The following is a 144,179-nucleotide window of genomic DNA, read 5'->3' as shown; positions in this document are numbered from 1 at the left end:
TAGAAGGAGGTGTATGGATGTTTGACAGAGCCGTCATGTACAAATTCATTTTGGATCCAGCCAGACTTTTGCTGTAATAGGCGCACACGCTCAAGGTCTTTGCGGTCACGCTGAGACGGAGGAGCCAATAGATGCCTCTCTGCAGTACTGAGAGCTTCCAAACAAGAGACATGTTTAGAGTCTCTCCTACTGTAAAACACAGTTTAGGAAGTTTATCGTCTATGAATGTCATGTAATGTCAATTTTAGCCATGAATTTCCAAACCCGCCTCCATGATGGGTCTTTTGAGAGCACATATTGAGCTTCAAATGAACATTTACAAGCATAGTATTAACAATAATAAACCCTTTGGCTAACCCTTTTTGCCATTTTTTTCCCAATCATTTATAGCCAAAAAAAGTCAGTAGGTTTATGTATATTTTGTGTACTGTGTTACACACAGGCTACTGTAGCTGTTTAAAGGATGGATCTTACTAAATTTACACAAATGAGTCATCTAATAATAAATCACAGTCCCTGTGCTGTGGTCATTCCCTGCACACTCTGTGCAGCGGTCTACTGTTTTTGCCTCCAGGTTTATGTCCTCTGAGTTAGCGTTGTCATACTTGTGCTTCAGTTCTGCTTCAAAATTGCCTGATTTATCACTTATCATCTGGTCCTTCAGGCACATCTACATTTCAGAGTCTGCCATCGAAACCGATACCGCCGATATCAAAGAAAGAGCAGTGAACCTGGCACACTGCCGTTGTATCCTCATGTTATTGTTATTAACGTAAACGTCTTCATCCTTTTCTCTCTGTTAATTCATAGTTCCTGTTACACAACAACAGGAAATCATAACATTACTTAGCTGCTTTCTGCATACTGTAAAAGAAAATTACACCACCCTTATGTCCCTCACATCTCTAAAGACCATTTAAAGACAAAGTGAAACCAGAACTTCCGGGTTTAGCTCCAGAAGTAACGAAACCTCATTCAAAATCCATTTGTAATAACGCAAATATAACTAAAAATATGTTGTGTTGTTGACTTCCAATGTTTCATAAAGATGATAATTAAAAAAAAATCGAATATTGTTGTTCATTAAAACGATGTGTTTTATGGCAGCCTTTAACTAACAACATTTCCCATAAGCCCTTGACGTTCATGGGCTAAACGACAGAAGAGGCGAGTCCATGGACAAGCTGAGGGGCCGCGGCTAGCTCAGACATGTCTGTAACAACAGCAGGACAGAGAGGAGCCAACGCTATAGAAGTTTTGAGACAGCAGAGATTACAACTAGGAAGTTGGAAAAAATACCTCAGAGGAGAGCGTTGGTGAGTTGTATGGATATGGATGAAGCCAGTTAAGCTGATGTGTCACGTTGGTAAATTTTCATGGGAGCTGTAGTTTGTGTGCTTACAAAGTAATTGTTGTTTAACTTTGGTAAAATTACAAAGGTTTCAAAGATTTCTTATAGCAACTGATGTAGGGGATGCTGAGTTACCTTATATGGAACGTAAACCTCAGGAACAAGCTTCATTTTTTTTCAGAAAGACTGAAACTGTATGAGAGATTGCACTGAGTTACAGAAGCTAGTGGAACAGAGGCTGGCCCGGACGTGACGTCATGACTTCAACTATAAACTAAAAGCAATAAACTTTCTAGAGGAGGAGTACTTGGAGGCACTTAAAAGCTTAGGTCAATAAAATGAAGGTCATTGGATGAGGTGTAGTATGGTCTTTAGGCTTTAAAGTTCTGCGTTTATGGCTTAAGGTATTCTAAAAATGTTATTTTTTGAAGGTTATGAGAGAAATATGAACTTTGATTGCAATTGCCACAAAAAATGTCCAGATACCCAATTTTTTTAAAAGCTAAAGTTCTATATGATCCAATCTATTTATTGTTTATTTCTGCTTGTTGGGGAAAACAACTGGGCCCTCACAGAGATAACAGACTATTCCACCTACTCCACCGTCTATTTCTAGTGCTGAGAAGCATTTCACACTTTGGCCTGAGTAATCTCTTACTTTACTGCCGTACAATATTTCCTGAGGCTTCGATACAATGATCCCATCAGCACACATTGCATAAGAGAGGAATAATGACAGCTTAGGTACGGATAACAGCAGCAGGTAACAAACAGAATTATCCCTCCATGGTAGACCACGGATATAGGAGCAACATGCTGCCTGCAGCTGTAGAGGTGAAGTGATGCATATAAAATTCACGTGGCACGTCACTTGACACATGTGTTTTGTTATGAGTAAGTGTTTAAAGCATGTATCAGTATAAAGAAATCCTTATTTTTATCATTGGTCTAATAAAAGTAGCTCAATAATTGCTATCAGAGTTAAGTCTGGCACAGCCGGTGTCTCATTATAAGAGCAGCGTTTGAATTTTTGAAAGGAACTCTCTTCTCCCCAATCACCTTGGTGTTGGTCAGAACGCTTTCCCAAATAAGTTCATTGCAACTTCAGCGGCTTTGTAAATAAAACATGAGGGTGCTTGTGCATGCTGCCTTGAATAAACATCTCCTTGAGTTACAAAAAAACCCCAAAAACGTCACAGCAAATAAACATGTCATGTCTCAACACGCCAAAATGTTTAAAAAGTGTTTATGTGGCCCAAACCCAAACACACTGTATTCATGACATTACCATAATCTATTATGGAAGAAGCCACACATGTTCCCTCGTAGCCCCTTCTGACGGACCCACCTGGGACTTCAGCTGTGCTGTGACTTCAATCTCTGGATTGGATCTGCCCTGCTCTCTCCCGTTTTTCTTAACTGGGTTATCCATTCAGTTACACACAGGAGGGGAGCAGGTTTAAGAGGGGCGATGGGGGAGCACTTAGCGAGTGAAGGCCATGGTGGCAGTGCTGGAGTGTTATTTAATGAAGTAGAGGATCAGGATGCACAGCGCTGAACACACGGGGTGGTGTAGGTGGTGCTACAGGAACTAAGAGCGTGCGTTTGTGGGTGGGGGTTTTGGCGGCAGAGGTGACAGCAGGTTGTGTTGTATGTTCCACAGGGTGAGTGAAGGAGGGGAGGAGGTTGATGGTGCAGTGAGCCTGGGGGGGCTAATAAGATCACTTTCTATTGGCCCACAACCCCAGAGGAGTGTTTGTTTGTCTGCGTGCATGATGGAGGGGATAAAAAGTTAATGCATAGGCACTGTGGAGCAGGAGACTGGGCTGGTCACTGCTGCCCCCTGCAGGGCATGCTCCATCCGTGTGTGTGTGTGTGTGTGTGTGTGTGTGTGTGTGTGTGAGTGTGTGTGTATGTGTATTTGTATTTGCGTTGTTACTCTTGTTTGCATGTCTCCTTACAGATAAACCTCAGAACATAAGCTGTAGATCTTTATGTTGATTGAGTGCTACTACATTGTGATTTGTTAAAATCATAATACACACACACACACACACACACACAGCATTTGACCATGTAGTTGAGAATCAGTCACACTGTGCATATTCTCATTTGGCATAGCTTTCCTGCATTACGTCTTTGATTGAGCGTCGCCACAAGGAAGGAATGTGCTTTCATGTCTCCACCTCATGCTGTGAATTAATGGTATTACAGTTTTATTTACATTATTGATCACCAGTGGCTAACTTTTCAGTTCTACCGACTGCACGGCCAAAGGCACTCATTTGTGAATGAGTTTGCTAAGTGTTTTTTGTGCTGAGTGTGTGTGAAAGAGGAAGAGAGAGGAACATTTGAAAGAGAGTTTTTTTTGAGAGAGAGAGAGCTCCTTGTCACCTCAAAGTTCTGCTTCTGAGCGCAGGAAGAGATGGAGCGAAGTAACAGGGTAGGGTAGTAAAAAAAGGGAGTGGATCGGGGAGGAGGAGGGGTGTAAATTCAAGACAGAGGGGGGAGAGGGGGTGGGTGAGGAGAATATCAATCGGGCATGCGGCGTAGAGGCAGCCTGCCACGGTCCGCTCCAGGAGAAAGATTAGAGAGGGGATCAGTGTCATCAGCAGCAGGAGAGTAATGGTGCGGGCCAGGTTCAAGGCTGGAGCCAAGAACGTATCGGCATCGCAGCCACCCCCATCCTATCACCCCCATGCCGACACCCCCTACATGAAATAGAGGTTAACCGCCAATCCAGACTTTTTCCCCCTCTTTTACTGAGTGTGAAAACTACCGCTGGGAGTCTCAGGACAATTTTTATATAGGATTAGAAAACAAAAATCAATATTTAATTATCTTTGAGCTTTTTGTGTCACTGCATCTTTAGGTCAGTAAGTGTTCAGGAGCCAGGGTCGCCCCGGCACTGTAAGTGAAGGAGTCGTTAAAGAGCCAGTATCTTTTTTTTTCTTTTTTTTTTTTACGGAGCTTTCATTGCACAAGGTTAAAGTTTCATGAAGGTGCTGTAGCCTTGTTGTATGGGCATGGCTTTCAGTGTTCAAATCTCTGAAATGAATAGGTTTTAAAATGATGGAATTATTGATTGTTGAATGGGTAGTTATTATCATATGTCTTGTTAAAACCAAATTCTGGTATTGCCACATTAATAGACATGAACGCAGCTGCTCCATAACATAAAGTTTCACATTAGTTCAGTTATATATTTTAATCTCACTCCAGAGGGATGGTTGACAGTCAAACTACCATCTCTGGCCCTTTACACAGCACTGCACAAAGACTGCGTCTGCCCCAGTACATAAAACACTAGCTGTTTACGTGGCTCTCAGACGCTGTATTGGATTAAGGTGGCTCTTTGGCTTTTTTTTCCCTGTGGCAGTGGCCGATGAGCCTGTGGAGTGGATGTGACGGCCGCTTAAGCGGTGACAAGCAGAAGGTCAGTGTCGCTGATGAAGGAGTGAGGCCAGCTGGCCCTCTGATGTAGCCATCCTTTAAAGCACCGAGAGAATCTATCCTGTTTAAGGCAGACACCCAGACAGACATGGCCGGGGAAGACAGTAGGGGAGAGACACAGAGAGAGAGAGAGAGAGAGAGAGAGAGAGAGAGAGTGGGGGGAAGAAGAGACAAAAGGAAGTGGGCAAGGTAAAAGGAGTGGCAGAGACAGAGAGCTTAAATGTCCCCATTCTGATCAGTACCTCTGTAGCAGGCAAAATGTTCCCCTGTCCCCTGGGCCATTTATTAAAGTGATGAAGAGCAGAGAGGCCCACTATGAATCAGACTCCCCTGTCCGCTATGTGCTGCATAGGGATACTCATGGCCAGATACTCCCCTCACTTGATCGCAGTGATGCTTTTGTAGCTTGCAAGAGTGCCTGGTGAAAGGAAAGGAGGGAGGAGAGGAGGCCTTTCTCCGTGGATGCACATTAGCCTAGTTGTGCATATTAGATTAGATCAGATTAGATGAAAGTTAATGATCCCTGTGGGGATATTGGGTCATTACAGTGAAAAGGGAGTAGTGAAACAAACAAAATAAACATTTCCAAAATGATTAAAGCAGCTGATCTATTGAAAATAACAGAGCAAATAGTTTTTAAAAAAGGGGATAAAAATACAGCGTATTCATAAATTCAGATGAATGTGCAACTAGCTATTCACCTGCTACTGTGACTAAAGGCGCAATAATTGTAACTGCCACTTCCAGGACTATAATATGTTACTTGCCTGTACCTACATCCAAAATATTAACCCCTCCTGCCCTCTTTACCCACATCTGCACTCTTCACGCTGTCTTTGCGTGTGTGTGTGTGTGTGTGTGTGCATGCAAGGCTGAGTCAAGCTAGGCTACACCACTCATATGCCTCATTTCCCTTTATGAGAATGAGGGAAGTCCCGTACGCTGATTATCCTATATATAGCCAGTTGCAATCACAGGCCAGTGTAAAGTAGAAGGGATGCGTGGGGATAGAGCCTGATACAGTATCACTGTATAATTATAAATGGGAAAACTCATCTCCATGTTCTGGAGAAAAGAACAGAAAGAGTGAGGAAAGGGGAAAATGAACTTTTCTTATTTAGATTTTATTTCATGGTGGTGTAGTTCAGTGAATGAGGGACTTAAACCTTTAATTATGAGGTTTCTCCTTGAAAATCTTTAGGGCTGTAAAAGATGGCGATACAGGTGCATATACGCCGTAACACCCAGCACCCATCAGCACTGCTCTGAAAAGCCTTTCCAGAGAAGTTCTGAAGGTGTTATTGTCGAACATATGAGTGAGCTGTCAGGATATTTCCTCCACCTAACTTCCCTCCATCCCCCCACACCCTCCACCACCACCTCTCCACCCTCTCTCTCTGACACCTTCCCTCAGTGTAATACACACCAGCAAGCAATCGATACATACTCAGCCGAGAGCCAGGAGGAATTGTGGCAGTGTAGGCACCACACATTACAGGGTGGCCAAGGCCAATAAGCTGTGGAGGGGAGAGGGAGAAGGACAAAATTGGAGCTACGGCTAAATAAAAGCTTCTACACACAGACTCCTCTGGATGACTGGAACGTCTTTTTTTCACCCCACATTAAGCCTTTATTTTTCACTAGTGGTGACGTTTAGTCAAATTTGGCTAGATGCTGTCATTTTGATCAAACTGACATCAATTTAGGGGCGATCTGATCCTTTTTAAAAGACTCTCTCGCCACCCACATTATTATGCTTATTATTGTAGCGAATGTGATGAAATGTGCAGAGCACCACAGCAAGAGATATGCCACTATGTTTCCATAGCAACATATCACACTGCCACCGCTGCATCATACGCTCAAATGACAGACACAACCTATTAAGCCCTCTGAGATATATGAATACTGTCTGTTTGCACGCGAGTGAGAGTGTTAGTATGTCAGCGCACCCTCCCACGAGTATGCACGTGTCTTAACATTAGATTTGTCTGCCAAGTGACAAAACTTTAGGTGGAATACCACTTCAAGTCTTTACGTGCAGAACATGTAATTCATTTGGATTGATTTGATTGATTTTTTGCATAAATGCTGCTGAAAATCTCAGTAAATCCTGGTTGATTTGATTTCTATGTGTTTTATTTGTCTCAGGATTCCTTGTAGGTGTGCAGCATCAAGTGTTCCTGAATAGTTAGTCCTGAATAAACTTCGCTCATTCAGTGTAGTGTGAAGAACAACAGATTCAGTATATGGCTACACTGTGATCCAGTCCGTATCAAAACAGTCTTCTAGCCAAATTTGTTTGATTGATTGTTGTTTGTATGTCATAAATAAACTTTATACATTTGTCAACCATTATATAAAACATTCTTTGCCGTCTCAGTGCAGTTACTGTTAAAGCAAGAAATTATGACTAAAAACATTTTTGTCATAGACGGGTCGCCTTAGTTACAAACAAATATTGTCATGTGCACTCTGGATGACTCAATACAAGTGGGTAAGCTTAATACATTCTAAATTTGTTATGAAACAAACTGTTCTTCAATGTCAATGTCATTTTTTTTCAGTATGTGACAGATCACACATTAGAAAAGTCACCATAGATTTTCAGCTTTACGACCACGTTAGTGGTAACATTTTGTTTTACTTCTAATAAATGCACATAGTTGCATCCAAAGTTTGAAACATAATAACAAAGCACATATGCAAGACGCCATCAAGTTATCAAGAAGTACCACAGAAAAGTATATAACATTTTGCATCTAAATAAGTTCCATTGTATTGTGGTATTTTAACCTTTGAGCTGTGATAACCTCAAATGACGAAGTCCCCTCAAAATGATGCTTCCATCTTGTACTTAATGCATATAACTTTTCTGTTGTATCTGTAAATGTTACTTACCTTTAAGGTCTTTACAGAGCTGCGCCAAAAACGTAATAATGCAGACGTTCAGCTACAGCAATTTAAGGCAGAAACAGCAATGCTATAGTCCCAGTGAAAAGGTATTCACAGAATAAAAATATGTTTACGCAGGTGATTCAAATTGATTGATATTGTGAAATAAACGAACATATTTTTGCATATTGAGAGTAAGCGTGGCCCTGTTTTATTCAGACTATTCAACAGCTGTTTTCTAATCATAAATTTAAAACGAGCATGCTGTATACTGTGTTAGTTTGTGTTTGTTCCGTGTCTGATTGTTGGTTAAAGCACTTCACCGTTTAAGCCTCCTGCTGGTTGAAAGATCCCCTGAAGTTACTGAAAGAAAAAGGCCTCCAGCATCATCAGTCCTTGTGATTACAATCAGTGGCATCCAGACGACAGCATTTGGAAAGAATTAGATGCAAAACACCTGTCATTTTACCTCAGGAATTCAGGAAAAAAGCAACAAAAATAAGACTTTGAAAGAGTTTGAGACAGTCACGGAAATCATTTTTATTTTCCATATCTCGACTTTCTAACTGCGTTCAGAGTGAAGGACACAGGTGCTGGTCAGGCACTATCTTTATATTGTAACACTGTAGTTTTATCATTTTAGACCCACACAGACACATTGTTGTGTAGAGGCAGTAATTTATGGCATCTGCAGTGAGACTAGCCTTTATACACTTTATAATGTTCTAATCACCAGTACACACGGCCTAGTGACCCAAATGTCTTGTAAAAGGTTGCGTGTGATTCATCAGAGGAGTCCAGTCACTTGTCCCAGCTGTGCAGCAGCATTTGGAGGAAGCAGTTGCGGCCCACACCCGGTCTGAGCCTTGGGCTGACCACCGTGATCTCAGCTTTCCTGTGAATGTTTCAAGTCCGAGAGACTGTTAGCTATCAAAGTCTTGTGAGTGACCACATCCAAGCAGCCTGGGGACATGTGTGGAGCACCCACACTCGCCTCACTCGCTGATTCACACACACACACACACACACACACACACACACACGCACCCTGAGTAATGTTTGAGAGCGTAAGAGTTTTCCTTACAGGCATCATACTGAAGATACTGTCTGTGGTTTAGAATTAAAATGAGTTTTCCATTTATCCATGCGCTGCATTTATTCACTTTCACCTTGTCTATTGCTTTTCTATTTATCTCCTCTCTTTCTCTTCTGTCCTCTTATATCTCAGTCTCAGCCCCCCCCTCCCCACATCTCCACCTTCATCTCTCCCCCTCTCTCCTCATCTGTCCTCGCCCCTTCTTCCCTCATAGATTGACTCTTTCCAATTACATGAGCGGTTTCTTCAATCACACTGTAACAAATTACCTGACAAATTAAAAAAAACACCAGTGATATTTCTGGGCTTTAGCATGGGCCATTCTTACCCTTAATGAAATTTGCTAAGCCATACATCAGGAGTCTGTTGTCAGCCTTGCATAGCTCTTCAAATCTTCCCGTTTCCCCCTGCTGTTTTAATATACTTTATACAGATAATTATTTCCACAAGAAACACACGTCTCGGTAGCTGGTGCTCTTGCTGTTTTCTCTTTTTTTTAATATCACCCATCAAATTAGTTCAACTTTTGCATTTTTTTAAATGCAGGTGGATTAAAGTGAAATATTTGTGCATTGCTATTGGCTACATATCTCGGGCAGCCTGTAGATTATACCACTAACATGTAAAGGTAATTTCAGTGATTAAAGACTTATATAATCAGGGGCAGCTTCAGTGTTCGTTAACGTTAATGTTAATGTTAATGTTAATGTGTCTATTTGAATATTCTTCAGTGCAGCCACCAAGCACATCTCTGAGGTTTCTCCTTGCGCTGAAATGAATGTTTAGAACATTTTGAAAAATTCATGAATAATATTTTTCTACTGTTCCAGGATTAATCACAGAATAAATTTACTCGCGAAAGGATTTTCCAGTCTCTGAGAGGCGAGATTAAATGATTCAGCGTGCAGACAAATATATGTACCTGTGAACATCCATATTTCAACTGTAACTGCACGCTCATTTTTCACATTGTGTATTCACTTTAAAATCCCACTCTAAATTGAGTTATAGAGGTAATGTTTCCCATTGCACACACCTTTTTCTATGTGTGTGTGTGTGTGTGCGTAATGCACTGAGTTTGCCTCTGCTTGACATTCAAAGGGCCATCGTGAGAAGTCGTATGACGTACTGTAGCTACCTGAATACAGTATCCATACTTGGCATGCTGATGTAAATAAATATCGAGTGTACTTAATGTTGGACATGACATGTTATACAGTCATTTACAATAGGCCTCACAGCTACCTTCAGTCAGCACACAGACTGAAGGCATCAGCTGCTTGTGCTGTATCATGATAACAGGGAGCGTTATTGAGTTGTTGTGACTTTTTATGTCATGTTTTGTGCTGCTTTTTTCCCCCATGTTGCACTAATGGCCTATTGAACCTGCCAATTCACATTCAGCTGAGTGTGCGAAAGCCCTCCTTGTTGTGAAAGGTCTTATCATTATGAACAGCTTACAGCGTACACAATCTGAATACCATTGCAGAGTTTGCGAGGATCCATTTTTTTCCCCGTGAACAGAAACATTCCATCCAGAGGAGGGATTCCTGGTGCTGGATGGGGCTCAGGACGCGGAAAGCAGATGCTGGCGTTGGAGCCGCGCCAACATGTGCAGGAGACCAGGGACCCGGATGGTGCGCATGAACAGAGAGAGAGAAATGTTTGCTTTTTAGATGTGAGTTTCAAATGGGGGGAAAGCTATAAAAAGCATACGTCCAGAACTGAGTCTCGAAGTCGAGGCCAGACGCCTGTCAGACGAGCACATATGCTGCACTGCTCATTTTTGGAAACACATTCATGCTAGAGTTACACTTCCTCCTCTTCTAAAACTTCTATGACTATACTACAGTCCTTTACTGAGGTGATTATTAAAGTACTTGCTGCTGGACTGTATGTTAGATGCTACTGCTAAAAGTAAGGTCAACAACAGAGAAGAGTGTCCCAAACTGTAACACAGCGGCTGTGATTTTGTTACCTTTGGACAGAGCCAGGATAGGGGTTTCTCTGTCTTTGTGCTAAGCTAAGCTACCATATTTACAGTACAAGAGAGCAAAAAAGCATATTTCTCAAAATGTCAAACTAATACTTTAATTCTAAATGACTGTGTATATGACTGGCAGAAAAGCTGCCAATGTTAGACTATTTGTTTCTCTTGCACCATTTGTTTCATTTACGAGGATCTATTGCGTGCATAATACAAAACTGCATACAGCTTTAAAATCTCGAATCCACAAAGACTCAGACATTTCTACTATTCCTTTCTCTTGCAGAACTTGATGAGGTCCACATGGAAATAAAAATTAACACAGAGCTGAAATTGAATCAGCTCCCTGACCTCTGTAAGCTTTCCATGAACCCTCCCTGTAGGTTTTCAGGGACATAAATCTCTGGGAAATAGTCGTCTTGCCGAGCACCTGCTGGACGGCCAGACTGCTCACCTCGGCCAGACCCCTTTAACCACAGCTGTGATGACTTCTCAAGGCGTCTCTCTGCATCCAGGTCAAACTAAAACAGTGCTGTCCTCAACAGCACCGGATGTGTTGAATGTACACTGTAGCACTGGTCAAGGCTACAGTCATGTTGTTTTATGATGAGCAATAACACCAAATACTGTAATGTATCTGATCGAGATGTTTATATTGGCCATATTTGGGGCCTTCACCCTTCTACACAAGACTAGCTGTAGTTGTTGTTTGCTGGCTTCAAGGCCTCTTTGTTGTATTGACTTAACCTTTAATTAACCAGGACGCATGGCTAGTTTAATGACTTTGGCGCCTCAGGTCATGGTCACTATAGGGAACATAACAGCCTTTAACTCTGGCGGTATCCCTCACCTGATAATAAAGATGACATTTCAGGCAAAGGTATAGGAAACAGTCCATATAGCCCTTTCCCACTATACATATCAGCTTGTGTGTATGTTCACAAGTGTGTGTGTGTGTGTGTCCACCTTCATGTGTGTTTACAACAGGCACTGAGTGAGTCCCCTCCTTCAGTCTTCAGTAGGATGCTATAAAAGTCAAAAACCAAATGAGGCCCACTGGAGCATTCTTACCAAAAAATTTCCCAGCCAGGAGAAAGCAGTAAAACGTTATGTGTTCTCTGGGAGCACTTTGAACGGAAGAACCTCGACACGACATGATGCTTGAGCTCCGTTCCGGCCTTCAACATGTGATGTGTCCGCAGGGGAAGCAAAAGCCAGCAACATTCGTCACTTCCTGTCTTATCGGAGACATGTAAGGGGTTGGCTGTGAAATTTGGCCTGTGTTTCACATGTTGAATGGGGTTAAAAGTAAAAATAAATAAGTAGGCTATATGTAGTTTTTTTTCTAGATTTCTGTACTCATTTACATTGCGGAGTCAGTTCTTCAGAGCTGAAAAGACACTTTCAGATAATTGAAATTGATTAAAAAAAAAAACCTCACTGATTCATTTGAAGGAAAAGCTTCCCAAACCAGAGGATATTATTGTAATTATGCACCCTTACAGGCATACACCCATGCAGGAGAAGAGAAAACAAAGAGGAACAAATGAAAGAAAATACAAAACAATTAAAATGCTAATTGTTTTGCATGGTACCAACATGTGGAGAGGGAAGTCTGGAGGCCTTCCTTGAGAGCCTCCTCCAACATGGACTACTTGCATCTGCTGTGTGAGTGCTAGACCAGCGCTACTGTGCATTTCTGAAAGGAAGTGAAAAAAGACAGGTTTTTTTTTTTTTTTTTGGTGCATTTTAAAATATTTTTCAGTTTGCATCATACGCTGCTGTAAAGGTTTAGACTTTAGACGAACTATGGCTTTGAGGGCACGCACATGGATCGCCGCATGGGGTTTTGATTGACAGCTCATCAGAATAACAGGCTCTGATGTGAGGGACGCGTAACCTCCCGCACTAAAACATTCCAAACACACAGCCCCGTGAGTGCTGAGTAAACAGAAAGTGTAAACGCTGGTTATTTAACAAGGCTCTCCACCTCTCCATCCTCACGCCCCCTCGTCTCCTCCCACCTCCTGCCCTCGTCCTGCACCCCTGCCCCAGCATTCCCGCCTCTTTACACATTAAGTATGCATTGATTCAGCCTTCCCCTGTGTTATAAATACAGCATCGATCCGCCCCGCGATCAATAGACTCATTCACATGCATAGAGCCACTTTGATAACTCTCCTACTCTGAGCCACTCGCACTAGCATCCTTCCCTCTCCCTCTCTTTCTCTCTCCATCTCAATAGCTTGACATATTCCTCTGCATCATTCCTTATTTTACCCCTATAAATATATATATACAGTATGTGGAAAGACACTTACAATCAGCTGTACAAATCCCTTAGATGACAGACAGCATAGTCCAATCCATAATTCATCTAAATCATTATTACAGTGCATGCATGAATGCATGTCCGATACCTTCCATTCTTAGTTACTGTTGATATTGAAGCAGAGAGTAACTGAATGCATAATTGCTAAAATACCTCTTGCAGTCCAGATCGGCCTACCTTGAGTCAGGTATGGACCGATCTCTGGGCTCGTGTAGCATGAATTCAAACATAGAGCCAGTGAACAGCCTGCATGCTATCGAATGCAGAGGCGTTCCCTCCAAACACTCACTTAATTAAAAGTAAAGACTTAGAATGTTTATTAGGTGACTGATGGATCGAAGGCAGAACTGGCCGATTCCACATGCAGCACCAGATCTATGATTATTTGCTTTCTCTACAGGCATCTGGATGGAAAAGCAATTTCTGGAAACGGCGACTAGAAAAGACTGCCCAGCTATAAAGGGGAGCAATTCACAAGTTACAACTGCATTTGTAATCAAAAAAGATGGGAAACAAACTCCACCAGTTTTAATCAGGCTGCATGTGGTCTGCTTTAGATAACATCCAGGTGGTTTATTGCCTCTATATGTGGATAAACCCATGCAGAAACTATCCCTATTGCTCCAGCTGCTTAACATGACTGAGGTACTAAAAAGCAGGATTTAGAAAACTGCCTTTTCACAATTACTTTCATTTTTATTTACTGTCTTTGACATTCCTATATCCTCCTCCTGGCCTCTCTCCTCTAAAGGAAGTGAAGGCTGAGGAAGGTTGTTGATGATCTTTACAGGGATCTGTCCCTGTTGTGCACTTAAGTAGCTCCTCATTGCTTTTATGGCGATTCACTAAAACCTGTCTTGTAAAAAGCAGTCCAGGGAAGGTAAGGAAAGGTGGAACACATTCATAAAAGACAGAGAAAGCGGGAAAAAAATCAATGCCCATGTCTTCACCACCTATGAATTTTATTGACGCTAGCCCCCCCCCCCCCTCCCACCCATCACTGGGTCACAAATTTGCCAGTTTCAGTTTAGAACGCTGAAAAAAAAGTATCATATCCAAAGATTTGTAGTTTTTCCTCTTAGCGCTAACATTTAGAATAAATGGGAAGAGTCAACATGAAACAGGCCTCTCTGGAACATGCAGCGGCACTCAAAATGACTCCTCTTAATGTCAGAACCTCACTTTACATTAGTCGGGGTGTAGAACAAGCAGACAGATAATGTCATTTTGTCGCTGTGCTTTACAGCTGCTCCATTTTGACGGGGAGAGGTTCGCCTGGCAGTGCGTCTCATCTTAAAGATCAGCCTTAATTGTGCCAATGTGCAGGAAGACCCCGTCGTCCCCAGCGGGACTCTAATTGGCTTAAACTTAACTTAACCTTTCTGCAGCTTCGTCGTACAAGAGGCAGTCAAAACGACATTATAAATGGATCTTTTGTAAAGCAACACAATATTAGGAATCGTCACACACACCTCTGTCGATCACTGCGACACTGTGGAGACAGACAGAAGCATGTTGCATGAGTGTGTATCATGCAATCCTGTGGAGGAAAATGAAATCAAGGGTTTTTGGGTCGCGTAGACCTTGTTACTCAGAAATACATTCAAATTTCATTTGTCCACCTCTGTCAAGATATTTCATGCGTTCAATAAAAGAAGAAAATCCAGTGCAATCATTACTCTCCATCAGCATGCTCAAATTTCTGAGATTTTTTACGTCTCAGGTTAAAGGGTGCTCTTCTTTTATTCTTCAAAGGCATGCAAATGTTCTCCATCTCTGTCTTTTACCTTCATCCCAATAAACTAGGCTTATTAAATGCATTAGGGAGAATCAAAGTTGAGGTGTGCTTTGAGTGCATTCAAAGAGGGCGGTGATTGGAGCTCGAAAAAGGGAAAAGATGGGAACCCCTCTTAGTGTCCCCGTGCACATTACTGTACACTCCTTCATTTAGCACCAATTAGATTTTCAGTTCCCTTTCTGCTGCTAATGCCCAGGCTTGCAGCGTCCATGCTAAATTAAGCACTAGCTCTTCATTGCGGGCTGCAAACCAATTGATTTCACCCCTTAATCAATTTATTTCATTAGTTATACATTCCTCTTTTTCCCTCTCGCCTCCCTCTCCACCGTCTCGTCTCTGGAGCCGGCATGAGGAGAGTGACCTATCCCGGAGTGTGACACGGAGGAGAGTGATTTGAATGATAACCAAATAGCTAGCGCAGCCTCGGCGGTGTTTAAAGATCATATGTAAATCAAATGTCGGGGGGGGGGGGGGAGAGAAATTGCTTGGTGGGGTTCTGTCAGAAAACAATTTAGTGATCGTTAAAAGGGAGGCCTCGCCGCCGTGCAAACCTCCGCAAATTAAATCAATGCAGCCACCGGTCTCTGCCCCCTTTCACTTCTATCAAGCCCCCCTTCTCCTTCTCCCTCTCCCACTCTCATCTTTCTTCTCACACACACACACACACAGGGACGATACCTACAGAGGAAGATAGAAAGTGAGAGCCTAAACCTTAAAGATTTCCTGGATAAGGAAGATAAGGATGTTTTTATTACTCTGCTCCCACACTGCGCAGTTTTGGAATTATGAAGGAAAAATCTGGAAGTGCCAAGCGGCAGTGTAAATAACACAAAGGGACAGCGTGGCACATGCATGATGACAGCCGTGATAATGCAACATGAGATGCGGGGAGATTGAAACAGACCCCACCCAGGATGATCTCACCGTTTATCTTAATGAGATGAGTTACTATAGCAGCGCAGGGCAGCTTTGCTACAGAAGACATCACCGCAGCAGCAGTTATGGAGAAAAATACTCTAAAATGTTAACCCCCCCCCCCCCCCCAAGAGCCAGTCATGCTTGACTCCTATCCCTAAAGCCTGTATGTGTCAATCACAGTCCCCGGGGAGAGGCTGCATGTTTCATAAGACTAAGGAAATAAAAACATGTTGTGGAAAATCTACATTTGGTAGATGGAGGCGACATCACTCACTGCAACATGTTTGCAGAGTTGTGTGCAGGCTACAGATGTGGTTTGTTGAAAAGCAGAACGTATTTTCTTTTTCTCAGCCTTTCTCAAACAGGGACGTGCAGGCAGAGATGGGTGGGTGGGCTGGCATGTACGCATGCCCACATGTACATTTGCTATGTTGTCTGCAGGGTGTGCAGTCGTACACGGTGTCACCATGAACACATACTGTGAAAAAGAAAAAGAACTACCCCATGTGTTGTCTTCGAGGCTTGTAACGGCACCTTTATTGAGGATAACACACAGGCGCTTACACATCCAACTCACACACACACACAGCCATGTACACAGTCATTGTGTCTGCTTGTCAAATGGCACCTGATATCCGCCAGCGTCTGGGAATCAAATTAAGTGAGCGACTGCTGCCGAGGCCTCCTTCTCTTTTTTCTCATCCGCCGTCCCTGGGCATAATTAATTTTATCATCAGCGTCATTATTATTGTTAAATTGTTTTTCATATTTCTTCATTCCCCCACACCCCATCCTGCCACCCTCCCACCCCCCCCCCCATCGCCTGTCTGGAATACCAAGTGTATGCTAATGTGTTTTGGAGATTGCCAGTGCACACAGAGATGGAGAGTGGTAGAGAGGAATGAGAATGAGAGAGAGGGTCTGAGATGAGGAGAGGGTGGGAGATGGAGGTGAGACAGAGAGAAGGAGGGGGGTGGGAAGAGGAGCAGGAGAGCAATGAGGTTGGGAGGCAGGTGGAGGGGAGGAAGGGTGTCGGCGGTGGGGGCGGGTGGTGGTGGGGGTGTTCAGGTGGGGAGGGGGCGCTGTTGCGAGGGGCACATTACGTATTCCACTGGCGTATTTGGAACCCAATTAATCAAGCCGAGGAGAGGAGAGATGCAGAAAGGATGAGATCGCCCTTCACGTTGATGAGGCCTGGCCGGGGCAAACGCTCAACCACCTGAGCTCCTAACAGCCATGCCGACACACAGGAATTATGGCAATATCTTCACTCCTTCCTCCTCTCTCTCTCTCTCTCTCTCTCTCTCTCTCTCTCTCTCTCTCTCCAACATGCACTCTCTAGCTCTCTCTCTTCCCTCCTCTCTTTCCTCATCCCTCTCTTTGTGCTAATGCAACATAGAGTCTCACCTTCTCTACTTCTTCCACCAAAGCTATTTACCTTGCCCATTTTTCACCCTGTGGAGTTAAAGTCCAATAGTAACTTTCTTTTTCTCCTTTTTCTTTTCTTTCTTTTTTTTTTTTTTGATCTGTTAAATACAATATTAAAAGTTTTCACATTAAATGAGAGTTTTGGCCAAATGTGGGAATAATTCAAAATATACTGATAGCGACTCGAAAAGTAGAGTTAGTAGGAAGAGAAATAGAATGAAGGTTTTAAGTTAACTCATTTGTTTATCACATTATGTTCCTCTGGAAAAGATGAATACCTCACAGAGTTATCTTCTGTGCCACCTTCACTGACTTCTGCAACAGCGCAGCTCGCCCTCCTCTCTTCAGATTTGGGGTCAAGCCTGTAGCAGCCGGCCACCGCCGGCGATCGTTGGGAAATTGACCGTCTCATAGAGAGAGACCAAGAGAAAAACTCCAGTCCCTCGTTGACTTAATTTGATTCCCCTCCCTAGAATGCAAGCCAATAGATCCCGTATCTACACAGTGCTCTGCACAGGGTCTATAAATATTGACCCTCCATTTCCTGTCTGTGGCGTTAATGAAGCATTTAGTATACCCACAGCATTATGGAGGACCTATGTAAAGCCACCTCTCCCTCTGTCAATGCCATCCCCTCCTACACACACACACACACACACAATAACACACACAATACAGGGACAAAGGTGTCAAGAGAGCAGACTTTCAAAAGCCAGGTGAAAAGGACACTTTAAATACCCCTTTAGCAGGTAAACCAGAAATAAGTACTCATCAGTAACTTATTTTGTTTTTAAAAGAACTTGACCTCATAAACTATGTCTTATTTCTTAGGGTGCCCTTCCTCCTTCTAAATAATGTGATATAAACTGTGTTTCTATCATTTTTTGTACATGGAGCATGTATTTGCAATTAAAGACATCCTCATGACACAAAACATTTAGCATACGATAACTAAAATGATTTTTATGATTTAATTTAGTAAAAAAGTGGTAAAAGACTGTTGATGTACAACAAATGTGAGGAGCAGATGGACATTTGACCCCCCACAGAAGTTTGTGTTGACCAAAGGTGGAGGCGTCACCGCCGCTGAGCCACAGCCAGCCTTTATTTTATCACACATTGAGTGTGAAGGACAGTTTCCCAAAATGTCCTCTTGGAGTTTTCTCTCTCTCACATCGCTTCCCACATCTCTCTGCTACACCCTCCGTCTGTCACCCCCACTTCTCACCTGTCACCCCCTCACCTCACAACCAAACACCCTCCATCCTTTTTTGGGAAAAAATGAAATAATTTTGTTGTGGGGTCCCCGGGCGGTTTTGTAATTTCATGCCTGTGTATGATAATTTTATGCTGTCCTGCGTCGCGTAACTCAGGGCTGCCAAATGCTGACAGGTGATAAATACGATCTTTTCCGCCCCGTGTGCAACAGACCTGAAAAAAAAAAAAAAGACAGACAGGAGGGGGTCTGGGGTTTGGGAGCTAAGGGTTTGTGGGGGGGGGGGTGGTAGAGGGGGGTTCCTATTGCAGGAGACTGGCTGAGGCCTTGGTGGTGTGCACAGCGGTGTCGCCAGTGTTGGAGCAATTTCACGGCTTGCCCACCCCACCTTCCCTCACCCACACACTTTCATTCACTTACAACCTGCCTCCCCACATCTCCCTTACCCCCCCCCCCCCATCTCTTTCTCTCTCCTGTCTTTCCCCTCCCTCCATCCTCCTCTGCCTAGGAGAGACTGGGAGGACAAGAACCTTCAGGTAGCCTTGAACAGCAGGGATGGTGATCGGTGCATTTATGCTACTCTCAGGAATCACAGGAAACAAACATGCGGACAGTTTGCGGAGGGGCAGTTTTCCACCTCGTCAAGGAGACATTTATGTGGTGAGGGGCTTGAAGAACAGAGAGAAGGGGGAGAGAGGGAGGACAAGGAAGTGACCCAAGCGTGGAGGACTGATGGTTTTTTGAGTGACGTAATTATTCGCCTCCTTGCGTCGTGCAGTTAGAATGATGATATCCAGAGGAGAAAAAGTCCAGTCTGTGCACACATGTCACATGTACACAGAGTACACTGTGACCTTCACATTATACCTGCATGTCATGTGCATTATATTTTATAGGTTAAGGCAAACACATCCTAAAGCTAGTTCTGTCATATGCAGTATGGTTGGCTGTCTCTTCAGCAAAATTACCTTTTTGAAACTCACCTTTTTGACATAAATATATTAATTCTACCAATGTTTTTTTAAGTGCAGGCACAGGATCCTGATAGCATTTTAACTTGCAGTAATAGGAAAATTGAATATCATCATTCCTCACAGCATATCTGTGGATTCTGCGCCATGTCCAAGAAATCCACTCAATCAATCTGGAGATGTGGGCGAGGGGAGGGGTGTCTGCACCACCGAGGTTCCAAGTCATTAAGCAGCCAGAAATTAATTGACTTCACGGTGCTTATATGGCTGAGCGTGGGTTTAACCCAGGCACAGCAGCCTCTATTAGTATTGTACTGCATGTTCCTAGAGCTGCAAAATTGGAGGGACAGAGCGCGATTCAAGTCAGCAAAAAATGTGTCCTGATGTCCCATATAGTATGATTAATAAGGCGATCATATAGTGATAAATCGCCCCAATGATAAATTGTAAACGAAAGGTTAATAATGTACATGCACGCATGTGATCCGAGCTCATTATGCTGCAGATAGGTTTAAGTCAATAAATTCCATTGTAACTTAACAACGAGGTTTGTAGTTCATAAGATACTTTTGCCTGTCAAAGTGCACATGAATGGACCAGATGTATGTGGCAGCACACACACACACACACACACACACCTGCTCAGATGAGGACCGTCCTCGAGGCTCTCTTTGACCTCTATGTTCGATCTGTCTTTCAGAATCCAATCAGGCTGAAGTCTCCAGAGGCAGAACAGAACAGAGGAGGAGGAGGAGGAGGAGGAGGAGGAGGAAGTGAAGTTCGGAGGATGGAGTTGGAGAGCAACAGGAGCTCAACACACAGCTACTGTATGTGTCCATGGAGCCGTGCTCAGGGACACCGGGTAATCACCATAGTGTGCTTGATGTTGCTGTGTACCGCCAGGATCAATGTGCAGGTGTGTGTTTGGAGGGTTCTGTTTAGATCTGATCTGATTTGTTTGCTTCATGCCACTTTGTGAACGGGAAGAGAGACTCCAGCTAGAGTCGACAATTTATGAATGAAAGGAGGGATGAAAGGGTGGATGGGTAGAGTGAGAGGCCGGCAGAGAGTCAAAAAGGTAAACAGAGAAAGACAAAGTGGTTTCTTTTTCCTCCATGTGAGTCTGAGACTCTTTTGTCATTAATACAGCTCCGATCAACCCGGACTGACATCCAACAGACAGAGGAGTATGTAGTCAAAAGTTGGGAATAGAATAATACATTTTTAGCACATTTACTCTAGTGGTACAAATTTTATATTAAGTGTGCAGGAACCCCAGCTTGCTCCCAATGGACCAACCAGCGCCTTGTAAAGCATTTTGTCTGTTAAGGCAGAAAGGGGCAATATAAATGCACCATCCATTTACATAACCTACTGCAGATATAATATTGTCAGGCTAATTCTCATGTCTTTCTAATTCAAAACTCATCGTTGGATACGCAGATTAGCATGTGTAGATAAACAGAGAGAAATAATAACACACGATGAAGGGCTTAACCCTAACTCTTGCATAAAAATCTATATGATATGCAGTGAAGGATAAGAAAAGTCAATAAAGGGATAAATCAAATATATTTTGTATGAGAAATATATTCCTTTATGCTGTGACTTTGACCCACACAGAATGTGGTTACAACAGACCTGGCATGCTAGACAAATCATTAAAACTATGTCAAGGAAAAATCCCAGTGAGCTTAATAAAACAGTATGATTAAAATTCAAGCAAGGATGGTAGTTATTCCACACACAATGGCTGTCTGCTTAATATACAGTATGCAGGCCCCAGGTCTCTTTGTCCCAGGCCTCAGTGCTTGTAAGGAGCAAGGTCTTTTTACATTTTCACCAGGCCTGAGAAAACAAGCTGCTCACACATTCATGCTCCGCAGCAGAGGAGAGTTTGGGATGGAGGGCTGCTTCACCCCCACACTCCACAAGCTCCAGTCCACTACACTTGAAAGCATCTCGTCTTTCTTTCTTTCTTTCTTTCCCCTCTGTCTGTCTCTCTTACAGTGCACTCTGTCGCTCTCTCCCTTTTTTCCTGCTGTATTTCTGTCCCTGAGGCAGGTTTCACCTTCAGAAAACAACGGAAAGTCAAACAGGTCTGAATGTCAAGGAGAGCAGAGAGTCCCTTGCTCCAGAAACTTTTTCTCTCTCTTGTTTCAATAAATAAGAATGTGTGAGTGGTTCCAACTCCACACTTGACTGTCAGTTGTAAAGTATAGACAGTCTGAACTGGGAGATATCTCTTCAGCAGGTTGATGGAAATTTGTGACAGGTGTGTGTGTGTTTGTACGTATGTGTGTACAGTGTGTGTTGCCTGTACTGACCGTGTGCGTATGTGTGTGTGTGTGTGCTCTGTCAGTTCCAGCATAAGGGAACTCCTAAACGGATCGGGTCACTGCTGATCACATGGCAGAGATAATGGTCCAAACAACCTTGACGAGAGTGGAAGAGGTCTCTCTATTTAATTAGAAACTTTAATATTTCATTCTCTGCTATGCCTCATTAGAGCCCTTCCATCACACCCTCCCAGGCCCATACGCACTTCCACACGGTTTGTCTGTCTCAGAGGATTCTCATTGGCCAGCTTTTTTGTTTCAGCACTGAAAATTGAGCTAAAAAGAGGAGAAAGAAATGCAAGAGTTTTTCTTTTTGTTCACAGTTTGTCAGTTGCCAAACGCTTTTTGTTTTCCCCCTCAGTGTTACACCAAATTGATTTGTTTCAGAAGTGTTGACTGGGTTACATCAACAGTGAGTTGTGCTTTCATTAGAAATATGAAAGGGGAGAAAGAAAAGTGTTCGCCCATTCTTCTCCAGCATTTCTGCAATTTTTTCTTTTGCCGAAAGGTAAAGCTGGTAAGATGGGAAAGTCCCAACAGGCCGCTTCAACTTGCAAGACAATGTCATGATGTGATCGACAGATCTGCACTGTAGAAGAAGGTGAACAGTGAGGAAGCACATAACACACAGTAAAGCTTGTTAGTCAGTCACATATTCGTTAACCTCTTTCTAGTTTTGACAAATTGTGATTGGAACAATGCAATCAGCTTCAAATGCAAAATCAAAAACAGACTGCTAGGTGAACATGTTGAATGGAAAGACTCGATTAGATATGAATACAAAGACGCACCCACGCGAGTTGAAAATATTTCAACTGTAGCCAAAAATGTACACGCGTCCCATATTGTCACAGAATTCAGACACCTGAAGTCTGTCACCGAGGTAAAACCACAGTAAAAGACCATCAAACCGAATTTTTAATAATCAAATATTGAAATGTCATAACGTTGAAAACATGCTAGCGGTAGTGCTAGCTCGGCTAGCCCAATTGGCCACGTGAACCTCCTCTTGCTGGTTGAAAATTTTCGTCCCATGGTGAGACAGTTGAAAAAAGCAGTGGTTTGGCAGTAGTTTAATATTCGCCAGCGGGGGCACACAGCATGTGGAGGTTTAAACTCTCGACTATCCACTGCTGGTTGGTCACTTTTGTCTCTTCACACAGCAACCGCTCAGGTATTCCACTCAGCTCACATGTTTCATAACCATCTCCGCCATGGGACCAATAAGACCTCATCTGTTCTTTCTCCTTTTTATCTTCTGTCTGGACTCACGGGGTGCTAAAGCCTGGTTAGGGGAAGGGAAGGCTTTGCCCAATCACTCTCTGTCGTCCCAGAGGCCCCCCTGGCCCTGGTAATGGGAGGCAGGAATGTGATGACAGGACACTTTAAGGGTGATTCTGTTCAAGGGCACGTCACTCTGTCACTGACAACACTTTAATCCTGATCAAGGTGTCTGACCGGCCACTGCTCGCTCTCTCCCTCTGCTTCCTCACTGTATATACAGTATGTGCTGAATAAACACACAAAAGCACAAGAGGCACCTGTTTGCAATTACTGATGGATTCTCTACAGATACTGGTTTATAATGAACTGAAGGTGACAAAACCGTAATTGTTGGAAATTAGAGCTGTATTATAATTACAAAAACATAATTCCCAGTAAATAATAACAAGGATTTATGTAAACCAGTATTTCTATTGTGCGTCTGTGTATGTTTGCATGGAATTCTGTATGTATGTGTGTCTGTGTGTGTGTGTGTGTGTGTGTGAGTGAAAGCGTTGGTGGCGAATGTGTGTTTGTGTGTTTATGTGCATGTGTGTGGTACATTATATGTTTGTGTGTAAGCATGCATGGGGGGGGGGGGGGGCATAAAATATGAAGGATAATTACCAGGAAGAGGTTGGGACGCAGATGAAAGGCCTCGTATTGATTCTTGAAAGGACCTGACAGCTCGCCTGAATGTTTTATTTCCTCCGCATTGTTTGTTTTGCATATAAAGGATTCCATTTTCTTGTGAATTTTGATTGCAGTAAAGACGGCACACCCTCTGCCTGCTGAGGGGAGGACCAAAGCCGTGTTAACTGTTTAGAGACAGAAAAGGGATGTGGGATGTGTGTGACCCCTGCAGCGGGCCTTCTACCTGCCAAATCACCAACAAGCAGAGGGAGGTGACAGACATGTATGAAAATGTCCCGAAACAAAAAAAAAATACTTTTACATATCATGAGAGAGTGCAGAACCCTGAGACACAGACTCACACACATGCACACGTTTAGGTAATGAAAAGTCAAGCGTGAAAACATGGATCCGGATCTGGTGAGCCCACCGTGAGCGCTGGAATGCATCGGCGTGTAGCGTCCCAGCCCAATGTAAACAGCCAGCACACGTGTGTGCATGCCTCTCTCCTCTAAAGCTGCTTTCCATTTCCCCCTGGTGCCCATTTCTCCTCATTCAGACCTTTGTTCCGCCAGCTACCACAGATGCAATCCCACCACAGGATTTCATACACAAACACAGCATTCGGATCCCCCGCCTGCAGCCCGCCCCTCTCAGAGTCCAGCTGTCCTCACCATCATGTTGTAAAGACAGCAGTCTGAGCTTGAGGTAAATCTCACACTCATTTTCTCATACAAGAAATTATGTCAATAAACCATAAATCATGTTGTATACTGTCACATAAGGAGACAGAAGAAGACATTTTTCATCACGTTTTCTGAGCAGATCTGTTTCAGTAGTTAAGTATTTGTACCTTATTGGATTCTAAATGTTTAATCACCTTCTTCTGTCTATAGGCAATACTACATTTTTTCAGGAGCAAATGGAAGAGAGCAGTGTCTTCTTTTTTTACTTAAAAGGTCAGTTTACCCAAATCATAAAAAAAAAATGAATTTACCACTTACTCCTAGCCATGCAGATAGCATTACAATAGAGGGGAAGAGAAATTAATTTGAAAAATTATATTTATTATTATATTTAATATAAACTACATGTCTTTTTAGAAACAATGTCCTGGTTAATCCAGATAATCCACAGACTCGTTGTTGGCACTTTTCATTTGAAAGACAACCCTGGGTAAGTAGTATCACATTTTAATCATTAACTTAAATGTAAAATGCAAAGTTACTACTTTTGATTACAGTAAATCCTGTTTTATTTAAGAGCACGGACATCACAAAATTACAATGAATTACTGTTTTATTTATATCTAATCTTCCTTCCCTTATCTGCCTCCCTTAGCGTTTCCAGATTGAATTTACAGGCCTTTGTGCCGTAATAAATATGCAATACTGTATTGATCTTCAAAGGAAATTCTCCTTGTGCTTGTGCAGCAGGGCCAAAGGTCTTGACAGCACATTGCCTCTGGAGCTGATGAGGGTTCAGCATCTTTCTCGAGGAGGCAAGATGCTCACCAATACTGGGGCATATATATTGTTTCTCTGGATGAAGAACACCAGGCCATGGTGCTGCCCCATCATCTATTTATCAGTGGGTGCGTGTGCTGTACTTGCTGTACCTCAGTAGAATAAACCTTCAGTCCCACACTGTGGCTGTTACTAAACAAGATTTGTTATTCAGCACTAGAAAACTTAAGGAATTTTCCATCAACTTTTCATGGTTGTACAAATGCAGCAGACTAGTTCTAGAAGACGTGCAGGAGAGGATAACCTAGCCAGACGTCTGCTATCAAAAGTTTTACGAAATAAGATGTTCTTAAAATTGTACATTTTGTTGTAAGCATTAATCTTCATCTTCAACCACAAAAAATGCATAATTATATGTGTTCAGTAGGTCTAAGAAGAAAGAAGAAAAAAAAGAAGATATTTAGGAATTAAATTAAGCAATAAAAAAAAAAGATGTAACACTTTCACCAGCTGACAAAAAAAATCCCAACTCAGATAAAAGTGATCTCAGGGACAACAGAGTACCTCTGTTCTGCATGCAGAGATGTATTTCAGGTTAGTGAAACATACTGTATGACATATCCTCTACTTTTACTGATCCTGATCCCCGCCTGAAGGATACATGTTTAATGTTGATACACATTTTTTTTGTGCTTGCATGTACTTTTTCATGTTTCTACTTCACACCCCCTGATTTCGCTGCAACCTCTCATATAGTTTAATTCCTAACACACACTTAACCAACAGTTCCACCATCTAAAATGTCACTCCTCATCCCACTTTCACCCCCATTTCAAACCATCACCCCCATCAATGCCATTTTGCTCCTGGGCTGAAAAGCAATTGAAACAATTTTCTTGCAGAGAATTATTGTCCTTAATTGCAATGAAGGGCACATTTTCCCGTCATTCCTTGGGAGTTTTTTCTCTCTCTCTCTGGGTGGAAATGTAGGCATTGCCACTGAGCGTGGGCTCTCTGAAAGAGGTCATAATTACATCCTTCAGTATGCTCGCCGTCGGCAAGGATTTTACGCCTCATAATTATTAAATGGCAGATTCACTCTCCGTGTTTGTGTGTGTGTGTGTGTGTGTGTGTGTGTGTGAGCGTACGCTTGTCTGCGTGTGCATGTGTGCGTGCGCATGTGTTAAAATGCAGGGCGAAAAGAGTTTGAATTTGTTCTCCAACGAAAGATTGAGAAGAGACTATTTGTGTATTCTTTGCACGCACTCGCCAAAAGTTCTCCCTGGTGAGGGAAGTTCAAAGAAACTCTGTGGCACCGTTCAGTTGTTTCCATCTCACTAATGCATCGCCAATCACACTCAGCATTATTGGCTGTCACCAAAGTAAACAATGCATGAATAGCATCAAACTCATTTATCTGTTTCAAGAACCACGGCAAATTGATTTCAAGTATATAATATTATTACTGAAGAACAGAATAGAATCCCAAACAGATAAATTATTTTGTAATTGTTATTGAGACATTGGTAATTGATATTGGAGATGGTAGGCAAAGTGCCATCCTAACAAGATAAGCTCCAGTCTGCTCAACTTTCCTCTTTCAGCATCATTTCCATATCATAATTATATTGTCTCATTCACAGCTGAGATAACATCCCACACTCTCCATTCCTAATCTTCTTCCCATCTCTCTCCTCTCTCCTTCGGCTTCCTTGCTGTCTTGGGTTGTTATTACAAGCTTTACACCAGAAACCAAAAAAAAGGCCATCTTGAAAAGTCATTTAATGTTGTATTTTCTTAAAAAAAAAAAAAAAAAAGCAATTCTGCCAAGACAATTCTCCTAATTCTGGATGCAGTTAAACTTGCTAAAATACGTTTTAAACAAATTAAACAAGAAAACATAATGCTGATCAGTCTTCTCGGCAGAATGTGTTCTTGAAACATATATTTAGAGTAAAAGCAAGTGATATTGTCTATCTTATTTAAAAGTTAGTATGAGATAATATACGTTGTTCAGAGAGACAATGTCTTTAGAGTCCTGTAACATGTCCGATTCAGTCTCAGTGTCCCTCCCTTCCCTGCACCTCTCCTGTGATGAAGTAATGCTGGAGATGATCATTGATTGGCACTCGCTGCAGACCGGCTCAGGTTTACTCGTCACTTCACTCCATTCACTCCTACAGGAATTCATTATGCAAAGATAATAATTTACTTTAGTATAATCAACAGGAGAGTAAACAATTAGACTTCACCTTCATACCCCCACTCCTGCTAATTGTTTTATTCCAGATACTCTATATATACAGTATCTATACATAATGACAATTCCCATACACACCGCTAATTACTCCTTTTTCCATCTAGTTATTGTGCAGTGTCCACTGACTGTGCTTACATGTTCCCCAGTGAGAGCTATTAGAAGTAATTAGATGAAAACTCTGCACCGTTGTTGGGGATGAGTTGAGTTTCTGTGCTGGTAGGAAGCAAAGAATCAGTTTATTCATCAGTTTATTCATGAACTTTGACCTTTTCTCAGTTTTAAATGTTTTTGTTTTGTTTGTGGAGTAAGATTCTGTTACAGTCACATTTTTAAGTAGTTTTAAAATTATCTTTTTTTATTAGGGAGCTTTGTAGTTAAGTACATTTTACTTTTTTGTGGCCAACTTTTAATTTCTTTTTCCCATCTAGTTTGGTGAGGGTACAGGAATGTAACACTAAAGAGACTGAATGCACTCATATGAGGAACGTACACTCCATCATTAAATACCTGCACACAATTTCTCAAAAACAGACAGTGTGTACCAACATCTCTGTCTCAGTCCTTAGCAATATTGAAATAACGAAAAAAAAAGAAAAAAAAGAGGCCAATACCCATCTACCCCTCTTGCCTAAGAGAAATAATAAATAAATGTATTAAAAATAATAGAATTGAGAGCATTATTGAGCTTTACTATCAGGAATGTTTGAAGCACATTCCTGACAATAAAGCTCAATAATGCTGTCAATGGAAAAGAACCTGGAAAGGAAAAAAAGAAAGCTGTTCCTGGGTACAAAAAGGTAGTTAGTTGTAGTTTTGTAAGGTTTAGCTTTATTAGGAACTACTTTTCTCTCAACAGCAGCTTTGTAGCTGTAAGTAATTGGTGGCTTTACTTATATTCCCTCCTTCCAACCCTCTTCACTCATACGACAGCACTGCAGAGCGACAGTGTGAGCCTTTAGGTGCCTGTGCATGCACATGTGTTTTGCATGTCTTGGTGAGATCGACAACTCTTTTTCAGGAGAGACCTGTGTGCAACAAAAGCATGTACAGTAAAAAAAAAAAAAAAAAACACAATAATGAAGCATAGACGAGGAAATATAATTTAAACATGCAACAGACAACTAAGACAACACAATTATAAGTGACATTCGGAATGCCTAAGCCGATTCACAAAAGAGCCACACAGTGAGGCAGATTTAGCTCAGGTCTCAGTCATCTTTGTGCCTTTATATCATGTGCATGTGCACATCAAGACACAGTGTACAGCATATGGGACAATAATTGCGGACCGGTCCATAATAGAGCCAGGTAAATTGTGTTGTATTTACTTATGTTGGGCGTCAGCTTTATTTACATTGGATGTGAGCTCTTACGCAGCTCTGTGAATCTGAAGCTCGTCTGTGAAGGCGAGGTCACTCTGTGTCGGCTGCCCTGTAATAATTCCACTTAACAGCGCAAGCAAAGTCCCCGAGCCGCATGAGCTTGCACACAAACACAAACAGGGAACAATTTCAATGTTCTTATTATTATTTTCAATGTCAATTGAAAATAATAAAATAATTGTGACTCCTATGTCTCTGGGGAAAACCAAACATTTCCTGCAACAAATCAAAACTTTCCCTCTCTTCTGCGGAGCGGGTGTCGAAAATGCGCTGTTTAGTCTTGTTCTATTTCTTCACAAACATGCATTTTCTGGTGAAAGGGAGGAATCAAGACTTTTCAGTTGTCTCGCTGGAAACAGACACCTGAGTTGGAAAGTGGGAGAGAAGTTTAGCTGTTAGATCTCAGTAGCATACGCTCCCCTGGGGAAAGCCACAGCTCAGGGTACTCATCCTACGCTGCTGTGGAGCTAGCTTAAAATACTGTTGTCACATAGCGATCACAGGCTTCCACTGATGGTACACAAATAGTCCCCTTGCGAAGCTCTTAAAAGCCCATTAGACGTCACCACGCGCTGCGCTGAAGTTGCCAGTGCTAAGTGCTCCTGATGCCAAAGGGAAAGCATGAAGACAGACCTGATGCAGAACAATTCCTGTTTTCACCTGTTTTCCCCCCTCCATCTGAATATGTTTGTTGACTTTTTAGCTCATTTTATGCGGTAAATATCTAAGAGAGTGGCAGCACATCTCAGATCAGGGTGTGACATTTCCTCATGTTCACGGTGTGACGCAGATGTTTGGCTGGTGAAAGCTGAATTCTCAAGAGTGTTTCACTCTTTGCTGTCTGGTAGCGTCTCACAGCGTGAACAGAGTTGAATCTGATCGTGCGCGGGTTGAGGTCAATCATGACCACTGACTTCAGGGAGGAAGCTGATGGTGAGGTTCTGCATGAGAGGAAACTGTTACTGTTAACATGTTCCTGTTGAGTTCTTCATGCAGTATGTGAAAGCTAAATAGTGCCATCTGGTGACTTTTAAGAATCAGGTGGCAAACCCAGAAGATAATTAAAGTGATAATGTAAAGTAATAATAATAATAATGATAGACTGTATTAATTAGGAGACTGCATACAAAGAATATAGCTCAGGGATCATGTATTTGTAAAATGTATAAATCTGTAATAAAATAACAATTACAATATTTTAGTTTAAAACAGGTGCTGTGTCTAATTAACACATTCTCACTGCATGCAGCAGAGCACCGCACCGCTCACCGTCTTTTAAACCGTGAACATTACAACGACTTTTTGAAATACAAATTCCACCGATTCTAAATGAGAGCGCCGTGCAATTTGCCAGGTTAGGAGGAAAAAAGGAAAAGCAATAAGAGGCAGAGGTGAAAATGTGAGAAACTGGAGAACGAAGCAGGGTAAACAGTATGTGTGCGCTCTGTGCTCAGAGAGGTGGGTGAGGATAAATGGAGAGCAGAACTCTGTTTGAGTGTGAGAATGCGTTGGCAGCCTCGGGAGCTCAGTGATCACTCCTCCAAACGGTTGCTGTGGGGATTGTGGCTCCTGGAAGTGGAAAAACTAACAGGTTCTAAAGAGGCGCGAGCCCAGAGGGAGGGAAACAGTGCTTACAGCAGAGGATCGGGCCAGCCAGTGCCTCTAATTGCACTTCATTATCTCATATTGATTTAATTAGCAGCTGCCTTGCCTTGTGTGCTCAGGGTTATGGTATGCCTTCAAACAAAAGATGCATATACTCCGCTGTATAGGAGCCTAGTCAATAAAGCATGTCATATGACAACACTTAGCTGTGTCACTGTAATTATCCTCATGCGATCCTGCACACACAGACACAGACAAATATGTGTTTCGACCACAGGCCACGAAGCCAGTCTCGAAGAACAGCAGGTCAAAGAGTTGAAACACGTACTGCACAGACCTGGAGTCAAGCTTCCTGTTTGCTCTGTCAGTAAATTGGTGTGCCATAAACATTATTCAAATAGAAAATATCTGAAAGGATGCTTCTTGTTTTTCACGCTGCTGTAGTTGTGGACTCAACGTCACGAAGCCTTTAAATATAATTATAGGCTAGTTTTCACAAACACATGCAAAGGATGGACAAACATATGAAAATGTGCATTAGCAAAAATACTCTCTAACGTCAGAAGGGGAATACATTAAAATAATTGTCTCAATGGGTCGTGTTGTCCTGCTCTCCCATTACACTGAACTCCCCTGCTGAACATACTGACTTCAGTGTTTACTGCAGAGCGTTAAAAAAGAAGCAAGGGCACAAAAGAGCACTATTAGCACAGTGAATGGGTTACACAGAAGCATGAAGTGGGTGAGAGAGTCCTAAGAGGATGACCCCAAGTTGAGTTCTGCAGGTGGAAAGATCGCACATTTATTACCTACGCAGGAAAAACAACAGTCGTGTGTGGTGGTGAGAGACAGAAATAGGGAGGACAAGGTGTGAGTGTGTGAAGATGGGATGGAATTGACAGCCGAGTGAGCACTTTTGAATTAATGGAGGATTGTTCTGAAGTCAAAGTGGCACGCTCCCATGAGTTGTGAAAAATGTTGTGTCCATCAGATGGAGTTTCCAAAGGTGGAGGAGGAAGTTGACAGCAGATCGGGACAAATGCTGCAGAGACACCGTCTTTAGTGATCCAAGCAGCTTCGCTATGTTCCTCCCCAACACGCTCCCTCCCATTACAGCAATCTGTACCACATTACAAGCAGCGACGGGAGAGAGATATTTTAATCAGAAAGAGATGTCCTAGAGGGGAAGTTAAAAGTATGTATTATATATCTGAAACTTGGAAAATTCTGTTATTAATTTTAATACCTGCTAAATATCTTAAAGATGTATTTTACTTATCAAACAGAGCAGCCATCAGAGGACAGATCTTACAAAGGCACCCAAATTTATTTCATATCCAAAGACTGATTGTCGCAGCCTTTTGAACACCCTTCTCTCTGCCTCTTTGACACGGCCCCTTTGAAGACTCAAACATACTGGTGGAATGAATGAACAGTTCAAATCAGTAACAGGGTTTAAAAGGGGTTAGCTTGACTTCACCTCGCTGCTTTTTATCCAGCAGACATGCAGTCTTTTAACAGCACCATCCTCTATTGACTCGTCCACCGAAACCAAAGCTGCGGTCCCTCCCGGAGTCTTCTACCTTCCGACCTCTCTAACTTACCTTACTGTTATGTGTTATATTCTTACCCATATTTTATCCTTATTCTCATCTACCCCATTTCAAAACTTGGACGAGAACCTCGCTGCACAAATCACCATGTGCAAGTAGAAGTGGAGTGTGTATTAAAGTAAATCCAAAGAGTCTGAGGTTCACAGGGAAAGAAGGGAAGTGAGGGAATGGAGACGGCAAATAAAAAACAGCACTGGTTAGCAGAGAGTGCAGCATGGAGTGGAAAGCCCCAGCAGCAATCTGCTAGCACTTAGAGTGAAAGCAGCCCGGGGTCAATATCTAAAGCCAAAGATTTAGACACACGGACAATTTCAGCCACTTGAAATTGTTAAACAAATAACAGTTGTTTAGAAAAGACTGGAGAAGGTATAATTCCCTTCTTTTCTTTGCATTCTTTCTGCCTGAGTTGCTACGTTTTCTCCACTTTCTCCACTTTTCTTCACTTGGCAAAACTTCTCCTAGAGTGTGTTGCTGTCTTCTTTCTCTCTCTGCTGGCTTGGCACACTGAGGCAGAGATAGATGGATGGACTTGGCAGGCACACATAGCCAGCCTGGTAATGTGAGAAAATCTGGTGCCAACACAGAGATGGTACAGATGGACATGACATGTTGCTGTTTTCTGTTTTTGTCTAATATTTCTATATTTTTTCCACGTCTGTCTTCTCACATGTGTTTAAACACATACTCGGACGGCTCTCGCTGGGGTCTTTGCTCATATAGGCTGAGAATTGGCCATTAGGGTATATGTTCAAAGGACAAATCATCAACGGCTAATTAAGAATTATTAACTGTTCTGCTGTGAAAGAAGACAAATTATCATAAATTACTGCCTAATTAAAATGTGATTGCTGGCTCAATAGTTATAAATCATTAATTTTTAACACCCTTATCACATGCGGACGGAAACCAATTCAACAAAAGGTCTATTAGACAAAAATGAATTCACTGGTTTCTTTCAACACACACCCCACTTTCCGCTCCTCTCTCCCACTGTAGTCATTAGCCATAATTACTCCATGTAACACATTGGCTTTATCCATAGATATTAAAGAACAATTAAACCACAGCCTAATTGCATTAAGTGAAGTCTTGTGTAGTGGCTGCCCAATCTTAAACTCTATACTTGCAATTAGTGCATGGAGATGTTCGGGTATACTGAGGTAACCAACCAGGAAAGTGCAGTATGTGAAGAAACTAAAATGGAGCGGTGGAAGAAGTACTCAGAGTAAAGAAGGAATATGAAATACTCCATTAGTAAATTACAAGTCCTGCATTTAAAATCCTACGTCAGTAAAATAACAGAAGTATCATCAGCTAAATCAGATAAAAGTTATAATCATTTTCACGAAATCAAACCCCATTTTTTTTTTTTTTTGATCATTTTCTCTGCAATAGCCATTCATTGTATTTACGATCAGTAATGCTGGATGCTGGATTCAGATTGCCACAGAAAACAATGCATGAATGCAATTCACAAACCAAAGGTGGTTACCGCTCTCAATCATCAAAAATGCATCTACAAATCGAGTAATTTTCTGCTTTTTTTTCAACAGCATATCAATTTAGATTTTTGCGAAGGAGTAATGGAACAAGAAGGAGCAGCCACAATGAGCTGTTAGATGAAGGTAAACTTTACTGTGCTCTGCTGTTGTGTGGAAAACTACTCGCGCCATTAATATTGACTGACTTCTTCATTAAAACAACTTCAGTTTGTTCGACTGCTCTGTATACAGATACATCAGTTGCTCCTCTGTTGTATTTTTGACAAAGTGTTAAACTGCACTTGCTGTTACTACAGAAACCACAGGCGTTTTTTGGACTTCTCTCTAATCCTGTTTTGTGAAACCATGAAGAGTTTTATCCTCTTTGGGCCTCATTGTTCAAATGACAGTTTGTAGGGGAAATGTCTCTTTGGTGGAACTACTAACAACTCAAAAACATCTTATATGTGACAAGGGGCCCCAACTAGGCCCTGCTTTTGTGTGTCACATGCCAAAAAGGTTGTGAGCCATTGGTTTAATCATTAATGTTAATAAATTGTATTTCATAATCTTATCATAGGTTTTTTTTTTAATTTAAACTCAAAATATGTAAAGTAACTATAGCTGTCACATAAATGTGGTGGACTAAAAAGTACAATATTTCAATAGGCAATACAACACAAAAAATTCAAAACAATAAAAGTATAAAGTAGCAAAAATTTGAAATGCTAATCCTAATACCTCAAAATGTAAGTATAATACTAATTAGTCACTTTCCACAACTGCTAAAGCACATTTTGTCTTATTATAAAGTTAAATCAGTTGTGTCCACATCCTCAGTCACTTATATGTACAACTATAATCTCCCTCCTCGAAGTCCAGCATCCTCTCCACATAGGCGTTGTATATTTGTTATCCCAGGGCTCCTGTTTGTAGGATTTTTCTGTCTATTTTCCTTTGCCTTCAATCCCTCCTCCTCTCTGTAACAAGCTAGCTCTGGGCCCAGCGAGGTGGGCAGAGGTGAGGTTGCGGGGGGAGAGGTGTATTGTTTAGAGCTGCTTCCGACTGACATCCAGGTAAATGGGTAAATGTGCACTCTCATCCATATTCCAGCAACCTGGGCAGAGGCATTTGGCCAGAGCGTGGTTGGGGCCAGGATATGAAATATTAAAAGGGTAAAGTGAAAGGTGGAGTACCCAGAGGGCCTCTGGACAGTTAAACAGCTCTTTGTGTAGATGCGTTTTCTCTGCCTGTATCCCCACCTGGCATCCACCTCTGTGAGAGGTCGGGATTTCAGCAAGAAGCCTGCATTGTGTGCTTCAGCCAAGGTCAGCGCACACTACACCAAGTTAGCATCAAACTGTGCTCTATGATCAGCTCTTACCATCCTAGAGCACCGCCAATGATGGACCGTGTTCATAGCTCGCAAACAAATCAATAACTCTGTGGATTGCATGACTGGAGAAGAGACAGTGAGCTGGGGAAGATGTAAAAAAAAAAAGTGAAAGATGGAGCTCTTTCCATTTTTTTCCAGTCTCACTTGGCAGGATGAAACCCAGCCTGCTGTTCAACTGGTTGTGCGCCAAGTAGCGACTCAGATATATCAGATTTCAATTAACCACAGTTCATGAGGGCCATCCACAGAGGTGACATGGCCCTCACACTCTCCTTCCCTTGCTTAGTTGCAGCCCAAGGGAGAAGGTAATGAGATGGCTTTCTATCTGGCTCTCCATCTCTTCTCTCTTTCAGGAGGAAGCCTGGCACTCAGGGCCAAGGGGGCCTGTTGACACCTAGGGCAGGTGCTTGGCCCATTTGGCTCTGGCCTGCAGCCTCCAAGCATGTTTGGCTTGCAGTGGCCACACAGTTTGCCCCTCTGGACTGCTCTAGGGGGGTAGATAACGAATAGTCTGAATGCAGGTTTATGCAGGTGCAAGCATGTGTGTGTGTATGTGCATGAATTATAAATAGGTAATGAATATAAAAATGTTTTTTGCATCTCATATAGGGGCATAACCACCTCCACAGGCTTCTTTGAACATGATGTTTCTAAATCAGTCGGTTAAATCTCAAAGCAGAATTTCAGGTGGATATTGGACAGTAATAGAAGATCCTCCGGTCACATCTGTCACTGGGAAAGACAAGGAGGCCTCCAAGCCTGTAGTTCACTGCTCAAATACTTGAGCATAATTTGTATGCTGATTCAATCGCAGAAAAGGAAAAACAAAGGAAGGTGCAGAAAAATGACAGCCGATCACTCAGAAAGCAAGAGAGGGACGCTTCGGCAATACTTCAAGCACACACCAGCGAATTCCTATAGTTACTCAGTGTTACCTGCTGTTGGCTGTGAGATGCTGGTAGATGGTGGGCACGTTGTTGGGAAATTACCTGGTCAACGCTCCCTAACCTAAAGGGTAAGGGTGAGTGAGAGAGACAGGTGGTACCAAAGACACTATTTTTGTGTGTTTACACTTACTTTTTATGCTAATATGAAATGATCATGTTGTTGATGCTTTTGAGTCTTTCACTGGTTTGGTTTAGGCTAGATTTTACAAAGTAGTGAAGAAAAAGACTTGCCCCAGTATTTCCACGCTATGCCAGCAACATTCATAATGTGAGTGGGGCAGAGAGTTGGGAGGATGCAACAGTGCATCCGTCACCAAGAGGAATGGTGGTGTCATCACCAACTGTGGTGTGGAATCACAGGCAGTCGCTCTACGATACACTTCTTTATGGAGGCACTTTTTACATTCTGCTGAGTAGCTCCTAGAAAAATAAAAGCTAAATCTTAGCTGTCACCATCACGCTTTGCTGCACTATAACACTGTCCAGTGTTCGGGCATTCGGCACGTAGCAAACAGAAACACAGAAAGTCCACATATTCACTGATGCTGCATACATCATACAAGAAAAATGGAAAGGCTGCTTGTGTTTTCATACGTTTCTGTGCTTGTGCATGTGTGTGTGTGTGTGTGTGTGTGTGCGCTTGTTTGCGTGGTGGACAATAATAGCGATGAGAAGGTCTCAGCGTGGCTGCACAGCCGTTTTAGAGAATCAAATGGCTGAACAGTCAGTAATGAGGCAGACAACAGAGACTCAGCCAGACCCAGAAGATTTGAAGGGCAGACGGAGGAGAGAAGCGGGGGGGGGGGGGGGGGGGCTGAAGGGATGACAAAGGCGGGAGAAAATTATTGAATTAGTCAGACAGTAATAGCAGAAAGAGATGAGTATAATGTGAACATGCACTGGGGGAAGGGAGGAGGAGGTTATGACCCAAAATATGGAATCATGCAAAACAAAAGCAGAGAGAAAAGATGCAGGGGATTGAATTGGGAGGTAAAGGTTTGCATTTGGATTATTTATCAGAGGTGTATAATGATTGGAATAAACATCCGCACAGTCCACTGTTTATTTCTCAGAATCAGAGGAAGAAGAGGCAGAGAGGAGAGGAGAAGAGAGGAGGATTTGTGGCTCATTAACATGCTGTTGATCCTCTAAGTGCCACAACTCGCCCACCATTTTTCCAGCCTCACAAACACACTGTCACACTTGCAAAGCCACTGAAGTTATCACTGACAAAGTCATGTTGGATATATGTGATATATCAGCAGTTGTGGCTACTCCATTAGCTACTAGACAACAAACAGACAAACAAACGGTAAGGACAGAATTACATAATGCTATAAAAATATAGAACATCTAAATAGTTGGAAATATCAATAATAAAAACATATACACTACATTGTACGTTACAATAAATAGGTAATACTGTTGCACAAAGCAGTGGCACCAATAGTTATCTAACACTTGGTGATACAACTGTAATGGCTCAACGTAAAAATACTCCATTAAAGGGAAATTGCCGACCTGTCTGTCGTTCTCATATTGATGTCCATAAGACTATGATGATAATATCTTACCCTCCAGCTGGAGAGATTTAGCCCCAGCAAGACAGACATTGATCGGGGCAACGCGTGTGAGCTTACTTCAATTTAACTAAAATGATCTCCCGCACTTTTGAGTCCAGCCAAATGTAAACGCAAAAAATAGTCCCCCCTAACATCCAGCACTGAACATTTTACTTAGTCCTATTTTAATATAACATACCTGCCAAGCTGCAAAATGTTCATACTATGTTCACTGACAACCTGTTTAACTGATCGATCCCACAATATCCGCTTTTTCAATACAAAATCCGTTCATAGCAACTACAACATGAAAAGGTCCCACTCACAGCACTCAAGTTAAAGAAAGATTGTATTGAAAAAGTCAACACTGACTAGAAGTATAAGACAGGACGTGTTTTCTGCAAAACAAACCTGAAGTATATAAATGTAATTTCTAGGATACACGGTTGAATCTGCAAAAATCTATAGCAGCGCTTCGATTATTCCTCATAGTCGACTTTAGCTCAACAGCTATGATGTGTTTTTTGTCTATGTAATCTAATGTTAGTGTATGTAAAACATCAATCTGCAATATAGGCACAACACTATATTTTCTCATAGTGAAGTATAAAGATAAAGTACTCCAACTTTGTATTTGAACTCAGTACTGTAGTTGGATCATCTGGATATCAGAGGGCTTGTGATATCCAGATGATGATGTCAGTGAGCGGACAAACTCCTGCAGACCACTGTGAACGTGTGTGAGCAGAGAGATGCAACTGGATGTGTTGTGATACTTCCTGTCTTCCGTCTCCCTGGGAGCCCGGCTCGCTCGTATTCCTGGAAGGTGGTGATGCAGTGTCGGATTGTCGCTTCCTCTGATCTGCAGTCACACAGCGGATTCCCAGGGAGCGTGTCACCGAGGGCGGGGGGAGAGGGGGCTCAAATGCTCTGCTCGTTACTCTAAACGCTGCCTAATTAATAATGTATCAGAGAGGACGCGCTGAGACACAGCAGGGCTCCTCTGACGCACGCGCACACACACACACACACACACACACACATTTGGGAAGAGATTGATCAAGCCTCCGCCTTTCCCCTCTTCTACAGAACCCCCCACCCAATACTCCTCTCAATATTCAGATATAGGAGCAGGAGAGAGGAGGAGGAAATAGACACTGGGCTCTGAATACATGTGCACAGTGCATTGTTGATGAATCCTCCATCCTGCTGAAGCGCTGTACCTACATATATGTACATACTTACTGCACAGACTCACAGCGACAAACAGGAAACTGAGCACAACTTGATTCTTTTGGGCTTTGTTTCCGCCGCATGAATTTTCATAAGTGAAATTTTATGGTAAACTGAGCTTGTGCAGGGAGGGGGAGGAGTAGTGATGGGGGTTAGTTTCTCCAGACTCCTCTGACACACACTCAAACACACATCCACCCCCACACACACACACAGACTATCTAACCTGGATGTAGGGTGGTCCCTGGAGAGAGATGACAGGTGACACTGTGCTGGTGTAAGGTAACGGATCCTCCTGTCCAGTTGAGTCTCTCTGTTCTGTACCACACAAACAATAGAGGCCTTAAAACCGCATACATCTGTTTTAAACTTCTTTTTATTGGTCTTTTTTTATCAGATCTTATTATCCAAAAAGCTGTCAAGCCAACTGTCATCTTGGGTTTTAATGTTCTCCTATAGAGGAACATTCAATCCTTACGGTATCCATCTATTAATAGATTATCAATATTACTATACTGTTGTGTACATATATAAGTTCTGAGACCGGTACACATCCTGAGCAGTTCTCTGCCTCCTCCTCTCCTCCCTTCTCTCTCTACCTCACATTTGATTTATTTGCTTCTTTGTTTGTGTTTGTCATATGAAGAGATGTAAATTTAGCCACCCCAAGGGAGAGCATCCTCACTAGTGACACAAAAAAGACTGGAGAAAAAAAAATCAGAATAACATAAGCCACAAAAAGTGAGGGGGGTGGGAGGAAAAAGTAAAGGAGGGATTGTGGTTTGAGAGATAGGAGAGGAAAGGGGGGGTGGGGGGGACAAGAGAGGGAGGTTTGAGATGCGCAGGACTCTGTAAACAGTCGACGCGTGGGCTGGAAAATTAACGCTGCATAAATTGTGCGAAACATGTCCTATTTTCTCTCCCTTTTTTCCTCTGCACCCTCTTTAAAAAGGGTTCAGGATGCAGGGCTGTCAGATGAACGCCAGACAGGCATTTTCCGACTTTGTTTGATCCCGGCTCCTTTTAAAAAACACTTCCCCGTGACGGAGGGGAGGCAGAAAGCAGGTCGCAGTGTGTGTGTGTGAGGTGCCGGTGGTGAGCGAGGAGGAACAGGAGAGACGAGCAGACAGGAGACACGTGTAGACAGACTTTCACAGCTATCACACCCTCATTGACACTGCCTTTACAGTCCCGGCAACCAGCACCTCTCGCTGGGAGAGAGCGGCAGGGATTTTTGTGTCTGATAACTGTGTCAGCACCCTCAGCACATCTGATCTGTGCACACTGGCACCGTGCTGTTCTGGACAGGGACATACAGTGAATAGCACAGGTCAGCACTGTACGCTGAAGGGCCAGCACAGGTGAACACAAACAGGACAAATATACCAGAAAAACTACGCTGACTCTCCAGCAAATGGAAATGAAAAGGAGTTGTGTGTCAGGCCAGGTGTGCGGGTTTAATGCCCTCGAAGGTATTAAGGTAGAATAATTGATATAAATATATTGATACATATAAATAATAGATGGATGGTTTTCCTTCTGCCCTCTTGCATGAAACAAACATATTTTTAAGGCCATTCTGTCCAAAACAATGATCCTAATTTCTTTCCTCCTGCTGCTGCTTTCGACTTCACCCTTTGTGTCAAACTGCATCTGCCTCTGCCGGCTTCACCGGCTAATGAATTCCAAACAGAGTGAAGAAGAGGAAGGAAAAAAAGCAGGGCATCTCTCACTGCTCTCTCTCTTTCTCTCTCGATAACAACAACACCATTTCCATTTATAATTTCGATTGTTAATTTGCATGAGAAAAATTAGTTGGGTGACATGCGTGATGCACCCCCCCCCCCCACACACACACACACATTTTCTTTTCTGCTTAATTTTCCCACTAATTATAAGCAGCAATGGCACATTATTTACATAAATAATTGTTGTTCCTTCTGTTCACTCATATTTTCCTCCTTTCTTTCTTTGTCAGAGTTGTTTTGGCATTTGTCGTCCGCAGGGGCAATTCTCCTCTGAGAACATTTTCACATCTCTCCTGACTGAAATATCTTGGATCTTGGAGTGTTTTCGCCTGATGTTTGTTGTGGTGTTTTGCTGTCCTTTGTTCAATAAATAGATTCATCCTACATTTTTACTTCCCCTCAAAACTTCTGAACTCTCATAAATAAATATGTCAGTTGTAAAACCCTTTCCTACTATTTTTACTTCAAGACAGATCACTTTTCCACTTCTCCATCCGTGACTTTACAGAGGTTATTGTATAAGGGATCAAAGACAGACCTCGGATGTAAGCCGGAGTCAAGATATTTTTTGTTTGTTTGTCGTCACCATTTTGTTAACGGTATGGTATTGTTCCTGTGAGTATGTCGAGGGTGGGTTTCAGTCATAGACAGCAGGATAATAATACCTTGTGTGTATCACAGGTGGAGCTGTAAACTGCCCCCCTGCTGCTCGGGGAGCTTTCACAGTTCATAAAGAACAGAACAACCGAACAATCAGGCCACATTTCACATGTAATGCACCCTGCCACACATAAAACCTGGTAATTGATATGGAAGTAAAAATTGCCCTCAGCTCTCATTAATTGCGCCTCTTTTGCTCTTAATTAATAGAAGCTTTTCATGAATTAACCCTAAAAACATTTTATGGAACTCCAAAGAGACACAATTCACAGTAGTATACAAAACAATTAGGAAGTTGAAAGCTAAAAGTGCCTCTCTTTGGCTTGTCATCATTAGCTGAATATAATACTACGAATCAGGACAAAATCATAAGATATAGTATTTGCACTGATTATTTACACAATAAATTAGGTGTTTTTTTCTGAAACTTTTACAATAAAGGCTGGCTTTAGTATATATTCCTTATTATTGTCATCAAATCCTATGAAAACACAGAAATAAGCAATGTGTAGGTCCATCTTTTAATACTTTCCAGCTTTCCTGAGACACTCAGCTGCTAGCCTGATAGTTCCTACTAATGACCTAAATCTTAAAAAATGCAACCTGATCAAACGTTACTCAAACAGGAGTAAGTAGTTGCTGGGGACTATTTTTAGCAGTGGATTAATACATATTTGGAGCTTAAATGAGTAATAATTTAAGGCAACAGGACGGTACATTATAATGAAGGAACGTGTCACCCAGTGCAACAATGTGGCTCATTTATGTGTTTTAGTAGTTTTTTGACAACAATGGAGCTCTACGGCACAGAGGAATAAAGTATGTCAGGCTTTGGCTACACAGCCAATACTTGTCAGTTGGTTCAATTCATTGTTGGTTTTGGTCTTTTCATTGGATTTGTTTGCAGCAACAAAATGTAAAATAAAAGCAGCCTCATCCTTCAAGTGCAATTAATGACACTACGCACTCAGACTGATGGATTGTATAATTCTGCCTTTAATTGTTCTTTTCCCCCTCAGTCCTGCTAAGCTCTGACATGAAGGCCCAGTTTGTTCTCGGTAACAAGGCGAGCGAGAAGTCATTGGGAACGAGGGGAGCGTGTGGGGTACACACTTTTAATTGAGGGGAGGAAAATGTGCATCAGTAGTGTTGTGAGGGGCGGAGGGCAATCTTCAGAGGCCAATTAATTTGGAATACAAAGCAGCGGTGCAATCTGCTCAGGTTTCTGTCCGGGTGCTTGGCTAGATCACACCGGCCATGTCTCTGAGGCATCCAAGATCAAATTAATTTAAACACTCCTCCACTCCCCCTTCAACTCCCTGAGTACCACCACCACTTCTTTCACTGTCTCTGCCCCTTTTATTACAACTCTGAGCTCTCTATAGAAAAATCTTTCCCTTCAACACAAATTCACACTATTATCCCACATGAAATCACCACACACGCACACACACACACACACACACACACACACACACACACACACACACATACTTTTTCTCTCAATCCCTGCTTCTCACAGAGCGACCCACAGAAAGGAGTCTCTCAACTCAGCCAAAAATAGCAAGACTTTCCTCCTCAGACTGCTGTCTGTGTGCCCAGAAGAGAGACACACTGAAATGGCCAAAGCTCAGCCACCCTTTCCTGGATTTGGTCTTCTAGCTCTCTGCAGAGACGCACACAAAGGGAATCAGACCATTTGTGCACTCAGCTGTGCAATCTTGTTTTCCCTGCTAGATGTAAAAGTTTCTTTTACAGTCCTGCAGCAGCAGAGAAAGCTAGAGGTTGACATAACAGGTCAAGATCAACTTTAAAAAATGTCTGGATTTAGTCTACTAACATACTAAAAATGCATTTTGGATTTGTGTACACTGTCTTAGTGAGTGTTTTCGCTTAATATAACTCTAAATGTATGTTTCTGGAGGTTTCCCAAGTAGCACTTGTAGCAACAACTCTTACTAGAATCTTAAACGGATCCTCTTAAACTCATGATGAATGCTGTGCACTCGAGAGGATGAAGGCCTGAATGAGAATGGAACGAAAAGGAAAATCGTGATATATGTCCGTGCTGATGAAGGCCTGAGTAAAAGCAAAGAGATGAGGAAGGCTTACAAAGAGGAGAAACCTAATTGTGGAGGAAAGAGAGGGTTGCGGGATTGAGCTCCTCTGTGAGATGGTTAATTTATAAGAGCGGTGGCGGGGGTAACGTGACAGGCCGAGTAATGGTAAGGAATAGTTTGAAAGATTCCTTTGTCTCTCAGGTCAGGCATCCATTCACGTCACTCAATTCCCTCTTCTATCTTCTTTTTCTCACTCTCCTTTTTTTGTTGTTTTTTTCGGTCTCTCTTCCTTAGTGGACACAATTGTATTCCCATCCATCGGAGAAGTAATCAATCTTAATCATGGAAATATATATATATATATATATATACATTTGCCTTGGCTCAGCCAGGGAGCAGCATCTCTGGGCTGGGCTGAGCTGTGTCCTGTTTAAACTGAAGCCCAGGAGGTCTTTTACCTCAGGAAACCAAGGTGGGATGAGGGACCCCATGTCAGTATTTAAGAAGATGATACATATTATGATTCTGTTATATTTTATGTTTTTATTTTCTATTTAACCTCCATTTTTATTCATGGTAAATCTGACAACAGATCTTCTGTCTTCTGTTGAAGTCGGCCTATCTCACTCACCCTTGCTCGCTCTCTCTCTCTCTCTCTCTCTCTCTCTCTCGCTCTCTCTCTCTCTGTCTCGCTCTTCCTCTCTCGCCCTCCCTCTTTCTTCCACCTCTCTCTATCTGTGCCTCATTGTCAATGCAGGGAGCATAGCTGCAGCCATAGACCTCTGCGTGGAAACACCCAGCAGACAAGAAAAATGACGGCCAGCGCAATCTCATTTTCTGAGGGGCTGCAAGTCAGGCAGGAAATGGCTATTATTCCATCGACACTGTCGGTATTAAGTTATTTCCTTCTCTAAATACGAGAATGTTCATGAATATCTATTGAGTTCCAGGTGCGAGCGCTGGAGGTTTTGTCGCCACACACTCGGATGATTGCAGCCCTATATTCTGCCCGGTGCACCCTCACTTCTGAGATTGAAGTGAAAGACAATGGTAGTGGAAATTGCCTAATAAATCCAGGGGAGGCAAAGGGCTGTTTGAGCAATACTGCCAGCTCATGCATGCTTTTTAAGAAGAATAAAACCTCCTGGCTCTCCTCAACCTTATGCTTCTCTAAAAGGAGGTGAGCAGGCTAAATGGCTAAATCTGCCTCGCCAGGCCCAGGCAATATTCTCAACAGCTTTGCTTACATTGGTAGGAACACATTTTTGCAGTGTGGTCAAAGGGATGCCACACCATATCTACATGTACACAGCATCTATATTTCATAGGAGGGAGATCATACATTTCTGCAGATAAGTACGCCAGAAACGATGAGACGGAGGGTGCAGCGTGGAAAGACAAGAAGCTCATGACACAAGTGAGGGCCATTTGCATTTGTTCTGCGTGTGCTTGTCGCATTCTGCCGTTGGCTGTGCACTTTGTTTATCATGTACCAGAGCCATATAGCTGCCAGTCACAGGCAGAGGCAGGGAGGTGAAAGCCGGAGGAGGACAGCCTGAGAAAGGAGGGCAGGAGGGCAGGAGAGCGAAGAGCCGCGGAAAAGCTGTAGGATGATGACCAGCAGCCAATCTGGGATTTGAGTGACCAGTTACCTCCCACTGCACAGCGACACAGAAGGCAGCCAGCGGGGAAAAAGAGAGAGAGAGAGCTGTGGAGCTCTGCTTACATGTGTCCAGTCAGAGGCAGTCCATCGTGGAGAAGAGACGGGGGCAGAATTGATTGAAGGTGGTGGACCATAAATGAAGTTATTGATTTCGGGGTCAGAGTCGCAGGATGAGGTCTTGAAATAAATTGAAATAAACATATCAATACATCAAGTATATTACACCCCGAGCACACACATACACTTTCACAGATACATTATGAACCTTGTTTAGCCTAATAGATGGTTGATTAATGCACACGTAATGGCTTTAATAGATAACTGGATGAAATAAGCAAAGCAGGCCATCATTTCTGATTATGATTGTTTTAAGCATCTGCTTTTGTGAGGGATATTACATGCCTGCTGATTTAGGTGAATTAGCGCTTAGTGACTATAATGAGGGGATGATATTTTTTTTTATCTCTTGGCAATATCTGCAGTAATACAGGCACTACAGCGCAGCATGTTCTTCTTTATGCCGTCGTATTATTTTCTGTTTTAAGGAGATTAACTGTGAGTGAGTCATTCTGTCATTTATTATGTGCTCTCTTCAAAAATTCATTTAAAAACACAAATTTGAGAATAAAAAGGATTTAATAAAAAACAGGTATGAGTGATACCAGTCACTTTTTGAAATTCGAAAATCCATCTCATCTGCATACTAAAAGAATAAAGAGAGCAATATAAAGTGAGCACTCAGGAAAGGTTAAAGCACTTCCAATTTATGGGTCAGAAGGAGACGCTTTAGCTGGAAGAGAGGGAAAAATTACTTGGCTGGGAGACCAACAGAATCTCAGTGTAAAGACTGGCAGCCAATTAAGAGAAAGGTCAGACTATAAAAGAGGAAGCAGCACAGGAAAGGCTTTGCACACAAGGCAACGGCATCTTCTTTCCTTTTCCACAATCTCTCACTCCCCAGTCTCTCTGCCGCAAAATGTCTTTATGCCTTTTATAACGACAATTTGTTTTATGAACCACGATTCATAGATGATTATTCAGATGAATAAAAGTTTATGTCCAGCTGCAGGGGAATTGGCAGCACAGCCCTGTTCAAGCATTACTGTATATTGAATTAAACAGAAACTTTCTGAGAAGGAATTAAATCAACATGCTGTACACAAAAGGCCTGTAAATCCTGAGAATGATCTGAGCTGCTAAACCAAACCAACATGACTGCTGAATAATCACCCTTACTTAAATGTCTGTAGCTATAAAGATGTGACAAACGGGTGCAACAACTTTGCCTCATCTAAAATCAATGTAATCTTGCTCTGTCTGCCTAATGAAATATAGAGTATCTCTCATTGAAATACTTTAAAGTTCCCCCTTTTCTCATTACCAGTTTCTACTACATGACCTCACTTAAAAATCAAAAACATGCTTAAAATTGAAGTTAACCACATGATCATATTTTGCCCATTTTCTGGTGACAATTTTGGTGACAAGCACTTATCACTGTCTTCAAACTGCACTGCCTGGAGGTTGATTTCAACATCAAATTGACTTGTTTTTGCTCAAATGCTACCCAAACTACCCAGAGTTAGCATTTCAGCAAAAACAAGTCAATTTGATGTCAAAATCGTCCTCCAAGTACTTCTTCTCTTTATTCCAAACAAACCGCTATTGCGCAACTTAGATCTGTTATGCACCAAGATTTTATCCAAAAAACATTGACTGAGAGTATTTGGAAAAACAATATTAATCCTGACTCCAAAGACAACTGATTTTTCACCTAGCAAGCAGTTGCCTAGTTTACCCATCCAGCAGTTAGGGAGCAACATTAGCATTGATTTGGCGTCATGTTTCTGGCCATCTGACAAATGTAAGTCCAGTATTCACTGTCCTTTTAGCTTTGTTTTTGGTCTCCACCAACTCTTGAAAAAAAAGTTTTTTTGCCTGCTAAATGCTCCTCTGTGTGTTGTCTGTGTTCCATTCGGTGCATACAGTGGAGGCTTTTCACCAGAAACAGTTGTGAGGTGATAACCAATAACCAGTTTGCTCCGCCGCGCCCTGCACTCTAGCCACAGAAAGCCAGTACATCCTCATTATGACCGACTGATAATGTTTTTCATTCAGTGCTAATGAACAAGTCGGAATTAAACGGTCATTGTAATAATTGCAACTGCAGCAGTTAATCTGTCTCACTAGTCTCCAAGCCACCAGAAAACAGTTATTTAACCATGCGCATTAAACCCCAGCAGATACACACATGCACACACACACACACACACAATGTGAGAATGATTTAAGATGCTGGGTGGTTGGTGAGGTTAAATGTCCCTCTGTAGTTTTGTCATGAATAATACTCAAATGGCTTGTGGATATGAAAAGGTTTGAGATATTATTCTATTATTTTTCACTTTCCCCCTCGGTCTCACTGTGATGAATGTATTCATGTATGCATGTATGTATGCATTTCTGTGTCTGTGTATATTTCTTGTTTCATCACCTCCACATCACAGCACAGACCTCCTGGTCCTCCTGAGGCTTCGGGCCGGCTTCTCACCTTCAGCAACAACATCACAGGTCGCTCCACGAGACCTGCCCAGCAGGAAGTGAGATCATCATGGCTGTGAAACAGTCTCATTTTGAAAGGCCTCTGGTTCCTCCTTCCCGCTTCCCTGGACACGGACCTTCGCCTTCACCTTAGGACCAGTCAACCATGGCCTCCGTTCCCTGCCTCATTTGCCGAATATAGTTTCAGCTTTGTCCAAGTGGTGGCAGGTGGGGTTGGAGGAGTTGTCAGGTCCAGCTATTCTCAGAGAGGAAGGAGCGTACGAGGGAAATACTATCATAAGGAGCATATGCGCGCAAAAGGATGGGAGTCCTAGATTACATTTGCCAAGGTAATGAGACAGAACAAAAGCTGTCTAATATCAAGCTGTTCAAATGTATTCCTCATGTACTTAAACTTGCTTTTTTTCCCAGGGGCTGAGAACCGACAGTGATTATATCTTTCCTCTGTGAGAAACCTGGGCCAAATGTGATATTTGTGAGGTTCCCTCCAAAATGAGAACTGTGTCTTTAAAAAAAAAACACAGAATTACACAACTAAAATAACACAAAGTTAGAAAAAAATCAGTTATAATTATAGATAAGATATATGGTAACATAAATCATTGCTTGACTACAGAATCATTTTTGGAGACTTATACTGTATGTTAAGGTAAGTACAATATGTACAGATTTTTGGAAATAATTGTATTTATTTGGCCAGAAAAACTAAAAAAACTGCTCAAAATTGATTATTGTTCATTTCACACCAAAGTTCAAGAGACATCAATACATGGTAATAGTGACCCCTTTGCCTGTCCTTGCTTTCCAACCCCGTCTAAGCAGCTAGCCAGGCACACGGGCATGGGAGCGTGGCATGAGGAATGACATGTGTAATGGGAAGTGGCGTGACAATTAGGGTGCTTATGTGGTACTGGAGGTGGGCTGGGTGTGGAAGGGCAGCCAGGATCCGTGCTGCACTGGCATGATAGCTCTTTAACACGCAGCAAAATGTAAAACACATCTCTTCCTGTGTGCCTGAACATTTTCCTGGGGAAGACCAGCATTTCACAGGGTTCCAGCTTTCAAATGTAATGTCAATCAGCAGTGGGAAATATTAACAGGACAGTTTATCAAGATGAAAATGTTGCTTTATATTACTTTAAACATGTCACATGTTCCATAAAGTTAGTTAGTAGGAAAGAATCTGGACATCAGGGACTAAATACAATTCACAGCCTACTCAGCATACTGGGGCCCACTGCCAATTACATTGACTTACTGCCAAAAAGGACGAGGCAATGACGAATTATGAGAATGATGAAGAGATGGAGGAGGGAGGGATCATCAGTATATAAAAGTTAGAAAAGGCTGAGACTGAGAAAATCTGAGCATATTTTTTTTTTCCCTCAAAGGTATAACAGCTCATGGTGGCTCTTTGACCTCAGAAAACCACTTTCCTTTCTCCGCTGCAGAGAATCCTGATCCCCGGTTGTGACAGCACCCTGACACCCTGTCACCTCCCTGCTCTCCCTCCAAGGAGCTCCTGCGCTGTATGTTTCTCATCTCTGAGCCTCCAGAGCTGATGGGAGAACAACCGGCTCTGTCCTGTCTGGCGCCTCTGCGTGTTCACTCCCCCTCCATTTTCACCAGCAGCCGTCGGTGGTGTCATCGCTTCAGGTGATGTTTTTTGCGTGGTTGCTACAAATTGGTATTGTTCAGATGGTGTGTTGAAAATTAGTTTTCATATCAATAACTTTACTATTTCATTAGTATTTTCATGCTATTTCACTGTTTGACTCACAGTTAAATTGACCCATACCTGAATTTTTGTCCGCAATCACACCCACTACATATGCACTCACCAATGTTCACACTCATACATCTACAATATGAACTACAACGAACAGAAATGCCCCTGAGAATCAAGATAATTGATTTCAGCCTGTATCCAAAACTACAAAGTTGCTACAGAATGAAAGGTGAAATGCTATTAAATATTTATAAGCACACACACACACAAAGAAAAACAAAAACAATGCATGTGTGTACACACATGAACGGATGAAAGAGGATAACCCTGGGCTGATCCTGCATTATATTCATAATTTAAATACATGTATCTCTGCATATTCAACATAGGAATGGAGACATGACAGCACTGTTTAATAAGATATTCTTTTAATCTGTGGATTATAGGGATGATTCCATTTTAAAATTTCTGAATCTGAAAGTTGTTATAAACTCTGTAGTAACCTACATTTTAAATCCTTTCAGCAATTTCAATTCAACTGATTTCAACTGCTTTAAGTGCTTCAACTGCAATTTACAGCAATTTTCAGCCTAAGAGAGCTAATTTTTATACATCAAAGTCTGTTAACAGGTCTTGGGGAGTACTACTGCATGTGGCTCCAGAAAGAGCTGCGCAAAATCTGCTAAATTGCCTCAAGTGATGTGACTTGGTTGGCTGAAGACTACAAGTTTGAAAATGAAAAGAAATCTGCGGGTGTGAAGTAGGAAAGAAGTGAGCTAACCAGACCTCCATAGCCCGCTCCTCATCTCTGGTTTAGGCAAGCAGCTCGCTAGTAGACATTGGCTGCTACTAGCAAAACACACCCGAATCTCCAACCAAACTGTCGGCAGTTGAGTTGCATTGTGGGTCGTCTGACTCACTGGATGTAGGTTGTTGGGATAAGTCTGCCATTGGCCAGCTATTTCGGCATTCTCCTCCCCTACTGCTATTACCGTTTTGCTGGGGGCATCGCCGCTGCATCCTGGGCTCAGCGCCGCCCAAGACGATTGTGATTGGTTTAAAGAAATACAAACAAGCCAAAGCGTTTTACAATGAAAACATATAACAGTTTAATCTTTGCTAGGACTGTACAGTATGGGGGCCATGCTGTTCTTTAGACAGCAGAGCAGAATGGGTGGCTACGGTACCGAGGCCTCACTCTGGGGGTCTAGGGTTTTGGCAGCAGAATGTGTTTACATTGTAATTAGGACTTAATTGTCCTAATTAGAATCCCCAAACCCTGATTACTCAAAGCCTTGCAACCTGCTGAGCCAAACAACCTGACTTTGCTTCAGTCGTCAACCTAGACACCCTGCATAATGCTTGTTCCAAGAGCATGGTGTAATATTCATGTAATTTTCCAAAAGGCTCTGATGACTATGAAGGGACTACTCAAAACTGCCCAGGGAGCATTGAGAAAATGGATTTCCTGGAAATGTGTTTCTTGCCTAAGGCTGGGTATATGTTAGCGGCGGAAATCATATGCATAGGCCTATTGAGACAGAGGGGAGGCCTTTGTCACAAACTGCATCCTACAGGAATCCTCTATTGATTTTTATTGAGCAGATTTTACGAGATCAATTTTCATACCATCACATCACATTTTGCTTTCTCTCCCTCCGTCCCATGCCTCCCTTTTTTCCCTTTGTCTGATACTCTGTCTCAGCTCTCTCCAAAATCAATGTCATGGGCATCTTTCCTGGCCTCTGTGGGGAGGGAGGGGGGGGCAACAAGTGGAACATAAACACACCTGTCTCCCTCACCCTCTCTACCATCCCTCACGGGGCTGCTGGGCAGAAGGCCCCATCAGCAGTCCATCTGAGCCCTGTAACCAGCACTGCCAAGCCCAGCTCCCAGTAGAGCACACTGGGCTGACACTCCAAACAGTGTGTGGGGACATCGGGCAGGCCGGCCGGCCGGCTGACTGCTGCCGCTGCTGCTGCTGTGCTGGAGGGAAGCATGGAGCATGTCAAACCACAGCCAGTCTCTCTTGGGGCTCCGCACGGCTGGACAGGCCCGACGCTCCCAGGCGCGTGGGGCTGAATCGATCCACAGTCAAGTCATGAGAGGCCACCACACATCAATGATGGCAAGGAAGGAGCGTAGCAGAATATGCTCAGTGCCTTTAAACTGTGAGTTTTTTACACATTGTACTTCAACGTCAGGCTTTCACTTTTTGGTCGCTCATAGTTTTTTTTTTATCTAATTCAGGCTCGGACATGAAAGACGTTTCCAGAGACATTACCTTCATCTTTAAAGTCGAATTGAAATTGAAATGTATTTTTGCTAAGAAATCAGTGTACTTTATGTTTTGACCAAATAATAATTAATACGTTAGCTTGCTAGCTTCCAGTTCCAATACAAACGTACAATACGTCCTCCCATTAAATGTTGTAGAGGGATGGACTGCTTCAATTGCTAATGGTTCATAACCAACACTATGTGGGCTTGTTGAAAAAAGAAAAAACTCACCTTGTAGCTTCAACGTTTGTAGGCTATACAGTTCTCCAGTCAGCACAATGGTAGCTGCCAGTGCATCTCCTAACAACGCCAGGCCTCAAATGTCAGTCAACTGCTGCCATGGGAAACGCCCACTTTCGTGTAAGGAATTAAAATTTCATTTTGATTTTAATACTTGTACTTGTACTAACAAACACAACCTTTCCTTCCAACAGGAAGTTGGATCAACCAATTAGGTTGTTTGAACCACACAACACCCTTCTCCGCATAGATCTGCAGACACGTTTATGTGCATCTATTTCTCAGGTGTGTCTGAGACGGATTTCATTTTTTTCACCTGCAAAAACCATCAAATTAACAGAAGAAAAACACAGGGACAGCCTCTCAGTGTGTGATCTGTGCTTAGCCCACACTGCTCGCTCACATCATTTAATGAACCACGTCCTCTCACTAATGAGGCTAGCAAAGGACTCGGGGGTCAAGTTCTCTCTCTCTCTCTCTCTCTCTCTCACACACACACACACACACACACACACTTTGTCTCCACTCCACACTCATTTTTGAAGCTCTGTATAAAAAAAAAAGAAAACGCAGCGGCACAATTTAGAGGCTCTTAGTTAATTGGTAAGGACAGGTCAGAGTCTCTTCATTAAACTTAAGTTCATTAACCTTCCATGACATCAGGCGATGTGATATGAAAGTGCCTCTTTGTGGGAAATCACACATTCATGACCTCAGCAGACGCCGTCTGCCATTTTAGCATTATCAAGGCCAAAATTGTCTGTTACATGTTGTGACAAATAACAGTGCAGGACGATTAGCTGAGTCATGTTTGAAACACCTTCACCAGAAGTCATTACTCATATATTATGTTGCTTATCAACCTGTTCAACAACATGATTATTATGAATCATAAATTAACTCTTGCTTCATGGCTTGCCTTATAACAGAACAGTAAACCTTGGCGGAGGCATGGAGTATGGAAGTGGATTTAGACAACCAATCAGCATTGGGGGGGGGTTCAGTCTTGACAGGAGAATCTCTTTGTAATTTTGTAGAAGATTATTTTGAATAAAAGGCAAATAAACATAGCTGTTACCCTACAGTCTGAGGTAGACATCCTGGTGATGAATCTTGTATCTGTGCATCTGAAGGCATCCTTCACTGAGAGGCACACACAATCACAAGAAAATAATGCTGACATGAGGCGCACACACACACTCACACTCACACTCACATACACACAATCAGATTCTCCATCTCTGCAGGTGCTGTCATGGGCCCACTCTTCATCCTCCCATCTTTTCCCCAGCTCTCCTCTTCTTCCTTTGTTCCCAGACTGCACACCGACATGTCCAGGTCTTGCCTCTGGGGAGTTTAGCCTGGCAGGAGGCTTGTTTTCAGAGCTTTGCTCTTTTTTCCTTTCCTCTTCTTCTCCTTTCTCCTTCCTGGATTTTTTTGTCTGTACCGGTGCTGGCTAATTACCGGCACATTCTCCTCCTGCCAACAGCGTGCTGCTGCTGCTGTCGAGCGCCTACCCGCCTCACACACCCCCACCACCACCACCACCACCTCCTCCCCCACTCCTCTGTTTCTCTCTTCCTCATCACTAGGAGAGAGCGGAGAAAGGAGGTGGAGGGGAGGGCCGGGGTACAGATGTGTATTAATGAAGCAGTGAAGGGCAGGGGGTTGACTCATAGAGAGGGAAAGAGAGAGGGAGGGAAAGAGGAGCAAGAGGCTATTTGCATGCAGAGACAACGAGATTCACCACTTCTACAATGCCTCTCTCTCTCTCTCTCTCTCTCTCTCTATCTGTCTGTGTCTCTCTCCCACCATGTCCTCTTCCAATCATCCTGCATTCTCTCACTTTCTAGCTCTCTCACTCTCTCTCCCTCCCTCTCTCTCTCTCCTCTACCTCCTTGCCTCTCTCCTTTGCTCTCCGGCTTGCTGCCACTGCTGATTTGAATAATTCAGCACAAGCCGGTATTCTCCAGGGCCCCATTGTCTGTGCGTGGCAGGAGAATGAGAAGGAGAGAGATAGGGAAAGAGAGGGAAAGAAGAGAGAGAGGGGGGAGTGCAGGGCAGTGTGTGCGTGAGTGTGTGGGGGAGGTGGGAGGTCCATCCTGCCTGCTTTCACCTAGCTGTGGCGTAAATCAGCACTAATGAGGTAGAGGAGGAATACCTAGGCCTTGTAACAGACTACAGAAGCCGTCGCCATGCAAGTGCACTAATGCACACAGGTAGACGCACATTAAGCAGTCTGCATGCATACAACACCTCTATAACCTTCACTGCTCTGCTGTGTTTCGGTTATTGACTTGTTGCTAACCCTCACTCCCATGCGTGCTCAACCCGGCTCTTGTTCAATGTCATCCGGCAGGAGGAGGAACATTGGCAAAGAGAGCAATGGTCTCAACAAACACAAGAAAAACAATCAGTGTAGCTGATCAATAGCAGCATTGTTAAGGTCAAGCCTTTGTAAGTGGTCAGCAAACACTTAAAATTGTTGGCGTATTTGCATTATTCGCAATTAATTCATCATGCAAAGGGAAATTGAGAAAATTAAGATGACACCCACTGGCACTGACTAATTGCTGGCATGAAAAGGAAAAGCTGTCACAGAGTTTGCTCGTGGAATGTGTGTCTCCTCTCTGGAGATTTTCTGATGTAACACTTCGTCGTGATGCTGTGACCATTTGTAGTTTTTACAGCTGCGAGAAGAAGAGTAAGAATTGCATGTTGAGTACAGTACAACAGAAGAGAAGAAATGTGTCTGTGTATCACAGGCCATGATTTAACTTTTCCACCCTTCCCAGAAATAGATCACCAGCTTCAGATTGAACCCTTAAAGACTGGAGGCCAAACCCAAACTGCTGAGCACACAAGACGCAGCAGATGCTCTCTCATTCTGTCTCTTTAGGTCCCTTTGACTTTTGCACTTTCTTTTTTTTTTTTTGCTGTGGGACCTCCTTGATCTTCACCTTGCATCTCACCTTCTGTCACACTAACCCCTACTCCCCCAGCCCTTCTTCTCACCATCCACCCACTGACGCTCATAAGGGAGGGGGCTGGAAAACCGTCCCGCCCATGGGAACTTCCTCAGACGACAGGCACAACACAAAGACTGGACTCAGATCAGCTGAATGTGACAAAGCTCCAGAGACGGTAGTGTACGCTGCAGCTTCTTCACACCCTACTGGTGATTTGTTCCCATAAGAAAATATGTCAGTAATAGCTACACCTTCATGAATATGGACCAATGTGGAAGCTTTGTACTGTCTACACAGTGACTTCAGTCAAGTACCTCTCTCTTAGGAGATGACATACTAGCCCGTCAGATGTAGAGTCCTTAGTTTCTCAAAATAAGAAAAAAAAAAGAGAGAAAGAAAGAAAGAAACATATAATGTCTAGACATCAAAGGAATGACGCAAATGTTGTGAAAGGGCTTTCTTTTGTAAGTCTTGTGAACTAGCTGTCAGGCATGGGTAAAATGTGCATTTTAAAACGTTTGGGAGTGTAGATTCAAAACTAAGTATTGCACATTATTTCTATCAGCGTGGCTTTAGTTCTATATTTGGCTCCTGTGGGTGAAGAACTCAATAAAAAACAATGAGTATGGGGGAGGCATGATCACGAGTTTTTTATATAGAGGAACTGATTCCCTGGGTACATTTTACAACTGTAATAATGTAATCTGGGGAACATTTATTGGGTTGTTTATCTGAAATAACAAGCCAACAACATGTTAGATAGGCTCAATTAACCAGCGAATCACAAAACCAGCCTAATGCCGGTGCCTTCTCCTCATTTTCTCTTTTCTCAATTTCTGCTTGTTTGCTATCCTCCACCCCCATCTAGTTAACAAGTCTAAACCATGAGGTGTTTTTTTAGCCATCAGGAAAAAGGGGGGAAGACTTTACCTCACACTATCAAAGCTTCACATGATGAATGAACCCACATGAGTATAATGGTCGAATAATCAGCTTCAGGAATTTGCTCAATGAATCAAACTCTATCCCTCGGATCGTTTTACTCAATGAGGGAAAGACCAGAGAGTAACTTTTCACTGTTTGCACTCTGGGCCCCCTCACTTTGTCTGCGGTCCCCCATCACTCGCCTTGCCAAAAGCAGTGACTGGAGGAGGGTGGAATTCCTCCAGGCCAACTGCAAATTTGAGAGAGAAAGATCGAGTGAAATAAAAAAAAAAAAATGGGAAAGAAAGGCCAGCAAAAGAGAAAGACAGAGCTGTCATAAATGTAAATTATGTTACAGCCTGTATGGCAATCACGATTTAGCTGGTATCTTGTGTTTGCTGTGTGGTCAGAATTATGAATTCAGTCATCGTCATGGCCATCAGGGAGTTATATAGATAAAGAGAGAAAGAAAGAAAGACAGAAAGATAGAAAGATATTCGACATCTGTTATGCAGCTGGGAGTATTTCTGAGGGACGCCAGGAGAAAAAAGAATTAAACACATGGAGGAGGAGCTGAGAGGAGGCATGGGAGAGAAGAGAAACACGGGATCCAAAATGGCTGGACTGGATTAAAATGGCAGGAGTAAAGGAACACCTTTTTATTTACACAGTCATATTACCCTGGTTGTGAAACAGGCCTGATCTATCCGCCATGATTAACTTTGGAAGTTGAGAACTAGACCTCCAAGTCCTCATCCTCTTCCTGATACCAGCTTCTCAACAGCTGTGAAGGGGCCATGAAAGTAAGGCCACACACACACACACACACACACTGCGTGGCAGAGTGGGGACCGTGCCCCGAGCTTGGCCGAGCTGCGTTACTCCGACAGGCCCTGACAGTAATCAGGAGGAGAAGTGAATGCTGAGGAAGTGTCAACAGAAACAAACCCTGTGCTTCGTTTAGGCCAGATTGAACTGATAGCTCATTGCCAGTGACATAATTTAGATGAATGGTGGGTGCAATCCATCAGAAGAGTATCGCCGGTTGTGAGTGTGAGCGTGGGGAAGAGGAGGGGTGCGACCCTCTCCGTGCCTGGCTGCCAGTAGGGATCCCTTTACCCTACACCTGTTAACAACACCAATCCCCTTGTATAAACAGTAAAGTGATCCTTTTATCGAAGGCAGGGGGATGGAGAGGGACAGGCGGAGAGACAGAAAGAGAATGTGGAGAATGTGAGAGGAAAAGAGGTGAGAGGAGAGATGAAGCGAAGGAATAAAGAAATGTTTTCTTGTTTGGTTTTAGAGAGACTAGCACCCCTGGACATGATGGATGAACCCAGGGCCTGGAGAGACAAGTCACGGACAGATGGCTCAGACACACACTCCAATCACAGCACAGCAGCCTCCAGACTGAAGCAAGAGGGACATCTAGTGGTGGAGAGTTTAACTCCACCACAACTATATATTCCTCCCATCTCAACTGGTGGAAATTTAGTCAAGCAAAAGTTTTACTTGTCAAGTTTCAAACCAAATTTTGAAAATATGTGTTATGTATATATGTATATGTATTTACTGTATTAACATGCACGTAAAAGATTACTGACAGTAAATATCAAGTAAACTCTTCAGATAAGGAAACATCTCTGTTACTTTTAAAGATTTCAAATGTAAAAAGCTGGCATGATAACAAAGGCGTGAATTTAGACAATTCATAGTCAGAGAATTAACATGATAATAATGCATATCACTTTAACACACTGTGTGACAGCTATTGGAAAACTTGAATCTGAATTATGGAACTCTTTTTCTGATCACTAGCTGATATTGCTTTTATCTTATGTTAAGCTGATTGAAAAAGTGTGGTTGCTGTGGGAAGGGTAGAGTGTGTATGTAATTGTCTTTGGCTGATGCATTTGCGAGTGATTATGGGTGCCAGCCAATCACATTCTTCCAGATAGCTTATCTGCATATACTCTCATTTCTGTGCAACGAAGATGAACATAAAACATATTGTTCAGTGGGATATAGAGGAGAATTGTTGTAACAAGTAAGTGGCCGTCATCTGCCACTGAAAGGCAATTTTTATGCAGTTTTTTTAGAGGGGTGTACATGATTATCTGGCGATGATTGGCTCGTACAGAAAAATAACAACTATTGGGTAAAAGCAATTGCGTCAACCAGTAGGCTAATTGCCCTTTTTCAGACAGTGAAAATAATGGGCCAAAAATCAAAAGCTGTCCAAAATGTGACTAAATTACCCTCCTATAGGTGGAGAGAGGCTTTATAATCATCGCTGAAGTGTCAGAGACACACAGAGCAGTGACCTGGCAGGTTTTAACATAACCATTAACTGTTGAATAGCTCTAGATACTTGCGGCCCCGCAAGTATCTGCATGCTTTTGTCATTATTGTTCAGTTTTCACTGTCAACTTGATTTATCTTGGAGGGAGCAAATAAAGCTGTTTTCATGGGGGATGGCTGTTTTTCAGCTGCAGTGTTACACCGCTTTCTTACTGACTTAACACAGGTGAGGAGAGTCAAGGCTTTGGGACTGAGATGTAGACAGGCTCCCTTCCTCTGCTTTTGAGAAATGGCCGTGTCTGCGGCTTCCCATCTGTCAAACTCATCCTATTGTGAAAGATCTGTTCCATATTTTGGCTAATTCAGTTTTGTTTGGGATTATATTTTGAACACAAAGCCCCCGATCGTCTTACACAAGCCATAAGAAAATTCTAGAATTATAACAATTTACTATCAAAAAATAAGTCTGAAACACTTTTTGGGGGGTAAAGACCCGACAGTGAGATATGAACATTTACATTTACAACTCTCATCCATCCATTAAATATTATTATATATATATATACTACTGCCAGGAAATTGTTAGCTTAGCTTAGCATAAAACTGGAAGCAGAGAGAAACAGCTAGCCTCCTCTGTCCAAAGGTAAAAAAAAATTTTTTTTAAATACCAGCACCTCTAAACTTACTAATGAACACGTTATATCTCTTTGGTTTAATCCATACAAAATGAAAATTGAAGTGTAAAATTACACATTGTGGTTTTATGTGAGAGTATTATGGAGTATTATCCAGGAGCAGTGACTTCCTGGAGTCATCGCTAGTTGCCTGGCAACCTCCGGTGACGACAAGACTCCTGGTTTTAGTATGGACTAAACAGACAAGATATGTTAATTAGTATTAGTGAACTTGCTCGTAGGCAGATTTTGTTACCTTTGGACAGAGCCAGGCTAGCTGTTTCCCCTTGCTTCCAGTCTTTGTGCTAAGCTAAGCTAAGCTAACCGCCTGCAAATATGAGAGTGGTATCAATCTTTTCATCTAACTCTCTGCAAGAAAGCAAATAAGTGTATTTCCCCAAATGCCTAACTATTCCTTTAACATAGCAAAGTATTAAATAAATGGACTAAAAGCCTTAATGGAGTCACACAGTGACAGCAGTTCCCAGAAGGCCTGGGAAAGTGAATAGTTCTTAAACTAAATATCACATTCATTAGTAAAGCCATCGGAAATTGTGAAGTCTATGATGTGATGCATGCATGTGTAATAGCCTATTAGTGTTAAATACAAACCTGCGGGAACAATAAAAGCGTAAAACTGTGTGAACCTGTAACCGGTGTAGAGACTCATTCAGGAATGTTTTAGTTACTAAATGAAGTATTTCATATTTCCACAATGCTAATGACAGCGCAACTAATTCTCTCCATTTCCATCTCATCAGTCCACAGTATTACTTATCAACAAGTGTGTAAATTACAGTGTGTGGGAGCACAAGTGGTGCAGCCCAACTAACAGCATTAATCCTCAGAAGAGTTTCTTCCGTACTCCTCCTCCCCTCCCCCCCCCCCCCCCCTCTCTCTCCCTCTCCTTTCACTCTTATATTGTGTGTCTAACGAGTCACGTCCATCTAGCAATTATTATGAAATTAAAGCTATTTTCCATGGCCGATGTTTGCCCCGGTAATAACCACACCAAGATAGGCTTCATTCATTTAGCATTTTAGTTCAGCTCAATTCCTGTCGCATTAGCAGGAGGAGCAAAATCAGAGTGTCACTCAGATATTCTGCTTAATGGTTTGGCGGTGGCCTGGCCTTTTTTTTCTCCTTTTCCTTTCGCGATCCTCCTAACCCTATCTCCCTGCCAATTACGCTGTTTAATCTATATGTAGATAATGGTGTCCAGGACCTCCCTGTTGAAATGTCAGGTGTGAAGAGGTTATTAGCTAACTTTTAATTACTGTCCATCACTCACCAGCCAGCAGGACAGATTGGCCCTCTCCGACTATCCACTTATCTAGTCTCTGAATGTTGGCTGCAGGCAGGGGAAAGAAAGACATTTAGGAAGCACCAGGTCTCTGACTTAATATCACCATTTTCACACTATTAACAGGACTTAGTGTTTGGGAGGAAGATACGGAAGGGAGGAGGAAATGGTGGGACCAAGTAGATCATGTGTCAAATAGTTTAATGGAAGCAGATCATGCGTCAAATGGTTTAATGGAAGATGATTTAAAAGTTTAGGAGCAGAAAGAGGAAGACATGAAGAGAGAATCAGTGGCTGTGGGATAACACTGCAGAAAACTCTGTTACAAGTATGCATTTTGCAGCAACATAAAGCAGAACAGAAATCTGTGCTCTCAGTTTTTCCAAAATACTTGAACCACATTATGTTCTGTGGTTCTTACTGACATTGAGTCATGTCAGTCCTGGTCTGAAGAACCTGCAGCCCAGTTCTAACAGAGATTGCCCTGTTCACAGAGATTAGTTGGATTTTCCTCTTCTTCAAATGTTTTAAAAGTCTGCAAACGATTTTTGTGAACTCCCCCTGCCCTTGTGTTAAAGCCCCTATTGCAAATTTTAAAGACCTGCAACCCCTGACCCAAATTCTGCTGCTCTCCGCTTCCATTCCTGCTCTCCAATACTTGTATTGGGGCCCAAAATAATATGAGCGTAGGCCATGAGCTCTCAGGTCTGTCTGTATCTGCTATGTAGCAGACTGCGAGGGCTAACTTTATGATACGTGAAGAAATATGCAACTGAAAAATGACAAAACATTTAATGAAATGTTGCTTCTTTGCAAATGTAGGAAATGGAGCATTAAAGACATCTCTAACAAGTCAAGAAAGCACAATCAGGTTCTGCTAATAAACTGCAATTTTCACATTATCACACTTCACATTCTGCAACAAAGTCACACGTTTCTTCATAACTTGACGCCTGCTGTCTACAAGAGGCAAATACAACTTTTAGTAAATTGCATGTATTTTGAAATGCAACTCTGACATTGAGACCTATTTAAGCACTTTTGGGAGGGTTAAGTTTCCGTGGAGTTTGTAATGGTCCTTGTGGTTGAACATTTGCAAGGAGGTGCTGGTATGATTTGTCTGGTGCTCTCCACCTCCAGTATATTTAGAAATGAATTATCTCACCACTAAATACCACTGGTTCATGTGTACATATACCTGCATGGGCAGTTTAAGTATGTAAAACACATTTAACAACCGTGAATGTAGAGCAGGCCTACATAAGACTTGTAGCCTAAAAATAGAAAATCTCAACATCACAACCAGATTCACACGTCTCCATTCGAACTACAAGCAGAGGAGACACACATACATACAAACACACCTACCTGCAGGGAGAGCAATCTATATTCAGCCCTTGAACTGTCTTTGAGCGGATTTACTATTTTAAACTCCGCAGGGCCGAGCACTGCTGATTACAGCGCCACAGAGAGAGAAATACTTCCCAAGCTCACTTTTTCTTCTCCTCCCTCGCCATCTTTTACAGCTTACAGACAAATTCCGTTGGAGGCAGTGAGCTGTTATTTCAGCAGACATCCTCCCTGTGATGGAGGCTCTGGTTACAGAGAGCTGCTTCTGGATCACACACGTGAACACAGACACACACATATGCACTGTGCACAGACATTCCTCATTTTGCTCTGGGAAAGAGTCAAACGGAAATAGATAATTGGTAAAAATCTCCAGAAATTCTGGAGCGATGAGATAATTCTGGAATTATTTCTTGCCAGCCCGCACTGTTTCTTCTCCTCGACTCTCTCTCTCTCTCTCTCTGGGCCTCTGTGGCATCCAAGTCCCTGTAAACTTGAGCATTAGTGTGTTTTCAAAGACTGGCAAAACTAACCATTCGCTGGAGAACATCATTAAGCCGATTAATGTTTTTCATCCTAACATACCTGCCTTTGAACTGGAGTTTGTGTGATATTTAAGACTTTAAGTGGAGCCTCACTGTTCTGTGAGGGGTTTTGTGTGTGTTAAGACTCTGCTCTCTGAGCTCTGTGGTGAATTACAGCTGACCCATGAAGACCCCGGGCCCCGCTGCTCCTACCTTTGGAAAACCCCGTCATCTGGATCACATCGGGCTCAAATGGGGGGCAGAGCAGAGCCCCTTCTGCCTGACACAAGCAAAGGAGGAGGACGATGGAATGAAGGTCCACTGAGGTGTGTGTGTGTGTGTGTGTTTGTGTGTCCGTGTGTGTGTGGGTTTCAGTGTGCAACAAAACCCCTCAGCCTTTCTCTCTTTCTGTCTCTGACACACACACATAAACCTGTATGACACATAGTTGGAATATAACACAGCCATAATAATCAGAATTGTTATATGTAAACAAATAAATTGGTCACTTTGGTCACGTTGGTCTATACTGGGGGACATTTTGGTGGATCTAATGCTATTGGACACTGCTGCAGTCTACATAGCTTGCGGTCTCTCGGAATATAGAGAGGTTTGACATTTGACCTTTGTGTCTCGACCAACAAGGAATGGAGTGGAAGGAAATTAGTTTGATTTGTGCCTCTCACTGGAACAATTTCTAACTTCCACAGCATGCAATGGAAAAGCAGTCCGATGGCAATTGCATTACACACATCTGCCATACATGAGAGAAATCTTACACACATAAAAGGAAACAAGACATTCCTTCAATCCAGGAGATACATTTATAAAGCTGTGCATGTCTTGGGTACTGTGACTTCTGTTTAAAGTTGAAAAGAATTTACTGTGCATATTTGACAAGAAAATACACTTTTACAGTGACGGATGCTAATGTTACTACTGGCAACCAAGTGTGTCCCACCTTTATTTTGAAAGACGCCTATTGTAATTCTTTAAGGAAACAGTCCATGCTAAACGTGTGGTGTGAATCAGAAATACGCAGTTTTAAACATATTACAGTAAATATGCAGTGAATCATCCAAATAAATAGCAAATAAATAATTGAAATCATGAGATCATTGCACCATTGTAAACATTTGTCCAGTTGCTGCAAATAAAAGCAGAACATCCAACAAGCTTGTGGAAGAGCTCACACTGCACCAAAACACATCCAATCCTCTAACCTGATGAGCTGCTGCCCCCTGCTGTAACACTGCAATCATGAAAATCTTGAAATCCTCCCATCGACGTGTGGCAGCATGTAGCAGGACAGCACTGTTGTTTTAGAGAGTTTATATGTATTAACTCGGAGGTGACACATGGTGATCCAGCTGCATCACCTGTAAACATGAATAAGTCTTAAATACATTTTTAAAATACAAACTTTTACAGCTTTGAAGCTAAAAAACAACTCTGAAAATGTTATTGATGAATTGCACAGGTTTTGAGGATTCTTCAGTTCATTTCTATTAAATTAAATGGATACTGCAGGACTCTGCATGTGTTGAACGTGCTGCGGCAGCAATCATGCGTCAGTGTGATTACAGCAATCAAGAGAGTAAAGATGTTATTTAGGTTAATGGTACCCCTGGAGTTGGCACTCTATATCACCATAGAAATAAAATACCTTGTAATTTCCTGTCTGGGTGCATAAAACCTGGACAGGACCTGGATGGGATCTTTTGTAGTAGGCTGCAATTTTCCATGTAAATATTCAAGAAAAGAGACGAAACAATAAAAACATGTTTTATTTTTATGCGTAAATTGTTTATTACAAATGTATGAAGTAAAGACAACTGATAAATTCGCAATAAAGTACAAAAATAATATCATGTTTCCATGATGCATGATACTTCCACACATCCGTGTTCAATAGGTATCCTGGTGCTCAGCTGTAGGCTGAAACAGTTATAGTGGATACATTTGGTTGAAACTGCTCTACGGAATACAATCTGCATTGGTATGTTGAATAATAGTTTCAGAGAACAAAATCAGGCGGTCACTCATCCAGTTTGCTTACATTTGCACACATATACGCATAGTGTACACACACATACACACACACTCTTCTGTGCTCTCTCTCTCTCTATCTCACACACACACACACACACACACACACACACACACACACACAGACAAGCAACTTTCAATCACATCAGAAACTCTTAAAAACTGAATTCTGTTAGTACATTCACTAAGTGATGCAACTCCTCAAAATCGGGGTGCTTCACTAATTGCGCCACACAGCACAACGTTAGTGATTTTAGTTAGTTCTTGTTAGATGATTAGTTTATTAGTGGGTTAGTTTGTTAGTTTGCAGGGAGCTAATGAAAGCTCTTTGGTTAGTCTCTGTTAATTTAACTTTAGGAGATGTTAGTAGCTTGTTGACAGAACAAAACTCTTTGTAAGGACTTCTGTTGAGCATATCACTGACACGGTTAGAGCTATAGGACTTAGTACTTAGTAGGACTGCCTAAAAAGCGTGAACTCGTGGTACTAGAAGATGTTTTGGATAAAAGCTTCGATGTAACGTCATTAAATAAACATCAGTAGTACCACAAGGCACGCTTTGATGTAATTAAAGATTAACAAAGAGACGGAATAATTAGATTCCAGAAATCAGGATTGAAAGAACAGAGATGTTAGTAGGAGCAACAGGTGGAGCTTTACAGCCTCACCAGTGTTAGTATCAACACCATAATAAGTTAGTAGTGGAGTTGAGGTTTGCTTGGCTTGCGTCTTCATGTGGTGACAACAAGCCAGACACTCACCTGTGAAGGTTGACCACACAGTGCACAGGCAGAGACAGATAGGTGGTCTCTGAAGGTGTGAATTGAGCCTGTGAAGCACGGTTACATCATGCGGAATCAGATCATAATTGGTTCTGGGAGGATTCTTCTAAAGTATGTGGTCAACCCAGTTTGGTATCAGCAGCTGTTTCTGCTCCTCTTTTTATCGAGTGGTTAATAACATTTCCCTTCCCAAGTCCTGAAACCCTTCTCGACGTGCTCACTTTAACAGTTTTCATTGATTTCCTTCTTTAATAATCAATCTGAGTTGGTCATTTCTAGAAGAAGGATTTCAGGACCGTGAGAGAGGGAGTGTGTGCATCAGACTGCGGGCATAAAGCAGAGGGTTAGAACAAGGCCAGCCATCAGCATTCACAGTACAGGTTAGTAATCATCTGTTAGCAGACATTAGTATTGTTAGATATTAGTGGGATACTGTTAGTAGAATCCAGACCTGGGTAAAAAGCTATTTGCACATAATTATTAGCATTTGCTGTAATTTGCTTAAGTATCAGATGATGGGGCTGTAGGCATCATTACAGTTTAATTAATGCTAGAAGGCATCATTTAGAAAACTACACACCATTAATTTCAAGCGACATTCTTGTGATTATCTAAATCGCAAGAATCCCCACCTAACTGGTACTTCAATGAGGTCGAAACAAATGCTAAGAATCACTTGTAAATATTTTTTTATCCCTTCTCTGGTACATCCAGTGGCTAAAAGAAGAGCTCCAGGCATTTCAGAACTTTGCAGCTGTGTGAAAATCACAGAAAAAGCAGCTAGTAGCTTCAGGACCATAACAAATGTCTGTTTGGTCAGACAGACATGATACACATGCACACATACAGGAGGAAACACACACACACACACACACACAAGTAGAGCACATGCACACAAACACATGCACTCACGCAGACACACACCCACACGTCCACACACTACAGTAAATATATACAGAGTACTTATTGTTCATTAAAAATAGTTGGTATCAAGACAACCAAAGAACATACTGTGTGAATTACACATTGTCAAAATGTGAGAAAACGAGTCACTCTCTCACACTTAGAATATCAGAGCTTTCCAGTTCTGGATCTGGCTCAGATACATGTTAGCTATGGTGAGTTATCGCACACACAGGGCAGCATTGTTAAAACACCACTTCCAGTGACTTTAAAGTGTCTTTTACAGGGAGAAGTGACCAGCATGTTGGACAGAGTAACCAAGGTAACAGAGAGAAGAGGTCACAGCAGCTGAAATAAACAGGTGTGAGAGGTGTTTGATGGCTGCAGCGTCAGTGTTTTTGATCAGCCAAAAAAAAAAAAGAAGCGTGGGGGTGGATGAAGCTATTAGTGTTACTCACAGCCAGGAGAATACACACATTTGAGAGAGACTGGGAAAAACACTGCAGCAAATTATTTTAGGCTCAAAACACCACCCGTGAAATACCTTCCTGCTAAATCTGATCATGCAGTGGTGGCATTTTGAACTCTTCACTGACAAACAAAAGCAGCAGAAGTCGTCTCTCAGTGGGCAAACACTTGGACACTTGGATCCTCTCCCTCTGAAGGTAAACACAGCAGTGATGGCATCAGTCACTGCAGGAGAAATGACATGACAGCTGTTACAGTCAAGCAGGAAATGAAAAGGAAGAAACACAGAAGTGAATAAGGACGTGATTTTCTGCTTGCTATCACCACAAACTCATTCCTGTTGGCCTTTTTTACATGGCATGCTTTTAAAGACACACTTTTTTCCAGGTCTAACAAACATATTTTTTCCCATGATAATCCTGCATAATGTTGAATAATGAATCTGAAAGGCTGACTGTGCTAATCTGATTTGGTCATGGTCGTCACTTTCAGGTGGGTTTATCTCCCCTCTTAACCACAATCCTGGAAAGGATAGTAGCATATAGAGGAAAATACAGCAGCCGTTTAACACATAACTAATCTCCCATGTTCTATCTGTTCCCCATTTATCTGCAGCCAGCACCCAGGCTTAACACACACACACACACACACACACACACACAGGGCCACATCCAGTATGTGGGCAAAAGCAAGATAGAAAAATTGACTCTGCAGTTTATATTCATCTGCACCTATATAACAAGTCATAGTGTAGAGTGTAAAGTGAATATGAGGGAAATAAAAGTCACCGTGGTGTAAATCTACTGACAGATCCTGTACCAGTCTGTGAGGCGGCGCAGTAGAAGGCGATGGAGCGATGCCACTCGTGAGGTCCAGTGCGAGCCCCGATCTGCTCTTTCATCGGTGTAACTGGAGAGGAACACACAACACAAAGCAGCAGAAAAGTGGGACGCAACCCAACTGTCCTCCCATGATACCCAAGGGATTACTTGTTCTTTCGTTTTTTTACTGTTTTTCCTTACTGCTTGTTATGTAGACACACATGAGACTGAAATACACCCACTGCTAAAAGATATAAGTCACTTGAGATAGGCCTCATTGATATCAGTTATCTAACTGACTGAGTAATGCTATTAAATTCATCCATCTGATATTGAGCGCCAGTGAAAATGATCCTCCCTCATGATGTTTTGGTAAAGATAATCCAGCCTGTACACATAACCTGTCCTGCTGTTGGCTCCCATTTGGATCCTCCCAGTGTCCTGACTGGTGACATGTCAGCAGCTCTGTAGGTGAATCCAGTGCAAAGTCCATGCAACGCTGACCACAAGGCTACCTAAAAAGATAAAAGGGTGTGGAACATTTTACAGTTGATCGTAAATATTTATATGTTACAGTAGATGTTTTGCATTTATTGGCCCACTTGCCTTGTACTCACCTAAAAACTAAAGAAATACATACAATCAGAATCTTAGTCCAAAACTAAGGCTTGAGTTAAACAGACATTTCTGTTGGCCGAGCAGTGCAAAAACACAGTATAGTGGCTGCAGCTCATGCTATAGATACAGTCCATCTGCAGATGAAAGACGACACTGTATGTACTTTAACACTGCCTACAGCAACATATTGTCCGAGAAACCTTGATTCTAATCTGACATGTGCCCACCACAAATAGCTTTTCTATAAATAAGGACATTTTAATATTCATATACCCTGCAAGGATGTCAGATTGAGGAGAGACAAGGTGTAGGCCCTCCTCTGCAGGAAATTAAATGACTCAGTGTTCATCTAATCTGACAGCAGATAAACCCAATTCAACCACGGTGTTGAATAGTAATAATAGCAACTATAACATTTTTTTTTTTTCCTACCAGTGATCTCCAGGTTCCACATGCACCTGCCCCGCAGCGTCAAACGGTGCGAACACAGCACATATTCTTCTTCTTCTTCTTCTTCTTCTTCTTCTTCTTCTTTGTCCATGTTGAGGGCGAGCTGGCTAACCGGCAAACACACGCCGTGTGTGTGTTCAGATATTATGCCTGCAGTGAAAGGCTGGTCACCCCCCCCCCCCCCCCCACTGGACCTACACGCTACGCACTTTAACACTACAACACGAGCGTCGTCTACATGGCTGCCGAGCCGAGACAAGCAGATGTGGGAGTGCCAACAACAGCTGCGCACTGACGGGAGTCCGGTCCGGGGGAAAAACAGGATAAAGTGGAGACGGAAGCCCCGGGACAAAGAAAATGGATGGGAGGAATTAAAGAGAACAGCGACGTCTTTGACTAAGCAGGACTGCACAGAGCTGAATTAATCAGTGGTCTCGGTCTCCAGCTGCTGCCACAGGTTTATGGTCTTTTGTATGCGCGCCCTTCATCCACCATCTGTGTTTCCTGGGCAACCGAGGACTGCCTGCAGGCGCCACCGGCTAATACACAGCAACCACCTCAAACCACAAAACACTACAGTGTTCTGCTATCACTTACACACTGTCACGTCAACTAATGTTGCTGACTGACGATTTCTCCACACACATTTGTTACACGCCTATTTGTCCGCTTCTCGTTTGTTTCGGCAGCACAAGAATAAACAGTAACGCCGTCAATATGCACCTGTGCTATGAGGATGAATTCAGGGTTTACATTAATGTCAGTGGTTATTATAAACTTGTCTTAAACTTTATGTAATTATTTCAAGTTCCGCGCCTGGACGTTCATATTGTAATGTATATGTTAAATCTTAGCATTTCATTATGACTTTGATATTCCTGTGATATTTCTGTAATTGTGGTTTCATGTCTGATTTTATTTACACAAGTGAAATAGATTAAATAATAATAATAATAATAATACATCTATTTCTACTTACTAACAGAAAAGGCCTTTGTGCTTATGAGATTAAACATTGCGCATGCATCACACAGTATTTAATAGATTACAACAATTATTCTTAGATCCTTTCCACCTGTTGGGTAAAACTGCTTGGCCTAAGGCCGGCGCCAGAGGAAAGGCTACAGTTAAAATCAAAAGGGTTTATTTTCTGCTGAGTATGAAATTGTTCATGGTGCACCTTTGGGTGCTACGAGGTGCAGATGATTCCACGATATACTGCTAAATTATGGAAACAAACCCTCAAAATGAGCTCAACCAGCTCCATACTGCTCACATGGTGGCACTGCTTCTTTTACTTAAGTACAGGATCTGAACACTGACAACCAATGTAGCTTTTGATCATATTTTTTCTCATTCAGTGTATTTTGCTCTTGTCATTCTTTGGGAATACCACTCATCGAAATGGTCTTGATGCCATATTGAGTGTTTGACACATTAGTCTTCTACATGTGGTCGTAAAATGATTAAACCAAATGTTTATTTACATGAGCATAAAGAATGCTTCAGCTGTAAGTTTCTGCATGTTGTGTTGACTGAATGACCCCCACTGACTCCATGTTGTCGCCTTCACATGTTGACCTGCTTCTCGGTCACCGCTCGCAGATGAAAAGAAGAAATCAGAGGGCTTTGGGTGCGAAAGAGCGACATACTGTGCGGCCACACAAGTCGCTAGCGTGTGAATTTAATCACATCACAGGACATGGCCCTCCAGGTTCTAAAGACTGAGGATAGCATGCAAAAAAGGTGGATCATTTATTGCTTTTTTTTTGCCTTGGTCACATTGTGTTTATTAAATGCATGCTGTGTCACTTAACGTATATAATTTCCCCTCTTTTCTCCACAGACCAAAATGCCGGACGTTGTGAGCATTCTTGACCCAGTCGAGAAGAACTTGGTTCCGTTTTTGGACGAGTTTGGACACAAACTGTCTAGCTTGTCTAGCTTTCGAAGCGTTTGACAGGAGTCTTTTTCAACTGTTCAGGGACGGACACTGGAAGCCACTGTCTCTCAGTGAGATACGGCCAATTGCACAGCAGGTAAAGACTGTGTGACTTTGAACAATCTATCAACACGTAATAACAACACACTTAGCCAGCTGAGTAAGAAGTTAGATATTTAAAACTGTGTACAAACATACACAAAACTGTACTTCTTCTTGATCTGTACTAACCTGCAGCCTGGTCAATGGTATATTTAATCGTCCACATTTCCTCCTTTGTCTCGGCAGTTGTTGACAGCCTTTGACGCCCTGAGGGGCATTGGTGTCGTTCCCTCGGACCTGAAGCCAGAAAACATAATGCAGGCAAACCAGCTGGACGAGCCCTTCAGAGTGAAACTAATAGATTTCGGCGTGTCCTTCACTACCTCAGAAGTGACACGTCAGATGACGATTCAGCCTCTGGATTACAGGTAGATTCAATCTGCAGTGCACATCTTTTAGCATGTTTGTAGTTGAGTGTTTAAGATGGAGATGATCTAACACAGGTTGTGTCAACCTTCAGTACACAAGCTGAATTTGACAATGTATTTAACAGCTCTTGTGATTCTTGTGTGCTACATACAAAGCATCTCCAAGGCCATAGACATGTGGGGTCTTGGCTGTGTGCTCCCCTTCTTGTACGAGTACCAAACGATAAGAAACCAAATATATCTAGATTTAAATGCACAGACTGTCACATTCTGCCCCAGACATACATGTCCAAACCCAACAGGGCACTTGATGTAGGTTGTCACTCTACATCAAGACATCATGTCATGTAGATGTGATTCTTTATATTCTCTCTCCAGATGAGAGGCATTGTTGAAGCCAGCTAACCACCTCCTCTGTGCTGGCAACAGCACCCACAAATACTTCAAGGTGAACCGGCACTGGGACAACCCCAAATGGCTGAAGGTATTTTAACCTTGTTCTGCTTCTCCCAGTTTACATTATTTTGTCTCCCAATTAGACTTTTAAATTATTTTAAATGGTTATCACACCGTATCTGACTTATGTATTTCCTGCCCATAGACCCCAAGGGAGCACCAGCTTGACACCAGCATTGCACCTAAAAGAAGAGAGAGGTCTTTTGAAAGGCTGGATGGCCTGATAACAGTAAGTGGTCGATTTCATGAGTAAAGAAAGAATTAATACCAAGTTAAGAGACAGGAAACACATCAAATCTACTTTGTTTCAAATCCAGCTCTCACTCAACTACTGGTCTGATTTCTATTACATTTGCTCTGGAAAGTGATGTCTCCTCCAGAGGATGAAAGTCTTATTTTTTTGCTAGACAATTTTAGTCATCATAGCGTTTCCTAAGACAAAAAAAAAAAAACACATTAAAATGAATTGGGGTGATAGTGGCAGCTAGATTTGTTTTTCATTTAATTGTTTAAATATCAAGATAGTTATTTACTATATTATAAATGAAGTACTTAAATTGTAATTTTCTACACATACAACAGAAATAAAAAAAATACAGGAATAAACTATGAATGTTTTAGTTTGTAAACATAATGAGTAAGAAAATGAAATCAACTGTCCTGTGTTATGTCTACTTCCTGAAAACCCCATCCAGCAGGGGGCGACAGCGTGTGCGCTCACACATATTTGGCCTTCCTGAGTTGCCTTACAACCGGCTGTCACTCATTGTGGTGGCTCACCGACTGCTATTTGCAGTAATTTGATGAGACAACTTTGTTGCGGCGGCAACTTTCACGCAGTTCATGCGTCACTCGGAACCCGCAGGTCTCTCGGGCCTGTGCCGAGTCACCGACCATCTTTATCTCAGTAATGGCAGAGCGGCCAATGATTCCTCCCAGGTGACTCGGTGCGAGATAAGCTGCATTGTGAACGTTACTGAGACCAAGAGCAGCTACCCTCCTCCTCCCGGGGTGGAGTACATCCACATCCCGGTCTCTGACACCCCGGCGTCTCCTCTCGGCGATCACTTCGACGAGGTGGCAGATAAAGTGCAGGTAGCTGCAGAGCGCGGGGGCCGCACTTTGGTGCACTGCAACGCCGGCGTGAGCCGCTCCGCCGCCCTGTGCATGGCCTATCTGATGAAGCACCGAGGGGCGACTCTCCTGGAGGCCCACAGGTGGGTCAAGACCAGCAGACCCATGGTGAGGCCGAATGGGGGCTTCTGGAAGCAGCTCATCCGGTATGAGATGGAGCTTCGCGGGTGCAACTCTGTCCAAATGGTCTCCTCCTCCATGGGAGAGATACCAGACATTTATGAGGAGGAGGCCAGAAATATGATGCCACTGTGACGAGGAGGCCGCTGCACTGCTTTGCCCATACAATGAAGAACAAGGAAGGGCATTTATATAGGCCTGCTGTTGTGTGCAGCATACCTACAGTGGTAAAGTGCTGTTTGTGTTACACGCAAAGACATAAAAGCTTAATGTGCTCCCTGAGTTAATATGGGCTTTATACTTCTACTCCACATTTTACCATTTGAGCTTGTGAGAAAAAAAATGAAGCCAGTGGTTACCAACCTCTTTTAGCTTGTCTAGTTATCTAGTTGGGGCCCCTTGTCACATTGTTGTGAGTCTATGAGTTGTTAACATTTTCACGACCGACTTATTACCACTCTGGATTTCTGGGATGGTTTCAAAGAGGTACTCTGATTAATCGTGGGCCCCTTTTGGAGGGGGCCTGGCCCCTAGGTTGAATCAACCTACCTAACTCAAACAAAGTAGATAAACTAGCTCCACCTAGACCAGCTACAACACAATGCTGCTTACACATTGTTGCATCAGTATAAAATATTATAGTATTAATTATATAAATGTATTATAAAGATATATCAGCCATGGTTGCCGTGTTTCTGCATAATGAGTCCTTTTCATTTTGATACTTCAGGGAAATTTTACTGATAGTACTTTGTAGGATTTTAAATGCTGGACTTTTTACCTTGTTCTGTCTGTTCCTTTATTTAAATAAAGGACCTAAGTACTTTTTCTATCACTGATCATAAGTGAAGGCACTCAAGGAATCAAACTCGTTTGAGACTAGAAAGTACAAAAACCTTTTATTTTAGACTTCATTGGTTCAGCACACACTCATTTGTGCAATCATACATTTGAAGGGCAGCAGGATGGACAGCCATTCCTAACAAAATGAAATAAATATCTTATACTTTTTTTATAGCTATATGCTCATTTCAGCCAGGCTGTAGGAAAGAATGGCTCGTGACGTTGTCTTAATAATTCTGGTGCTTATGTGACCCATGGAGAGAGCCATGTGTTGTAAACAAATGTGATTATGAAAATGCTGAATTTTTTTTTTCAGATTTCACAATAAAAATATTTTTGGAACATAATATGGAATTTCTGCCAAGATGCAATTCAATATAGCATCAATTAAGGAAACTGGCACAATACAAGAATCACATTGAATCACAGTAAAATCATTCACAATTTGGCACAAGTCTGTCATCTCGGAACATAAACACACACATCTACTCTGGAGGAAAGATTTAAACTAATGCTTTAGTGGTCAACCTATCTCCAGAGACATTATTTTTTCCAATAGTGCACTCCAAACAGTCAAACAATGCAGCTGTTGGCCAATATCTTAGTGTTTAGGTTAAAACAATCAACATTTCAGACTAGAGCTTCAATGCAAAGCAACAAGTGGCACAAGTTGGAGGTGTTCATCCAAAAAAGGAATAACAAGTCACAGAGGGGTTGGGCAGCCATACAGTAACCAGACTGACAGTTTCCAGACAACCAACATCTGAAAAACGCCAGTCATGCCACACATATTGTTTTGCATTAATATCCAGTCTGGATTCAAAAAAAAAAAAAAGAGGCATTTACATGTGTACCCAACACCCAGACAGCAGTTAAAACATGTGGTGTTTAGTTGCAGTTTAAAAGGACTAGTTCAACATAATGGGAAATATGCTTGTTCCCTTTCTTGCCAAGATTTAGATGAGAAGATTGACACCGCTTAGCTGATTAGCTTAGCATAAATGTTCTCACCCAGGAAATAGTCCAACACATAACCTCTCTAAAACCGCAACATGTCTTTTTTTTTTTTTACAGCTTTTGTATGAGAGAAAGAGATGTAACGTGTTCATTAGTGGGCTCTAAAGGTGCTGGAGACGGATTTTGTTTCCTTTGGACAGAGCCAGGATAACCCCTGTTAACAGTCCTTATGCTAGGCTATGCTAACCAGCAGCTGGCTGTAGCCTTAATGATATATTTACCGGAAAGATATGAGTGATGTTAATCTTCTCAGCAAGAAAACAAACATATTTTCCAAAATGCTACACTATGTCTTTAAGCACAGACTTAATCTGTTTAGCCTGTTAAAGTCTCAGCCTTTAAGAAGATGAAGTGGGCGAGCACTGTGCTAGCATCTCATTTGGAAAATAATGGCTGCTATTACATTCATCTGGCCAACACCATATGGTTAAGAACACAAGCAGAAATCCCATTGTGATACTTTTCTACATCTATATGGACTCTCGATACATTTTATCTAATAGACATTTAAAACAACCTCAAAGAAATAGTACACAGTCAGTATTTTACAAAGATTCAGATGGCTTACTTTGGTACACAGTGCAATCACTAATGTACTGTACACACAAGTCTGGAATCCAAACCGCTCAAATTTTCACCTGCTACTGAAATATCCTGAGTCCGGACCTTAGTCAGGTCAAATTACAAGATTGCCTTAAAGGTGGAAAAACAACACAAGTGCAAAAACAGCATGCTTATTTTGCCCTCACTGCATTTCACTAATTCCCTCAATAAGGCAACAGTGTCATCTGCATAGTCATACAATAAGCATCTAAAAGGTACAAAATAGAAGTATGTCCATTTAACACAAGGTGAAATCGATGCAGAGTACACCAGGGAAATATGTATCCATTCGCCCACGTCTCACACAATCCCCAGTATATTCAGCCACTCGAGGCAATGGCTTCAAGAGAGTAACTTCAGATCACATCTAAAAGAAAATGGAGAGAGATAAAAACGTAATGATACTGTATTTTAATTTTTCTTTTTTAAAAGAAGGGGTGTATTTCTTCAACAACTTACATGCTGTTCCAGCTTCTGGTACTCTGTAGATTTAGGTCGACGAGTGGATCTGGATCTCTTTCCTTCCAAAGCAAAGGCAATTATCTGGGGAAAGAAAAAAAGAGAGAAAGATATAAGTTTTCAACTGACTTAGCTCTGTTGTATGAAGCCTGATCTACAAAACTAATATATAATTCAACTAGGAACCTATGATAGGGCCATGAGACATCACAGAGGATTATTCTTTCTGTGTGCTCCATTAAGCACCACACCATACTGGTGCTTTAACTAACAAAAGCTGCTTTTCAGCACCTCAAAGAAATAATTGGACTTTTTGGGAAACGTATTCGTTTTCTTGCCGAGAGTTAGAAGAGAGAGTTATACCACTCTTATATCGGTATGGTAATTATGAAGCTACCTCCAGCAGCAAGTTAGCTTAGCCTAGCTTAGCATAAAGACTAGAAACAGGACAAAACAGCTAGATTTGCTCTGTGGGTTTCAAAAACTTCTATTTCCACCTTCATGTTGCAACAAGACTGCACAGAACAAAATGGTTGACATTTGCCCCTCAAATCTGGGTCAGTGGAAACACAGGAAGTATGCTTCATAGAGGTCTGAGTGGGAACAGAGCAAATGAGGCCAAGTACCTTGCGCTTATTGTGGTAAGCGATATAAAGCGCTGCCACCAGCACAGCTGTGGAGACAAGGTAGGCGAAGAAATGACTGCTTTCTGTTTCATCCTTTATACCAGATGGGTCATACTGACTTTGATCTCCTGTTTCACCATTCCTGGCATCCTTTCCTTCCGGCTTTTCCTCATTGGCTTCATTCAATTCTGGTTTTTCCTCAGTGGCGCTGTCTCCTGGATTTTCCTTATTGTCATTGTCTCCCTCTGGCTTTTCCGCATTGTCTTCCGTTCCTTTGGGCTTGTTTTCCTCGTCTGTCCCTCCTGGGTTTTCCGCATTGTCGTCCGTTCCTTTGGGCTTGTTTTCCTCGTCTGTCCCTCCTGGGTTTTCCGCATTGTCGTCCGTTCCTTTGGGCTTGTTTTCCTCGTCTGTCCCTCCTGGGTTTCCCGCATTGTCGTCCGTTCCTTTGGGCTTGTTTTCCTCGTCTGTCCCTCCTGGGTTTTCCGCATTGTCGTCCGTTCCTTTGGGCTTGTTTTCCTCGTCTGTCCCTCCTGGGTTTTCCACATTGTCGTCCGTTCCTTTGGGCTTGTTTTCCTCGTCTGTCCCTCCTGGGTTTTCCGCATTGTCGTCCGTTCCTTTGGGCTTGTTTTCCTCCTCTGTCCCTCCTGGGTTTTCCGCATTGTCGTCCGTTCCTTTGGGCTTGTTCTCCTCGTCTGTCCCTCCTGACGCTGCAGGTTTCATTACATTTTTATTTGCAGGAGTCTTCGGCTGCTCTTCTATGCCGGTTGTCTGCTTGTGCAAACCAGACACCTGCCCCTGAACGTTTGACGCTTTGTTGTTTTCATCCGCATGCTCCTCTTCCTGACTTTGTGTCTGTCCTTGCCCTTGCTCAGTGTTGTCTGGTTTCTTTGTTTTGTCTGCTTGTGCTACCTCGCCCATTCCCCCCTGATGGTTCTTGGATTCTTCAGCTGGTGTTTGGGGATTGGACTGATCTGGTACTGGCTTAGTTTCACTTGCAGACTTTTCATTAGTAGTCTCTGCTTGTTCAGGCTTGTTTTCTGCTGTTTTGTCAGAAATGTGTACTGCTGCATTAGTAAGAACTAACTTTTGGTTCTTCCCAACTCCACTGGATCCTTCGTTTGATTTGTCATTGCCTTTTGACTGATCTGGCTTGCTTTGCTCCTTATTGGTTGAAACCGTGTTCCCATTGAGCCCCTGAGGTTTTTGAGCTGGAGCCCCTGTAAATAAGAAAAAAAAACTTAGTTTTAGCCAGCAGAACACAGAGCATGGTGACAATAACAGAAAAACCAGAGAATATAGTGCCAGCTAATAATAAAATCCATGAATGCTGCTTTTATGAATCTCTGAATTCTGCATTGGTGACGCAGACACATCTGCTTGCTTGTCCACATTACTTTTCATTAGCTTGATTAAATTAGCCGAGATGATTTCATTACATAATTAGATTATATGCTGTAAAAAGCATAATATAAAGGCCATAATATTAAGGTTAAGGAGGCAGCCTCCACGCACTGGAAAACGACTTAGAGGCATGATAACTAGCTTGTTGTGTAGGCTGAACAAGAACCAATTTTCAGTCTTTGGTGACACATGACGAAGATGGCTGGTAGTGTCGTATTGGACTGTTTTATTTTCTTTTTCGTATTATCCTTTTGGCATTTTCAATACCCTTATTGGACAGCGACAGTAGAAAGACGACAGGCAGGGGAGGAGGAGAGAGAGATGACATGCAACAAATGTGAAATGATGAAATAACATGCAACAAGGCTCCTCGCCTGGACACAAACCGGCGACATTACGGATCGTGGCTGGTTCATCGTCATTTGATATGTGGAAATTTGGCCCTGTTTCAAATTCTAGTTTTAGAGGCTTTATTGTTTAAGTGCAGATTTGTGATTACTCAAATTGTCGCAAACTAATTGCCACAATAAAAAAAGGTGATGCCAGGTTGAGTTTGAGGATAAGGGTGCTGGCTGTCTGGGCGATTAATAAAGCTGCTATATATAGTGCGCTGCACTTCATGGGAACTTGGAGACGACGGGGTTCATAAACAGTAACTTACCCAGAGTCTCAGGCTTTCTAACGAACAGATAAATCCGGCCGCTTAGATACTAGCCAGCAGGGTGCGAAATTAACTTGTTTTTGTCCACCGGCCAAATGACTAGTCAATGTTCAGGTTTTACCGGCCACTCAACAGATTAACAGCACTTGGCTGGCGCTAATGTTGTGTCCTGCTAGCCAGTACACGTATCACTGTTTTTGTTGTGTATGTAGTTTTGTGACAGAAACTACAACTAAAGCGAATACACTGCCCCACCTAACTTGTTTGCGGTCCATAATATCGGTTTATTTCGCACAAAACGGATTCATGCACAAAAGTAGAGCCTATTTTGATTTTTCGGTGCCGTCTAATAATAGCGGGGACATGTATATTTCCAATGTTTCTGACACTGAAACTGACCTCTGCGATTAGTTCCTCTTCTCTCAGTTCAAACAAGTGACACGTTGTAATACGAAGGTCGACAATTAGCTTAATTGGCTAATAGGGATTATTAAGGAGGCAAACATTTCTCGGAAACGTCTGAAGGAGACATTCGTAGAGAAACGATAGAAAACTGCACTCACCTCTGACCAGGCAGCAACACAGACAGACTGTGAGCAGCAGGACAGCCGTCCTCATTGTGTCCACACAGCAATGAAAACACAACCCAAATCTAGTGAATCTGTCTCCGCTGGGCTCACGCCAGGATCCGCGTTAACAAATGCAGATCGGCAGTTTGGCGTGTTGGAGGTTTTGACATGTCCGGTCCCTGCTTCCGTGTACAAACCAGCCTGCTCTTCTTCTGCAGGTGGAAACACAGAGATAGACTTTAGTGTCACCTAGAGGTTGAACGCTGCTATAACAGCGCTATGTTTTCTAAGCCAGTGATGTCGGCTGGTTCATACTGGGAGATCACTCGATTTGGTTATATTTGCCAGCAGTGGTGGAAAGTAACTAAGTACTTTTACTCAAGTACTCTACTTAAGTACAAGTTTGAGGTACTAGTACTCTGGTTACTAGTTCACAATCAGAATCAGAAACTATTTATTGCCAAGTAACATACATTACAAGGAATTTGCCGTGGTCTGATGGTGCTACATTTTTTTTTAACATATAACATATAATCTGACAGACAACAAGCATGTAAAAATATAAAGGTAAAAGAATAAGATAAGATAAATAACAAACAGTGTTACTTTTCAAGTTAAGATTTTACCTTTAAAAGAAACATTCTTTTCTTCTTTCCTTCCCTATTAATCATCTCACGACAACTCAGATTTATTTTATCTGACCCTTTGGAGGAACCACTGAACTAAACTACCAAACGTCACTGTATAAGGCAGTAAGAACTAGCTCCACTGACTGCTTCTTGCACATTGATTCATCAGTATTAATAATCTAATTTGCAGAGAGAATAATGGGATAAATTGGTAAATCTAGTGTTGAGGGAAATAAGATGTTCATATTTACTGGAAAACAAAATTAAATCTTCTACAATAAAAAGAAATTTCAAAATTTGGTGGTTAAATATACATTTGTCCAGATTTCAACAGATTGAAGTTGAAATTTAATACTGATGTAACTGTATCTCAAACTAACAAACACAAGTTTAAATTTTCAAGTTTCAGTCAGTCACTTTTTTGGGGGGGCTTTGCACATTTCCTTCACACTTATCTTCACATGTCTTTATATATACATTTTTTTTGAGGAACAACAAGCATCACAGAGTAAAACAATGCATGTTTGCACATTTGAGCCAGTTGACTTGAGCTCTTTGTGTCTGTTAATCTTGGTAAAGACAGACCTTCAGCGGGAGGAGCAGACTTGACTGTCATGGCTGCATTATTTCGTTTTATATAAATGGCACGTGTGGAAACGAATGGGAGATTAAATATTCAGATACAGATGCTGCTGCATGTGAGTACTGTATGTCAACTGACCTGAACTTGTAAAGGTAAATGTTATATCTATTATTATACATTCTTTCTAATGATCCGCCACAGAAGGAGTGGAGAAGATAACGTGTTATTACTGCCACCCACAGGTTAGGTGCTGACATGATGGGGCTATTCACTCCACATGAGGTGGTTGTGTCTGTATCTGACCTTATCAGCAGATGGCAGTATTGATATGTAGAGCAATTAAAACAAAATGTGATAAAAGCACATCAGGACAACAGATTACTTGTTCGTGTGATTGTGGAGGTTTGCAAAAGCCCATTAGTTACGCTATAATAACTTTTCTGGGTAAGAAATAGTATTTATTGTAGAGAGTAAAATACTATTAAGTAAAATGATTAACATAAAGTCACTAAACTATACAGCTGCACAACACACATAATATGTAACAATATTTCAGGGATTACAATTGAAGGTGTGTGGTAGAGATGAGATAATCATCAAAATGTTAATTGGAGGTGTTTTACATCTCAGCTGGGTGTGGGGGACCTGTGGGTTCTTGTAATGAATATGTCTTAATTGTGGCAGGCTATTTGACATTTGAAAAGTCCGATGATCCCCCTCATTCTTGACACTCATTTGCATTTCCATCTTTAAGGTCAAATGGGTATGAATAATACATTAAGGAGGTTGTTAAGCTCACAGCCAGCCATACCTATCTCCACAAAGGCACCAGCTGAGTCTTGCTAAGCCCAGTGAATGTTACAGAAACAATCAATTAATAACACTTTGAGAAACCACATGTGAAGTGAACACAGCATCCTGTTATTAATGGGAATATAAGGTCATGAGTCAATAGAAGATATAGGATCAGTTTCTACTTCCTCATGTGAAGAACACAATGATATGAAATTATCAGGGTCAGCCCTTGCTGTTGTTGTGTGTATTTAGACTCTGCTGCTGTTGGCTGTGTGATTTTTATTTGTGTGTTGCATTTACATTTTTTTTTTTTTTTTTTACGGTTTTAGTGACTTCTCAAATGACAGTTCTCGGTGCAATATTACGCGCGTGCACTATCAAAGGGTTAACCTGGAATAAATTCAAGATCAAAGGAAGGCCCAAAAAAGAACCTTGGCAAGAGATTGGAAGAATTTAATGAGCAAAAATTAACATGTATTAAATCTGACCTCGTGCTTACATGGCAGATGTTGAGAGGAGCAGCAACCAGATACGTTATTAGAGATAAACAGTGGCGTATTACATTTTGAGTGGAGCATGGGAATTTCATGACAACGTACCCTTTATTCCATTTCAAATAGATATTTTGTTTAAAACTGAGCAAAAATGCCCATGCTTTAAAATCCCACTTGCTCATGTGTTATGTATTAAGTTTTATTGATGAAATTTTGTTGCTATAGTCACGTCTTAATAGATTTCATGGGATTTCCTTCAATATAATAAAAATTAAATACAGACAAAAATAAGCAGGCACAGTATTAGTATTAAATGTATTTAATAAAAGAACAACAGAGTGTAACCAACACATTTGAAGTCATTTACTTGGGGACTGAGTCTCATAATAAGGGCACTGTCTTAGGAGAATTGAACATTGCACTGGATATATGGCCTTGAGGAGACATTTTTTGCTGGCTGTTTTGACAACTCATTACCTGTAATTTAACTGACGGATCGGTGAAGTGGCTCAGAGTAGGCAGCCGTGGCACCAGAGACTGTGGTTTGTGCCTGGAATGATGTAAGATAGAACGGCAAACAAGCAAAGATTTATTATGGCTAATGATTGCTTAAAACATAGCGGGGGAGACTTGACAGTTGGGGGTGGGGGGGGGGGGGGGCAAACGGAAACACATCCTCAGACCACCTGTCTGTAGTTTTAGACGCCTGTTTGAAAGAGAGGCAATTTTGTTTGTGACATTTGATTCTGTCACTGACAATAAACATTAAATTGATAATAAATAATGTCTGCTCAGTAAATCTCTGTACAAACAGATATTTCTGACAATTGCATTATTGTGGCATCTAAAATCAAGCAGTCGGTGGACTCGTCCAGGCCGGTCCCCCCCCTGCTCCGACATAATTGGTCCATCCCTGGCACGACTCCTCATCTCCAAAGCCACCAAAAACTGTAACCTACCTTGTGTATTTTTCGCTAATTGAAATGCCTAATGAGGTCCCAAGGGCTCCATCCCATTACCTCTGAGTTAATTAAAGCCTAAGCAGCGTGCCAAACGGTGAATAAAGATGCAGTAAAAGTGTAAGAGGGACAGGGAACCCGAGCAGGGTTCGGTGCGCTGGGATGGGGCTGACCTGCTTTTTCTGTCATTGTTGTGGGATGCTATACTCCGTGAAGGAGCAGATGTCTATTATTTTTTTATTTGTATTTATTTTGGGCTTCACATTTTGTTACCCTGGTTCAGGCACTCATTTTCTAGTGTGGTTAGCCTAATTCTGCTTTATTAAACATTAAACTTCTTGCCACCATAAGCCAGGTTTTTATGAAAATGTTCCCTGTTTAGAGCTAAAGACAAAATAAATGACAGGTGTGTTATGGACTTTTATTCAATTTCAGTGTGGCTGTAATAAAATTATACAGCTCATTAAATCTACATTCTCAACACCTACAAAAGGCAGTTATCAACTTGTTATGCACTGTGGTCACTACTATGAGAATATTAATCCAAACCACATTACCTTGTTAAAGAAACCTCTCTTTATTAAACGACAAAAACAGGCTGATAGAACGTGAAAAGACAAGAGGAGACATTTCTTTTAAGAAACAATTTCAAATGTTTATTTAACATGTCAAAGAAGGGGCACACACTCGTGAATTGAAAAGGGGGCTGCAATTATTGGCCAGTACTATGACTTAAACTTAATACTAACATTAATCAGGTTTTGGCTAAAAAGAAAACATGTTTTTGTTCCTTTTTGTTTTTATAAAGAAACTTTATGTACATTGGTTCTTTTATACAAGAGGTTCATTGGATAAATGCATCAAAAAGAAACCAGTTCTGCAGTAAACTTTACAAAAAATACATTTTGTTTTCATTCAGAGATGTCGAAAAGGAGACAGTCAAATATTGACCAATAATATTTCTTCCTTTTCATTATTTAGAAAAAAAGTTGCTCTAATACCTATTTAAAAGAAAAGCAATATACAGCACAATAAATGGGAGAAAATTGCCTTTGCGGATTCATTCAGTTGGTTTGGTAACCAAGGAGAGGGGCTGTGACTGGAACAGGGCATGATGGGAGTGAAGGGCTGCCTGATGGAAAGGGGAAGGGGGGGAGAGCATGGAGTGGTGCAGAGAGGTGAAGGGGATTGGCCGGGTGAGGATGGGTGTGGTCGAGTGGCTACCTGAAGTACCAATTGGGATGGAGATGGAGGGTTGGGAGGAGGAAGAGGAGGAGGAGGAGGAGGAAGAAGAAGAGGAGGAGGATCCAGAAGCCTTCCCAGGTAGGGAGAAGTGGTGGTGCATGCGTCCCTCCGGTTTGGTGGTGAGCGATAGCGGCTGGGCCTGCTCGGAGTGAGTGGCGGCGGGAGCAGCCGGGGAGGCCAAGGCTGCAGAGGGAGTGGCTGGCGAGTCCAGCATGCTGCCGTGGGACGACGCAGGGCTGTCACACATCTTCTCCGAGGGCAGGTACTGCACGCACTGCTTCTTGCTTCTTATCGAGAAGTCTGGGGAAAACAAAGGAGCAAGTGAAGAAGCTGAATTATGGATCTGCTGCTGGCTTCGAAAATCTGGTTCATGTCTCTCAATGCTGTCGGTGACAGAAGTGAACGCGTGATTATTAAAACAGTGAAGATGATGGCGGGGAAAGCTCGCAGACACGACATGTTCAAATCAACTTGGAAACACATTTACGACAGGGAGGGTGAAACAGGATGTTAAACATGTCCAGATGGTATGCATTTATGATGCAAGAAAAAACCAACATGACACACTACATTGAAATGTGCACTGGGGTGTGGAAAGCTCTCTTATTTTGGGCAAATTACAGTGGTCGTTGAGTTGCACAACAGCAGACATACCTGCCATTATTAGCACTGAACCTCATAAGCTGCTTGTCAAAGCATAGAAGCAGGGAAAGAAGTTAGTAAGTGTTAGTGAAGAAAAGAATCCGTGCAAAAAAGGGTAGATAAAAATAATAGAACAAAGGTTTGCAAGAAACATAAAGCCCTCACTTTTAGTCTCTTTAGAAAGTTTTTCTTTCTTATTCCAGTTTGTGAAGAAAAAACAAATACAGGTGGTCGAGAAGAAAAGGCCTCTTACCTTCTGGTTTTGAGTCGGGTTTATTGTCTCTCTTCCTCTTTTTCCGCTTGCCCTGCACAGATAAAACAATGTCATTCAAAAGAACAAAAGTGTGATCACTGTAATTAAGTGATACAGTCATATTTGACGGAGCCCAGTGAGTTAAAAGGGTGTTTTTCTCACTGCCACCACTCATTAATATGTGCTACTCACGTAGTTATCCCGTGCTGACCATCCTGGATAGAGCTGGGAGTGGAGTTGCCTCTCTTTTCTGGCCAGCTCATAGTATTTGGCTTGTTCCTCTCTTGACAGGGAATGCCACTGTGGACAAAGACGATGAAGATATCAAAGGATGGCTAAACACACACACACACACACACACACATATATATAGTTATAAACTCACATGCACATCTGTGTCTGTGCTACTTACCCGTCTTCCAAGGATCTGGTTGATGGCAGCGCTCTCTTTCAGAGTGCACTCTGCCACTACTTTGGCTCTCATCTCCTTCATATACAGCATGAAAGCATTCAGAGGTTTCTTGATATGAGGCCTCTTGTCCTCTTCTTTCTTGGGAGGAACGGGGGATTTCCTGCTAATCCGAAACATTAAAAAGACCATGAACAGTGGTGAGGTACTGGTGAATTATAGCAAACAAGGGGAAATATTGTGCAGTTTTTGCAGTATTGTGATTTTGATGCAGTTAAAAGATATTTTAATTGTTCTTACGCATGCATCGAGGGGCTGATGTTGTCACCGTTGGGCTCCTGTTTGATAGCCGGGGAGACGATGGCCGGATGGGGAATGCCAGTCTGGTGGAGGCCGTGCGGGGGCGGGGTCACCATGTGAGGGGAGAAACGGCTGGACACCAAGCTGAGAAGGCAAAGGAGGCAACATTTTAACAGTCAGGTTTAACAGCCAACCTCTGTTAACCTGACGAGAAAAAGGCTGACCTAACTTGGCACACGAGTGCTCTGCCTTACCCTCCAACTGAAATTGACTGTGCCTACTGCGTCTGTCTAGACTAAATTCATACACACAATGAGAAATGCTTGCTTTTTGTTCAAATAAAGACTTTTTTCAAAAGCCCCTTTATTCAGCAATGGCTGGAGAAAAGTGGAGTGTGTTGTTACCATGGTGACAGCATGGCCATGACACCTGAAACCACTTTCCTTACCATGTTCCAGACCATGGAGAGCGTTCTGACAGCCGTCCACACAGAACACCTTTACAAAGTGTCTCTCTCAATTTCCAATTGTTAATACAATGGAGCATTGTAATGCACAATGGGGAAAATTAATCTCCATATCCCTCTATCACACACTCTGGTTAATGTTAGGCTGGAAAAATTCCTCTATTTTAACTCTTTTAACATGTCACACAGACTGTCATGAGAGACAATGCACAATATAGCCTTGTATTCGCATGAGGTGAGTCCAGAGTCATCAGCTTTGCCTTGTGATACACAACCCAGAGTTAACTTATATACAGAGGCTTTTCTAACCTTGTTGCAAATGCTCACACAGGAAGGTCCTCATTCAATATTCATCATCTGACTAAATATAAAATATGAGTACAAAAGTCAATGTTTAAATACATGAAAATATCTGTACTTAAGAACTGATATATTGCTTTATTTTTTCTTTGAAACACTTAATAATTCCTCCTGTTTAAACAAGTAGGAGCCATATCATTCCCTTGGCAATGAACCTATACTGACTACATCTGTAAACATCCCACTTAGTCCCTGATGAATAACTCAATTCTGCTCCAAGTGATGGCATGCAGTCAACCTTTAGAACATAATGCTCCCATTAGCATTCATGTCATGCAGTTGTTGTTGTTGTTGCCATAAGATTATATTCTTACTTTAATTATGGCTTGCTTAATTTTTACTCCATCAGCACAATTAAAGTTATATCTCATTGAGTCTGATTAACAAATAATATGTTATTATTGTCAGTAAAATATTACACGTTATGAGCTTCACTCATTTAAATAGTATGAAAACTTCTGTGAGGTATGTTCTGATTGTTGTGAGTCCACCTCAGGATGGAGCTACACATGCTATTGATCGCAGAGACTCTTCTGAATATTTCCTCTCATGCTAACACCGGAAGGCTCGCTACAAATCTTTCCAATTTTGAAAGAAGGTGAGAGAGTTAAGTCTGATGGGACGTGTAGGTTCAGATGAGCTTTGATTTGTCCTAATCGATTCCCAGCCCTTTCATCTCAACGGTGTGTGAGTGTGTGTGTGTGTGTGTGTGCGTGTTGTGGAGAGGCTCAGAACATTGGCCTGACCACAGAAGTTTAGCTCTGAGAGAAAAGACCGGAGAAGAGTACTGAATGCCAATAATGCGTTCAGTCTATTTAAGAAGCTGAACTTGTCTGTGATCGACTTAGACCTCACATCCCTCTGTAGTCCTGACAACGCTGCCTGTCCGTGATCTCGCAATGTTTGTCAGAGGTGGAAAGTATGCTATTCAAAATAACATTTCTGCTATTCCTGAAAAATGTTGAACAATGCAAACGATTGGAGTTTAAAACTGTACACCAGCCATTTCTTTTACCCCGTGTTTAAACAGGCTGGCAAAGAAAGCATGGGAAATGTGATTACAGCATGTCATGGAAGCAGCAGATATTAGATGTCTCCCCTTTGGGAGGGTGGGGGTGTTGCTGAACTTGATCCACTCACCTGGACATGGATGCATTCATTGCTAGCGCTGGATAGGGGTGACGGAATCCCCCCGCAGGGATGGAGTACATGGGCTGGCCCTGCCTGAGAGACAGAGGGAGACAGAGGGAGACAGAGTGAGCGAGGGCTCCAGTGTGAGGTGGATCAAACACAGCTGACAGCTAACCCACCAGCATTAATCCTCTACTCATCAACTCAAATCCCCCGCTTGTGGAACAGCACCGTTGCAATTGATTACGAGAGCCGTAGCAAAACCCATAAATGTTCATAAATTCCTCCTGGTAAAGTCAAATGTTTTCATTTATTATTGTTCGGATGTGCTGCACCTGCACTTAGACACCAGAGCATAAAAATCATAAATAAAAACTGCAAAAATGTTGTCCCTTTCACATTCTTCCTCTTGCTTCTTGACTTGAACTTGATCAAAAAATGTGTTGTGCTTTCATAAATCTCAACTCACCACAAGTGGTTGGTTGACGTTAGCCACGAAACCAACAAAGTTAATTGGCTAACATCAGTGCTTTAAGCTGTGGTGTGATAACATGCACGTTTTATAACTGTTCAGAACAAAACACATCTGGCTGTGCGGACAGCTGGAAATAAAAGTAACTTACTGTGGCATGAGCCAGCCCAGAGGGTGAGCGATGGAGCCAACAGCACCAGGAGACAGGGGATAGTATGGAGAGAGCTCCGACGGGTGAGGCGTCCGAGGAATACCTGCAGGGGCCAGAGACAGAAGAAACCAGCGTTTAAAATGCAGCACATACCTGCTGAGGTGACATGCTATTTTCATAAAGGAGCTATTTAGAACACCACCCTTGATACTAAAATCTATCTTTTGAGTGTAGGTTTGAGAGGTAGCTGTTTAAAGTCTGTGGTTTCATCCTTCACAGAGTACAGCAGCTGCTGTGAATTCACTTTGCAGATTCCGACAGCAATCAGTTTTCAAGGTGGAAAAATGGTAACAAAATGTCAATAGAAACCTGCTCAGTACATTCCAAACAGAAACAGTTTTGCCAATATGTGTCTAAACACACTGTTTCCTTTCCCAACTTCATGACCCTGTTAGGCTCATTAGCATGCGTTGGTTTGTTTGTGCACATTAGAGCGCCTGCCTCCTGGTTTCTGTGGATGCTTCAATACTTTTTCCCCCACTGTGACAAGTGGCTGACTAAAGCCACTGAGCTCCTTAAAAGACAAAACTACAATGTTTACAGCCACCTTTCAAGACATTTCACGATTTCAAGTTGAATATCACCTCAATCAATGTACATCCACGAGGCTTTACCTGTCTTTGGGTCGAGGATCTCTGGGGAGAGGTGTGATGGCGGCGTGCCGGGGGAGAAGTGTTCATTGCTGTATGTGATGAGGGGCGTCAGTGGGTGGACATGGTGAGCATGCTGCACCACGGGGACTTTATTGGACTGTTGATGAAGAAAAAAACACAGGAGAAGAACAGAAAGAAATGAGCAGGAGGAGACCAATGTGCAACCAAGTGTCTGACACATTACATTCAAAACAGAGTGAATGCAAAGTAATCCATCAAAGCTACTATGCTCGCAGCTGAAATGTTTTATTACCCCAAACTGTACACATGTGCATGCTTTCTGTTGCACCTAGCTCAAAAGAAATGCATGGAGAAAATAGGCCACCATGTGTGAATGCCCTCCATGGTAAACATCACAGTCTGTGCGTGTGACCGGCCCTGTGATGCAATCTGGACCAGCACCAAGGAACACTAAAAAGCCTTGCAGACACATGCCAAGACCATTACGGTCATTTAGTTGAGTAGAGAACTGTTTGTTCAGTCCAACAAGAAAAACAACGGTGCCACCGAGTCCAAAAGTCACACCAGCAAGCCACAAACAAACACAATCAGGCAAAGGTAAACTGAATACCCATAAACAAGTGGAGACATCATCTCCCACTCTGTCTGACAGCACTTGCTTGATGGGAAGAAGCACACACCCATGGGTGGATTACACTGCCACATTATACTACAGATGTTAGAAAAACACTTCAGATTCTGTAAAAACTTCAGAAAAGTGGTGAAAAACAGAAAGTCCAGAGATGAAACTTCCTTTTACATGCAGTGTGGATCTCTTAGCCTTTTCAACAACACTCGAGTAAGTGCAGACCCTCGCAGATATCTGACCAGGCGTTGCGTCTGTGACGAGGATGATGAAGACAATAATAATAACCAGCGTCTCTACTTTCATTAGGCAGCGCTCGGCCTCGCAGTCATTTCCCCTGGCTGCCTGGCTGAATAGAGCACTTGTTGGCTCAACTTGTCACATGGGAGGGTCAAGGGGTGTGTGGGGGGTGGTGGTGGTGGTGCTGGTGGTGGGGGGGAGAAAGGAGTCTTGTTCCTCCAGGCTAACCTTTCTTCAATATCCCTCCCCACCCCCTTCTCAACCTCTCGTCTCTCTCCAACGTGGTCTGCTAGGGAACAAGGTTTGCATTGAGACTTCTGTACACACTCTTGCTTCACGCTGCTTAGAATTGTTCCAAATCGTAGCCTTTTTTTTCTGCCACTTTTTTTAAGGAATACCCCACCTTTTCCTCCTTTTAAATCTTTAAGCAAATTGGTTTCTCCCACGTCTAAAGCACGCTTTGATTCTGGTAAAGCCAGATGGAGTGAGGAAAATATTTACTGGTGTTAAACATGGCTATATTAAGATCACTTTGCTCTGGACTTTTTTTTTTTGGTTTCCTCCAGACTTGGAGCATATGAGGTCGATGTATATGATGATGCACAGAGAACACCATTTCACGCAACACAGAAAAGGCTTTGATAAAGCTTCATGGCAGAAATAGTGTTGACTTGCTGGGTTGAAATCCCAAGTCCCACATGTCATGTATATTTGAGTTGTGCTTTGTTGTTCTACTTCATGTACAATATGCCTGAATTTTCCCTATATTGTGAGGGCTGTTCGAGACCTCTAGACCTGGGTGCCAACACATTTTGGGAAGCACTTCAGTGAGAATTTGAAATGATGCCTTTATTAATTATTCATATCCTGGAATACACCAATCGTGTGCTCTAAACATATTTCTAAGTTTGAAGGCACTAGTTTCAACTCTGGGCTGCCTTTCAGCTCAGCAGGCTGACAAAATGTGGAGAAAAATGGAGTATGCAGGTTGCACATATGCAAAACTATTCGGACCTGTATCCTACCTGCCAGGGTTTCTCCGTTAGGAGTAAAGATGGCTACTTCATCAAGCAAATTCTTCTCTTTAAATCTGAACATTTTTTAATTAAATCAATCAAAATCAATCTGCATCATTTTTTTAAACTAATTTAAATTAATTACGCTCTCCAGAGCTCTGAGAACAGAGCATGTGGTTTTGTAAAACTGAAATACTAGACTAATGGCTCAATCATGACTTAAAACTAAACACTGTGTGTATCAATGCCATCTTTCACTTGCTTTATGTGTGGAGGTAATATTCCTCCAGCCCATGACGGCTTCATACGTCTGGTTTCATGATCCACAAGCAAAGTGTAATAAGGAAACCACAAGGAACATGAGCCGTGTTTTAAATATAAACAACATCGACGTGATAGGGCCGATAAAGGGCAACCTGGAACCAGATGGTATCTACATACACAGCAAGAAATTATGCTCTTTACATAGACATGCTTGTTGCAAACAGGTCTGCTGTGGTGCATACCTCTCAGCCAGCAAGTAAAAACACCCAGACCTGCTCTTAGAACGAATGGACGTAGTAACAGGAAGGTTTAAAGGGAAAAAAAACACAGCAAAAAGTTGCTGAGCCGGTGCAGAGAAAAGATGTCTGTCTCTTAAGAGGGTCTGAAACTAAAAAGGCCGAGGTGGCAGTACCTCGCTTGGCTGTCCAACTTGGAACGGAGCTAAGAAAAGCATAGTCCTTGGTCAATGTGGGTGGAGGGGTGGATTTCATTCAAGCAAACATGTTTTTGGATCCTGCACATCTGAATTGAATTACTAGGCAAACAGCCGATGGGGAAGAGAGCTTAGAACAAACTGAATAACCCCGCAGCTTTGTGTGTCTTTATGCTCAGTGATTCTGGGTGGGAGGCTCAGAGGCCTTTCAAAACTCCAGGAAAGACAGGGTGAAAAGAATGCCTGGCATGCTGAGAAATCCAAGCCTTGTTTGTCAACGCCAACAGGAAGCGGACGTGAGAGGGGACCGACCGTGTCGTATGTCTTTAAAATCAACCGCTCCAAAACTATGCCATTCATCACAGACAACGTGTGCTTTACGTCTGGTCATCGCCTCTGAAAAGGTCAATGGCAGTAATATTCTAGCTTAAAATAATACAGCGCAGAGCAGCGTCATATTACTGGAGTGAATATCCCCAGCGGTCATTAAACAAAGTGATAGAGCTCTAACAAAATCAAAAAAACATTTGTAAACTAACAGATATACATTCAGATTACTTTCTTGTAAATCTGCCACCAACGAAGGGTTATCTTCAATTTCACTCATGAACTCGTTTCAGAGCTCGACTGGAAGCACTGGTTCCTTATTCCATTTCTGAAGAGGATCTTGTCTCTGCAGTGGCCCAGCAGGACTGCAGACCTTAGATCAGTATTCAGTTCAGTCCTCCCAAAGCCTTTGATTTCATGATGGATCCCGGTTGTTCACTGCCTAATGCAAAACGAGAAAATCTCAACGGACTCCCAGTCAAAGGTTGTGTTGAAAGAATATGGGTCGAAAGCAAGTATATGTATCGTTCTGAGAGGGGAATCAAAACAGCATATTTTCAGTTCTCTACTTAAACTGTCATATAGCCCGGATAGATAGATAGATAGATAGATAGATAGATAGATAGATAGATAGATAGACACACGCAGGGAGACAAAAGGCATCTCTGGAATGCTGCTCTAGACCCTGCCACTTCAGTTCACTTAAACAATTCGGTGACTAAGTGACTTATGACACGCTGACAGCACCAGGTCCCTCGGTGCCTTGATTACTCTACACAATGTTGAAACAAAGAGGGTGATTCTTGTGTCCCTGTCGAGTGAAGATCAGCCCATATTTGAGCACTGAGAGGCTCCCTGGTCTGATTGGTAACTGACAGACAGGCGCTCCGGTCAGTTCTACCTCATTAGAGAGTCACAGCTCCTTTTAATCCAGAGTAACAGTACTAGTCGGTGTAGTCGACTAATGACACAGAGAACAGACCTTATGGACAAATTACTGCAAGTGACTGAATGACTTCAGCAAGGGAAGTGCGCTGCCTTGACATCATTATCAGCAGAGTGTTAATGACTGTGAATCAGTGGGTTGTGGAAGATGAGTACGAGACGCACATTCAGACAGCGGTGTCGCCTCGACTTCCTCTCCTGTCCTCTCCTGTCCTCTGCTCTCCTCTCTGGTCTAGCTCGGCCACTACTGATGGGCTGACAAGTTCCCCATACTGCATCACCTGGCCCTGCAGCGCCTTTGATGTATTATTCATGAAGAGGAAGCCCTCTGAACACAGGGGCTTATATGGGGGTTTTGGGGTGCTGGACGTATGTGGGTGTATGCAGATATGTGTGTGTGCGTGTGTGTGTGTGTGTGTGTGTGTGTGGTGGGGTGCGGTATGTTCATAGAAAAGCTTGTTCCCTTCTTCCCAGTCCTCCCACCGCATCTCCCACCACCACCACCTCTACCATTACTCCCAATGGCAATACCAACTGAATGCTAAACAAACCTGTCTGTTGAATAATTGAGGATCTCAGGACAGAGCAGGCTCTGATTAGCATACAGGCCTTATGGACCCAATCTGCACAGTGACAGGACGGTCTTTCCCTGGACTTTCGTATCCACTGAATGCTCTGATTTCTCTTTTACGTCCCCTTATCTTGTTCCACATCGCCAGAACTAGCAGAAATGTCAAAGAAATTTCAGTTCAAGCAACAACGATTGCATCGATCTCTGCAGGCATACGGGATGGGATGTGAGATGATATCATTCACAAAAAAAAAATCAAAATATCAACATTGTCGTCCTTGCCGTGTCTTGCCAGTCGATGATTTATTAATCTACGGAGGCGCTCGATAGAGCAGGCCTCTCAACTAATAGACTGTAAAAGCCTTATCAGTAAACTAACATTGTGCATTGTTGACATGCATATAAAATATTAGATATACGTGTGCCTACAAGCAGGTCTTGAAAACCATGCCAGTCCATCATAAAAACGAAATGTGTCAGATTTAACACACGTTTGCAGAATGACTGCAGGAGTACAGGTCTGCTTCAGGAGTCCCTGCTGGTGTCTCCTCACCTCCTCTCCTCGGGTCTCTCTCTCTGGCTCCTCTTGGCCCTGGGCAGTAATCCCTGGCCCCCCGTGTGTGCCCATCCGCTCCCCCTGCTCTCATTAGTGCAGTGTTGGGGCCTGGGGAGCCTGCAGGCCTGGGGAGCCAGCCTGCTGCTCCCCTCCCACTCTCCCTCTCTCTCCTCGGCTGGAGTAATGAGCACATAATCAGCCTGGCTCCCTGTCAGCAGCAGCACACCAGAGGGGCATGTGGGCTCCTGGCCCAGAGTCCACAGCGGGGTGTTTCACTTCTATCCTCCATGCCCAGAGTACACCGTACCCGGTATTAGAGCTTCCCACCACACATCAAGTGACCCTCTGGTCACAGGTCACCAGATCAAGCATGGCGACTTCCTCTTTTAGTTCCCATACTGAAAGCTGTTACACTTTCAATGAACTTCCCTACATTTTATACTGCTTTTAAATGAAAGTGTCACATGAGTTCTGAGACAATAACGTTATCTCATATTCTTTTTCTGCCAATTTAAGTGTTTCATTTGAGGTTGTTTGGCCTTGGACCCCCCGTCCTTTCGAGCGGTGCTGTTTCATTGCAATAAAAATAGTGAAATGATCACAACAAATTGAAAAATATCGACTTTTCGGTAAAAACAAGGCACAAAGAAGCCTTCATCTATGATAACAACAATGTAGAACCCACACTGGTATTTTAAAGTGTAAATGCACAGATATAAAAGGGACCACAGAACAAACATTGTAAACTTACGGAAATAACATATTTCAGTACATAAAAGTGAAGGCTACTTATTATTCAGGCGATGTTAGTAACATTTCTGCAAGGAAACAGTTTGATCGCTCACATTCTCAGTTTTCTACAATGTTTCTTTCTGTATTGACTTTTCTGGGTTTATGATGTTCAAAGAGATGAAGGCCAAACAAAAAGGAAAAAGCACCAACACAGAGCCCCATGAAAAGTAGCAGCAACCACTGAAGGACAGAACAGAAACAATACAAGCAGAGAACTCAACCTCAGTCGACATGTTTTCATTTCCTTTCAATTCAATTGCTATTATTGTACTCATTGTTTTGACCTTTGCTCTTAACTCTGTCTCCCCGACTCTGCAATTCATACATTGCAGAGTGTTGCACATTGGCTAAATCAATTAATGTCAGTTTGCTGCAACAAAACTTCACACAATAGCTGCTGTGTGCCACAGAGAAATCAGCGGGGTCACTGACAGGTCAGCGTCTATTCTAATATAATATCTTTAATTGGTTTCCATTGAGACTTTAGTCAGTCCTGGATTCCCATGAGCAGACTCCGTCCCCTTCACAACAATCTCCCACTGTGCTCAATGAGGACTTTGTCATGTGCATTGCTGCGATTATGTGATCCAGCGAGTCAACCACAAACTCAGAAAGCACGTCTAGCCAGGATATGTAAGGTCAAGGGGCTGAGTCACAACGGCTGTTCTTTTAACTGAAGTGTAGTGACAGTGGTTTTCTGCTCCACATGACTTCCCAAACCAGGAAACGCCCTGATACAATCAAACAGGTGAGATGCTAGATAGATGCTCTGGGCTTCATGTTATCTAATGTTTTCAGTCCCCGGACACACTACCCTCAGCGACGCCACAAACCAAACAGGTCTGCTGAGGCCCCGCATTGTCTAAACAGAGTGAGACACCATGATGACTAGCTCACACCTGTGTGGGAAAGTTCAGTGATGGCAAGGAGGTTCGAACTTGAGAGATTTACGATGGAGGCTGAGTTATTGTGGTAAAGACAGACAGACTGTTCAGCAGTTGGCCTGCGGGCGTTGTGGGGGTTGTAGGGGGGAAGCTGTCCATGGATGGATGGGAACAAGTAAATTTACATGCGCACTATAACTTCATTATTGTGAATAACCACATTATGGTGATAGTTTGGTTAAACCATTTATGTGGTTCGCAGTAAACTGATTCCTCCAATAAGTTGACATGATTTGTTTGATAATTAGGTTAATGTCCCGGAGGAAACATCTTATTAGTGTGTGAAATTTGACTGTGGACATTGTGTTTTCTCTTTTTCCCTCCTCCAACCAGCCATGTTGTTCTTGTATCACACTGCCTCTGGCGCAAGAAATCAGACTACAGTGTACACATGCAACAGTAATCTGAAATATAGATGAATATAAAGATAATGATATTGATGAATCCAAATTTGATCAGAGTTTTTGGCTTTATCTTGTCATAATCAAATGTTTGTGTTATTTTTGAGCGCAAGTGTCTACTTACTAAATGCCCTGGTGTTGGAGAACGGGAGTCTTTTAGTCCTGCAGATCCAGGAACGTCCAAAAGAGGCCATTTCATCTGCAGGTACTGTGAGAGATGAGAGACAAAGAGCAGAATTATACAACAGAACCAGACCCACTGCAGGAAAAAAAGCATACACAGATAGAAGATTGAAGAAAATGCATTCAAAAATAGACATGATGTGAAAAAAACATCTCATGTTTACTGTTAGTGAACAGCAGGGACTGAATCTTTTCCTAGAGCGTGCAAAAGTGCTATGAATGGTGTCAAGCCCGCAGAGATCTCCAGCAGACACCTGTACGAGACCCACATTGCTGCTGGAGTCAGACAGTGCGTTCTGGCACGGCGGAGAGCAGGGAGAGCGATGTGAACACAACGGACTGGTGGAGGACTGTGAAATTGCCGTTTGTCAAGGAAAAACAAGAGGCCAGCTGTGGGCGCCCATCGCTGAGCGGGTGGGAAGAGACAGCTGGAAGGAAGCCCACGTCTACAGAGCAGCGAAAAAGGTTGAGCTGCGGACTCCCAAGCTAACTCCTGTCTGTCCGTCTCAATTGGTTTGGCCTTTTGACCCGAATACAGTCCCTCCTCCTTTCGGTATCACTATTTTTCACACATGTATCAGAGTTATCATACAGAGGTTGTGTAAGTGTTTGCTTTCCCTCTTTTTTTTTCTCATGTCACGAAGATTTCCACCTCCATATGACTGCAGCGCGTTCCTTTAGCCGCTGTGCCATGGAGTGAGGAGCTGTGTGCTCCAGGAGAGGTTTTAGTGATTTACTGCTTGATACAACAAGCGGAGCATTTTTTTTTCCTTTTTTGTCCTCCAGCAATGGAGATAGCATGAAGCCAGAGCTCCAAAAGCACGGCTCAACCATCTGTTGAATGAATCAGTTTAAATACCGGACACAGCAGCTTGTCATGCATGTGGATTTTCTCCCAGGTACAATTTCAAATTAATTAAAAGGGTTTTATATTATAGGTTATGTTTCGCTCATCCAGGCCCTTGTAGTGAACAGACATAAAGGGATCATAGTTTATTTATGATGAATGTTGTCTGTAAGAGGTGATTGTGCAATCTCACTATGCATCCTCTGTTATCATTCTACAGTGTATGCTATCGTTTTTATTTACATAGCATTGCGCTTATGAAATCCTCTGCACAAGCAGTTTGACGTCCACCCACAGCAAACATCTGACGAATGGAAAAGACAACAAATAGTATCTGGCGTGTTAAAAATGACCAGTTAAAGAATATATGCATGGCTTTGTCCACTTTTCAAAAGTCGGTGCTGGACAAATGATGATGAACAAGCAAACCGGAGGAGTCATGCATTCAGATTTTGATTTTTAAAACTTCATTCATCACTCGGGGTTTGTAAGGAGGAAGGAAGCTTGGATGGCTGTGGGTTAAAAATGGAAAAGACATTATAGCAGGAGGGGGGAAAAGGGAGAGGAGGGGAAAAAAAACATTTTCAGGAATGAGTTTGTCGGAGCAGGCAGAGGGTATTGTTTCCTGACAGCTGGGGTCCAACAGAGCACCGAGGCAGGGGGAAGGGGACCCTTTTTCCCTTCGAAAAGGGGGGAAATTCTTGGAGTTGACATCAGCCCTCTTCATTTTCACTATACTGCTCAGGGCTGAATCGTAGGTTCCAACTAATGGGCCCAAGTCCATACAACTGTCAGGAGGCAGTTGCTTTTAGAGGCTGCTAGCCCCCTATTGAAACTTTACTCTGCTGTGTGCATGGTGCCTAATGAATGCTGCTCTCCGGAGAGAAAATCCAAAACAATGCGGTTTTCTCTGTCTAATCTATGTCAATCATGAGTCCTTCCACAAATGAAACAAGCGCTATTGTGAGCGTTTGGTCTTGCCTGGGCCGTGCCCACCCCAGCTCTCCCACCCAATCCATCCCTTATTTGACAGCTTCTGCCAGGACGGAGGAACATGCCCCCAGGCACTTTGTTCTGAGCGCCTACTTTTCTTTTAATTGCCCGTGTGCCCTATGGAGCAACTGTTCACACACTCCCTGAAACATCCAGCCAGGTAATGCCAGCCGCACACTGTCACATTAGCTCCGGCCCAGACTAGAGCAGCACACCACTCACTAACACATGAGAGGGAGAGAGAGGGAGGGTGTTTTTGTCTATGAGTTGTTTCAGGAAACAAAAGGCGAGGAATTGAGGGCCATGCTGCTGAGCAAAAACTTTCCCAGTGTCACAGTGAAAAAAAAAAACACAGGGGAAGTGTAAGAAAAAAAGTTAGGGCAGCTGAAGGAGAGCCAGCACTTAAAATTGATGATTCAAATAGTTATGACAAGGCTTGAGTGATATTAAATGTTAGTAAAAGACTGAAACAGGAGACAAACTAATATCAATGTAACTGCAAGACATTTAGTAATGCTTTACACGTGCCCTTATTTTATTGGAAACAAATACAGACATATGGCCGGGGCCCATAGCAATGTCTGTTTCAGCATGGGAGCTGGAAGCTCTGGTAAATAGACTCGGACAGAGTACTGAAAGAAATGTGTAACTAAAGTGAAGTTTAGCTGATCCATTTTCATAGCTCTCTAATTGTCTTCCAGGCTTCCCCGCTGCCTCCAACACTCAGAATAGACATCAGTAGAATGTGCTACTTTTACAGGACCCAGATGCGACAAAGGTGGCAGTGATGCCACTGAAATTTTCCAAAAAGCTACACTGGAGCCCTTTGGTTTTTTGAACAGAGAGAATGCAACATATGCTCTGGGGCATGTGGCCTGCCAGAGCTGGGTTCTAATTGTTACATTGCTCTCACAGAGCGACGGAAAACACAGCCAAGAGTCTTTGTCATCTCTGAAGTGTGTGGTGCCATACTGCAGGCCAACATCAGAGCACGGAGAAGAGACAGATGTCTGGACATTTGCTGTCAAACTAAGTCAGACACTCTGCCAAGGGGACAGAAAAAAATCCCAAACTTTGCTAGCAACTATCTGTCGAGTTCAGGGCTGCAGTGAGAAGTCATAACGACTGTCAATCAGACAAAAAGTCAAGTCAAAAATAACATTAATATAGAACAATATTTACAATTCTATAAAAAGGTGCAAAACAACAATGAAAACACATCTTGACTCTGCAAAACAGCAGATATGCCTCATAACTAGTATTATCTAAAACTGATTATATGTTAATGCATGTTGTGCTGAATTGCATTGACTCAATCAATCAAGAGTAAACAGCCAGACAAAGACAAACAACAAATAAAAGAGTGAAATATGTAGTAAGTGGCAGCTCAGACGAGGCCTGACGCTTGTAAAAATGGCTTCGCCCAACTTGGTGGTGAATGGCGCAGCAGCAGGAATGCCTCCACGGATCGCTCCAGCAGATAATGTCAATCACCTACTGTGTGGAGAACCCCTCCCCATTGTTTTCTTTTACCCCCCAACAGAAAACAAATGGGCCTCACAGCTTGCTGTTGGCTGAGGTGTTAATTACCGTGCCCTGTCCATATGAACAGCAACTTCAGACAATGGCCCTGTCAGGCCCCCTACACCACAGTCCCTCCCTGGTTTGCTCTGCTGATATCACCTGCTCATGCGGGGCCTTTGACACCTCAACCTGATCTATGCATGAAACACAATTAAAGCTTCGGGGACAAAGACAATGTGATAAGTAGCCCCCGCCTTGTCTCAAAGTTTGCATTAAGGCTAATTGTTTGCCAACATTAGAGGCAATTACACTGACAATTCTTAAGCAAACCTCAGCAGTCATTGTGCTAATTACTGTGTAATTGATGGGGAAACGACAAGCGGCTCAGCTGGTCAGATCCACAATGCACTATTGGGCCACTGCAAATTTTTCTGAATGGGGACCATGTCCTATTATCCGGTCCACTATGAAGTAAGTAGATTAGTCAGGGAGGAAGTTATTAATTAAAGCTATCTTAAAGGAAGGTACAAAGAGAAAGAAACTACGAAAAATAGTGAAACTTGTAGATACATTTGTATTTTTTTGTCCAAACAGACCACTGTGGTTTCTGGCCCTGGCATTTTATTATTGGAGATGTTTCGCCATTTAGATCAGTCTCATCAGACACACGTAAAAAACTATAAGAACCCTTTTTCAGCTCATTGCTTGAATTTCACATTAAGCTCATTCTCTTGGTTTACATTATATGAATCCTGAGAAGCCTGTTGTCATGCAGTGGAGATAGCATCTTGCTAATGGCTACCACATTTGAAGTGTCCATTAGCCCATAGAGGAATGAAGTTAAGTGACTATGACAGGGGCACTCCCTCAGTTTGCCGGGCCTCTATTGTGACCTGGTTGGTCGTCCTGCACTCTTATTCACAGCCAGTAAAAAAACTGGGTCAAAGGTCAGACATCTAGAGTGCTGTGGTTTCCATGGCAACGTGGCCTATTAAGGCCAGGCTCATTGGCCTCTTAACATGCTCTTGTACACAAAAGAACTATTAGTGCAGAGGAGAGTGAGGAGGGGAGGCAGTGTGAGGGAGGTCCTAACAACACAGCGTCAAGGTTTTTCCAAGATGGTTACACACTCTGCCCGCAGCTCCATGCGCGTCTATAAGTAGCATACATTGAGTTTCAGTAGCTTAGAAACTACAGCGTGTGGGCAATTTATTATTCCAAAATCAGAAAAAATGCTTGGTGTGTGCTGCATTTTGTGCAAAGAATTTCAAAGATTCAACTTTACAAAAAAGTCAGCGAGCAATGGCATCACATAACAACCTCATGCATATTCTGTACAAGGCCAAACTGGCCTGCAAACTGGATTTATTTGAAAAGTCCTGGGAGCGGATTTACTGCTGTTTCAGTAATAAAACAGCATTAACAGAATACAAGGCCAAGACAAACCCCCTAAAAAGCCTTCTTTAACATTCTGTCCCAGTGAGCGAGTTGCGACTTCAGCAGGAGTTTGCATTTTTGCAACTCAAGCAATTATTTGTATCAGGGTTGTTGTTTTTTTCCCCTTCCTTTTGCATGACATAATCCTGAGTTATTGCTTCCTGTATCCACAGCTTTGGAGCGTTACCGTGGAGCTCACGCGAGTCTTTCAATGAAGCCGCCATTGTTCTTATTCTGTCTCATTGACTTTCAGGTACTTTCAATCAGACGGAGTTACGGGAGAAGTTCTTCGGTCTCGCTGAGGTTAAAGTTAGGAACAAGTGAGTAATTCTGTTACAGAGCACACCAGCAGGTCATATAAAACTCACTGTATAATTAGACACACAAGAAAATAATTACGCATCTGGTAAGAGCAAGGCCAACTCATAAAGACAGAGAGGAGGGTGCGAAGCTATTCAAGTCAATTATGTGAAGTCAGTTATGTGGTTTCCCGTACCTGGGAGATCTGCTTTTAATTGTCGCACGCTGCTCCGCTTAATGTCAATCTGATCTGATGTCAAGACAGCCTACACCTCAAATGTCAAAGATGTCGTCCTTTTCCATGTCCTGTGGCATTGTTTGTCCAGTCGCACAGGAACACAACTTTTTACTGTTTGGGGAGTAGCCTCGTTTCATTGAAATTCACAGCCGTAAACGTCTGTATAATTAACTCCAGAACACGAGGTGGTTACCAGCGGTTGGCTGGATGTTTACAGTAAAGCTCGACTTAGAAATCAAATGTGTGTGTGTGTGTGTGTGTGTGAGCGTCTAAGCATAGGTGCGTGTGCGTCCAAGTCTACGCCAATGACACACAAGTGAGACCTGAATTTTTCATTTATGACCAAACACAAATTGACTGGAGACAGCATGGGTTACCAATATAATACAGCGTTTCCTGCCAAGGCATTTAGGAGGCAATAATAAGTCCAGCATGCACCCCTCACACTGAACAGGGCAAATACCACAGCACAGTAATCACTCCAAACTCTCGGTGAAGACATAAAAATAATCTTTTTCTCTTCTTTTTCCAGAAATTGCAGATAAATATTTACCGCCACCCTCCAAGAGTAAATTTGAGTACGTCTGCTAAAAGTGTGCCTTTTTTTCTGACAGGGCACAGTGGGTGATTGTTTCTTCTTCTTTTTTTTTTTTTTTTTAAGCTTTTCCTTTTTTTAAACTTCCTAAAAGCAGCTGACAGTGGCAGGAGAGGCCATGAGACATCTTGAAGGGAAAACGTAAGTTTTGAAAAAGTGAGGTGGGCATAAGTGGGTGTAGTGGAGAAGGCAAGAGAGAGAGAAAAAAAGGGCCTAAATTAAACACATTTGTTTCTGCTCTCACATACCACAAGTCTTATGAAAACAGAGGACTGATTGTGTTCACTCTGCAAGCCCCCCGCCCTCCCCTCCCCTCTCTCTTCACCACCACCCAACACCACCACCCAGCTCTTCACCCCCACCCCCCTGTCCTAAGCAGCAGCAGCAGCAGCAGCAGCCCTCCCCCCCACACACACAGCTGCCTGCAGATGCCTCCTGTGTTTGCTCCGAGAGCAGGCGCAAATCTTCAGGCCCCACAGACTTCTAGGCCCTGCCTCATCTCAGATTTTACTACCTGACATCCCTATCACCCCACTGCTAACCCCACTCACTCCACTCTCCATCTCCTCTCCACCCGCCCCGCCGCCTGCACCTCCAGCTCTACTCAAACACACAGACACATTCACACGCCACAGGTATGCTCCGACACTCAGGGAAACACAGAGGCTGACTGTTTAAAATCAAACCCATATTATTTATGAACACTTGTAGAGACATTAAATGAGATATGACAAAAAAAAACATGTCGTCTACATATACGTCTACATACATAGAAAAACACATTTTCCATCAAAAATCATAATTTGTGGGACTGAAAATAATCTAATTTGACATATAATGCTTGGTATGTACACATCTAATTGAATGAGAAAATATTTTCAAAAGTAGTTTCAAACCTCCACAGTGTGCGACAACACGCACAACTTACTACCATGACATTCCCCAGGATTAGTTATGCGTATTGTCAGCGGACTGCAGGGAGGTCTGGAACGTCGCCAGAGCATTTTTATACCTGAAACATTTGTAAAAGTCATTCCCCTGAAATCTACAGGCTTCATTTTCATCATGCTGCGCGCAGTGATATTGAGTGCTAAATCATGATCTACTGATAGGTTTGGCTGTAAATTCAATTCCTGTTCCCATCCAGGGATCCTGTTACATGTCTGCAACTTTGTATAGTATACATTTTCCAGTACGAACGTATAGGTTTTCAGGGTTGGAGAAAAAGCCTTTAGAGGAGTCACAAGGCGGGATGCGGTTGGGTCATGGGGTCCCCCTACCTCTTCAAGGTTCATGAGGTCTCTTGAAAGCAAAACAATGGAGTAGTTCTGTCAATAATGAATAAATTACTTTTTACACGTTTTGAGAAGAGAGATGTTTTTTGAGGAACTAACGTTGATTTATATAAGCTGCTTCAGTTTTAAAAGTGGCTGAAAAATGTCTCCATAACATTAACCAGACCACTGAGAACTCAAGGCTGGACCTGCTATTTAAAACAATATATACAGCTGTTGCTATCTTTCACTTTCAATACATTATAATGAGAACAGCAAGGTGATTACGATCAGGGGCGGCTGTAAATATCAAATTCCCAGGGACAGAGTTTAGGAGAGGCCCCTTAAAATTACACAGTATTCAGGAATGCAGAGCATGAACCACAGTAACATGGAGCTGAAGACAAAATGCTCACGTCCCATCTTGGACATTTAGCTCACACCATGTGACCAAAAAAGGTTTACGAACAGCATAAAAAAAAAAGTAGGAAAGTTTATCTTTCATGAAGAGCTGTTTTCTGCAAGCCCCAAAATGTGCGCCACAATGCAACAAATGTCTACTCAATCCAAACTGCACACTTCTGCAAACAATTAGTGTTAACCCCAGAACTGTAAGCTGCTCAGAGAGAGAGAGAGAGAGAGAGAGAGAGAGGGAGAGAGGGAGAACGAAGGGGGAGTGACTGGAGAAAGAGAGGGGTGCTTGTGCACAATTACAACAGGGATTTATGGCCTGAGAAACAATTTATAAATCACAGCGCCTGAGCTAATGTGCTCCAGATTGTTCTCCATGCAGCTGCAATTTTGGTCTGCGTGAAACGGCATAATAAACCTGGCTGGAGGACATGTTTGGGTGGTGGTGGTGGTGGGGCAGGGAGAAAAGTTGAGGTTGTGGGTGGTGGCTGATGCTGGTGAGGCTGTGGGCTCGCAAAGTTTCTGAGGTGTTTTGAACAAAGAAACTTTTTTTCAACAGGCTGCTGTGAGATTTTGCTGAGGTGCGACTGTTGATTGTTAATGTCGACAGAGAGAGAAGGCCTTTGAAATATAAACTCTCAAATCATGCAGATAATAAGGATGTTTTCTATGGTATTAGTGGGCTTACACAGAAGCTGGACAGCAAATGCAACAAAACTCTTCTAAAACAAGAACTGTTACAGAAGTTTCCACTGAGAAACAATTAAAGTCTCGGGCCGTAAACCTAAGCCAGTATTATGACCTCAATGTGAAACTTTGAACTATACCCCTACAATTCCTGACATAAGTGGAAATTAATTCTAGGTTATAATAAGAAAAGACAAATGTTGCAAACCGATCCCTGCATTGTGGCTGCAGGCTGGTGTGGAAGAAGGGATCGGATGTGCTGAGGGGAAGCCTGGGCTTTTGTGGCCACTCAGCCAACTGGCCCTGAACCTTGACCTCTAACCCTTCACCCTGGGGGGCAAACAAAGCTCTGAGTGACATCTGAAACTAGACACTCTGTGGGGAGAGAGTGTCTGGACAGGACTCAAATAACCCCATTAACTCTGCAGAAAAAAGATTTATGGCTTTTTATTCTGCCCTTGCAAATCTTGAAGCTGAAGAGTCGCGCAGATCTGTCAAAAATAATCAAGCAATTAGAGGTGTGCCCCAAGTTGCGTCTTGTTTACTTGCCAACATCTTGCATGACGATAAGCAAAAATGTTCCATAATTAACGACTCGGAGTAGAGTTGTGATTAGCAGTGATACGCACATATGCCAGCAGTTAGTCTGTATCCAAATAAACGCTGCTTAATACAAACAACATGAAGCTAATCTTCAGGCGGTTTTCAGAGAGTCACTGATGCATATTCACCAGCACCTCTGATGGATTCTATACAATGGATTACGTAAACAGCTCTGGCATTAGTATACTGTAAACAAAAACAGAGAGAAAAGTTGATGGTAAATGTGCTGCGGTGAATGCAGGCCTCCGTCGCCAGAATGCTGAAAGCCACTGTAGTATTTAAATCAGGCAAGGAGGGAGGAAGACTCGGCCAAGCATTCTGTAGCTCAGCTGTGAGGCTCTAAGCCGTTGCCCTAGGGTCTTTGTCCTGCCTTTCAGGGCAAGTCTGAGGTAGTCAAAGACCCTATTCATGACCGGCGCTCCCCCTGCCAACACACCCATACAGCCCCAGTCAAGTCAGCCGAGAGCTATAGAGCCTTCCCATTTCACACGAGAATCAGACCTGCCCCTAAAGCCTGCTTCAGGGATTTCCAATAGCCAGCCCCTCCAACCCATGTACAAATCAAACAAAAGGGCTCCTTGGCCTACTCCATGTCATATAGGGCTGATTAGATCTTTCTTTCTAATGTAGCTAGCTCTACATTTGAAGCAAATAAGTCAGTCACATTTGTCGGGATTTGGTATGCAGCCATGTAAATGGATGAGGGATTATGTCAGCAGAGGTGTGGAGCTGCCATCCAACACCCCTTACGTCCATCATTATCATCCAATACAAGACTCCCCTCACGCTAACACGCATTTTATAGGAAGAGCGCGATCAAAAGACAAACATGAGTACATCAAATGATAAAATCTCCGAACAAAGAAACCCGGTGATGCTGGTCATCTAAGGGGAAGAAGGGGAATCCCGCTATCACTTAAGAGTGTCTTGTGCCCTCGACAACAGCCATTACTCAAAACTAATCAAGAACATTACCTCATGATTTTAAATGGAGCAGATAAGGTCAGGAAAGAGTCAGATTCTGCGGCTGAGGCCGACATAAAAATATCCGCCCATCAGAAGTTTCTGCTGCTTCTGCTGTTTATTCTAACAGGATCCACAAGTCTGCTTCCAGATAAGGAGGCTACACATTTTAGATGACTTGTGCCTTTGCTGGGCTTTAATCAGATTTGTTGCTCTGCAGAACATTGTGACTTCTTAACAAGTACAATTGGTTTATGAGGGTAACTGAGGAAAGCAAGGGGCAACAAGAGGTTAAGTTACCATCAATATTAGGACAAACAGCCTGATCTCATGGGGAAATTGTACTTGTATGTATGATAATTAAAAAAAACAATTACAGACCATATGGACCATCTGGACAGGCTGTTTTATTTACATTAATCATTTATTAAAAACTACTTTATGATATCCCTATTAGGGTTGGGCGACCTTTTCTATTTTCACATCGGCCAATCGTGGTTATTCGCCTAGTAGCATATTTATTTGTTTTTATTAAATAATATTCTCTGTTTAGCATTTTTCTTAATAATTATTGATGTTAGAATTTAATTTGGCCCTTCAATCGTCAATATACGATCCAATCGTACCTGACCTGTAAAAATGTATAGTAATGTTACAGAAAACATGGCCGTTTTGTAGAATATAAAATTAACATAAATACTTTTTGTGTGATATTATGGAAACCTTCGAGAGAATAGATTGGCACGCACAACAGCTAAAATAACTTATGTACTGCATATGCAACCCCTCTTAGCTTATCTTGTCCCCGTGTATTTAAGACAAACTTAGTCTAAGTAACCACATAGTAACACGTGTCCAGCTCATATAAATGTATTTAACATGGAAAATTCTCTGTGGCTCCCCTTAAGATTTATGTAGTCCAACATACGATCCATTACATGCGCTACTTGAGTTTTTAGAGCCGGACCTAAATTAAGATTACAGATGGCACGTCAGTCTCATCAGTTTCAGTTTGTAGTTTCTAGATTATCTATGGATAGTTTTCATAGTTATTTTTTCCTAGGTATCATGAGGTGAAGGACGGATCCATGCTGCAACATAAAATCCATAAAAGAGGAAGAGGAACATCATTATCAGTAAAGTAATAATCTATATAAGTGAAAGCTAACCCAATCAACCAGACACTGTTGCGGTCTGTGTGCAGTAGGTCGCACGTGTACGCAGGTGCAATGTGTTGACGTGACATGTGTCCGTCAGGGGACGTGAGCCGCACCAGCAGTCCACCCTCGCTCCACCATTACAGGACAAACTCAGTGGGAAGCAGCCAAACTGATTTATAACTTCTACAAGAAGAACAGCTGCTCTGCTCGCTGTCAACTAACCTCATCCTGGACGGATATCCATCCACTTCTTAATTTAGTATGGCCACTACAAGCTCGCTGATACTACACAAGTACTGCGTGACATGGCCTTTAACAGACCCAGCGCTGGGAGAACTCATTTCTATGGCCTGTATGTGAACTGAAGCGAAGCCTGATACAAATCTCAGTAGTACTGATGCAACATGTGCATGATCTGATAGCCTCCTGCTGCTTGCTGATTGGGGCTGTGACTGCAAGGGAATGGCACAGCATTGTGGTCTACGGTGGAGAAACTGTGCTCTGTGGGAGACAGAATCCCTCAGATAAGTGAGTGCCTCAAGGTCTGGAAGCCGGCCCACCTCGGGAGGGCAGGCAAAGGAATAGCAGGACCCGTATCTGCCCCAGTTTATGCTCCCACCACCACATCTCATCAACAATCTCTCCTCCTGCCTGCTCCCTCTCTCTCTCTCTCCCTCTCTCTCTCTCTCTCTCTCCCTCTCTCTCTCTCCCGCTGCCTGCAGTGCTTAAACTGAAAACAGCTGCTTGGAATACCAGACTGATGAAACCCTGTTTAGAGCTTTTGCTTTTTCTTCCTGCTGTACAATCACGTTTTATTAGCATGGAGCGAAGCGTTTAAGGTACAATTATAGAGGGAAAACATTTCTTTATGTGAGCTAAACAGTAGTGGTTATGGCTATGAAAGGGCCACATACACTTATATGGGACAGTCCAGTAGCCCTGTTTACTGTCACCCACACCCCCCCCACACCCCCACCCCGCCTATCAGTCAGATACAAGTGTGGCTGCAAGTGAGGACTATTTTCATTATCAGTTCATTCGAAGGGTTCAGTGAAATGATGCCTTCAAGAGCTCAAACGGCTCAATTAATTGATAAATTGATCGACGGAAAATAATCTACAATTTATTTTGAATATCAGTTAGTCGTTGCAGTCATTTTAATAGCAGAAACTTGCTGCTTCCAGCTTCTCAACTGTGAGAATTTGTTGGTTTTTCTTTTACATATTTGACAGTAAACTGAATATCTGTGGGTTTTGGTCTGGTGCTCAGCCAAAACAAGCAATGTGAATACGTCACCTTGGGCTCGGGGAAATTATAATAGTTTTCTCTATTATCTGAAATGTTATTGCCCAAACACTTAAACAATTAATCAACAAAATAATCTGATCATGAAAATAATCATTAGTTGCAGCCATAAAGTCTTCAAATCACTTATTTAGTAGACTTAACGGACCATAACGTACAGTTTCGCGCTGGGAATAATAAAGTACTCTGTATCTATGACCTGCTGACATGACACAAAAAGGAGAAAAGAAGCTGCAAAGAGCTCGTGTTTGGTTTAAAGGGAGTTTTACTGAATAAATGAGTTTGACGATTAATCCATGATCAGAAATTGTTTTAGGACAACTTGTTTCAGGGCTGTGGTCACCTGGGAGTGAGTCTGACTATCCTCCTGATAGATCCAGGGGCCCACCCTACCCCTCTACCCCCTTGCACCAGGACTCCAGGTTAATACCACAGAACAGACATGACTAAGCTGGTATTCACATGACACATGATACATGTCTCCACCTCCCACATCTCAAAAACTTTTACTTCTCGAGATAGCCAGCTTTGGATTTCTATTGCTTCAACCTCAACTCTTTAGTGTCAGAATGGCTCGACCCTACAGTGGCCATCCACTCACCACACAAGGATTGCAATTGTTTGAAAGTCGAGACAGAACATGCGTAGACATGACCAACCGTTTCCTCTATAAATAGCTGGCGATTTTGTGTTTATTGAAACGCTTCTATGTCTACGACAGGAGTTTTTTTGGTGTTCAACAGACACAACCAACAACAAGTCTTTACATCTGTGAGGAAAAGCAGAGATTCTGGCGTGAGCTCAGGTGTGTTAGAGATGCCCACCTTTGGCTAAATGTCTCTCAACTCAAACACAAGTCGCCCCAAATGTTCACAGGGGAAAGCAATGTACCAAACTGCGCAGTAGCTCTGGCCAAACATAGCAAATGAGAAAAACACATTAATTGATAAAAACACATTTGCACACATATTCATCTTGGCACATCAAAGGGATTCATTGATGTCACTGAACATGGGGAGTCTGCGGCTGGAGAGGGGAGATGTTGGTTATCCTTTCCTCAAAGGGTGCTGAGATGCTCCTGATGGGCCCCGCGCTCGAGAAGCCAGAAAGCGCTATAAACAGAATTTCTAATGTCAGGCGGGCAAGTGGGTGGGTTAGGTAGTGAACTAGCAGGCTATGGGGTAGCGGGAGGAATTGACGCCAGCTCATGCCTTTCCACAGAGACCAAAGAGGGAAGGATACAGACCAGGACTGACACCATTTCACACAGTTCTATACAAGTGATGTTAGGAAGTGAGCAGGAGCATCCACGGCCTGAAAAGCAAATGCAAACTGCACGTTCCCTGTAACTCTCCATCAGGAAGGTTGTATGTGAAGCGACTAAACCTGCAGATTATAAAAAAGTGCATCGTCTCTAGTTATGACATCTGCTGATTTAGATGTGAGTGTAAAGCGCAACATTTACAGCACATTATGGCACTGTAATCACCACTATAAACTGCTTTTGTTTGTGTTGCACTAATTAGACCCGACCTTGATTACCCCTGTGTAATATAAAAGTCATTGCTGAGATGTGCAATTGTTGAAATATGCAACAATTTATATAGCAATCAATTGAGATTCCTCTTTTTTTAAATGTAAAAGTGCAAACACCAGTCCAAACATCTCTCCCTTCTCTTCATTCATTTAATATTTCAAAACAAATCTCTTTTTTTTTTGTTGCCAAATTTAATTAAATTTCCTCAAGCCCCAGCAATGAGTTCATTATCAAAATTAACCACTCCAGGCAAGAGCTCTCAGCCAGCGATGTCATTCCTGCGGCTCCTGGCGATCTGTTTTTAATTGAACAGAGCCACTAAATTGATGTAGATGTGTTTGCCTTTGAAGAAAAAATCTTTTAAAAACTATCAACCAAGTCAGAAAATGTCAAGCTCTGTTGACACAGCGCTTGGTTGAAAAAATATTTGAGCGCCAACGTTCAGGAATACAACACTGAGGGTTGTCAGAATGTGAGCCCTGTACACTGTTCGCTCTGTTGCAAAGTATCCACAGAGCCTCACCTGAACACCCCCCCCCCCCCCAACCTTCCCGACACTCGCAGAGTTTGCACACACAGACGTGCAGCATGCATGGACGCACGTGTGCACAGTCACATACACACGTACGCAGCAAGGTGAGTGAAATGCCAAGTGAGCCACCTGATGAAAAGACACCTCCACGCAAACAGCGCTTGCTTATGCAGGGAGAGGCCCTTTTATTCAGCGGGACAATGTCTGTGTTGACTTTTCTTTGTCTGCACATTTTTAAGCACCAAAAGCAGCAGAAAGAATGGGGGGGAGAAAAGAAGTCAGAGAGGCATGCAATCACAGCCACTGACATGTTCAGACTTATACAAGCTCCCCATTCATATCTCAATCTCAAACAGTTTTCTATTCAACAATCATGCTCGGGAGTTCGAGTGACCCACTGCGTATTTGATGAAGATATATTTGAGCGTCTAACCTCGCTCTCGCTCACTCGCCAACCTCTCACACACAAGAGGCATTTCACTCTTTAGTGATGGCGATGATGCACTCGCGGAGTCATCTAGAAGTGCTGATGAGGCTGACAAGAGGTGGCGTCAAGCAGAGTGTGTGTTCACCAATTAAATCTGGCACCAGTCTGTCACTACAGGAACAATGTGGTGATAATCACATCAATGAATCCGCAAACAATGAGCTGGATTTGTCGGGCTGACTTTCGAAGGGGGAAAAAATTAAAAAACCTCTCTGGCTCTGCACCCCACTGCAGGCAGGAGTCTGGTGGAACATCTCTGCAAAGATAAAACCTCCTCCTCAGCTCTCAGTGGATTACAGCAGAATGTCAGCTCTGAGCAGGCTTTAAATCAGTTATGCTTGGCCCTCGGGGGAACTCTGTGCTGATCCCATGTAGGCCTGTCTCTCATTGCTCATGATAGGCTTGCCACATCCAAAATTTAAAAGTTCAGGCCTCAAATCCTTCATCCTGTAGCACATATTGGAGTGAAATCACTGCACGATGAGTCTTGAGCAACATCTCGTATCTATTATCCCGCAGTGTGTTCTTTCAAATACCAACGTGTACGGTGTATATATATATATATATATATATATATATATATGTGTGTGTGTGTGTGTGTGTGTGTGTATGTATATATATATATATATATACATATATATATTTTGTAGATACATGCAGCAAATGTAAAAACAAATGCCTCACACACACACACACACACACATTGTTCTTTAATTACAAATATATTTACTTTGCACTCAAAGCTCTGAAACTGCAGCTTTCCACTTGGAAATGAAAGCGGTGGATCCTGTTGCCTGGATTTAATCACATGATATCTTCCAGCGACATTGCTTTTATGTCTCTCATGCAGCACAACCACATACCACACCGCACTTCCCAACAGGCCTTTCCAAGACACACAATATCATAAAGTGTTTGCAGGCACCCCGGGATTGTTTGTGTCTCAACACCAGGGAGGTGGCAACACAAAGTTAGATGGCCCTGTGGGCAAATTTTTATCTCATGAGCCAATCAGCATATTCCACAGAATGATTATGTGTGATAAATGGAGCTATGGAGCTCATTAATTAAACCAAGTTGTTGGCCAGACGTGAGTGCAGGCGACTGGTAAATATCATCCAGTAAATCTGACTGTATTGAACTTCATCTACAGGTGTAAACAAGCCAACCCCCCCCCAGAATGCGAGCCTAAAAAGGTACTAAGTCCAACCTCTCATCAGTCAGATTCACTGCATTCACACTGAGCCGTGTGCAATATGGAGACCGCAAGACGTCTCCTAAGTATGCCAGCCATTGTCTGCCTGCATGTTTTCTGCCGCACTGGTGATTGACAGTGTCAGCTCACTCTGTCCCATTGACCTCATTCTTTTTTTCTTTCCTAATATGGAGGATTATACCTCTGAATCTTAAATCCTCTCCAATTATTTGTTACTTTGCCTCAAGCAACAGGGACAGCCATTTTAATTTTCAACTTTGTTTTGCTGGACAAAAAAACATGAGGAGGTGAGAGGCTTTCATAGCAGAGACACAAGACAAAACAAAGCCGAGACTACATAATAGACCGCTAAGAAATTCAGTCAATTGTTTTAGATGGTCGTGTTTGTTTCTTAATTAGAACAAAAACATCTACCAACGTTTCCCTGCAAAAGTCCCATAAAGTCACAAAATATTGCAATGCATTTATTTTCCAGCGTGTGTGTCTCTGACATTATTCCTACGAAACTCTGGAGGCCAAAAGCAACAAGATAGACGATCTACATACATGTATCAGCCAGTGTGAGCAGAGTAGCCATTTAGTTAATGAGCCCCAATGGAGACCTCCAATGAAGCCATCAAGACTGCTCAGAATAACAATGGTCAACTAACGCCTTTCTAATTGAATGGAAGGTAGAGGGAGGCGAGGGGAGTGGGCCTGGAACAGTGAAAAGGAGACAGAAAAAAGGAGGGGGGGGGGGGGGGGGGGGGTCTTTTCAGTCAGATGCCTGCCAGGCCTTAACGAAAGTACTTGTTTTTTGGGGGGATGTGACATGGATTGGGGGATGGACGAGCTCGGAGGAACACAGCTCTCCAGCAGGGATTATTTCAAGGAAGTTTGCATAGCCCCGTTTAAATTGTATTTTGTAGGTTACATTTCCAAACAGTGTTGGTTAAATTACTTAAAGTCGTCCATGTGTGTTTGGAACCAGTATTCATTGTCACTAGATATAACATCAGAGTGGGTTTTCTTGTCACGAGCCGTCTTACGTGACACCATTAGTCACGTTTGTTGTCAAGTTATTGTAAGGCCTCTGTGCTTAATTAACCCGTCGTGTGTGTGATATTTGTGGCTTATTTATTGGAAAAACAAGAACACAATAAGAGCAAACGCACCAATGCAACAATTGCTAACAATGATCGCAGTACTGTTTAAAAGCCCTTTACAGCTTCATGGGCAACTGACTTGACGCAACAAGTAAATGACTCATTGCAAACTCTGCACCAACAACACTTACTTGAGACTGTCAGCCTTATCTAGCCTTTAAAAGTCTCTGGACAACAACTGTCATGGACACTGCAGTGAAATGCCTCCCATGTGTGTCAAAGCGAGGTATTACATTGTTGTTAACGTAGGATGACTTCAGAAACATTTTTTTTTAAATCATTTTCAGCAGAGCATGCGTGCAACAAGCTTAGAATACACCGAGCCGATAGTTACTAGCCTGTAAAATGCAGAAATGCCTCACGTAAACACTCCAAGTACAAAAAAGAAAGCAATGTAGTGGGTGCAGGCCAATTTAAAAAATATCTTGCAATTGTAAAAGAACATTTCTAGAAGAATACTAGCCTATACGCTACAAAAGAAGTCCCTGCAGGCATTTAATAGTGATAACACACAAGATAAAATCAGCTTCAGTGAGGCAAGGTCACTTTAAAGTAACATAATCACGATCCAGTGTGAGTGCTGCAGGGTATTTTCGACCAGGAGCTGCCATAAATCATTCAAAATAAAAAAGAAGGACTAATGCGTCTGAACTTTGAGCCGATGGAGAAGTTGTCAAACGCAAGCCATGTCGTCGGTGGGTGGCAGAGAGAAATGTATATCACCCCCCCCTCCCCAAAAAAAAAAAAGAACAAAGAAGTAGTTAGTACTCCTTGAGAGGCCACTCGGAGGGAATATGGCGGTCTGGCAGTGCACAAGGAACTTTTACGCACGGCCAAAGTTTTTTTGCACGGTGTGCGACAGAGGAAGAAGAAGAAGAAGAAGAGGGTGAAGAGTAACACAACCACAGGGACACCTACCGTTCGGGCACTCGGAGACAGGGACCCGTTGGATAGGTAGGGGTTGGTGAGGTCGGGGATCATGAGAAACGGGTAGCCAGGATAGTGAGGACTCTTAAAAAAGCCACCATCTTGCTGCCTCCTCAGTGCTGCGGGGATAAGGAAAAAGTCAGGGTTGATACACACACACACACAAAAGCGACACAATTGCCAGCTCTCCTACACAAAGTACCGAGGGTGTTTTCATCTGTTTAGACGTTTTTACCTTCACTGAAGTAGTCCCTCGCTTTCTCGTAACTTTCAGAGTCGGGTCTGGTTTGGGGGCGCCTCTCTGCTGGCTGACAAGGGGAGAACATAACACACACGGAGGGGAAAGAAACTATTGAAACTTTCAACAGCATTAAATCTCATTTCTCCCCGCGCAGAGGACGGGTGTTGAGGCTGTATTTGCAGAGCCCTTACCTCGGAGTCGGACGAGCTCTCCGACTCGTTCACTAAGGAGGATTTCACATCGTCCAAATCCCTTTCCGCCGAGACGTTTTCCGAGATCTTTTCCTCCTGCTCCCCTTCGTCTTTAAAAGATATCATCTCATCGTTGGCCCCCAAATCATCTCCACCGCCTCCGTTCAGCTGTGGCATTTTTGCAGAACAGTGTGTGTGTGTGTGTGTGTGTGTAAGTATCGAGGAGAGGGAAAACAATCGCGAGAACAATTCTGTTTTTTTCTTCTTCTTCTTCTTCTTCTTCTTCTTTTTTTTTTTGGTTATCAGATCAGGGTCTACTACAAGGAACTGTTCATGTTTCAAAACTCCCTTTTCATCCTCTGAAGGAGATCCCGCGGTCCATGGCGAGCGCGATAATCCACAGTTGAAGTTACAGCAGAGCCGCTGGCAGAAAAGATCGGCGAGTGTTTTGGCGTCGGCGGCCGGATGCGCAGCAACTTGGCAAAGTTTCGCCTCCCTCGCAGCCTGTGGACAACTTGTGGCCCCTGCGTGTCTCTCCGCGTTGTGCTGCTGAGGAATGGGACTCTCTCTCCTCCTCCTACAGAGCCCGGGGACCACATAAACTACCAGTCCGAGCGACAAGGAGAAAGGTTACTCAAGAACAAGAAACACGTCCGGTTTCATCTCCTAATATCCATGTGTAAGAAAACAATGGCTCGAGTGAAGAAGAGGAGAGAAAAAAAAACCCCAAAAAAAAAAAAACCCCAGAAGGCTGCAGTTTTTCTTCACTTTCCTCACTCGCTTGATTTCCACTCCTCACGCAGGAGCCGACGGGTTTTCTCCCAACAAACACAAAGTTCCTAAACTATGAAAGAGAGGATTTAAAAACCCCGATGCAAAAAAAAAAAAAAAAAAAGTATGAAATGTTTCAGCTGGAAGTAGTCGCCCTTTCCCTCCACATTGCTGCCGGGGAATGCGCCCTGAAAACTACTTGGTTGTTCAAGTGGAAGAAAAAGCGCAGCCCGTCCGTAGGGGCGGAGTTTAGCGCTGAAAGCCGACACTTCATTCACCACCATGCAGATCAGCTATTCTTCACCCTGCAGCCTTCCACACCACGCAGTGAAACGATCCAGGCCATTTGGATAGAGTAGAAGAGGAGAAATACCGGATGAAATGAATGACATAGTTCTTCATCATCATTATTAATGATTACTATACAGAAATCATTTATAAAAAAAAAAAAAAAAAGCAGGAGCAAATCCCTCCCATCAGCCCGTGTGGGCCTATTGTAAAGAGGATAAGCACAAATAATGTGTTTCCCTGATTGTGTTTTCTTAGGAGTTGAGGTGAACTTGAGCAGCAGTCTGTCTGTCATGTGGTGTCTGTGATATCTCCCAGCATTGTCAAGGCGAGCAGCAGAGACCACACTGCCTCCACGTGTGTGGAAAAGAATGACAGGCCAGGCTTTGGCGAGAAAGTCGTAATTACACACTGCCATGTAAATTGCACGTCTGCGTGTCCTGAAACAATACTGCAGGGAAGGACAATAACACCTAGGATGAGCGTGGCCCATTATTGCACAACTCCAGGCGTGACAGAGCGAGGAACACCCAGGCCTATGACAGGACAAGCCTGGCTCACTCTTTCTATCTCTCTCTCTCTCTCTCTAGACTGAAATACATGGCCTCATTGTTGATTTGAGGAACAGGATTGGAGGCCTGGTTTTGCAAGCACTCTTGGAAGAACAAGGGAAGTGGTTACAACTTTGTTTTTCTTTGTTCCTGTGGAGAAACCTGCACATAAATCTTAATCATGACTGGGAGATGTGTTTAAAATGCATGAAAAAGAAATGGAGTGTTTGCTCACAAAGCACTGAAAGTTGCGAGGCTCTCCGAGGTGTAACACACGCAAGTTAGCTGTTGTTAACTCTTGCGTTTCCTTACCCCATCCTACCTCCACCTTTCTCAGCCCAAGTCCAATGGATCTCAGACATCTCTTCACTTCTGATGCAATTCGACAGGCCTCCGCTGCTTGAGAAAAGAAGTCACTGATGTTGTCGACTGCATGTCAGCAAGCTGAGGGTTGACTGACAATTCGGCAGTGTCTCCACGGGCCTCATTAGATCCCCACTCCTCCTGGGTGTATGTGTGTGCGTGCACGTCAGCGTGCGTATTTGTATTCAGTTAAAAGCAACATATGCAGCGGTTGCACACTGCTAGTTATGGGCAGTGGGTTTCTTGTACACAGAAATACACATGTTTGCACTTGCATGCGCACACACACAGGTGAATATTTGCCCTCAGGGTTGATTGTGTTTCTGGGCTACAGTATGCAGAGAATGTAAGAGAACGCAGTTTCCAAATGATGCTCAGACAAGATGTTCATTTTGTGCATCCAGATTCATGATGCAACCCTTTAGTTTGACACCGATCTACAATATTGTTTTCTATACCCGAAACCAGCACGAAACCGAGAATACACAGATTTTTCCCCCCCAAATGCACCACATGTCAGAGATGTAATGGACTGTGCATGTCCCAGCAGGTGTAATTACAATATTTCAGTGCTCATGCACCATAGCCTCATGAATGATTAATAAAGAAATAAAATATTAAAACAAGTCAACATCGAGAAATAATAATGACGTGCGTAAGCAGTTGCTGAACAGGAATATCTCTTAAATACTGACACTTCTCACACACACACAAGTTTCAGCAGTGTGCTATTAAGCACCGCTGGTATGCAGTAAGTAGACTGTTGTTCACAGTAAGCTGTAACAGCACAGTGAGATATAACACTTCCGTGATGAATTAAGAATAAAAAAAATCCAATGTAGCTGAAATGTTTTATTGCAAAGTGAGAAAGCCACCATTTCAAAAACAAAGCAATCCTTATTGCTTTTAGCTTTGCTCCAAAAAACATGATTGTTTTGTGGACAGAGTCACACAATTACTGAATGATACATTTCAGGTATTTTGTACGTGTTTTGTGTTGGTACGAAGCCCCTCACACTGGCTTCTTCATCAAAGCAGTTGCACATTGGTTTTATGGAAAACTTGACAATCGAGTATTTGATGAAAATGAATTTCCTCACACCTGCAACACGTGAAGGAGGATTTTTTTATCTTCTTTCTATTTACCTGCGTCTCTCCCTCCCTTCTCTCTCTGACTGCCTTGTTGGAGTGGGGATTGGTTTTAACTGGGAGTTGATGAGGGGTCAGGAGAGATGCGAACAGCCACAATCTTAGCCTGGGGGCAGATCGACTGGTGGCCAGAAAATTTATTCAGAGGGTGCTGTCCCTGCATCTGCCTTACTTTGAAGTTGCTCTCTCAACTCTGGCTTGTCGTACGTGACTGTGTGTTCATTTCCCCCCCCCCCCCCTTCCCTTCACTGAAGAGAGTGCGAAAAAGCAGAGATAGAGCACTCATGTGTGTCGATACCAATGTATGTGTTTCTCCATGTGATGTGTGTTGCTATCAGTGTGTGCTCGGGGTATGCATGTTTGTGTGGTGGTGGTGTGTGTGTGTGTGTGTGTGTGTGTGTGTGTTTGTGAGACAGTGAGAGTGGAAGAGAGAAGGCAGGAGAGGGAGAGATGCTGTGTGCCAATCCATACTCGCTTTGGAGGATTCAAGGTCATCCTTTCATGTTTTGCCAACCATCGGTCAATCAGTTTCCAATCAAAGTGGTGCTTAATTCAGCAGTAATTCCCATCTCCTCATCACGTTTTCGCCTCGCTGTTTCAGGGGTGTTAAAAGCGTTTCCCTCGTCTGTCCTCTGATCTGCTGCAGTGTGTCCAACATGTCTTGCCAGGCCAAACCCGCCCTGTCAAGCTCTCTAATGATACTAGTTAAAAGTGCGTGGAGGACATGTCAGATCACACAATGCTACTGCTGCTTCCATCTATCTCACTTCGGGAGATTTAGGTCTCACTTGATTGTCTTTGAAGTGTACCCAAGTCGTGTTCTTTTATTAATCCAAAGAGTCCTCCTGAATGTCTCCATTCGATTTCGGTACAGCTTGAATTTCGGTAGATGGAGCAAAAAGGAAAAAATTGGCCAAAACAAATCTGGAACGATTATAATAGATGTAGACTCACATCTTAATATTTATGATGCTGCTCTTCACGCAAGATGCTCTATTTACCGGATGTAAAACACAATGTTGCCCACATGTGTTCTTTATCAAACAAGGCTTTCAAATCATTCAGCATCCGTCAGTGGTGTTGATTTATCCATGATATCTATGTATATTTTTAAACACCCTGAAATTTACCCTCATATGACCTCATTATAGAAACATCAAGTGCGTACCAACTTTCTTTCAGACATAACAGCAGGATCAACAGATTTAAAAGACCAAACATTAGTCTTTTCAACCAAAGGGCAGGGATCCATTACAGATGAACTGACACAACATCGCCACTGTGCCATATTAGCTCACCTCCTCAGTCATCACGCTAAGTCTGGATGGGAGTGTCTCGCGCAATCATGGATCTCACAAAAATAACCTCATATCCGTTTTAATCCACAGAAAGGTCCCCTTTCCAGGCTGGCATGGGCGTATATGGCATTTAAGACTGTGTGAGGATATGATTAGATGACAGTTTTTACTGCCTAAAGGGTGTAACTGAAACACTAAACTGTGCAAAGAAGGGAAAATAAAAGAAAAAAGAAGATATTTTATTCATGCCTTTCTCCTTCTCTCGGGTGTTTTGTTGCATTTGTAGTATCCTTTTCCAGAAGGGTCCTGTTTTCAAGACAAGAAAGTGTTCACCTGCAGAAAAAACTGTTGACTAAGTGTCGTTGCTAATTTGATCAAATTAGAATTATGCAACTGCGCAGACGCCAATAAAGATCAAGAATGAATAAGTGAAAGAAATGAATGAATGAATATTTCCTTAACAAAGGCTAATCAATGCAGCTTGTGCAAAGGGTGTAACATTTTAAGACTTAAGAAAGACATCAAACATGTCCAGGTCCTCCAGTGAGTATTTACGTGGTCACTAAGAAGTGCTCGCTCGCACCTCTTTACTGAAATACATGTTCATGTTTTTCTGTATTGCAGAGGATGCTTTTAAGGAGCATTATTTCTGAGAACTTCAAAGCCTGCCAAAAGCACTCTCCTTTTGGAGTGTGCGGCAGCTTGAAAATGTACTTATATTTTCCAAATGGACAGGAAGAGGCCCTCACTGGTATTGAGGGGATGCTAATGCATTGTGGCGCTAGCTTTTCAGTGTAACTCTGTTTACAGCACAAAAATACAGCCTGTATTAAACACTATTAATCTTTTACAGGCTTGATTTTATATTAACTTTAATTTCCCATCACTTTAATTACAAGAAGACAAATGTACTCTTTATTTAGCTGTGTCTATACGGAAATCTGTCTTTTATGGTTAAAGGAAAAAAAGAAGCACAGCCAACAGGTCCTCATGGACACTGTTTGCTATGTTCAACTCTGTGACTACCATAATTGTCCACAAAGCCTGAGTCAGACTCTTTCCAGATGCTGTGTCCAGGCTTTCTGATATCGCCCGGTTTTATTGATCCAGTTAACATTATCTCTCGCAAGGTCACAGTCTTCAACTGTCTGTGTTTTCTCAGCTGAGGACGCACTGCCCCGCTCCTCGGAGGATTGGAGATTCTTTCCTGTGATGTAAACCCTGCCCAAATGAGAGGCTGTTGACTTTATTTAATATGTCGGCCAGATTTTTTACGAGCATTACGCAAATGAAATGGTTTGCATTATGCGTGAACCATACATTCCGCAGAGGCATGCATGGCTGCAGACAGCTGGAAGTAACTTGAGCCCCTCGGTCACTTATCAGCCCTGGCATCCCTGCCATTTCCCATAGCCATCTTCAAGCCAGAAGAATCCAGCCATTGTTTTCATCTCTGTGGGCCCTGTGTTAACTCAGCAGTGCCTCGCTGATTGTTGCAGAGATATTAAAGAAAATGGTAGATTTGTCTTTGTCCATATAACCCTGTCTTGTGACATCCAAGCTCTATGTGTGTGTGTGTGTGTGTGTTGGGGGGCTTCTACTTGATGCAGTTGTAAAGAGCAACTGCACCTGCCCTGTATGTCAACAACAGGGTCTGGAGCAGACACTCAAGAAGAGAGGTGGCTTTCACACCACTGGCCTCACTGAAGCTGCTTGCTTTCCAAAGACAACAATGACCACGCTGCTCTGCTGCACCACAGAGCTTTTAGGCTCTATAGGCTTGGCGCCTGGTCTGTGTGGCCTCGAGATTATCTCCCGACTGAGCCCTCTACATACAAGCTTATTGGACTTCCTCATGTCCCCTTGTTTTCGTGGCTCTTAAGTTTCCAGGATGCTTTTTGACTGTCTGTTTTACACATAGAGACAGGATCCCCCGTGGGGGTTGTTAGGAGGTTACAGGGGGATAGTAAAGGGGTCAGGGAGAAACTGTCAGTCTATTTCCTTTCTCTGGCCTTGGGAAACTGCACCACAAGTCTTTGGCATATTTTTAGCGTCCTTGCTGGCTTTTGTCTGTGTGTATCCACAGGAGAAGATAAAGTCATTCCCAGTCCATGAGGACTTTTGTTTTTCACATGGGTTACTTATTATTAGTGTTGTCTTTTTGGTTCCCTTTTTTTCCCTTTACCTTCTCTTGCTATAGAATGAGCGTGTCCAGCACACAATCAGAATCATTCGGCGCAGGGTCTGGAAACCATCATCTTTATGTGTTGGTGCGTAAATCTTTCTTCCATAGAATTACTGCACGACCCTGTGCTGGTGGTTGAATGTCTACAGCTGGTAGTGTGTGCACAGTCACAGGAGGCACGGTTGCTGTGGAGAAAAAGCTTGTAATGTGTATGTATTGCATTTCTTGTGTCTACCCAAGTCTGCGCACTTTAACTTGAATTTTTGGACATAAGGAGTAATGAGGAGGCTGAGATCTGCCATGTCCAACAACATAGTTGTTTACACCTGTGTTGATTTGGGTTCAAATTATGTGATAAATATCAGTTAGATTAGATCATTTGTAAGGGCTGTTAATTTGGGATCAAACGTGCTCTTGTTTCTAAGCTGTGAGGGAGTAAATACTCTCTTTGGAAAGTACAGATCTATTTTCCGGGTACTTGTGACTGCTGTTATTAATGAGAGGCTAAAATAGGTGCCATGTTGAATGCTGGGTAATTAAGTAAAGCGCAAAACCCAGCTCCATCTCTCCTTTGGCGAACTTTGTTCCAGGGCAGGTGTCGAGTGATGGTGTTCAGGCGAGTTGAGAGTGAGCTCTCAGAAACCTGCTGGGCAGTCATGCTCATTCACATTCAGTCACTGTTTACAGAGAATCACCTGAACGGTGCCATAGCCCAGATGATATTGCTCGCAGACATGTCTTACCTGCTGCACCACATTTCTTCCTGTGTTATCTTGAGATGCATCACTCTCTCTCTCTCTCTCTCTCTCTCTCTCTCTCTCTCTCTCTTTGCAGCTCATTCCTTCTTGTAAGAATGACTAGCTGCTCATGTGTGGTTGTTAAGATAGCTGTTGTATGTCTGTTAAATAATTGCAGCATTTTTTAAAACCACTGTACATGTTGCTCTGTAGAGTTTACATCATCTTTAAACCATTCTTTGTGTTCTGCATGGCGACAGTCACTATTTGTGCTTCAACATCTCACAGTAAGTGCTGCTAGTACAGCGTGTCCTCTGAAATAGAGTGTGGTGCGAATTCAGTTGGGAGAAAAAGAGCTACTGTAAAAGTCCTCCGAGTGACGAAAACCACCATGAAGATATTACATGTAAACAGAACGCATGTTTAACCACATTATAATTACCTTAACCAGACTGTTGTTCTTACTCCTCAATACAATTATCACTCGGTGAATGGGAAGGTACGTGCCAATAAAAATAAATCGTTTCTGTTTTGCCTTGGCCCACCTCTCGATATAATGCTCGACTCTGCAGCTGCACCGTGCTGTGGAAAACAAACAGTGCCGTGCAGCTGGGCTCCTCAAGACAGCGAAAGGGGAATTTTAATCCCATTTTTTTTCTTTGGCACCAGTTAGATTTATTTGGTCATAAAGAAAGCAAAAGCACCCCACCATCTGAGAAGGATTGGGAAGTGAGAACGCAAATTATGCCAGAATCCCAGTTGCAGACGCAACACAACAGCCCAGGAAATGAATCCCCAATAGGTCAAAGTGCTCAAAGAGTGTGAAAGGAGTCTAATTAACTCAGATAGTGACACATTACTGGGATACCTGGACAGCTCAGATCAGCCTGTCATACTTACAGAGAACACTGACAACAGACTAAATATGCTGCAGTGCAGATTTTCACAGTGATATCATTCCCAGTAACAGTTATTTCACCATGAGGCGCATAAGCACTACAGCCAAGGGCTAACCTACACGTGTCTCTCATCCATTCCCTGCAGCGCGGTCTGAAAACAACTATCCGGAGAGCCTCAAACCATTTCCAACTGTCACGTCCCTGCTCCAGTACTCCTAACCTGATATGACAGGGCAAGACGAGGTGAGGGTCAGGCCTCGAGGAAGATTCATAACGTGTAACTCAAACTATGAGCATTATATTCATAATTGCCTGTGGTTGAAAAGTGAAGATGGCCGAGTGCTGCACCTATTGTCTCTCATGTTACCTTCATTAACTTCTCGTCTTACATCAGACACTACGCGTCTTCATTCATACAATAACAAGGCTAAGAACAATGAAAAAACCGAATTATGTCGTGGTGGAATGGATTAACGTTAATTAATGTATTTCCTCAAGTACTTGAGTACAAATTTGAGGTACTTTTTACTTGAGTGCTTCCATTTTATTCTGTTATTTACTACTTTTAAGAGCTAAATATGGCACTTTTGCCACTTATAACATTTTACATGCAAAACATATGATCAATTTTATTATATTTGATTAAATTACCCAACACCACGTATCACGGTTAATGCTACTTCCACAGTAATCAACTAATAATACAATATATTGCGGTATAACAACCACAGGGACAGGGTTTGTCTGCATAACACAGATAATACTGTCCTTTCTTAAGTAAGGTTTTGAATGCAGGACAATATTTAGAATGGTGCATTTTTACACTGCTGTTGCTACTTTTACTAAAGTGAAAGATTTTAATACCTCACGTTTTGGCAATAATGTCTCATTTTCATCTATGCACATGAGAAACAGTAGATATGTCTGTTGTCTGTTGGCACTATAAATCAAATGTGATGCAGTACATAGATGAAAATAAACTATATAAGTTTGGGGACAGATACAAACAGAAAGGACTACAGCCTTTTGGTGAGTGGAAAGGAATGCACTCGTAATAAGCTGATAAAATGCAATGCAACAAACATCTGGAATATTGTTCAAAGCTCCAACTAGCTTAGCTCCATAAAAAAGATAAATGTGTCCCTGTGAATGTCCAGAGAGCAGCATGTCTACTCATCCCATTCCTCCAGTACACTGAGGCACAGGACAGTCTGCAGGCCCCAAAGCTATTTGGTTCAAGTGCAATAAAAAAATAAGACTATCGCTCAAAAGCCTTAAAAAATGAATTTCACAGAAAACATTGCAGAGATGCTGTTTCACACAGACACAAGAACTCAAACTGATACATAGCTCAGAGTGTGCTGTCAGCTTGTATGTAGTCTCAAGAGAGGTGCAAGAAGTTTCCATTATGGCAGCATGGTGTCTCTGTTTAACTATCATAAACGTCTGCTGTTCTGAGGCGACATGTTTAATCGGGCTGCAAAAACAGCATTTATATGACTGTTTATGGGCTATGCTGTTTAAAAGGTCACTGCAATCAGAATCATGTATCTGCTCCATAGTGTTTAAGCTCTGTCTGTGGTTAAAGTATAACATTTGTGTGGTGAAAACGGTACAATACAACCACTCCTTTCTTGGCTGTTTTTTTTTCTTTAATGATATGCCTCACCCTCTGTTAGCTGCTTAGATTGAATTTCCCATTTTTATATAGAAAAGCTTGTGGACTAAGTCCTCCATCTAAGATATGCAAAGAACGCACGCGAGGAACAGAGCTCTACACATGAAGAACGTAAAGGCAATCAGGATGTTCAACATGAAATAGTCAGTCGGAGCATTGTCCTGATTTCATTTCCTAAAACTCTTGATAATGACTGGGATTTCGAATGAAAGACGGTGTGACAAGAGAGGGAAAAAAGAAGCAATTTTAATGTTTTGTTTTTTAAGGGGTGCGTGCGTGGAGGGGGGGTGGGCTAGCTCTTTATCATGCCTCACTATCCAACCTCTTACCTCCCCTTTTGGGCCTTTAGGAGCATCCTGTGACCCCCCGACCTTCTGGACAATAGAGGCCAGGACGTTTCCCAGTGAGCAGCGATGGAGCCAACAACAGGAACATGAGGGGTGCTCCTGGGAAACAAACTGTTTATTGTGCAGCAGGATGGACAATCCCCCCATGTCCCAGTCACTTACTTTCACACATAATCGCAGACACTAGCTACACACCTCTGCACAGTAAAATCCAGCCAGACAACAGGTGGCTGCTTTAATACCTCTGAACCATGTAACGACAATAATATTCAAATCTCCCATATCTTCTGAGGAGGGTGTGTGTGTGTGTGTGTGTGTGTGTGCTTGGCTGTAACAAAAGTAGAAACATAACAAGGATATTTCCCTTTGACCTTTTAATATTTTCTTCTATGAATCATACTCAATTTGTACTTGTCCCAGGACACAGCCTGAAAACATGTGCACATTGTCGCTTTCTCCTTCGCTTCTGCACTGGCTCAGGCTGCAGATAATACGTTTATATTTAGTCAGACTTTCTATTTGATAACAGTACCAAGCCATTTGTTGGTACTGCCACTGCCTGTCTGTTTCAGAGGAAATCCCTCCTTTGTCTCTCAAGGAAGCTCAGCAAACTGCAAAAACCTGAATTTGTCATCAGAACTCAAACAGCTGGAACGCATTTGATTACGGAGAGCCACCGCTAAATGTATTAGTCAACACTCCAGACTAGTTATTACCTAGGCTCTGGAGACTACTCATTGCAAGAGCAGCACAGTAAAACAGTTTCCAGAGCTGTCAATCACCGTGCCAAAACTGTGGTGCAACACAGAGACACAGAGGGCTCTGGGGATTGGTCTTTAAGTGCTTAACCCCAAAGGATTACTGGTTCTTTATGACTATATGTGTGGTTTGTGCCATGTGCTCCACATGATGCACATCTGATAAGGGTGGATCAGAGGTGATAGACACAGGGGACTGGATCTGAGCTCATTCTTGTTGCCCCCTCTAGAGAGACATTAAATCCTGACAATCAGAAAAGAATTTAAAAATAACCCATAAATCATTTTGGAGATGATGAATCTATAACTCATGGTCGCTGTTAGAGTAACAACAATGTTATGTGATATTGTTTCATTCCAAATGTGGAAGGTATGTTTGGACAAGGACTTTACATAACTGGTTCTACCTGAGTTTTTCCATTTTGTGATTGTGTTTTTTCTTTTACTTTCGTACATTTCAGAGGAAAATCATCCACATTTACTTTCCCAATTAAGATGTTACATGCAAAACATATGATAAGCTTTAAATCTGATACTAATATAAAATGATTTTTAAACAACAATGATTCTTTAAAATATTGTTTTGTGTTTTTGATACTTGTTGAAAATTAGTAAAAAACTGTTATTCAGGAAACAAGTCATCGCTCAGCCTGCCACTTTAAAGAGGTTTGGTCACTGAAAACACTAAACTGAAGTATTATTTTTGTGCTAGGACCCCTGCTTGCAAATGAGACATCCCGTAACCAGCTATGCAATTAGGCCAATAAAACCTGCAGAGTTTTCTACAGTCACAGTTAAAGCATATAATGCATTTAATAAGCACATCCTTGAAGCTATAAATGTTTATATGATTGCATCATTTAAACCGTGTAAGCCAACAAAAACATGCAGTCATGTACCCGCTTGTTTTAATGTCTAAGACACAAGAAGAAGACAAAAGGAAGCTACAGAAAGCTCTTAAAATGGACTTTTAGTGATTGATGCAAGTTGTAAAACGCACTCATACCGATACCCACAAAAGCAAAAAGGGAGACTTGAGGATTAATTCAGAGATTTTCTAGGTCAAAGGCCACCTTAACACAGACAAGCAAAATCAAATCACAGCTAAGGAAATGAGCCATGAAACACTGATTGGTCCATACATAATGACCCTTTTTCCAGTTGCTTAGCTCAAGAATTATTTGATTGTGCAGAGTGCTGACTTCACGGCAAACATGAGCAGTGCTTGCACATATTGCCTGAGTGTATAATCAAATCAAGACCATTGATACAAGGAGTGAACAAATATCTCTTAGTATGTGGGAACAATGAACCTTTGTTCCATAAGAGAGCCCTCAGAAAGCTAATACACTGACCGAAGGTAGAACACCTCTGGGGACTGTGAGCCCAGCTTGTGCTCAGCATTAATTGGTTGTGCTTTTATTGGATAATTCAGACAATAGCAAGATCCATTTAAGTTAATTTTGAAAATGACAGTGAGCATATGTGCTTTGTCGTGGTAGCCATGGGAAAAGTGCCACCGAGAGGAATATACTTCTGCTCAGACACGGCTTTACCATAATTGCCACAATAAGTGGAATGCTTTCTCTTATACAATGGAACTTCTGCTAATGATGATTCATGTGACCAAAAAGACAGATCACTGGAGTCTGCTGAGTCCAAGGTTTCAAATAACCACACTATAGGCTATATTCCTCATGAGACAGGTCAACTAAGCTCCTACCCCCACCCATATCATCCCAGGTCTGACACATTCACACCTTGGCTCATACATCAATTCGGAACTTGGGGCACCAGGCCTGTAACTAAAAACTCAACTTCTGGGTATAGGTGGGAAATTCCCTATACAGGTCAGTGATATGTTGCCTTATAGAAACACAGACATTGCTTGCTTATTGCTTTGAACGTTTACAAGGTAGCATCACCCCTTAACTGAAGGGCTCACCAGTGTATCTGTCAACTACAAACCCCATAGGTTTAAAGTACACAGTAGCAAGTGAACCAACACGATTTGAGATTTCAGAGGAAGCTACAGTAGAGTGACTGTGCGAGGCTTTGTGAACTGAGGCTTCAAGCCAACAAAGTGTGGGCTTGACTGTGTCTGAAAACCTCATGCTGATAAATGGCCTCTCCAAGTAGACAAACTCAGAACACAAGGCCCCTGCTGCACAAGACCCAAACTGCTACCTCTGCTGCTGGCTGAATCTGATTACAGACAGGCCCCGAGGACAGGCAGGTCATTGAGAGCACAGAGATGAGCAAACAATAAGATATTATCTGAAGGAATCTTCAGCTTTCCAAAGGAAAATGGTCCCTCTCAGTGTCACATTGACGATAGGATCCTCAACCTGACACTGAATCAGCCATTTAAGAAGAATGAACACTGCGACCCATTCATACATACTCACTAAAATAATGAGAGCTCTTTTTTCACTCTTGTTTAAGACATATAAAGGGAAGCTCATGAGGCTTTGCGAGACAAGGCTGTGCAGAAACCGGAGCACGCAGCTGACTCAGATGAATATGCCTTTACAATGATTGGGTATTGAATGAACAATTCTATAGTCTTTTTTCTTTATTCTTATGTTCTTGTAAATAATACACGTGTTTGGCTTCATTGTACTTTGCTGATCCATTGTCATGCGCTTTTGCACTTGAACAAATTGATTTGAAAACAAAACTTTGAATAAATTAATTGATTCAGAGCGTACAACATTCAATTTGACAAATTACTGTAAATCTCACAAAAACGTTTTTCGGTCAAAGCTGTACATAATCTATTCTGGTCATGTCTTTCCTGTGTGTGTGTGTGTGCGTGTGTGAGTGTGTGTGTGTGTGTGTGTGTGTGTGTGTGTGTTTTTGCTCTTTTCAAATAGTGACATCTTGTGGACACCTGGCCTCAGTTATTGTGTTGAAGTCAACTGTATGTTTGAGCTCATATGTTACCCTATTGTTGCATTACTGCCTTCCCATCTTTACTATTAGTGCTGTGAACTTGATGGTAAGGATGATGATTGTACTGATAACAATGATGACTTAATTACTTTAAGATATTTGTTTAATGTAAATAAAAAATAACTCTTGACCTAAGGCAGCATGTGATATTGTGGCAAATAGAAGGGACAGAATTGGTAGCCACAGCCAAAATATAGGTAGGCATCCGCAAATTTCTGGGAAGCACTTGTGTGGAGTTTTAGTTCATACCATTTTATTGTGATACATATCATTTTGATCAAAAAGTAGGAGGTCACGTGCAGTTGTTTTGTAGAAATAATTATTGTCATTATCCTCCCTAATGATTGCAAGTCATATAATTTCGATTTTGTGAAGTGGACTGTGTCAAAACAGTCCAAAAAATAAAAATGGATTTTGAACTACAACCATGGAAGTTGTATTTGTCAATTCGCGTTTTGTTAGAAAGGTCTCGCGATATTACCAAACGGTGTTTGCCAGGCACGAAGAGGAGTAGGGATGAGAGGAGAGAGCAAAATATCCCGGTTGTTCTGTAGCTAAAGAAAAATCAAGATTTAATACACAGTGTCGCGCATAGGTTGTACGAGAAACCAAAAGCCCCCAGCCTGTTATATGTTAGACGTGATTTCTTTATTATACGTAAAGTGAGATTTGGAAGTACGCAGCCACAGAAGCCAAATTGTATGTGTGAACCGTTAGCTGACAGGCTACCTAGCATAGCATAGCCATTGATGCAATGGCGTTGAAAAGAATTCAGAAGGTGAGTGTGTATTTCTTTCATGTGCAAACCATACCTTCTAGTTGACACATTTTTCTGAGTGTGGGATCCTCTGCGAAGATAACAGCAGTGTGTAGCCCTTTCTGTCGCTCGACTTAGCCTTACTTGCGTGCTTTTTGTGCTCCTTTTTAAAAATTATTCACAGACAAAGACGAGCTAACCACTGGTGGCCCTGTTGGTGCATTGCTACAGTAACGTTGGCTATCAACAACCACTCGAACAGCGCTATTAATTTGACAGCTACGTTGTGTTTGTGTTTTGATATTTATTTTTTCTTTCTGACACTTAACGTCTTATCAGTACGTCAGTAAACGTGGCTATGACTAACCAACAAGCTAAAGCAAGTAATTTTGCAGTGCTGCGGTAGGCTAGCAGTAAGCTAACGTTACTAGGTGCTTTGGTATTTGGTTTGACTGAAAGACATGTTCAGGATTTGTTTTAACTTCTCTTTGTGGTTGGTCACTAAGCGTATGGCTGTTGATGTGTTTAGTCGCTGAATGACAGCTGCTTGCTGGTTGCCAAAATTGAACCCTAGTGTCAGTGTTGCCATATATGGAATGGTAAATGGGGCACTGGAGCAGGCCACGGTGTGTATTTATATAACAGAATAGATACGCTTCCTGTAGGGAGATGTTAAATAACGGGCTTAATTTCTATGTAACCATCTGTTGTTTTGCTGTCTGCGCTCATCGTCATTTCGTGAATAGTATGTAATGTGGTTTGGCCATAGCCTTTACAGTCATTGTTGATATAATGAACAGATTTTACCATCCTTGGATATTTCTATAGAACACATTTGTTTCTTTCTATTGAGCTTTGTAGTCAACATCCGCCGGTTAAATTGAACTGATGACCAAAATGTTTATGAAGTCATCTGTCCTAAAACCACCATTTACATGTCAACAGCCTAGGATCATGACTGTACAGCAAACATGGCTGCCACTGATAAGACCACTGATAGTAATAACAACCTGGCTCAAATTTGGGGTTGAACCAGCAACAAGTTCAATTATCCTACTGTACATAAAGCCAGTATAGCCAATATGGGTTAAGTCCTAGTGAAGTTTCAAAGAGGTTGGTCTCTGTTGCAAAGATATCCTTCTCTCTCAATCACTCAGGAAATGTCGAAGTTATTTCAAAATATATATAATTCGTCTATGATCCATCATTTTGACATGAAGTGCATTGGCCTAATGTTTAGGTGCAAGCATCAGCATATTTTCCTGTGTACCCAATATAAATAAATATAAAACTACCACTCTGGTTGCAAACCCAATTTAAAATGTAAGATATTTCCTTTCCAAGAGCACATTAGGTACAATACTGCAACTTACCAGTAAATTAAAGGCTGTTTCAGGATGTGATTGTCTTGCCTTTAGGAACTGTCAGACCTGCAGAGGGACCCACCTGCTCAATGCTCTGCTGGACCAGTTGGAGATGATTGTAAGTAGTTAAAAATTGTTGCATCAGCATATGCCTGATCTTGATAATACCATATTGCTGTGTATAAATCTGTTTTTAAGATTACATCAGTAGAGTATGACATTGTGCATCAGGAATTTGCATTCAGATGTTTATACTAAAGGCACTATTATTCTCCCCCCCCCAGTGTTTCATTGGCAGGCAACAATAATGGGTCCGGTAAGTGAAACTGTGTCTTAACCCAACTGAAATATGCAACAGAGACAATGAAATTGCAGTTGACTAACTTATCTTTCTATTTCTATTTTTATTTCAAAAGAGTGACAGCCCATATCAGAGTGGAGTGTTTTTCCTCACCATTCACTTCCCAACAGATTACCCCTTCAAACCACCCAAAGTGAGTAAGGGTCTGACTTGTGTGTCGTATAATGAGGCACATATTTCAACTCACTTCTTATTCATTTATTTTACTGTGGTAAAGGCAATGTGCTTCACTGGAAAATTACAACATTTATTTCCTGTTTTGTCACAGGTTGCATTCACAACAAAAATTTACCACCCTAATATCAACAGCAATGGAAGTATTTGCCTGGATATACTGAGATCTCAATGGTCACCCGCACTTACAGTATCAAAAGGTAAGAGATAATACAAGATTTATACTAGTGTGTTGACATTTTTATTTATGAAGACAGTTGTGAATGTTGACTCAGCATGCACAGTACTAGGGCTCTGACTCTGTTGCGGCTAAATGTAATGCAAGCATTATTAATTTTATTAGTCACATCCAGGTTTGACAAGTGAAGTGGAAGTTGCCACAATCACTCTGCCCAGGGTGGCAAACCAGTAAACATTCAGCATCTGCATTTAAAAAACAGCACAAAAAGTTATACACAAATTTGCTAAATATATAACTGCAGTTTGGTGAGACAATTGGAATTCTGATGATAAAAAAACGAATATAAAGTTGCCATTTTGTTGAAAGTATGTTACATTTTTGGGTAAAATCATGAAGTCTTAATCTTGATTACCTTTCAGTTGTAGTTTAGTTCAGGCCTCTTGTATGCCTTCAGATGGTGTTTAGTGTACTTCCTCAGCGCTTAAATACTATTCATGGATATGTCAGAAAATCTCATTTCTTGCCACATTGCAACGTCCAAATACCCCTGACTTTCAGGTACGTTGTCCGTGTAAAAAGACTTGTTGGAAATGGAATCCATTATCAAATGAAATTCTGAAAAACTTTTCAATTTAATAGGATACACAAATATTACAGAATTAGTAAACAAATCAGTACCTGTAAATATTATTATACATTACAATAATAATTGTATTGTATAATAATACAATAATATTCTCAAGGCACAAACACACGATCAATTATATTTTATGGTATTTGGTCATGTATATATTGATATTCTCTTTTATCAATATGGTTTGGCCCTACTGTGATGATTATCTAAAGATGTAAAGAACACACCTTTAGGAGTAGGTCTGTCTAAGAAAAAAGTAAGTAGTGGCCTTTACACCTCAAGGCCATAGCCAATAAATCCCCTCTCATTGTCACATTGAGATTCTGTTAATGTAATCGAAATACTTTCTGATTAATTCTTCCACAGTGTTATTGTCTATCTGCTCTCTTCTGTGTGATCCAAACCCGGACGACCCACTGGTACCAGAGATCGCCCATACATACAAGGCTGACAGGGAAAAGTGAGTGTAAAACATGAATGAGATTTACCACATCTCTCAGCTTTGCTCACTGTGATACTGACTCATTATTTTTGGAGATAATGTTCTTAGTTTGCAAGTTCACCTGAAACCTTTTTCCAAACTTTGCATGTGTTTTCCAGGTACAACAAATTAGCAAGAGATTGGACACAGAAGTATGCAATGTGAGAATGCCAGGGAGATCAAAATACAAATAAGAACAAAAGAAACGCGTTTGATTTGTAACTTGAGGCAAATGAGCAACAGAGGAAAATAAACTAGACAACAGCCCATCTTTTGGAGGAGGAAGCGATACAATGAGGTACAGTGCCACCTGGCTTTCCATGTGCTGAGCTGCTACCATGTGCTGTCCTTCATGACTTGTATGGATCTGCTGAGCAGGACCTGATGGGCTCCTTAAAGCACTCCCATATGGAATACCGGAAACTCTTCACAGTCCATGCCGCCACACTCAGACTTTAAAACTGTTACTCCTGCTATTGTGATTATCACTATCATTGTTGCTATTCATACGCATCATTTTCACTGTCCATGAGTCATATCGTGCTACTCAGAAGCAAAATGTTTGATTTATATAGGAGATAGGCTCTCCTTTCATTTCAGAGGTACTGTCTGTGTCCCACTGGATATCTTGTTATTACTGTATTTCCATGTATTTAGTGGCCTTTCTGTGTTATTATTTTCGGTATATGTGCAATTGAGGCAGAATGTTCCCTGTTCAACACAATGGTGCAGTGCCATTACCAGCAGCTGACCTGTTGGCACATACTGTCTCTACCCCGAAACAATGTGAAAGATGTAAAGAACCATTGGTCTCTATCACCCACTACATTTTAAATTGCAACAGTATTTGGTGGTTCTGAAGACACTGGAGAGCTGCTAAGAGGAGCTAGCTGGCCCTTGCCTCACTGTTGTGGGGCTCCATAGGGTGAATGTCAACTTCCATTTTTCTCACACATGCTGTCATTGCCCTTATACCCTGTTTAAGTAACCATCAATGGCTGGTGTCCATAATGCACAAAATACTACTGTTGTTTGACTTGTTTCTTGTTGTGTAGCTATGAACATAGCTACTCTTTGGCGTATAGCTAAGCTGTGTGCCACCTCCTCAGTACAGTTACTCAGGTATCTAACCAAATCATCAGCCTTTACATGCAGTGACCCATGGTGAGAAAAATGACCAGGGCTCATATCATCGGGCTTCTAAAAATAGTACTGATGTAAGCTCACTGGTTTGTTCATATTAGAGAAAATGCTCATGCTTCCTGAAGAGGCAAAAAGATCAAAGACAGATCAGCACTCCTGAAGTTCTTTATGCATATAGGCTTGGATATCCTGTGTTGCACAAAAATTTGTACTGTCATTTTGTCACAGAGGGTTTCTTCATTATCCCTACAATTCTTTTCTTAACCATTTCCATTTATTTTTGAACAACACTTGGATGTGAACAGCTTTTAAATGATGCTGTTAAACACGTACATGCTTCTGTTTTTCTAAAAAGAAATGGCCTTTGGTAACAGCTGGTGTCACTTCTACTCAGTCACCTATGCTTCAGAACGTAGTAAATTGAAGTCATGTGCATTTTATTACTTGAGGAGAATAAATACAGTAACTTTCCATGACAATTTAATCTGCTTTAAATATCAGGTGATGTGCAGTTTGTCAGCATGTTCATATTCATGGTCGGGTCTTCAAAGGTTTGTTTTGGGACTAATAATCCACACTGACAGTAAAACAGTTTGTCTGGGTGGTGCATTTGTGACCTTTTGTATTGTATCTTTAAAAGCTTTAGTTTTAGGCATTTTTTTTTCATTCATGTCACCAGAATTTAACATGATTGTGATGTGTCATAATGTAATAATAGTTTTAATATAATCCATTGTGACTGTTGGATAAAGTAGATAGGAAATGCTATGACTTTTATTTTTATTTTTATCAAGGCTCATAATGTGCCGATGCTGCCAATATAAAGGGAATTATTTGATGTTATAAAGGGGAAGAAATGTTGCTATTGAGGCATTATTGAGTGGATTCATCCAGAAAGGTCTATAGTAAAGCATGAACATTTTAGAAGCTTTGATTGTAGAATTAACACCATGGTTTAGGCGCCAAATATAGATCTTCATCATTGTTAGCTGCTGTAGAGAAAATTGTCAAAACAAGTTGTCCTGAAATACAGTATATACTTAACGGTTTTGAAAATATATCCTCTAAATGCAGTGGAAGTCTTTTTGCTGCCAGACCACAATTGAAAATTACTTGTGTGTAATAGTACTAGTTCAAACTTTTTGTGCATTGTTGTTTGTTCATCTGGCTATTTATTTATTTGAAAGCTGAGTATCTTCCAACTGTACGATTTGAATGCAGCCTCAATTCATCATGTGAGGGAGGCGACATTGACTTCCTTTGTCCAGTGTGCTCAATAGAGTTTATATAGGCAGCTTGGCATGCTTTGCACTCTGGAGAACCTTCTCACAGCCATTTGCCAGATATCAGGGATTTCGTTACAATTCATCTGCCTAACACCTCTGACTAAAATTTTAGCCTTAACCCTCATTTTGTGTATATATAGAGAGAACGTTGTCATAAACTGTAAATTTGCTATCAGGGCTGTATCCCCCAAATGGGTGATTTCATTTCATCAGTAGACACGGAAACCTGCTTGAACAGCACCAATATTTTTGTTGAAAAATTCGGCCTGGCTTTCTCTGAATGCAGGACCAGCCTTCATGCATCTTAAAATTTGGAGTATGTGTGCTTGAACTGCCACCATGAACGTCCACATGTCCTCACATAGCCTACACAAGATAACTATCGACCTTGTCATAACATATGAATAAAGCTCATCTTGGTTTACCGTTGTCTGCAGTCATTTTGTGCGTCTTTATGATGGAGTAATAACTAAGCTAACTAGCGATGCATTGATAGTATTAACGGAGGAGCGGATGCCTCTAAATAAGCAAAGAAAAACACGGAAATGTTGTACATGTATTACCTAATTTAGTTTTCCTGTAAGACAAAAGTACTGTAAAAAGTTGCTCTTCATGCATAAAGCTACTGCATACCCGAGAGCGCTGCACTCTAGGGTGCGTTTGATTCATCAGAATGTCATGCGAGGTTTTTGCGGTGCAGACAACACAACATTTGCAAACATTTTATTTCACTTTCCTACAGTGACATTTGGTGCATCTTAATTATTAATTGGAAATTCGGTTGCACAGATTCATATCTAAGTTTAGAATAATTAAACACGCAAACTAGATCCGCGCCTTCAGTGTGTCACGCAGTCATGTATGCAGGATACTGTGGCTGAGATGTAGCTTCTAGCTAAACTAGCTTCCTGTACAGCCGAAAGTCAGCTTCATCGCCACTCCTCCCAATAGGAAGGGCGCATCCCGGATAGCTAGCTGGCTAGCTGTACTCAGCATAACGATGGCAGTTAACCTCAGCAAAAATGGCCCTGCATTAACAGCTGCATTTAAAGAAGTGGTAGATGAAAAATCCAACACCAACTGGTAAGAAGCAGCATTTTAAAAACACTGTTAGCCTTATGTAGGAGGCATTGTGTTAGCTGCAGTGCTGGCTAGCATTGAGCCAGTCGTCAAGTTAGTTAACGTTAACCTAACGGTAGATAAACTTAACCAGTGACTTAACGCTTCTTTGTTAACGACAGCAGACCTTCTACTCATTAATTTAGCGATAGCGGAAGCTAAAGTCAGCTTTGTTTACACGGGAGTTTAGCTTTCACACATTTATTGCCAGTCTGACGTGTATTAACGCTAAAGATGAGCTAACGTTAACTGAACCGCTAGTAACATTGTTAATTAGCTAGGTACACTGACCAACTAACGGGCTAATCACTTAATCTCTATGCTCTGTGTGTATTGTATTATTTGATAAGCCAGTCTGTCATTAAATTGAATGAATAAGTATCTAGCTAACTCACCCACTTCCTGGTAAGGTATCAAGCTAAATATAACCAATATGTGGAAGTCAAATCTAGGTACTTCCTTTACCTAAAGTTACAGGTTAAAATGAAACCTGTTGATGACAGCTGCAGTGTTTAATGATGACCTGAATTAATTAGTCCCAAGGAGCAATTGCCCAGGGAGTTCTGCTGGCCCCATATTCACTCTTGTAATTGTTTGCCACTCTTGACTCAGTTTTAGGCATTAAGACAGCCACCGCCTAGTGACACCACAACTTGCTGTCATTGTCATTTTTGAAATACCTTTTACTGTTACTGTAATTTTTGATATGATGCTGACAGGAAAAAGTAAAGATAGAATAAAGAAATAATCATTCATCAACTAGTTTCAGTTTGAGCAAGGTCCACTTACTTAGTTGTGAAAGTATGCACTAAACCCACTGTACTGGTTAGAAGAAAATGCCTTTATAAGGCCACAGAACCTGACGGTGAGCTTGTGCTCCAATATTTTTGATTTTGCAAGCATTGACTTATACTGGTCTGAAACGGACATCCCAAGTAAGGATTTGATTGTTACTGTCATATGCCAGGCGATTATCATGTCAATTACAATGTATCACATGGCTAGATGACAATAATACAAGCATAAGTTTAGTTTCTGTATGAGAGCAGGCTAAATGATGATTCTGCCATGTAGTACTGATCAGAGACCAAATCATAAAAGCATCTAGGGTTTTCTATTAAACAGGACCTAAAGGCCTTAGATATTATTTGCAATCATAATTAAGTCTTAAGTCTGTGTGCCATTAAATTAGGGCTGCAACTAACAAAATCAAAATATTTGCAGACTAACTCTCTGGTGATCGACTGATCAGTTAATCGACTAATCGTTTCAGTTTTACTTTAAATTATAGTCCTAATCTCCTAATAATCAGCAATAACTACTGAGTAGAGTAAGATAACAATAAAGGCTTCAAAATGGCCATAAATCATTTTGTAGACCTAGCAAAACAACTTTACCACCCAACTTACCTAAACCACACTGGTAAGTGCGTGTCAGCATAATCTTTTGATTATTGTGATTATCTAGTATTTTCTTACTATTCAGTGCCTATAAAAATATTTTTTAGCCCATATATATATATATATATATATATATATATATATGTATATAACCTGAAAAAGCTGTTTGGCCTTCCCAGACACCAAGAAGACAGACTGGATGTCCACTTGAAGAGCACAGAAGCAAAGACTTAACTTCAAATGCCTCCATGTTAATACAAAGTCACAAAAAAAAGTGAAACATGCCTTTCCGCAGGAAATTGATATTAACAAGGGATTCAGTTTGTGTAGGGCTGCTAATCCTTAGTTATTTTTATTGGGCCTTTTAATATCAAGGAAAAGTCACTTAAGTCTTTACTGGTGCACGTGCAGGTGCAACCTGTAAAAGTTAGTGACATGGCTGATTTTAAAATGAGATTAAAACTGCAGCGATACTCTAGTATGTTTACACTACCCTACTTCCCCTGTAAAATGTATCCTGATGGAGTAGGGCTTAAAATCAGTTTACACAACATCCATTGTTTTGTTTAGTGTAAAATGGTGCACATCAGCTTCTGGAACAAACTGTTTTCTGTCTGTCTGTGTGATCTGTTTCGCTGGTATTGTAATGTCCTTAATCTTGTGTTTTCCACAGGGCCTTGTTCACCTACGAGGGAAACAGCAATGATATCCGCCTGGCAGAAAAGGGGGGTGAGTGTCTAGTAGATATTGTTATCAAGTGTTTATGATCTCGACCATTATTATCAAATGTGTGCAGGAATTTCATTGTCAGCATACAGCTGCTGTACTGGAATATCAGCACAAAAGGACTGCGTGCCTCTGCTTACTCACCCCATCATTTGTAAGGGGAAAAATGTCCTGCAGTTACACAACCAACCACAGTAACCATTTGACTTTTCCACAATGTTTATGTATCAGATGGAGGACTGGAGGAGCTGGTTGAGGAATTGAACAGTGGAAAAGTGATGTACGCTTTCTGCCGGGTCCAAGATCCAAATTCTGGTCTGCCGAAATATGTCCTCATCAACTGGGTTTGTGCTGCACTTAACTTTTGTACATTTGCTTGTCCCCTTTGTAGGGGCCGTCCTTGAACTTGTAGAATAATTCTTTGTGTTTCAGACTGGAGAAGGAGTGAAGGATGCCAGGAAAGGAATATGTGCAAATCATGTCAGCTCCATGGCCAATTTTCTTAAGGTAACACTGCACTCACTTTTGAGTCTAGTTTAAATATGCATTTGAATGTCCACTACAGTCTGTATATGTCTACAGATGAGGTTATTTGCATGTTGATGATGGCTTTGAGCAGAACTTACATTTTTTTTTAAAAAAAGAAAGAAAATAATATACAGCATGCTGCAGGCATTGTTGGAATAATGCAACAGCTTTGTTGGATCGGTTTCAGTGTGATTCGTATCATACCAACGAACAGTGCATGTAAACAAACTACTGGGTGGTGCATGCATAAACCAAGATAACAACTGTAGGAGTTTCCCTCTTTGTCCGAGCATTAAAAACCATTAAACTTTTTTTATTTCATGCTGTTTCAGGGGGCCCATGTCACAGTAAACGCCAGAGCAGAGGAGGACGTGGAACCTGAGGTGATCATGCAAAAGGTGGCCAAAGCTTCAGGAGCGAACTACAGCTTCCACAAAGAGGCTTCCAGCCGCTTCCAGGACAGCGGTCCTCAGGGTCCCGTGGTATGCAGTTCCTGCCTCGTGCCCTCCTGTTTGCTTATGTTTCATTCTAGAAAGATAAGCAGAGGGCTACATCTTGACTAGGCTCCTTAATCTCAAAATGTGGATACATATGAAATGTTTGTGGGGGTTCTCTCTCTTTGTTATGGCCTTCCATTCACACTAAGGCTGCATTCAGACCAAATCCAAACCAGAAACTGGTTCATATCTGATAGTTAGTTGTTAAAAGATCAAAACAAATTGCACTATATAAATCACGTACATCATGCGTTAATATTTTAACCGAATATACATAGTATGATATCAGTTGGAGAGAAGCTAAAAGTTTTAATTTAATGAATGATTGAATAGCAAGTAGTAACAAAGAAAGGAGTTGGATTAGGTTTAGGTAAATGATGCTAACAAACAGTTCAGCTAGTTGGATCCCTCTGTATGTTGTTTATGTTATGAAGTAAAATGTTTACACTGTCATATTAAATTGTCTTTTCCTTCATGTAGGGCTCTGTGTACCAGAAGACCAACGCTATGTCGGAAATCAGAAAGACCAACAAAGACAACTTCTGGGCTCAGGCAGAGGTAGGCTCCTGAACTTGCATTAAGCTAACGCTGACTTCAGCTTCACCTCTGAGACAGCGTGAAGAGCACGTCTTAAAAATGACTTCCTAAAAAATGTAAGATGTTTTGGAATCATTGACTCATTTAAATTGCAAGAACTCCCTGAAATTGCCAGAGTTTGCGGTTTTGAAACATTTGACAAGTATTGCCATTTCTCATAAAATCCTATACAAAAATACAAGGCAGGCAGTTTTTATCCATCACGAATGTAACTGTAGTCAGCGAAAGCATTGTTGGCCCATCACCATACCTGTCACAGATGCACTCAGAAAGTGGTGCTCATTGCCTTGCAGTTTTCTTGGATAAACTATTGTGAAATCAAGCTTTTTAATGACAGTAATATTTGCAAAATACCAAACCAGCACTGACCGTGCCAGTGTGTTTTGCTTTTTAGAAAGAAGAGGAGAAACGTCGCCAGGAGGAGCGGCGCAAGGCCGAGGAGGAGCGCCAGCAGCTGGAGAAAGACAGGAAAGACAGAGAGGCCAAGGAGACAGTGCAGAGGGACAAAAGGGACAAGGAGAGAGCCACTCAAATCGAGCAACAAAAGTAGGTAGCAACTGACGGAAATGCTGGTTAAGACCAGTCTGCAGTAGCACCTATTAAAAGGTTTACATTTCCCCTGTCCTCTAAATGGTCATTTGTTCAATAGGAAGTACCAGCAGCAGCAGGAATCTGAGAGTAAGGAGCAGGAGAAACAACGCTGGGTGAGTGTCTCATTGCCTGACAACATTACACTTGAGCTGTGAAGTAGCCTGACGGACACATACAGAGCAGATGCTGAGATCAGTGTGAATGTGGATTGTTGTGAAATCTACTTTCATATTTAAGTGTTGGCCACTTTTGTATGATTTATGTTGATGGTTAAATGCGACTGGCGAGTGCACACATCTTGTAAACACTTGAAAAGTGTTAGGGTTAGCTAATGTCAGCAGTGCCATCATTGATATGGACATTATCAGGAGGAGCAGGAGGAGAACCAGGCAGTCCAGAGGACAGCAGTCAAGAGAGGTGAATCTGTGGAAAAGGCCAACGTGAGTTCCCCCTTCCTGAAAGTGCTCTCTCCTCTGGCCAAACTTTTTCCGTTTTCTTCTATCTCAAAACAAGTGTTTGTCTCTTTCTAATCAAATGTGAACCCTTTGAAGCTGAACGTAACACACCCGTCTTCCGGTCTTTACTGCATGAGCTCCTTTTCTCTGTGATCATTTACAGAAATCAGACATCTCTCTGTTCTCTCAGCAACACTTTCCACCACATTATAAATATCCTGTGGCTGTCTAATGCTTATTGTACGTGTTGTTCTTTTTTTTTTTCTAGGAGGCGGCTTCTCTCATCTCTCAGCGTGCTTTAAACCCCAGAGAGATGTTCAAGCAGAGAGAGAGGGGAATAACTCCCAGTGACTCCGAGGTCCCCCCTGCTGCCCCTGCTAGCCCCCAGCCAGGTATCACCCCTGCATAGACGTGACCTCTCCATATAAATCTGTTTGCTTTAAATGTCACTGCCCCTCCTGCGTTACTGCAAGGCTCTCTTAGCCTCTCTCAGGTAGCGGTAGGTACAGACTGCTGATTTCTCTAGAGGAGATTGTGTCCCAGCGCTGTCTTTTCCGGAGCTTTAACTCCATCAGACTGTCTAGTGGTCTCATAGTCATACTTAACACTGTGTCTCCATCATGGTGTCTCCTCTTTATTCTGCTCAACCTGTCTGCACTTTGTTTTCTCTTTCGTCCATTTTCGGCATGTTTTGGGGGTTCCATGTGTGTCTCTGCTCAGGGCGTCTGCAAAGCCCTTTTCTGTCTAAGCCAGTGTATGAAAGTGAGCGAGCCAGCTCACCTCAGCGCCAAGCTTCTCCTGTGCCAGCAGGCTCCGCCTCTCCTGTCCGTGCCACAGGTTTGAGTTCTCACACACACACACACACACACACACACACACACACACACACACGAACACACACACACACACACACACACACACACACACACAGAGAGAATGCATATACAACATGTTGGGTGACAGTCTCATACTTAACTAAAAGCTGCATGCTTCATTTCTCATTGTTGTTTCTGTGTGCCATCATCTTCACATTCCTTATAACAATGGATTTCATCACGAGTCATGCTTCCGTTCAGTGTTGTTCCTTTTCTTTAAGAAACTTCCAGATTATTGTTTTGTTACTCCACAAGTGCCAAGAATGCCCTTATGTCTGAGACTGGTGGTGGTTTTCGGCCTGTGTGGACTTGTGAAGGTGTTCCTCTGTGTACATGCATGTCTGTGCTTGTGTTTTTGGGTGAGAAGAGCCTGATGTGGATGATGGACAGTCCAGGTGTGAGTATGATGAGCAGGAGGCAACCCCCCAGGAGCTGCTGAAAGGTGGGACCCATTTCACACAACACCGGCCTCAGCGTTAACCCTTTCCCAACCCTCCCATCTGCTTCTTATAAAAATGTCGTTATGTTTTGTTATAAGCACATATTATTCCCTCCAGCCAAACTGTGCTGTCAGGATCAGCTGCTGCTGCCACCTGCTGGTAGATAAACAGACCTGTCACAGTCATACTGATAGGAATCTCTCTTTTCAGAGGAGGCACCGGCTGCCAACTCCTACGTCCAAGAGGCGGCTTATGAAGAGCCTGCTCAGGTAGTTCTTTACTTACCTGTAGCAGGAAATGCTATGGCTGTTTTCTATCATATAAATAATTCTGAAACACAACTTCACCTTATTTCATTCCCAGGTGGAAGAGAATAACTCCAATGAGGTGACTGCTCAGGAGACCTCAGACAGAGGCGTCTGTGCCAGAGCCTTATATGACTACCAGGCTGGTGAGTCTTTTTATCACTGCACCATGACAGCAAATGGACTGATACATAGCCAGTGAAATGATTGTATTAAAGAGCTATTCAACACCTTGTTTTAGCTCGGATGTTCCCCCCTTTTACAAATTCAAAATAGGGATTCAAACCCGGTTTCAAACCCAGACTCACACATCTGCCGCATGTCTTTTGTGATGTCTACAGCGGCTGGTAATGGCTTGCCTTTTTTTTTACTGAGCGACAGGGAAAGCAGCGACAGTGAAGCGAGGCTGCAGCAGAGGCAATGGAGAGTGACAGAAAAGAGGATGTGAATGAGTGGTAGGGAGGACGAAAAGTTGCCCCGACACTGTAACACTAATCCACGCTGTAAGAATCGCTTTATTTTCAATGGAAAAGCGAGTAACTTCTTTTACAATAAAGATTATAGACTGGGACCAAAGTGAAATTAAAGTGTAATCAAGTGACTGCACATATCTTATGTTATATGTATGTTAAAAGAATATTAAGTGTACTCTTTTAAGTAATTGCTTGTTTGTAATGTTTGCAGAGTGGGAATTATAGTCTAATGAGCTTCAGCTTAAAACCGGCGTTAGTTGAGAAAATGTTAGAAACTGCACGTCATCATACAGTTACTCTGCTGATGTTCATGAGACGCTGCTCCTCTCCTTCAGCTGACGACACAGAGGTCTCATTCGACCCTGACGACATCATCACAGGGATCGAGATGATAGACGAGGGCTGGTGGCGAGGCTACAGCCCAGACGGCCATTTTGGAATGTTCCCAGCCAATTACGTGGAGCTTATCTAGCACCCCCCACCCCACCCCACCCCACCTCCAGATGATCACACTGGCAGCCCCAGAGGACCTCTGCTGTAAAACAACACACAATACAGTCAGTCCTCGCACACAAGCTGAGTTGATCAGGCTGAAACGGAGCAAATGATCCTCCACATCGTGGACCAATGGACGGATGGTAATCGTGGGCCAGAAGCTTTAGAAATCTCTCTTCATTTCAAGGAAGCAATTCCATTAAATTGTTGATGTTGTAAGCGACCGATGGCATAGTTTGTGAAGACCCATTAGACCGACCAAAACTCCCTCCCACTCCCCCCAAAAAGTACATCTCTTTACCTGTAAATGTGATGCAGTACAAAATCAGCCTTTTGTTAAGTCTTAAAATCAATTGTGAGCATTAATAGCACTTCTAGCTAGCATTCCTTACGGTGACTTCAGTTCTACTTCAGGTATCATTTTGTTGTTACTTGTAGCAAATGCTCCTGTACATTTCAGGAGAAAAAAAATCAAAGATGGTGGTACCAGCTACAGTATAATCTTTTGCCTTGTTTTTGCCTTTCTTTACCGGCAGACTGAATTTTCCTGTTTTTTTTTATGTGATTGAACTTACATCCTGTGTGAATTTCAAACTATGTTTTAGTACTGATCTGACTGTGGTTTGAAGTGAATATTTAAAAAACAAAACAAAAAAACCCCACGACGCTTGCTGTGCTCTGGGTGGTTGATGTTAGTGGGGAATGCATAGAAACGGTTAAGTTCCCTTAACTGTGAGTATATAAAGGTTGTTTTCCTTTCAAGTCCTTCGTCTTCTGAACCTGATCATTTCAACATATTTAACGTTTAAGGGACAAGCTGAAGCATTTCTCTTTTTTTGGATCTCGCTGGTCTGAGGTTGATTTGAGTGCACAACAGATCTCTAACAAGTGATATGTGGTATTTTGGTGCCATAATGAGGGGAAGTGAATGCAGTGATTGGTCACATTTTCATTGAACATTTGAAGAATTTATGCAAGTTCACTGTTTTTCTCATGGAACAAACTTCTTGCTCTTTTAAGCTTTTAGGTCAGTCGACAAAAGGAAAAAATGAATTGATCATGAATAGAAAAGGGCATCGTGTATCTGCATTATTCGTGTTTGTTTTTCCAGAGTCTATTGTAATGCACAGACATCCTTCATAATAAAATAAATAAAGCCAGCTGTGTTGTCGTATCTTATCTCAAAGCTCTCACAGCATAGGCTGTGTACATTGAAATAACAGAGAAAACCTTCAGGGATTTTCAGAGGTCTAACAGGAACTCAGACGTATACACAGAGTCAGTATGTGCTCTACTATCAGTTTCCTGGAATGAGGCAACAGCTGGGGAATTCACCTCTAATGCATAGGTTTCAATTTCACATGAAAAATCTGATTTTACTTCTCCCACATCCTTTAGTTAAATCTTTGTTCGTTGAAATACAAATATGCTCCCTGCAAATTTTAATTTGACAAAAACCTGCATTAAAAACTGGATTTCCAACATATTTTATAAACTCAGTCTATCTCCATTAACATCACCTTACTTGTTTTGCCCATTTCACACGTATTTGTTTAAATTTGGGGGTTTATGTTCACCTCTACAAATGTATTTACACATTTTATATCTATATACTTAATGTCAGGCAGGCCATTGGAGATGTTAAGCTTAATTTCCGCTGTGTGTTAAAGACACTTGTCACAAATTGCAAATCTCTTACTGTGCGAATCACACTTTTCTGCTGAAGAAGAAACAAACTTTGACATTTTAGGTTTTCAATAGTGTTTTATTAAAGTCCTCCTGCAATAAGATGTCATCTTATTCATAGTTAGGGCATTTTCCATGAAATACTTATAATCCAAATT

General features: G+C 42.2%; 5 protein-coding genes across 8 annotated transcripts; 3 read left to right on the top strand and 2 right to left on the bottom strand.

The window, feature by feature from the left end:
* Positions 1 to 71,411: 71,411 nt before the first annotated feature.
* Positions 71,412 to 71,957, top strand: LOC139284452 (dual specificity protein phosphatase 18). The gene has a single exon (XM_070904728.1). It carries the CDS (start codon positions 71,412 to 71,414, stop codon positions 71,955 to 71,957), a length of 546 nt encoding a protein of 181 aa, XP_070760829.1.
* A 737-nt stretch (positions 71,958 to 72,694) lies between these two features.
* tgoln2 (trans-golgi network protein 2) lies at positions 72,695 to 78,160 on the bottom strand. The gene is made up of 4 exons (XM_070905172.1): positions 77,996 to 78,160; positions 75,371 to 76,587; positions 74,745 to 74,828; positions 72,695 to 74,652 (listed from the first exon to the last, which is right to left on the bottom strand). Exons 1-4 carry the CDS (start codon positions 78,048 to 78,050, stop codon positions 74,647 to 74,649), a joined length of 1,362 nt encoding a protein of 453 aa, XP_070761273.1. The 5' UTR covers positions 78,051 to 78,160; the 3' UTR covers positions 72,695 to 74,646.
* A 3,923-nt stretch (positions 78,161 to 82,083) lies between these two features.
* tcf7l1b (transcription factor 7 like 1b) lies at positions 82,084 to 114,231 on the bottom strand. Of its 3 annotated transcripts, none has more exons than XM_070905170.1 (12): positions 113,475 to 114,231; positions 113,278 to 113,350; positions 113,034 to 113,161; positions 94,803 to 94,886; positions 87,565 to 87,700; positions 86,891 to 86,993; positions 86,277 to 86,360; positions 84,311 to 84,454; positions 84,014 to 84,176; positions 83,794 to 83,901; positions 83,602 to 83,653; positions 82,084 to 83,006 (listed from the first exon to the last, which is right to left on the bottom strand). In XM_070905170.1, exons 1-12 carry the CDS (start codon positions 113,649 to 113,651, stop codon positions 82,522 to 82,524), a joined length of 1,737 nt encoding a protein of 578 aa, XP_070761271.1. In that variant the 5' UTR covers positions 113,652 to 114,231; the 3' UTR covers positions 82,084 to 82,521. The 3 variants fall into 3 exon arrangements, with proteins under 3 accessions (XP_070761271.1, XP_070761269.1, XP_070761272.1); XM_070905168.1 differs by having other exon boundaries at positions 82,084 to 83,069; positions 84,014 to 84,173; XM_070905171.1 differs by having other exon boundaries at positions 84,014 to 84,173.
* A 13,738-nt stretch (positions 114,232 to 127,969) lies between these two features.
* ube2d4 (ubiquitin conjugating enzyme E2 D4) lies at positions 127,970 to 131,577 on the top strand. The gene is made up of 7 exons (XM_070903662.1): positions 127,970 to 128,231; positions 129,629 to 129,692; positions 129,859 to 129,890; positions 129,991 to 130,068; positions 130,204 to 130,309; positions 131,291 to 131,384; positions 131,525 to 131,577. Exons 1-7 carry the CDS (start codon positions 128,208 to 128,210, stop codon positions 131,568 to 131,570), a joined length of 444 nt encoding a protein of 147 aa, XP_070759763.1. The 5' UTR covers positions 127,970 to 128,207; the 3' UTR covers positions 131,571 to 131,577.
* Positions 131,578 to 134,786: 3,209 nt separating this feature from the next.
* Positions 134,787 to 143,495, top strand: dbnlb (drebrin-like b). 2 transcript variants are annotated; one of them, XM_070904491.1, is made up of 15 exons: positions 134,787 to 134,917; positions 137,027 to 137,082; positions 137,311 to 137,423; positions 137,512 to 137,586; positions 137,940 to 138,089; positions 138,585 to 138,662; positions 139,096 to 139,247; positions 139,351 to 139,405; positions 139,661 to 139,732; positions 140,016 to 140,139; positions 140,468 to 140,584; positions 140,990 to 141,064; positions 141,273 to 141,331; positions 141,426 to 141,513; positions 142,176 to 143,495. In XM_070904491.1, exons 1-15 carry the CDS (start codon positions 134,835 to 134,837, stop codon positions 142,310 to 142,312), a joined length of 1,434 nt encoding a protein of 477 aa, XP_070760592.1. In that variant the 5' UTR covers positions 134,787 to 134,834; the 3' UTR covers positions 142,313 to 143,495. The 2 variants fall into 2 exon arrangements, with proteins under 2 accessions (XP_070760592.1, XP_070760593.1); XM_070904492.1 differs by lacking the exon at positions 140,468 to 140,584.
* The last annotated feature ends 684 nt before the right edge of the window (positions 143,496 to 144,179 follow it).

Source organism: Enoplosus armatus, chromosome 4, assembly GCF_043641665.1.
Source record: "Enoplosus armatus isolate fEnoArm2 chromosome 4, fEnoArm2.hap1, whole genome shotgun sequence".
Lineage (NCBI taxonomy): Eukaryota > Metazoa > Chordata > Actinopteri > Centrarchiformes > Enoplosidae > Enoplosus > Enoplosus armatus.
Note: the sequence above shows the minus strand (reverse complement) of the source record. Positions and strands in the feature narration are given on the sequence as shown.

What these genes read in the sequence shown, in the direction of transcription:
- tgoln2 (XM_070905172.1), bottom strand. Translation starts at nt 78,050, where the DNA reads ATGAGGACGGCTGTCCTGCTGCTCACAGTCTGTCTGTGTTGCTGCCTG. An exon ending in GTGTTGCTGCCTGGTCAGAG is followed by an intron (nt 76,588 to 77,995) that starts GTGAGTGCAGTT and finishes TCTTATTTACAG; the next exon opens with GGGCTCCAGCTCAAAAACCT. An exon ending in CTTACCACAATAAGCGCAAG is followed by an intron (nt 74,829 to 75,370) that starts GTACTTGGCCTC and finishes TTCTTTCCCCAG; the next exon opens with ATAATTGCCTTTGCTTTGGA.
- ube2d4 (XM_070903662.1), top strand. Translation starts at nt 128,208, where the DNA reads ATGGCGTTGAAAAGAATTCAGAAG. An exon ending in CGTTGAAAAGAATTCAGAAG is followed by an intron (nt 128,232 to 129,628) that starts GTGAGTGTGTAT and finishes TCTTGCCTTTAG; the next exon opens with GAACTGTCAGACCTGCAGAG. An exon ending in CGCACTTACAGTATCAAAAG is followed by an intron (nt 130,310 to 131,290) that starts GTAAGAGATAAT and finishes ATTCTTCCACAG; the next exon opens with TGTTATTGTCTATCTGCTCT.
- dbnlb (XM_070904491.1), top strand. Translation starts at nt 134,835, where the DNA reads ATGGCAGTTAACCTCAGCAAAAATGGCCCTGCATTAACAGCTGCATTT. An exon ending in ACTTCTGGGCTCAGGCAGAG is followed by an intron (nt 138,663 to 139,095) that starts GTAGGCTCCTGA and finishes TTTGCTTTTTAG; the next exon opens with AAAGAAGAGGAGAAACGTCG. An exon ending in CTTATGAAGAGCCTGCTCAG is followed by an intron (nt 141,332 to 141,425) that starts GTAGTTCTTTAC and finishes TTTCATTCCCAG; the next exon opens with GTGGAAGAGAATAACTCCAA.
- LOC139284452 (XM_070904728.1), top strand. Translation starts at nt 71,412, where the DNA reads ATGCGTCACTCGGAACCCGCAGGTCTCTCGGGCCTGTGCCGAGTCACC.
- tcf7l1b (XM_070905168.1), bottom strand. Translation starts at nt 113,651, where the DNA reads ATGCCACAGCTGAACGGAGGCGGTGGAGATGATTTGGGGGCCAACGAT. An exon ending in GATCCTCGACCCAAAGACAG is followed by an intron (nt 86,994 to 87,564) that starts GTAAAGCCTCGT and finishes TGGCCCCTGCAG; the next exon opens with GTATTCCTCGGACGCCTCAC. An exon ending in CTGGGCTGGCTCATGCCACA is followed by an intron (nt 86,361 to 86,890) that starts GTAAGTTACTTT and finishes TCTGTCTCTCAG; the next exon opens with GCAGGGCCAGCCCATGTACT.